This window comes from Rhodamnia argentea, chromosome 8, assembly GCF_020921035.1.
Source record: "Rhodamnia argentea isolate NSW1041297 chromosome 8, ASM2092103v1, whole genome shotgun sequence".
Lineage (NCBI taxonomy): Eukaryota > Viridiplantae > Streptophyta > Magnoliopsida > Myrtales > Myrtaceae > Rhodamnia > Rhodamnia argentea.
Window position 1 is genome coordinate 12,849,502 of NC_063157.1, and position 144,179 is coordinate 12,993,680.

Consider the following 144,179-nt stretch of genomic DNA (forward strand, 5'->3'; position numbering starts at 1 on the left):
TTATATCTCTCTTTTTTTTTTTTTTTTTTGGTCGAAAACATATTGCATAGAAGGTAAATCAAGTGTCCGTACAAGAAAAGCCCAGCTTAGGGGCATCAACACAAATTAAACTCCATAAGTGAGGAGGAGGTGTAGAAGCCCAAGAAGCAAGAACGCAATTTGCACAGAGGCCTTTTGATAACCAGTCTGCTATAGCGTTGGCTCTTCTATCGCAATGGGCTATGGAGATATTTTGCACCTGGGCTAAAAGGGATTGCACTTCGACAATATGGGCTTCGGCTTCCCAACTAATGTCCCATGTTCTGTTGACCGCCTCTACCAAAGTACTACATTCAGATTCTACGCATATCTTTTCTGTCGTCTCTCTCCACGAGTCCAGAAACTTCAAACCATGTGCTAGAGCTTGTGCTTCGGCTTCAATCAACGGACAAGATCTGATTTCTATGGCAAATCCATCTATCAAAGCTCCTTCTAAGTCGCGACGAACACCAGCGATGGCTCCTTCCCCTGCATCAACATCAACAGAGGCATCTATGTTAAGCTCCAGATTTGGGTATTTCGACCGGAGGGGGGGTGGTGGTTGGGTCCAAACCTTCTACGGTGGATATGCTCTTTCTTCTCTAAATGTGGAGTATTTCTTGTTCCATTTGACATAGCTCTCCACTGTGGCTGTTGGTTCACCGATTATGGTTGATGCTTTTGGTCTACAACCTCTAAATACTGATCCATTTCTCATTTTTCAGATGCTCCATAGGATGGCTGCTAGCAGTTCAAAGGTAAGGAAAAGAGTTTGGCTTTCTATAAAACTTTGTAGCCATTGATCCATCCGCGAGTCTTGAGAAGTTTGGCTTTGTCCCAATGCCCGGGGGTCTTGCCAGATTTGGTTTGTCCAAGGACAGTGGCGGAAGATGTGCTATGTAGTTTCTGATTGTTGGTTGCACAGGGAACACAAGGGTTGGGTAATAACGTCCCGTTTGCAAAGATTGACCTTTGTTGGTAGGGCATCTTGGCATACGCTCCAGAGGAAGAAGCGGATCTTCGGGGGGATACAAGCTTTCCACATCCTGTTCCAGAGTTTGCGAGAGGGTTGGAAGGAGAAATAGGCTATATTAGTACTTGGCGGTGGTTTTCCATCTCTGATCAAGTTGTATCCACTCTGAACAGTATAGACACCCGATTGTCTTCTTGTCCAAATTAGCTTATCCTTTCAGAGAAACCTATTTATTAGGGTGGCCAAGATTTCTTCGGCAAACTCCTCATCAAAGATCTGTCTAAGAGCTGATTCATCCCACTTTGCGTCCTGGGAAGAGATTAATTCTACGACTTTAGATGGTTCATCCACGTTCGCAGGACCTCCAATAACTCATCTTCTAAGCCAACGGTCCTCTCTTATGCTAATATCCTCTCCATTTCCAATCGTCCTTCTCACTGACCCTGAGAGAGTTTCTCTACCATAAAGTATCCTCTGCCAACCCCAAGAAGGCCTAAGTCCTCTTTGCGCCTATAAGAATGTTTTGTTCTGGGGGTAAATACCTTTTAATAATCTATTCCACAGAGAGTTCTGATTTTGGGCAAGTCTCCAGGCTTGCTTGCCTAGCATAGTTTTATTGAAGTCGATGAGGTCTTTGAAACCCAGCCCCACATTATCCTTCCTTTCCTTTAAGACTTCCCATCTTCTCCAATGAAGTCCAGAATTAGTTTCACTGTTTTGCCACCAGAACGAAGCTATTTTCCTCTCGATAGACTTACGAATTGACGTTGGAATTTTGGCGATCGACATCGCATACTGAGGAATTGCTTGCACTATGGTTTTAACAAGGATCTCCTTTCCCGCCTTTGAAATGATATTCTCTTTCCGACCTTCAAGCTTCATATTCACTTTTGCCGTAATCTATGAGAACATTTGTTTTTTTTGTAGCACCCCATTCGGAAGGAATTCCCAGATATTTTCCGGTGTTCCCCAAAACTGGAACTCTCAGTGTCGAAGCCAGATTCACTTATAGCTGATTACGGCAATTTGGCCCCATATAGAGCCCTGACTTGTTGAAGTTAATTTCTTGACCAATAGCGTAACAATACTGATAAAGGATAAGAGCCAGATTCTGACCTTCAACCAGCTTACCATCTAGAAAGAATATAGAATCATCAGAATAAAGCAAATGTGATAGAGTTGGGCAAAACCTGCTTAGCTTAATGCCTATGATTGTCCCTTCACTCACAGCCTTCCTCATTAGCATCGACAGTGTATTGGACATAAGGATCAATAGGTGTGGGGAAATGGGGTTTCCCTGGCAAAGGCCTATTGAAGGTGGAAGTAGCATGTATTTTGGCGACCTTCAAATAATTAGATCGTTTAGCAACATCAACAGCCTCGTTAAAGCTCCAAATTTGAATTGCCGTCATTCCGATGACTAGATACATGCATGATTTTTTTTTAATTTCTATATCGATAGTATCGCGATGTTTTGGTTCCGGCACTATGATGGTCTGGAAACATGCGAAATTTCTATTATTCTAAGCCGACCGCATAACGACGAATTATTGAATCTGAGATTTAATTCAGCATTATAGCGACTTAAACATGCTTTCTAATTGACTTTGAAGGAGATGGAGTGAAGACTTATCTGGAGAACGAGTCACATGTGCTGAAATGAGGGGGCGAGGAGCAGTCCTCGACCTGAGGCTGAGGAGAGCGATCCTTGGGTTGAGGACTTAAGCACCGAAGGACTTCCTGGGCAATTCGCGGATCTTTATATTGTTAGAACCTCGTGACGAGAGCTTTTCAACGAGCCCAATGTTGATAGGGAATCTTCCGATTTTCCATTTGCATTTTCGTTTGCAAATGAAAAGAGAATCAAGAATGAGCGATTCTAAGTTTCGTACATATTCCATCTAAAATCTAAAACTTACCCATCGAAACAAATTCCTTATTTTAAGAATATTAGAATCCACCTCGCATATCCTGGAACCTATCCATCACGAGTCCCAAGATTAGTTTCAGATTCCATTCATGTTTCACATGTATTCTTAATTGAACAATTGAAGTGAATTATCACCTCTAATAAAACATCATTTGTTTCTACAATCTACTGACTATAATTCATATAATGAAACACAAATAAAAATATGTACATTAACAAAGTAAAAGTCTCAGTCATAAATATCGTTAGAAATGAAAGCTTAAATTAATGGTTTCGGATTATACACTTATCATCATAAGATATGGAATACGGCAAGATCGCGAAGAGATGTACGAATAAAAACACAAAAACTTGTTACGGATCAAGAGTACAAGTTCCAGGAACCTGGAACTTATTGAACGGATAAGTTCTCCTACTTTTGGAACTTGAAAGCTACTCTGCAGATCTTGAAATCAAGAACCCGACAATTTCCCTACCTATTCGAAATTAACACAAAACCACTTGTGAATGAATTTTGTTTTCCAACTGTAACATGGGAAAGCAATTTTCAAAATTTTAACTCGGAAGGAGAATGCAATTTCCTTATAAAATGAAAACACACTATTTATTTTAGAAGCAATGCAATCAAATATTTTTCCAAAAATTTTGTCCGTATTGGAGATTTGATTTTTTTTAAACCAAACCCATTTATAAAAAAAACTTAGAACTTAAAAGGGAAATCAACGATATTAATTATTTTCATTGAAAAGAAAATCCGAAAACGCTTTGACGAACCAAACGGTTCCTTAGTTTTTCTTTTCTCAACGTTTTCCTAAACCTTTCAATTACTTGATAAACGAAATTACATTTATTTTGTTTCGAATAAGAGCTTGAAATGTTTTTATTTTCTCAAATAATGGCCTTAAGTGGATCTTGTTTTAAATAAGGGTCTAAAGTACCCTCATCGTTTCAAAGAGGGATTTGGTCGAAGGACATTTTCATCATTTACTTTTTTATTATTTTTTTCCTGTTTCTATCTTCCCTTCCTTTCTTTTTTTTTTTTTTTTTTCCTCTCTCCCTCCATCGATCATCGCCCACCTCGGGCGAGGGCCGCCCTAGCCATCACTTGGGTCGCCCTCGCTTAGGCGGATCCGGCAAGGATAACCCTTGCCCTTCGTCTAAGTTGTTATTTGAAATTTTCCCTTTATTTTGTATTCCAACCTAACATTATAACGTGAAATCATTCTACCTTTCTTGTTAACATAAGAATATTTCTTTTTATCTTAGTTTATTTCTATAATGATCTAATGCTATTATCATGTGTCACAGGAAAAAAAAATCACAAAAAGAATTTTAAACCTATTGTAATTGTGCCCATCTAATCTTAAACCTTTTAAGTCGGCCAATTTAGTCCTAAACCTTTGTTGACACCTAAATTTTAATTTCTTTGTTTATATAAATTACAGAAAAATTAGGAACTAACCTTAGTCCCACAAAAATATTTAAATTATTTTAGCATGGTTTTCATATACATTAGTTTAATTTTTTTGAATACATGCATTACATTTTGCATTCGAGTCAAAGCAGCGGCGGACGATTCTAAATAGGTGGTCAACCGAATGAAACCCAAAAGCCTGCATTTTTTTTTTCTATCACACTTGGGTGTTCTAGGAAGGAATTGATTTTCCAAAGAAATTTGTTATTATTCTAAGATTCCTGATTGGCTTAAATCTCCACGATTTTCATATATAATCCTTTTCAAAATGGAAACCAAAGCATGACAGGTACATTGGCGGCTCAAAGGAAGCAAGTAGAGACCGGAGAAGTCAATGTGGGAAAGAAATAAAAAAAAAAAAAAAAGGCAAGGATATCATCAGATTTTGCTTCAACAGAGGGGCAAAATATATTTTGGGAAGGACAGCAGTCGAAAAGATATTTATATGTGTCCATGGGCGTGGATCAAGAAAAGAACAAGAGAACAATCAATCAAGATTTATCTTCGAGAAATGAAATGGCGCGTGAATGAGCAAGAAATGGTCTGATTTAGGTAGGTTCAGTCGATCAAGGAAGGATATTTCCTTGAAGCAAAGGAAAGTCAATATCAATAAAGCGATATGCATGATCAGCGGGGAAAGGAGAGGGAAATCAGTTCTTTCCACGAGCGGGTCCCATCTTTGCGTGTAAAAGGTGGTCTTGTTCTGCACAAAAGGGTAGAAGACTCTGACTCTAAAAATCTGAGAGATCACGTGGAGTCCACACAAAAGGAACTTTCACCATAAATTCCATCCCATCGACGTCCTCGCGCCCGGTCCCGACGACTCCATCTCCCTGTCCCGACGGTTTTGCAGCATCACCGACGTGCCTCCGCTCAGCCCCGACGTTTCTATAGCACCCCCGGAGCCCTCTGACTCAGCCCTCGACGGTTCTGCTCAAATGTTCGCCGCTGCCTCTGCTGTTTCCGATGGATCTGCATCAGCTTCGACGTTGGCCATTCCTTCGCTGTCCTGCGATCCTCACTTGTGTGGCACCTGTGAGGCTGTTGTCCCTCTACCACGGTCCTTATTGCTTGTGACAGCGAGTGTTCAAAGCCCCTGGGTGTCCAGCAATCCCACAAGCATATCCACGTGTTCTCATGGTCGGCACTCGGTAGTCAAACAATCCAACAATCTTCTTTGGTCAAGCGAACAAAACCGGCGCATTTTTTAGGGTTTTTTTTCTAATTTAATTTAAAAAAATATTTACAAAAATATATTTTTTAAAAAATATTTACAATTTTAGGCCTCGCTCGCTCGGCGGTTGGGTTGCCGAGCAGCCCACTCGGTTGGTAGTTGGGCTGTCGAGCGGCTGGACTGTTTTTTATTTATTTTAAATTTTATTTTTTAAATGTTTTAATTATTTATACTTATAATATTTAGTTTATTTCGTATTTTTTAACATGTTTATCTTTATTTTTTTATAAGTTTTTTCTTGTGAAGCTTATCTTTATAACATAATTAGTAATAGTTAATATAAAAATTATTAAGATATATCATTAATAAATAATGTTGTAATTATGTAATTAATTAAAAATATTCATAAAATAAAAATTGGTAAGATATATGAAATTAAGGAGGACGAGTATCCGAATGTCATTTCGTAAATATATTTTTTTGAGAAAATTAAATTGGAAAAAAAAACCCTTCTTTTGCCATTTTCCCTATATTTCATAAATGACAAATTTTATCGGCTTTTGTAGTTTTGCCAGAATCTCCCATCACATTCCCTAAGAGTCGGTTAGGACAAAGGTTGTTCGACCGATAAAGTTGAACAATGCACCGACACTCGACTTGTCACACACATTATGCATGAACCCCCTCCTTAATTCAATATCATGCAAGATCGTATGATCACGCGGATGAGTAGGTATTAGCCGTTGCATACCGAATCGACGAAGTACTCAATCTGGATAATGCCAATCAACTATCCAACAACGATCTGATGTAGAATAAGCGGCATGTGATTTTTTAGAAAAATGTGATCGTTAGAAATCGGGCAAATTTCACTGGTTTCAGTAGGCTAAAACGAAACGGCCTTCTGAATAACCACGGCTTTGCTATGACGTACGATGGATTTTCATGTTTCTGAGTCGTTTAAATAGGTTTTCGGGCAGTTTTTAATTTTAGAAAACTTAGCGATATAGATAATCGCAATATTTGATTTGGATTCCGTTTGATTAGATTAGATTTGATTTGTTTATATGTTTCGGAGTTCTATCTATATAATGGACATCCGCCCTATGTAATTTTTATGTTGTCATTATGTCAAATTCGGTTTACCCTTTGGAAAGCTTTTCTAGTTAACGGTTCCACTGCGTCACGGTCGAACATACGGCCTTGTATGATATTGAATCAAGGAAGAGGTTCATGCATGTGGTGCGTGACAAGTCAAGTGTCGGTACATTGTTCAGCTTTATCGGTCGAACAACCTTTGTACTAATGCGACTCTTGGGGAATGTGACAAGGGACTACGGCAAAAGTACAAAAGCTAATAAAATTTTCCATTTATGAAATGTAGGGAAAAGGGCAAAAGAAGGGTTTTTTTCCAATTTAATTTTCTAAAAAAAATATTTACGAAATGACATCCGGATCCTCGTCCTCCTTAATTTCATATATTTTACCAATTTTATTTTATGAATATTTTTAATTAATTACATAATTGCAGCATTATTTATTAATTATAGATCTTAATAATTTTTTGTATTAATTATTACTAATTATGTTATAAAGATAAGCTTCACAAGGAAAAAATTATAAATATAAACATTTTTAAAAAATACGAAATAAAATAAATATCATAAGTATAAATAATTAAAACATTTCAAAAAAATGAAATTAAAAAAAAGTAGCCCAGCCGCTCGGAAGCCCAACTACTGAGCAGCTAGGGCGGGGCCCAAGACAAGCCGCTTGGCAGCCTAACCGCCGAGCGAGGTCCAAAATTGTAAATATTTTTTTTAAAAATAATTTTGTAAATATTTTTTTTGAAAATTAAATTAGAAAAAAAACCCCACTTTTGACTCCATCATTTCCATTGCGAAGCTGCTTGCATTGGCGAGAATCCCAAGAAAAACGACTTGGAGTCTCTCGCGTTTCTTTTTGCGGGTCCAATTCATAGGACTCATTGTGATCACGTACGATCCGTTCGCCGTTGTATAAAACACCGCCGAGCAAGATCGCATCGACAAGCCAAAGACACGCGCCACAAACTATCGTGACCGAGATTGCCCCCGCCACATCGTCGTAGGTTCGGTGTCGTCATTTCCAATCCATCGAGTTCAAACGCGAGGAAACGATTTCACATTAGGTAAAATTCGATTTGCTTGTACTTCGTTTCTTATTTTCTTTTATATTATGTGAATATTGGATGATTTTCAATTAGGCAAATTTTATCTACTGATATTGCAATATGTGATAATTGCCTAGTCGGGTTTCATTGATATCTTGAGCATATTTTTAGACCGGAAAACCATTCCGAATTAAAAGGGTGATTCCTTAACGACAATGTGCGGATTCGGACTAATCTCGACCTTGAGGTTTGTCTCGATATCGCGGAGATTGAGATATCTAATTTTAACCATTAGATTTGATTCCTCGATCCAATCTATCATCTAGTTCAAACCGGAGAATATTTTCAAAAAGATTCATACATTATCCTTGATTGATTTGATTTGATTTGTTCCTAAATAAAAATCCTTAAAAGATTTAGCAGATATGGTTTCTTTCAAATCTGGTATATATGCATGTCATATTATGCATGTCACATTAGAATAGTCAGTACTTATTATGTCATTAGGGTAATTGCCTCCTTAGCATATAGTTACATTCATGCATTGCATTCATTAAATAATAAAAAAAAATTACACCTTTGAAACTTTAACTTAGAATCCTCAAAAGTTGCCAACTTTGATAATTGTCATGGAACCATTACCAAGTCCCCAAACTTAAAATCTCTTGTTCACACATTAATTGCTTGAACCAAAGTTTCGATTTGGTAGGACTTGAGAGAATCCGAATTAAGTTAGTTAATTTAATTAACCTAATAATCCATTAACTTGAAATTTCTAATTTTATATCGTAACAACCTTATAACAATTTGCCAGTTTTGTACATCCGATCAATTTTGCGAGAAAATGATGTGAGGATGACCATCCTAGATGGTGCTGTTGGCACTAAAGTCGACAACTTTTAAAATATTATGGTTTTCTCATGATTTTTTTTATACTTTTTTTCATTTTGGTCGGCGAAACTCGACTTCCTTGTCCCCGGGCAAGGTCAACCTTGACTTAGTCCACGAGGCTAGGCCTCGAGGGTGAATCTCGTGGCCTTTGGCGAGGGCTCGAGCCTTGCTAGCCTGCCTTGGCAAGGGGGCAAGGCTGAACTTCCCCGGCAACGGCAAGATCGAGTCTCCCTCTCGTCGGCCATAATAAACAAAATAAAAATTAAGAAAAAGATAAAAACTAAAAACAATAAAAATTCATAAATTTTAAAAAATTATCCGCATCAACGATTTTCGATCAAAATTAGCCGGATATATTGAATTGTCAAAAGGTCCAAAACTTTTATGATAATTTCCTTCAAGAAAATTCTAATTTGAACAAAAATATCTAAAAATCTGGTATCTACAACAACTGTTAGTTTTAGAAGAAATATGTTGTTTTTTCATAACTTCAATAACATTCAAAAAAGGACATTCTTTAATTAAAAAATTTAAATTAATTTAATATAATTATGGTACATAAAAAGTTTTTTTGGGGTTCCCGCAGCACAAAGCACGGGGTCCCACTAGTTCCCCGCAGCATCCTCCGAATGATCGGACCTCCAATTTGCGTTTCTGCCCGAACCGATATAACTAGGGGTATAAGGACCGGACCGGACCAACTTCGATGGTCGTCCTCGGTCCCAATAAATGGGACCGTGACTGGGCGGTCCGGTCCTCGGGTTTCTTGGATTGGGACCGGACCGGCCCTGGCCGGACCGGACCGCCAATAATATACAATTATTTATATATAAATATATAAAATTGCAAAAGAAAATTTAAAAAAAAACAGAATAATAAAAGTTCTCCCCCCTTTTTTTTCCCAATCTTGCACGATCGCACTCTCACTCTTTTTTTAGTCTTATTTTTTATCTTGTTTTTGGTCATCTTTTCTCTCTGCAGGCTTTTTTGAGTGCGGTTGGTGATGTTTTTATCATGTAATGGCTAGATTTGGTATTGAATTCAAACATTTTGGTCAAGTTCGTCGATCATAAAAGTCATAGCGAGTCGCTATGTTTTTACCATGGCATAATTTATTAAATTGACTAGATTTTCAATAGTCAGCGGTCCTATTGGGCCGGGACCGGGACCGCCGGTCCTGGTGCGGTCCTTGGTCCCGAAAATATGGGGACCGGGACTACGGTCCGGTCCGGTCCCCCGTTTCATGCCGGGACCGGACCGGCCCGGACCATGCACACCCCTAGATATAACCCCGCATCTCGGCCTCGCTTGATTGGCAAGAGAAGCGAATGGTCGCCGGCTGTTGTGATCGAAGGCCTTGACCGCACCAGATTATGCCCTCCTATGAACAATTTTTCGTAATTATACTTTTGCCCCATATTTTAAAAGAGATTTCCATTTCAATCCGTTTCTAGATCAATTAAAAAACAAAAATTGTGTTGTCCTTTTATTTCTTTTTGACCTTTTTGATTTTTATATATGTTTCGTTTAAGGGTATCTAAACTTATGATCTCTACGATAATAGTAGCCTCATTTAGAGTTCGTGCCGGATTGATATTGTTGCTTTTTTTAATTTCCTAAATTACGGGCTTGACTAAATTTACTCAAGAAAACACGAAACCGTAAAAGCTTGAAAACTTTATCTATCTAAAGAAATATGAACAAGATGTAGATTAATACAAGTGTGATATCTATGAATATATTAATACTGTTTTTTTTTTTTATCATTATGAAAACCCTTATTCTTAAAATAGCAGGAATATCAATTCAATATAATCTAAATAATATTTACTTTTGTATTATTATGGAGACCATAAACTTCAACATATTCGGGATGGGGATCAAAGCAGCATCGATGCGCGTAAGAAGGATTAGAGGAGCTTCCATAGCTGCCAAGAAGGGAAAGAGACACAACAAAAAAAAAAAAAAAGGAGGAAAGAGGAAAGAAATAAAGGATTAAAAAAAAAAAAAAAAATAAAAAATATTAAAAGACGAAAATATCCATGTGGCCAAGCCCTTCTTTTGATACAAAGAGGGCACTCCAGGCGCTTATTTTAAATAAGGTCATTTCAAATTCTTATTTGAGAAAACGAGATCATTTGAGCTCCTTTTTTGAAAATTTCCCTGGTATTTATAAAGACCAAAAAGGTAAAAAAATAATAAAAAGACAGCATATTTTATGGTTGATTTAGAAAAATGGATCGAAAGTCCGATTTGACTTTATTATGAAAAATTGATGGATTAAAATCAAATTGAAAATTTAGCGATTGTTTGTGCGTTTGAAAAAATAACTGAAAAATTCGCTGTATAAATTAAAATTTTAATAATGACCTTGCAGAATGTAGAGCCGGCAATATGGGTCGTGTACCCATTTTTCGACTCAGATTTAAGGGGCCCAACTTTAAATGGGTAACTCGTTTTCCGGCAAAATGGGCTAAAATGGGTTGAGAAAATTGAAGGCCCCAATAACGGGTAAAATATGGGTCACTTGTGACCCATATTTTAACCCATATTTTCCCCAACTCCACGACGCGACCCCAACCCTCTTTTCTTTCCTTTCGTTTTACTTCGTCCCCGTTTGCATCTTCTTCAACTTCTTCCTTCTGAGAGCAACGAGCACAGAGGAAGAACTGGTTCTATGAGCCGTGATTGCAATAAGCCGCTTCACTTCGTCTTCGTTTCTTTTATCTATTACGAATCTTCAACGGTTTGATTCCAAGGTGCGTGTGTTTGATTCTTAGGGTTTCGATGAGGGCGTCGGTTTCAATTGAGCTCGCGCCTCCGAAATTGATTTTGGGTATTTCTTGGTCGCGGACTCGTAGGGGTTTGCTTTCGAGATGTCGGACCCTTTGGATCCATTTGCGACGCCATGTGAGTAGTACAATTCCTACGATTTTTAAGTTTTTCTTCAATGCGTTTTGGTTCTTTTTGTGGGGATTCTTGAGAGGGTTAGGAATGGTGTGTGGCTTGTGTCACAGCAACAATTGATGCATTCAGTAGATGACAACAAGGAGAAATAAGGAGATTGAACCAATTATTTAAAGAGATTTGGCTATACATGTCTACGTTCTCATTTCCAGCTCTAGGAGCCTTGAACTAAGGTTGAACTCCGGTACTTCAATCAAGGCGGTTCAAGAGTTGCCATATGTTTTCCCCACATTAAGAGCGATTGCTTTTGTAATTCCCCCGATTCAAAACCACCTCCCTTGTTTACCACCTTCGGTAAGAATGCAACCTGATTTGTCTACAACATTCTTATGGATACATTTATGTATCTGCTGACCGGATCTTGCCGTGTGTAAAAAAATGTCTTCCCTTTTTGATTGAAAACAACCCCCTTTCCTGTGAGAAGGTGTGTTTATTAAGATATCCAGTTTCTTTTACATGATAAAAATTTGGCTTTGCTTCATCTTTTCTACACTAACTCCATCCAAGTGTATATTAAGATTTCTAACGTATGCGGGAGAACTTGATTACGCAACCTGAATGCAATAGCATTTTTAAGTTCTTTTCCACGTCGAAGGAAATAAGTAAATCTCATATTGATGTAACTCATCACACATCCGTATTTTAATTTTTCTGCTTGATTTAAAGATCAAACATTTTGTTCCTTTGTTCCTTCAACTTAAACTTGTAATGGATCTTCATATTCCTGAATTTTTGGGGGTAACTTTGAATTTTAATCTAGTCTTTAGTCCATCTTATTTGAGTCTTTGTTTCAATTCGTGCCCTTTTTATTGTATAAGTTGTTGTTGACCTCTGACCCACCCCAAAAAAGCAAAAAAAAAAAAAAAAATCTCATAAACATAACGGCAAATGTCCATTCATTTGAATTGTTCTTGTGCAAGAATTGTCGATCTCATAGCACAACACTACATATATTGTCCTTGGTATGTGTTTTTGTGTTCCATAAGTTGTCTATGTAGTAATATTGTTCTAATTCACATCTTCATGCATTACAATAGTACTTTGTTCTAATTCACGTCTTCTCTAACTAATCGGTTGACATGTCAAGATCTAATGAGGATCAAGAAGAATATTCAACTACGGAACAATCAAAGAGACATAGAACTGCACCCTTAGCTCATGGGGACGAGGAAAATAACTCTGCTTGTTCTAGACGATCAAAAAGATGCACTTCTGTTGTATGGTCTGAATTTGAAAGATTCATAGATGAGGATGGCAAGGAAAAGGCCAAGTGTAAGTGGTGCGAACAAACTTACATGGCTAGCCATGGGACAAAAAATTTGTTGCGTCATTTAAGTACTTGTCCCAATCGAGTGGCCAATGTTGATGATTCTAAGAAACCATTTGATCAAGCCGTGTTTAGAGGCAAGCTAGCAAAGGCTATAATCAAACACAATTATACTTACTCTTTTGTAGAGCATGAGGCTACTAGAGAGTTGCTTAGTTATCTCAACTCGAAAGTGAAGCACATATCAAGAAATACAGCAAAAAGTGATGTGGTAAAAGTTTATGAGAAAGAGAAGAGTAATTTGAAATCAACCGTAGTGTCACTCTCAAGCAGAATATGTTTGACTTCCGATTTGTGGACTTCTCTTACAACCGATCATTATATGACTTTCATTGCCCATTATATTGATGAGAATTGGGAATTACATGCAAAGGTTTTGTGCTTCTCCTATGTGCCACCTCCATATAGTGGTGTCATTCTACAGGAAAATTATTTGTTGATTTTTTTGGGAGTGGGGCATTGAGAGGAAGATTTTCAGTATTACACTAGATAATGCCTCATACAATGACGTATGAGGTCGATATTTGGAAAAATACACCTTCCGTGCGATCCTCTTTGTTATGTGATGGACAGTTTTTTCATGTGCGTTGTGGTGCACATATTTTAAATCTCATTGTACAAGAAGGTCTGAAGGTGATTGATGGATCATTACACAATATTAGAGAATCTGTCAAATATGTGAGAGCTACACAAGGGAGGAGAGCAAAATTTGCTGAATGTATATCACAAACATGCTTGAAAACAGGTAAAAAGGTACGTCAAGATGTGGCTACTAGATGGAACTCTACGTATTTAATGCTTGAAAGTGCTTTGGTCTTCGAGCATGCATTTTCCCATTTGAAGTTGATTGATTCTAATTTTGTCACATGTCCATCACTTGAGGATTGGGTCAAAGCTAGGAAAGTTGCATTCTTGTTGCAACCTTTTTATGAAATTTCTACTCTCTTCTCTGGAGTTAGATATCCGACAGCAAATTTATATTTTTATGGAGTATGGCGGATCCGGTTTCGTTTGATAAAGGCGAGGACACCGGGGAGTAGTGAGGATGTAGCTATTAGTTCCATGGCTAAGGTAATGCTGAAGAAGTTTGAAAAATATTGGCAATGTTATAGTGTTGTCTTATCCTTTGCTATTATATTAGATCCTCGCTATAAGCTACACTTTTTAGAGTTTTGCTATTCGAAGTTGGAGATGGATGATCATGTCGCATATGTACGAAGCATTCGGGAGAAGATGTATATGCTTTTTGATGAATATCCGGCCTCAACGTCAAGAGATGATCGCTCTACATGTTCAACAAGTCGAGGTAATATTTCAGTCGAGAACACCATTGAGAACATTGGGGACCAGCTTGATGAGTATGACGCATTCGAGAGTGAATACTTTTTGGCTCTACTAAGTCACAATTGGATTTGTATTTGGAGGAGAATAGGCTTGATAGAAAAAAATACCCGGATCTTAATGTCCTAGATTATTGGAAAGCTCATTCACATCGATATCCGGAGTTGTCTCTCATGGCACGTGATATATTGAGCATTCCTATCACGACCGTTGCCTCGTAGTCAGCATTTAGCATTGGAGGACGCATTTTAAATAAATATCGGAGTTCTCTTTCACCTGAAAATGGGTTGAGAGATTGGTTATTTGGAGTTCCTTTGAAGAAGATTTTGATGACGAGTCTCTCATTGTCGACTTGCAGGACTATTTGCATTAGGTACTCTCTTTATCTCATTCTTTTGATAATAACCTATGCTACAATGTGCTTGTATTAAAGACAATTTTGTTGTTCGGGGGGTGTGGAAGTCTTTAATATTATTCCTCTCCCTCACCATGCCTAGAACCGATGACGGTAATGATGGGGATCATCATTGCAGCTTGTTGATTAAAGCGTTGGTTCATCCTGCTACATGCATTGATGGTAGTTCATGGGAGTTGTTTGAGCTGTGCACAAGTTTATGCAATCTAGGCTTTAAAAGACTCTTTGAATGTCTCAATTTTTTCCGAGTTGTAATTTGCACTTAAAATGCTGATGCATGTTGATGTAAAAATTTCCTTATTTCCTATGCATCACACATTCTGTTTCAGGAGTTTATTTGGTGAATGGTCTGTAGTTTTTTGTTCCAAACTGTCCTCCAAATACTTAAGGTTGGATTGTATTGTGTATATTCAATTTTAGAACTTTTAGTGCACAACTTGTTTGATTGTGAGTTATTACTTTCGATATTACAGTAATTATAATGTCCCAAAATTTCGAGATAATAACATTTAGCACTTTAGATCCCATAACTTGCTTGAGTGAGGCATGTGTTTTGGAAAACAGGTTAAAATATTTATGAACTTTTTTTTGGGCTTTATTTTTTCTCAACTCATTTATAACTCATTGAAAAAAAAAATGAGTTACGCGTAAGAAATTGGGCTTATTACTGAGTTCGTTATCAGTATTTTAATTTATAGAATTTTAAATTTCTTATTTTATTTACTAATTTTTTCTACTGTTTAATTTGTTTTTTTAATTTGATGTGAAGGTATTATCCGAATAATATATAAGCTTAAAGAGGGTTAAATGGATGGGTATTGATTTTCCTGGAATGTTAAAATTATTTTTGTAATATGGGTCGGGTATGGGTCATTATGGGTCGGGTCGGGTATGGGTTATTGATTTTGCATTAGATAAATATGGGTCAAAATGGGTTAAATGAATCAAAATGGGTCGGACCATATTTGACCCAACCCATACCCGACCCGACCCATCTATTTGACACCTCTAGCAGAATGGATCAAAATTTGAAGATTATCAGTATTATTTTTCTTTTAGTTTTATAATTTTGAGACGTGTGATAATCTCGTGGAATTTTCCATGTGTCGACAGCCCCCGAAAAAGGAGTTTTCCGTCCAACGGAGTTCAACATGAAGCCGCGTGGGTAGTTGGAAAACGTTAAAATCCAAAAAAAAAAAGAAAAATGGTCAAACGTTAAAATCAAATTGAAAAAATAAAAATAAAAGAGAGGCAGAGAGAACGGAGGAGTTTTTCGCTCCAAGCAACCAGATTGAAAGCTTCCATCAGTTCATCCCCGACATTCGGTCTTCGCTCGCATCTGGGCATAACGGACTTTTGACCCCATCGCTTCTCAACGATGTCCATGGACGCCTCCAACGCCGCCCGAGTTCAGGCGATTGGTCAAACCGAGATCAATTGGGACAAGTGCGTGCTCATTTTTTCTCTTTAATTTGAATCTTTTTTCTTGTCCGTGATTCGTTCTTGTTTCGTTTGGTTCCTGTTGTCATCCGCTCGCGTTTTCTTTCGGTTTTGTTTTGTGGGCAACTCGATTTTGTTGCTTGGGTTCCCCAGCAAATGGAGTTTGAAATTTATCTTAAGGCAATCAGTGAAATTTATGGGATTTAGGGGGGGGAGGGTCCTAAGTTTGGATTTCTTGCGTATCTCCGTTCTTGCAGTTACAGGGATATGTGTATCTGTTTCTTATTCGTATTGGGTATCAAGTAATCTTGAGTGTTGACGAGGAGGGGGTAAGCTCTTAAGTGATGAGTTCCTCCTTTGTCATGATTATTGGGAATTCACCTATGCGCTAGTGCAACAAAGATGAGGTCTTATGAACACAACAGAGGTGTAGACAGGATGTTTGTAATTAACTTTGCGCATGATTTACAACATCTGTTTGATACTTAGGAAGATGTGACTTCTACCTGTGTTGTGCTAGTTCACTCTTGTATGCTCATCCATTTCACAAATTTCTGCAGGCTAGATAAAACTAAGTTTTATGTTGTAGGAGCTGGCCTCTTCACGGGGGTTACAGTGGCATTATACCCGGTTTCCGTCGTTAAAACGAGGCTGCAGGTTGCTACAAAGGATACTCTTGAGAGGGACGCGCTTGCAGTCCTCAGAGGTATATTGAAGACAGATGGGGTTCCTGGCCTGTACAGAGGATTTGGAACTGTCATTACTGGTGCAATTCCTGCGAGGATTATTTTCCTCACTGCTTTAGAGACTACAAAGGTTGCCACTTTCAAGATGGTTGAAACTATGAAATTAGCTGAGCCTACCCAAGCGGCCATAGCGAACGGTCTTGCTGGCATGACTGCATCAGTCTTTTCTCAGGCCGTGTTTGTTCCAATTGACGTGGTATGTAGTTCATGTTGACATGTAATCTCTTGTTATGACTTTTGACTATCTGAGAGTTTTCCTGAAGCTCACGTATATGGGGTAATAAGTATTATGGTACTGATTACCAAATTATGGTAAACTTAACATCATTTGGCTGTTACAGCAATGAGAATATGATCTGGGGATTTGAGCCTACTTTTTGTTAGCTGGAATGAATAATACAGATAGAAATAAGCTTCCACGGCGTTGTGATGCTAAAGTTCATATCCTCACATATGCTGCTCAGGTCAGTCAAAAGCTGATGGTTCAGGGATACTCAGGCCATGCAAGGTATAGTGGAGGTTTGGACGTTGTTCGCAAGGTGTTGCAATCTGATGGCATCAGGGGGTTGTATAGAGGGTTTGGTCTCTCTGTTATGACTTACGCACCATCAAGTGCTGTTTGGTGGGCAAGTTATGGTTCAAGCCAGCGTGTTATTTGGAGGTAAGAATTGGTTTAGTGCTCTTTTGCTGTGGATGTAGTTCAACTAAACTGGGATTATTGCTGCAACTAACAGAGGATTTCTAGCTTCCAAGCAATTGTTTCTTATGTAATTGCCGATCTCATCAACGTACCTGAAGCTTCCATTCCTCAAATCTGATCAATATAGACTTCTTCCATTTTTTAACTGAATTAACTTAGTTAGGCTTATTTTGTTCATAACTGGTGAACCTTGAGATGAGAACGTGATATTCATTTCCCCCGTCTCTCTCTCACACTCATACTTTTGCCTTACCTTTTTTCGTATTTGTTATTATCTGCCGGGGTCTCATTTGATAAGCTAATGGTGTGCAAAGATTTTCTTTTGATGCAGCTTTTGAATTTATTTGGGCTAGCATGTGGTATGATTTGTAGATCTTGAATGATCTTCCGCTATTTCCTTTTGCACATTTCTACTGTATGTCCATGTGCTTGTTCATGTTTGCATCACTATTTCAATGTCATATGTGATGTTAACATTTAACTGTTTCACCAACGCAACATTGATGTTGTAGAATTTGAATTGTCAAAGTCAAGGTAGAGTGTGGGTGTGTGCTGTTTTTTTTTTCCCCTCACGATGTTAGTAAGCCTTGGGATCAATAAAAGGAGGACTTGCACTGCCAGACATGCATAGTATTGTGCCTCCATTGCCCTCGAAAGAGCAGGAGTAAGATAATGTCATGAAATGGTTTAAATGGACACTGATACCGAAAGGCCAATCTGCACAACATCCTAAAATCTGTTTATTAGTTTTTATTTGTTCATTTTCCTTTTCTTTTTTTCTGGTGGGGGTTTGAGGAGTTGGGAAATTACCATAAAACTGACTTTTTATGTTCCCTTTAGAGGTTATCTTGTTTTAAACTTAAGCACCTATGGCCTCATATGATACATTGACATCTTTAAGTTTGACTCCTTTAATGTGTAAATGCTGTGTAACCTTTTAGTCAGATTCATTATTTTGCATTGTCTCTCTAATCACATGGGTTCCTACTGCAGTGAACTACCCATTAATGGATCATCATGTTAACAGTGACTATCCTTAGCGCTATTCTCCAACATTGTCTTAGGTACTCACCTACTAATATGATAGACAAGATGATTACAATTGAGTAAGCATATGAACTTCATGTTTTTGCGGGTCTAGCATAGTTCACTCTTTGCACAGGATATATGGTTGGCTCATGCCAGTGGAAAGAACCAAACAATTTATCTCCCTGTTTGAAGACACATTTGCTAGGCTTGGCCTTGTGGCCTACCTTCGTAGGAGAATTGTTTCATCGCCTTGATAATTTCTACTAAATTAATCATGTGTAGTTATGACAAAAGTTCTGCCTTATGCGTTTGAACATGCTATAATTTCACTGAAATCTATTTGACTGGCTTCATTTCCCATCATTCCATGTGCCCCCTCAGTTGAAACAGGACTCCAATATTTGACTAACATATGGTGGAGCCACACCCTGTCAACCTAGCCAAGGGACAACTGGGACCTAATTGCACAAAAATAAAAACTCAAATTTCTAATAGAACACAAAAATTGGTGGACTTGCGGGACACTTTGAATTTAAAATCTTAAAAGCACCCGACATTTGAGATTTTTATTTTTGGCTTTTCACATTATATACGCTTTTGTTTTGTTTTCAAAGGTTCTGCAGTCAGCGTATTTCTACTAGAGCTCATTTTGTTCTCATTGAGGAGAATCTTTAATGCCGAAGCTCCTACCCGACCTCTTTTCCTAGTACTTAAATCACAATTTTGTTGTTGTGAAGAGGAATAATAGGGATCTTGACACATTTAGAAGAATATGATGAAATAGTGGAGATGTGTTACTTTAGTTTTGAACAACACACTGTAAGAAGGTGCACTTCATACACCATATCTCGACCCCTCCTTTTTGTCAACTGTAGTTCTCCATTTTTGTTAATCCAGAAGAGTGATTTCAAAGGCTCTAATCTTACCTAAAAATTCTTTTCTTCTACCCATTGCTTCACATTTTTATTTCCATTATCTCCTTTTTATCAAGCAATCCTTACTTGTATAAGTGCAAATCATGCTTTATGCAATTTCTCTTTGTTTACATTCTTTATTATTGTAATGTTTTCTATTCTTGGAAACTGAGGAGCCGTTATATGTTTGTCAAGTTTTCTTCTTCGAATCTATGTGTATCCTTCTATTGATGAAAAGACAAAATTTGAAATTTTGTTTGTAGTCCAATTAATATTGTAGACATATGGAATTCAGATGAGTTATTGGGAGAGTCTACCTTTATCTGAACCTATAAGGATCTTGGTACCTCCATGCGTATATTATTTCACGGTTTCCTGTTTTCCTCTTGTTAAGAATGATAAATCCTATCTCAATCGGCAGATCTCGAAGAAAAACATAATCTAGTAGATTCTCTCTTAACTTTTTGCTACACATATTTTGACTGTTGCATTTTTAAAGTTTCCACATTTTTGCCTTTGTTGTCTTTTCTGTATGCGATTTTAGTCTTTATAAAGTACTCTGTTTTGACATGTGAAATTTTCATGAAGGAAAGCTGCTTTGTGGTTCTCTTTATGCGGTATTACCTGATGTTTTCTTTTATTTAAGAGGAGCAATAGGAAATGTGAAACAGAAAATGTGAAAGTGGGACTGATGTGATACAGGATCAGATGTCACACATTTTTTTTTTTAAACTTGAAATTTATTATATTGGATTCCCATTTTGTACTCTTTGGCATTTTGAGTTTCCTTTTTAATTTGTTTGTCATTGAATAGGCTTCTAGGTCATGGGCCAGGGCTTCAGGAAGCTCCTCCAAGTAATTGGACGATAATGTCAGTTCAAGCTGCTGGAGGAATCATTGCAGGTGCGACAGCTTCCTGCATCACCACCCCATTAGACACCGTCAAAACTCGCTTACAGGTACTTTTAAATAGGTTGATTGTTGATAATTCGCTTTTCTAAGATCTACCTACGACCTGAATAGAGCTGTGTATGCCAATATGCCTAGTAATTTTTTGCTGCCTTTAGTGGTAGATGCTATTACTATGATTACTCTTCCTACATGAGAGAATTCTATTTACCATGAGGACTAGGTTGCTGCTTCTCTGTCTAATAATCAACTCTATTATTAGTCCAGGTCGTTTTATCTTGGTTTTCGCCTTTTGGATGATTCAAAGAGATAGTAAGTAATTGTTTAGGTTGGAGAAAAGGTACAAAGACTAGTTAAAGGAGCATGGGAATGGCTGCATAGATCATTATAGTTTACTTGCTCTCCTAGGAAGGTGCTAATGGGATAAGGTCTATTGGTTTCAAGAGATATTTTTTGTGGAGGGTGGGGATAGTTGAGGAATCCCCTACTCATGACCCATGGGCTGTACGGTCATGTTAAATGTCCCTTAATTGTTTTAGGAAAAAAGGAAGTGATGATATCGGGTGTAACAACATGGGAACTGTCATCCCTAGTGTCAGGATAATGGTATGCTCGCCTTACTATCTAATAAATGCATCATTAATAGATTAAACTATGTGACCCATCGTTCAAGGATAATGAGTGGGTTTACGTGTCTCATTTTTCCAGGGAAGATGCATATCAACCTGTGTAATCAACATTTTTAATCTACATGATGCTTTGGCATTGATAATAAAAAAGACCAGCAAAAAGATACTCTAGATACTAGGTTGAAAGAATAGGAATAAAAGAAATCATATCCATCCTAATTTTTAGATTCAGTAACAGAATCAGGATTCAGCTCTCCTTGCTTTAATATGTATATCTGTCATCTTAACTTGAATAATGCACCAATGCTCTCAAATTAGGTAGGTCTAGATGTGTTTAAATTGGTTAAGCGGGCCATTCTGTGTAGGACATTTTCTAGTACGTTAGCCATGAACTCACTGACTTTTAGTTCTCAAGACCGTCTCTCTATTTATTCTCTCCACTGGCACATTGTAATCCATTAACTTCTTGTCCTCCTCAGTGAAGTATTTGATCGAACATGTACCATTTGGTTTGTTTACTTGCCAGGTGATGGGGCTTGAGAAGAGAACATCTGTTAGGAAGGTTGTGAGAAACTTGATAGCAGAGGATGGTTGGACGGGTCTATATAGAGGATTGGGTCCTAGATTTTTCAGTATGTCGGCATGGGGAACCTCAATGATATTGACATATGAATATCTGAGTATGTATTTCCTCCTTTTCTAATCATGTTCACTTCTAGTAATGAATGATGAGATTACACGTTGTCAAGATACCTGTGAATTGGAAGGTTGTTAACTTTTGGGATTCATGCTGGTACAATCTGTGCACATCTAAGCTCTCTGCCCCGCTTCTTTTGCAATGAAAGGGCATCACGCGCATTTTAAACTCTTGGCCCCTTCTTTGTGATTATATGGTGTCTTCTGTGACCATCAGCTTTATCTCTTAGTACTCCATTTTCATTGTGGTCATCATGATAGAATGTATGAAGTGGTTTAAGTCTCATAGCATCTGCAAGATATTATTTGGTGCATTATGTAATAGGTAGAATTGTTTGGATGTTCGTGTAGCCAATTGTGAGGCGGTTCAGTTCTAACTTTTGATGTCTGCTCATCGAGTTCATACATTTTACAAATTAGATCTAGATGCCTATCTGCAGCTGGTGTTTTCCCCTGGGCACCTCATGGAAAATGGAAGTCATTCCCCAATGTTTTTGCCTGTCTCTTGAAATTGGTTTTATCTTGCAAGTGGTCCTTAGTAATCTCTTGTGTCTCTCCAACAACCTTCTATTACACCATGAATCATCGCAGTCTGACAATTTATCATGTTCTTTGTACAGAGCGCTTGTGTGCAAAAGATGAATAGGCTTGGTGCTGTTCTGACTTAGAAACTGTACTTGTGTATTGAGACCGTCCCCGCAGGTCACACTGGACTCTCTTCGGTATGATCCTCTAAATCTTTCATGACTAGAACATGAGTAGCTTGCGAGAAATAGGAAGACAAACAACACATCCTTTAAGTGAGGGTTCAATTCTTCTCGATCTACATCAATTGGTTGTATTCTTTGTGAATGCCTAGATGTCTGGCTGAGATTCTTTAACATAGCCATTTCTTTTCTTTTCATTTTTCAATTTGTTATCATCAACAATAATACACTGTAGCATTCCCCTATCCTGCTTGCTTCACACTGTAAGTATATTCTTAAAGCAGCAACACAGATGGTTTCTCTAAATTGGGTCTCCTCTGTCCTTTATATGTAGACTAATGACTAAATTTTGTATCACACGTCTTTTCTTCGTAGAGCTTATATACACGGTTACTTGACTTTTCATAGGTCCTTTAGAGCAATGTTTCGCATATTCACATGACTTGCCCTCAAGATTTCCAGGGGGTCTTTCATCTATAGCAAAACAACTCTTCCTTGAGCATTAGATGGAAGAAATAACACCTGCTTAATCACAGTATCCGAAACTCGATTACCCTTCTTATCGAATTAGCCGCTGAAAATATGAAGACTAAGACAGGGCTTTTGTGAAAGTGGGAATGATCCCTCGTCCGATAGACAAACGTTTCTGTTTGTTTCATGATTTTTGGAGCAATAAATCGGGCAATTTTCCTGGAATGCCAAACACATGCAGGTGAACTAATCTTTCTGCAAGCCTGATTACAGGACTTCAACACTGGGAATCACGTTATATTTTGCTCAAATATAAGCCAAAACTTTACGACTATCAATCCTCAGTTAGCTCGTTCCATGCACTTGATCCCGGTCTAGCGTCAATCGAAACTTGCGTGCATTCCTGATGACTATATTTTCTTGGGAAAATTATTAAAAAGTCTTAAATCTATTGTATTTTTGTCAATTCAATCCTAGATCTTTTAATTATGTTAATTGAGTTCTAAATCTTTTCACGTTTTTTCAATGAGTCAATTTGGCCAATTTTGGCTGGAAATCGCTGATGTGGACACATGCTGTCCTACATGGTACAATCAAACGCTAACTTGGACAATCTTTAAAAATATTTTGGTAATTTTTTTCTATTTTTTCTAATATTATCTCATTTTTTTTTTTCAAAAACTATGGTCGGGGCTGACCATTGTTGGCCACTTTTTTTTTTTTTTTTTACTTTAACTTTTAAAATTGTTTATTTTTAATATAATCTACATAATACTTACATTAAAAATTCAGATTCATTTTGTCCTTCATGTTTTAGCCATGTTAGCACCATGTAAGAAAGAGAAACTTATAAAGAAAAGCCATGCCAGCGTTTTCCATTAGCCAAGTTAAAAAGAGTTAACGAAAGGATTTCATTGTATCAATTTAACAAGTTTTAGGACTTGATAGCATTTTTTAAAAGTTTTAGGATTCAATTGACTATTGTAACAAGTTTTAGGACTTCCAATATATTTATACCTATTTCTAAAGTAAAGATGTAATACCGTTCATCCTGAATCTTTATGGGAAACGTGATAAATCATCGTCAAAAAGCCGATATTGTTAAGAGTTAAGCTGAGCTGGTGGTGCAGCTGCCGGTGCTCCTCCATGGACTGCAGAAAAGCATTCGAGTATCTAACCGCAGTTCTCATAAGCGAGTTCCGATAATCGACCACACGATTAACCAGTCTCATGCGTCCTACTGACCTTGGCCAACCCCATTTGGCAGCAGCCGCTGCCGATTTTTCCGTCGGCCCCAAGAAACAAAGGCAAACGAAGAAGACTGATCAGAATCGAACGAATTCCCTCAGTGACAGTGGCACAAAGATAAAAGGATGCCTCGACGGTGAAAATTGAAGTAGCGGTAGACACACAATGAAAGAAAAATTTCCATGCTTCCCACAATTAATCTAAAAGACCGATCTCAACTTATAATAATATCTGTCAAACTCCAATTCCATTAAGAACAGTGGTTGATAAGGCTATCCTTTCACCCAAAGGAAGTAGCCTTAGACGTAGCCTTAACTTGGGCCGGATATAAAAAAATGTAGATCCATTTATTTGTTAAAAATAATCTGATTGCAGGAAAAACCCTAAACCACTTACAACTAAACTCAGGAGTCCAACTTAGACATAAACAACTCATACCAAAAAATCAAACTATCAAAATGTCCTCCTCATAGTGTAAACGCTCTCGTCCAATTACCTGAAGATCCTTAGAAAAAAAAAACGTAAGACGAATGGAATAAGCAACCACAGCCTAGTGAGATATTGCAAATCTCTTAAAAGCATATTGAGCATCTACTATGCAAATTTAAGACTTAAAAACATAACGTATCATACCAACCTTACAAGATCAATTATATATATACATACATATGTATTACTTCAACATAACTATATATTTATAGCTGAAATACTCATTGCACTAATAATAGCGAAACAAGTGTCAATAGTCTAGTTCACTAATTAATCTCATCAAATCACATGCTAATGGTCTATTCTATTGATCAATTTAGTGTTCAAATATCTAACCATGATCAAACTTAACACCCCCGACAAAAGCAATCAAGATTCCCCATGGCTAGGTCTCCACCTATATCGCCAATGGCCAACCCATAATGTATCATAAAACTAGTATGCATACCCACAAGCCCCTTAATGATCGATACATCGAGCATCAACACAAACCCGCATCAACATCCTCCAAAATCTACCAAACCTAAAATCTGTATCACAAATCGGTTACACAAACCAAAACATATAATCTTTTGCAACTCAGTTCATCGGTCAAGGTCTCATTTCAAAAAGTATTTCTCAAATCTTTTCAAAAGTTATCTCATAAAACAAATTCACAAAGTAATACAGATAACCTTCAAGAAAGGTTAATAAAACCATCTCACAATAACCAAAATGTAATGAAATAAGATATGGGTTTACGAAACAAAAAAAAGACATCAGCACCACTTACCTAGGAATGTTCAAAACCAAACAATGTATTTATCTGAGGTGACGATCTCGCAATCTATAATTAAACAAGAAGAAAACAAATTAAAACACTAACTTAATTAACAATTTGACTAAATTACATTTATTTGTGGACCAATTGACTCCTACACAACAACGAAAGGCTTGCCATAGCGGACTTCACTGTTGTCCAGTATGCGGAGCTTACACATCGGATTTATCTCATATCTCTGCTTGTACACACCCATATACTGTTTAGTGAGACATTTGCTCACCCAATCTTTTTTCACATCACCTTTGGTTTTCCACAAAATCTGAAAAAGTTATGAAACAACATATTCACCTCTCTCTAGGTTGCATTGTCAGTCCTAATAGAAGTGTCAACAGGCATAATCGCATGTGTGTGTATATATATCATTCTCTAAAAGATTTAGTCAATGAATCTGAAGAAGAATTGACTAGAGGATTTTTTTTTTATTTGAAAGAATTGGTAAAGGATAGTGTTCCTTATGTTTCGAGATAAACATCTAGAGAGAGAAACTTTGATCTCTTTGCTTACGCTCTCCCTATTTCTATGTTTTCCCTTGGATTTTACTCACTTAACATATCCTTGCGTGATTCATGTTGTTACTCTCTCCCTTTTTGTCATTAGCAAAAAGATTAACCATAAGAATGAGAATAAACTATAAACTATAGAAAACATCAAGCTTCATTCATTGTCAGTAGGAAGTACAAAAGTATATCTAAACAAAAACAAGCATCAATAGCGCAAAAGAGTGGATCAACAGCCCACTTCACATTTTTAGTCACAGAGGAACTTAAGAGATGCCACATTTCCTGTTGCCAACTCATTAACTTTCCAACAATTCAAGAACCTAACATCAGTCAAATGTGGATAATGCTTGCCTAGTGGCCCTTTTTTTTTTTTAAACTGATTTTTGTTGGGTTGGATGTTTTTCGAACTGATGTTGGTCCAGTGGCTATTTTAAGATTGTTGATCTCATCCCGAAGCTTGAAAGTTCTGTGTGCCTTGAATTGTCCCATTCTAGAGGGAGATGCCAATTTTACAGTGCCCAAAATTAAAAGAAAATGATTACTCGCTCATTGTATGTATATCTTTGAAGGAATAGCTTCTTTATTTTCCGATATCACAAGCAAAAGGGAAGACTGCATTTTTGGACTGGAGAAACTCAAAGAAAACTCATAAGAGCATGGATGAGACGATCACTTGGTCCGATGATATAATATCATTTTTGCTTTTACACACTTAGAGGAAAAATCCACAGGGTTTAGATGATTTCTAGCTGAAGCAAGGCACTCCATTTCTTGATGCAAAGCTCTCAAGAAGATGTCCAAGAGAGTGCAGCAGCTGGACTTGCAACTTTTGTTTTTAGAGGAAGGCTTGAAGCAGCGAGATGAATCACACCTCCTCCTAGACCTTGCTAAATCTTGGCAGGAAGGGCTACAATTAAAGGCCGCGAGGGTAAGGTTTTTATGGGACTTGGAGAACGGCATGTTAACTGACTCCGATTAGCCTCATTGACTAATAAGAGTAAACTTCATCAAACTTTTAAAGAGCAATACTCAGTTAATTCACAGTTTAACATGATTATTGCAAATAATTAACTCAGATCACTCCTCAAATTTGAAGGGGCTTTCTTAAGTTGCAAAAGGTTAAAAAATATCATGCAAATGCCGTGAATCATTTGTATCGTTGGAGCGCCTAAGCTAAGCCTTTTTCCGTTGTTTCACCCGAATCACTTAGAGAGAGGAGTGTTCTTAGAGAGAGACTTTGGGAGGAACCCTTTGTTATTTGATTTGTGGATGCCAAAATGAGAATGATGACCTCCCTTTATATAGTAGGGGTCCTCGGACGTAAACTTTTTTTTTAGATTCCAATTATCATCGCACCTTCTATCTTCCTAACCACCAACATTAATTGAGAAGCTTCTAGAACATAGGGAAAATTACTTCTCGCCTCGTCCCTAGGGATATTCTAGAATGTAGTAGAAAACCTTAGGCAAACCCTAGGCAAACCCTAGGGGACCAAGACACAGTAAGTCTTGGGGTTGTTCTCAACCAGATGACCGACCGATTGGGGTGCAAAAACCTCGGCCCATGTCACGAACATATGAATCGGTATGTCCTTAGAATAATCTTATCTCGTGTAGGTGCCCCTCTCAAAACTTGTATATCCGAGGTCACCCATTGTATTTGTACTCCTAAATTGCAAAAATCATAATCTAAATCTTCCTCGTCTATTTGAGAAAGTAAGTGATTCACACTAGACTCCTCACTCTTGCACAGAAAAAAAAGACATCTATTAAAGTAAAAATAAGTCCCCAATCCACTTCCCGAGCAATCGACAGTCGAACAGATAAAAGGCACTAAGCATGGTGCTAATTAACTCACGCAACTAGAGCAAAGGAGACAACCAACAATTAAACAAAAAAAAATCAAAATTACCGAGAAGGGCAAGTAAAAAATGATTTTCTAATCAATTTTCTGACATACTTAAAAAAAAAATCATATAATTTTTAATTTTTTCAAAATTTAATTTTTGAAAATGGTGTTTAGGGCTGGCCGGCTGAGCCCAACCCTTCTAAAATCATAAGCCACAAAAAAAGAAAGCCTAAAAGCCCAAATAAATCAAAATAAGCCCATCTGTAAAAAGAAAACCACAATCAGGCTCAATATCTCAAACCTAAAAAGCCCATTTCCCATACCTCAAACCCAGAACAGGCCCAAGACTCTTAAACCCTAGCCCATTTCCATCACACTAGATAAAACCCTAGGTATAGGTCAAGCCAGCCGCCGACTCGGACCAAACACGGTCCGACCCGACTCGCCATCCACCCTCCTCACGCCATCGCCGTCCTCATCCGGAAGCACGTTTGCTGCTTCCGTCGTTGCACCACCAATGTCGTCGACTCCAGACACCCGACGTTGCCGCCGTCGACTCTAAGTGCTCGACTGCGTGATCCAAACCAAGACACACTCGGGCTAGGCCAGGGGTCTTCCGCGACGAACCGTGTGTCCGCCGCACCCGACTCTAGCATCCGCCGCACCCGACTCTGATGCCCGACACCAGATAACACCCGCGCCAGACTTTGACGCCCGACACCGGATGTCCGACGCCTAGAAACCCATCGATACCCAAAATAGAAGGACAAACAAGAACACTAAATACTCAGGTCAATTACGGGCAAGAGAATTGTTAATTAATCAAACATATATAGAGATAGCACCGAAAATGAAGGAACGATCCACGCTTCAGTCTAGTATTTTGACAAACATCTCATGGGCGTTAGAGGGTCAAACGGGTGGATCGGGTCAAATTTGAATGTGATCGAATATGTTCCGACTTCTATTCACTCATTTAATCCGTTTTAACCTATTTTCATATAGTATAAATTTAACGACCTATACTCGATCTATACCCAATTTGACCCATAAAATAATTATTTTTAAATAAAAACGATATTGCTAAAATACTTTTAGGTGATTGAATTCTTTTAATTTTTTTAATTTTGATAAAAGTAATTTTTTGTTATTATTTGCCGCCACTTCCGCCCTCCGCCGACCACCGCCACCACCATTCGCTGCCAACTACCGCCACTGCCGCCGCCGCCCGCTAGCCAACTCCTCCCACCGTCGCCGCCATTGTCGTCCGTCACCGACCACTGCCACCTCTACCCACTGCCGCCACCGCTCGCCGCCAACATTGAGAAACTCCCGCTTGTGTGTCGTGTCGGAAAACCAGATATCTTCATTAGCGGCGTACCGCCCTCGGTTTTGACTCGCCATTTTCCTCTCCCAGACAACTTTGGCCTTACAACTGAATGGAAATTTGCGCATGTCCAATCTATTCACGTATGACTCAGTGGCAGAGAGAGAGGTCGAGCAATGGAGCGAAGCCATGTGAGATTCTCGGTGCAGTGGGACCTCCACTCATCCCAGCAGCCATTCTCGCACACCGTCGGCATGGAAAATGAAAAATAGCGTGTTGGAATTAATTTGATTTTCCATTGCTGGATGACTGGGTGCTATGCCGAATCTACAAGAAGAACAACGCCCACCGGCCAATGGATCAGGAGAGGGATGACTCGATGGAGGACATGCTCGAATCCATCCCTCCTTCGTTGACGATGATGAACCCTCAGAACATGAAGCTGCACCTCCCGAAGCCGTCGGCCACAAGTTACGGCGCATTCTTCGAGCACGAGCAGAACCTTTTCGAAGGTATGATGGGGGCTAACGGTGGAGGCGCCATCGCCGGGAACGCGATCTCTCACCTCGCATCACCCTTGGGCTTAAAGCCAAAATTGACCATGGTCCAAGTGCCCAACGGTTCGACCCCTCTTCCCTTGAAGCGGTCGCTTCACTCGACACTCGCTCTATTGGAATGACCAGGACATTGCCGCCGAGGCGAGTGACCCTTCATTGGTCAAAAGACAGTTCGCCCGGCGGTGATGGAGGTGGGGGGCGGTGGCGAGCGGTGGTGGGCAGAGGTAGTGACGGGTAGGTGCACACGGCAGCCGCAAAAATGGGTCGAAATTTACAAGGCCATGGATTGAAAATGGGTTTAGTTAAAATCCATATTTGAATAGTCTTTATAAGCCTAAACCCATATTTGATCCATTTTTTGCACCTACTAAACCCATATGTGATCTAATTAAATGAAAGTGAGTTAAAAAGTGGGTCAATGGCTCGTATTGACACTTCCATGTGCGCTGAAAGGAGGGAGATAGGGGAAAAAAACGGAATTCGGTTTCGTGCGCATGCCTCAATCAAGCACCAGACAGTGCTTGAAGTAGAAGAAATCAACCTAGATGAGCACGAAAACTCGAGAACAGGAAGACCTGACTCAACCTTTCTTGACATCCCTACTTGGCCCGAGAATGGCGAACGGAGGGCGGGCTCGAGGCGACACAAGTTGCGGCCACCAATTCCGTCCCTGTGCCGAGACATGAAGGAGATGATGCGGACCAAGGAAACAAAAGACCCACCTTCGAAGCCGCCGGAACCGTGAGGGAAGGGAAAACGCTGTGAAGTCGCCGGGGACCGCCTCTTCTATTTTTCTTCCCTCCTCTCTCCTCTCCCTGTTGTGCGTTGTTTTTCCTCAGCAGGAGACGGTTTTTTTTTTTTTGTTTCTTGACCGACAAAGAGAATGAGTGAAGAGAGAGAAGAATTTTTGGGAGTCGTGCGGCAGGCTTGTCTAAGGTTTTTATCCATGTCATTTTGATACATTAGGTTTCAATCGTGGGTCTACGATTGATCTAATGGCTTAGATTCAAGAAAAGTTTTGATTGGCTCATAATTTATGAAAATGGCCATGCTAAGTTAGGCCCATTTTATGACAATTTCATGAATTAATGTTAATGTAAGGGTATTTTGATAATTTTCCATACAAGGGCACATGGGGAGGAGAAAGAGGGATTGAGCATACATTGAGGTGAGATAAGTGCGTTTTTAGAATGAAATTTTGTTCGATACCCGTGAAACCAACTATGATACTATCTTATTCGCAAATAACAGAAACCATGGACTTGAGGAGTTATAGATGAAAGAAATTATTGCGTGGTATTCACTAAACTGAAGGAAGAATGTAAAGCACAAAACATGCATAACCTAGTTGCCAAACAATAAAAGATCTATGACGAAGGGGAAATTCATCAAAAAAGTCCTAAATTTATTGTACTTGTGATAATTCAGTCCATAAATTTTTTTTTTTTTGGCAATTCAGTCTTAGACATTTTATATTTGTGTCAATTCAGTCCATTAGACCAACTTTGACTAGTCGGCGCCGACCTGAATGCCGACTAGCATTGACGTGGCAATTTTCATTAATATTTTTAAAATTTTAAATTTTTTTTTTTCATCTTCTTCCTCCAACTGATTGCCAATTTGGCAAGGTAGCCTCGCCGGCCACTAGCTTGCCCGTCAACTGCGTGAGCTCGAGCTCGACACCGTGGAGCTCGGCCGTCCACGGTGTCGCGGTAGCTCACCTAGCGATGCCCAGAGAAGGCGATGCCACGATCAAGGGAGCTCGAGCTAGCCAGCCTTGGCGTAGATCAAGAGATAGTCAAGTGGTCGGAGCCGCACCATATCTGCCACAATTTGGAGATCAAGATTTTCTCAATTTGCTTTCCTCACCACACGAAAAAGAGAAGACATTCAGCCATTGTTAGTTCCCTTGGCGTTCGTTTATCAACCACCGACCGACAGCTGCACCACCGCGGGAATTCCTTGATGCTTCTGCCCGCTTGACCGAGGCGAAGAGTCACGGTCCTGTCCTGACTCGAGACGTAGCCTTGCACCGTGACAGCTCCCGTTCGTCGATTTTTCATTATTTTGCAGGCGTTGGAAGTCCACTGAAATCACCACCGAAGCTCGCCTAGCGACCAGCATGGCGGCGACAGTAGCCAGCGAGGAAGAGCCTCGCCCATCCTCGCATCCAGCTGGTTTCATTTTTATTTATTTATTTATTTATTATTTTACCCACAATTTTTTAGTAACAATAGGTAACAGTATTCAAAATAAATATAAAGATATAAAAATCTGAAAAAAATATATATTAAAATACAATTAAAAATTACCGGCGTCCACATCAGCACGGAAGGTCAAAGTTTGCTAGATAAACTGAATATATATGAATGCAAAAGGTTTAGGATTGAATTGACAAAATTGAAAGATTTAGAATTGAATTGGCAAAAGTACAAGAGGTTTGGGACTTTTTCGATAATTTTCCCTATGGTAAAGCTTTGATATCACTAACGACCTTCCGTGTGATAAGAAATTACAATGGAAGCGAGCTTACTCTCCTTTTTTTTTTTTCCTGGCTTAGCTTGTCATGATAAGCAAGCTTAAAGGTTCGACTTTGAAGCCTTACCACCATGTCCCAGCAATAAGTATAATGACAAGATAACTAGACACATTCAAGATTTTGTTGCCCAGCACATGTATCGCACAACAAGATAAGCTTTAATGAGTGACACAAAGACGGAAGCAAGTTGAACTTTGGGGAACTACAGCTTTCATCGAAGGAGATAAACAACCCGTGAGAACAGGTCAAAAATAGAGAGAAAAGACTCGGAGAAAGTGATTTTCAATTTTAAGCCAGAGAACATTGCTCCATTCAATAAAGTCTCCTTGCAAAAGAAACAAGATCTTTCTTGGGATAATTTCAATTGACAGGAAAATGTTTGCAAGTTGTCCTGTAATTAGTTCAAAATCTCAAACTGCAATTCTATACCGGGTGGCTAGTAAGTTAACATAAAGCATCTGCTAGTTGTAGTCGAAATCTAAGGACTCAAAAAACGTTCACTTGAGTGCCATTAATTTTCAATCGATCATTTAAGTGCCAATTTGTGTTTTAAAACGTTTACTCAAATGCCGTAAATCCGATGTGGCATAACACTTGTAGTGAACATTTTTTAAAAAATTATGGCACTCAAGTGATCGATTGAAAAGTTATATGACACTCGAGTGATATAAAAAAAAAGTAAATAATTTCATCCGTTTCATGACTTCCATGCCATGTAAGATGTTACGCTAAATTTATGTAGGACATTATTTCGTCGAAGGAAGGTATGTTATGACCAATTAGCTATGTGTGCTCATTTTGTGCGTTTTGGGACGACGAAGGACAAACGAATTACCAATTTTGTCAAATGTCAACAAAAACCTTAGGCGCAAAAACATCTTTATTTATGCATACGACCTCGTTTTAGAGGCCACGAAATAATATTGAAAAATACGATTTATTTATGCATGTTTCCGTCATGTGCATGGCACGTTTCCAACACGAACAAAATCTCAACAGCGAAAATGGAATTGAGAGATAGAGAGACAGAGGGGAGAGAGAGAGAGGAGAACGGTGCACCTAGCAAAAACCCGTCCGCCACCGTTACCTTGACGGCAAAGTTACAACTCGACACCAGAACAAGGGCAAAACAAAATGCCGCCGGCTCAAAACTGTCAGCACCAGGATGAGAAAAAGGAAAATTCACATTGCTAATAGAGGGTCCAACCCGAACAAGTCCGCAAAGTCTTGGAAGTGGTCATCTACATTCCAATCGGAGGGACCCGTACCCAGCCTAAATCCAAGCTCAAAATCCTTGCTCGGGGTTCATGAACACATCCCAGAAGTCGTCCTTGAAGATTGTCTTTCCGAAGCTCTTAATTGCCGAACAAAATCGGAGCCAAGCTCCGGAAGTCGAAGAAATCGTCTGGGAACAAGCTCCCCTCCCTCTTTCGCCATGTCACTGGCATGGAGGCGTCATCCGAGGAGAAAGTATTGGGTGCGCCCGGAGTGCCAGCGCATCTCTGAGTCGCACCATTCAGCTGCTGCCATGTGGCAGCCTAGCCCCACGTGCAGAAAATTTTCGAACGCTCAAAATCTTGCGTTTCTGTTACTCCTGTTAGCGCCCAACCGCTTCCCTCCCCCTTTTTTTCTCTCTCTCTCTGCTCTTCCCGACGATTGCTCTGCGTGCCCTTCCCATCCACGACGTAAAATCTGCTCTTCACTCTCTCTCTCTCTCTCTCTCTCTCTCAAAGTCCAACCAAAGCAAAGGGTACCAAGACCAAGGGTAGATGAACGCCATTTTTGCCCCAATATTTTCTCCCTCTCAAGGTCCAACCACAACCCACGCGCAGAGCAGACGAACACCATTGTTGTCGACGTTTGCGACGAAGCTCTTGCGGTGTTGCTGACGACGGACGACACGAGTTTTGCCAACGTTCGCAAGGAAGTTCTTGCGGTGCTGCCGGCGACGGACGAAGAGCTGACGGTGAAGTGGAGCGCCAACGACACATGGTGTGGAGCAGCAAGGAGTGACATTAAGACAGACAAACTCTTCCCGACTCCGATAAGGTCTACTCTTCTCTCTTTCCCTCTCTCTCTCTCTGTATTCTATGTGTGGATGCTTAGACCTTCAGCAATTCAGCTCCGAAGCTGCGCTTTGGTGCCAATTTCGAGCAATCTTTGCATCCACGCGATTTGTTGTTCTTCCTATTGCGCGGAACAAGCGATCGAACAATAAGATAGACAGAACAAGAAAATAAATCGGACACCGGATGTATGTGGTTCGGTCGTACAGACCTACGTCCACGGGAAAAGCAGCAACGAATTTCACTATAGATCAAGCGATACACGGAGATTACAAACCACACTCGAGTTACTCAAACACTCTCGGTATTTCTCAAGCCCCAATTACATCCAATAACTCACACAACGTTTAGCCCCCAATTCTTAACAAAATAATCTCTCAATCTCGCAATGGAATTACACAAATCTAACCTCAAGATTTAATCGGCTTCGACACTTGAATTCTTGATGTAATATCACGAACATAACTCACTAAGAAAAAAAAAACCCCTTTCCAAGCACTCGCGCAGCACTTCAATAACTCTCTCCGAATCAATGCACAAAACCAGTATATATATGCAAAACCATGTCAACCTTTTGCCGACCCAAACAAGGAGTCAATTCCCTTGTTTTATTTCCTTGCTTCTCTGACACGCAAATCCAAGTCAACTCTACGGCTGGATATTCAAATCAGCCCCTCTCTATCATGCAGTAGATTTCCTTTTATATTGTTTATTTTCTTTCTTTGGCTGATAATTCTTGCGTGTGTAACTGACTTCCGTATCCCTTTATCTTTTCTCTTCGGTTGACCGAGTCCAACTGGCGTTTTCTATTTCCAGAGCAAAGACAATGCACGAGCAATTTTAACATAATTCGATTTCGTATATATTTTCCTTTGCTCAATTTCTGACTTTTCTTTAATTATCTCATATCGTTCACGGGCTAAAATTCAAGACATATTTCAACAATCTCCATCTTGGCTCAACATTTGAGCCTAGTCTCATTAGCTTCGCCGATAATCCGAACATCATCTGCTACTCTCCCAATAGCCTCAATGGGCTCAACCGCCAAAGGCATCATCTAAATCTAAGCTGCGCTTGAACTTCACCATAACCGTGGACCTCATTAGAATAGCAATTGAACATGTACCTTTCAATGCTCCACAAGGACTTTTTGATACAAGCTCCTTTATCATAGATAAAACAAAACCACCATTGCATCCATATCTATTAGGAGACCGAATACGTACCTTATCAATATCAACAGATTCAGCAACTATTGGCTCTACAGGCTCCACCTCGCTATAAACACTATATGTGTCGATTATCACCCTAGTATTAGCTACCTCAAGAGTTTACGGTTACAACTCCACCTCAAGCTAAACACTCCTCGGATTCATATGAACACTATTATAATCACTCATGGCCTGAAGTATTGGAGACTTGTCAAAGGTAACTTTTTTTACCGCAAACGGTGAATTTATATTTGGGCACCACAACCGATAACCCCACTCACCTCATGCATAGCCATGGAATATGCACATTGCTCTCATATCGATCTTACCATTACTTACTTGATAATAACACGGGCAACCACACTATCTAAAAGTAGAATAATCAGCAATGTTACCTGACTACACTTCTTTGGGAGTCCGATATCCGATTGCAATCGATGGAGATCTATTCATTAGGTAGTTCGCTATACTAAGCGCATCCGCTAAAATTCTTCTAGCTATACTAGCACTAAAGATTATTTTACGGGCTGTCTCTAGTAATGTTCTGCTCGTCAATTACGCAAACTGTTGTGGTCTACCGGCACTAGTGCGGTGTTTCACTATGCCGTTTATCATGCAGAATTTATTTACCAACTTCCAGCAGGACTCCATGCTATTGTCAGGTTGCACATGCTTGATCGACTTAGCGGTCTCCACCTTGATCAAAGTTCTCGACCGCGTGTTCCCGACAACATGTCAAACTTGTGCATCGGTACAAACACCGAAGTCTTCCTTCAGCAGTCGTTATACTCTCAAATAGATACCGACGTTTCCAGAGCGAAACCTGTCAATGTCTCACCTTGAAGTTCATACAGGCCATCATGCTTGATTCCTTTCATTATCACCAGGGCACCTTGAACAACCTTCAAAATTCCACCTTATGAAGAATACCTACATCTAGTTGGATCTAGGGTTCCCAAGGAAATTAAGTTCTTTTTCAACTCTGGAACATGTCTTACTCCAGTCAATGTCCTCACAATACCATCATGCGTTCTGATTTTAACATCACCAACACCCACAACATCGCATTCAACGTTGTTCCCCAACTACACTTTACTACTATCCGTGCACCGATAAGTAGCAAACCAGTTTCTATTTGGTGTAATATGAAAAGAACAACCGGAATCCATAATCCATCCATCAAATGACGAATTTTCAAGTGACGACAAGACCTTATTGACACCATCAGAATTATCGGCTACATTTGTAACATCATTTGTAGATTCAACTCTAATTCCCTTACTCGTTTCGTTTTCCAACTTTAAGCAATTCCTTCTAAGATGCCTCCCCTTACTACAATTCCAACAGACAGCACCACCGGTCCTAGACGGATTGCGCTATTCAAGTTTATACTACTTCTACTACCACGAGTATCGATTCTTCCTCTATTTTCGACTACTAAAGCAGTAGATACGGATTCGCCAGATTCTCTTCGGTGGATGTCCTTACTTAGAATTAAATCTCGAATCTCATCAAATGTCAAACTTGTTGACCTAAAAGAATTACAAACAGCAATAAAAGTAGTATTCGAACTATCGGGCAATGAGAATAATAGAATCAAAGCACATACCTCATCTCAACTGAACTCAATTGACTAACAATCACATTGAATTCATTGATATGATTAGCAAGCGATGCATCTTCACTCATCTTCAAATTAAACAGACGTTGCATCAAATAGACCCGTTGATTGTAGAGGACTTCTCGTACATATTCGACGGGACTTTCATCAAACCCGTAGTGGTCTTCTCACCGACGATATTAAACGCGACGTTACGAGCAAACGTCAATCGAATAACACCCAGCGCTCGTTTATCTAGACATTCCCAATCAGCTTGCTTTATCGTCTCTAATTTCTCCCCAGACGGGGGCAATTGCAACTTCATCTAATATAGATAGTCTTTAATTTGCATCTTCCAAAAACTAAAATCCTCCCCCTCAAATTTGTCGATTTTCACTTTTACTTCTTCTGTCGCCATCGATTCGTTTCAACTCGATAAACCTAGCACCGATACCAATTGTTGGGTGGAACAAACGATTGAACAATAAGATAGACAGAATAAGAAAATAAATCGGACACTAGATGTACGTGGTTCGGTCGTAGAGACCTACGTCCACGAGGAGAACAGCAATGAATTTCACTATAGATCAAGCAATACACGAAGATTACCAACCACACTCGAGTTACTCAAATACTCTCAGTATTTCCTAAGCCCCAATTACATCCAATAACTCACACAGTGTTTAGCCCTCAATTCCTAATGAAATAATCTCTCAATCTCGCAAATGAATTACACAAATCTAACCTCAAGATTTAATTAGCTTCGACACTTGAATTCTTGATGTAATATCACGAGCATAACTCACCAAGAAAAAAAAACCTTTCCAAGCACTTGCACGGCGCTTCAATAACTCTCTCCGAATCAACACACAAAACCACGTATATATATGCAAAACCGTGTCAACCTTTTGCCGACCCAAACAAGGAGTCGGTTCCCTTGTTTTATTTCCTTGCTTCTCCGGCATGCAAGTCCAAGTCAACTCTACGGCTAGATATTCAAATCAGCCCCTCTCTATCATGCAGTAGATTTCCTTTTATATTGTTTATTTTCTTTCTTTGGCTGATAATTCTTGCGTGTGTAATTGACTTCCATAGCCCTTTATCTTTTCTCTTCAGTTGACCGAGTCCAACTAGGCTTTTCTATTTCTTGAGTAAAGACACAATGCACGATCAACTTCAACATAATTCAATTTCGTATATATTTCCCTTTGCTCAATTTATGACTTTTCTTTAATAATATCATATCGTTCACGGGCTAAAATTCGAGTCATATTTCAACACTTCCCTTGTCGAGATCAGAGCCGGCTCGCGGGAGCTGGTTTGCTACCACGGCTGTCCTCGTGGTTTTGTAGCTTCAATGGTCATTTTCCTGTCTGTTTGTTTGTTCCTCTTTGTGGTCGTTAGCGATAATTCCCTTTTACGAGCGGTACAATGCCGACATCTTCGAGTTCCGCTTCTTTTTTATCCCAAAGTTAATTCTTTCGTGTAGTTCCTTGTAGGAGCGGTGGCATAGAAAGGAGTGCTTTTGGAGTTCCGTGAAATTTTCTTTGTTAAAATTAGATAGACGGGGAGAAAGATCAAGGAAAAAACCCAAATCAGGAATGCTCCCACAAACCATAGACTCTACCCAAAATCCACCTTGCCGAGTCCGTGTTGATCTCTCTCTCTGTCTAGGTTTCTCTATTTGGATGAGATTTTGCATTCGAGCTCGTGGATTTTTAATGATAGTGTCAATTTCGTGTATATGTGCTTCTTTTAATTGTGTCCCTTTTGTCGGTGATAATGCTTGGTTGTGTTGATTTTATGGTTCCAAATAGTTTTTGGAGTTTGTCTTTGGGTACTTTGAAAACATGCATCTAGATATATTGAAGATACATAATGAAAGTAGAAACTTGAGATATATTGCGATCGGATGGAAAACTACCAATACCAAATGATTTCTTAAAGTTTTAGTACTGGCAGAGAGCAAATTTTAATGTATCAAATCAAAATGCTCCACAATTGATTCTACGAAATTCTGGAATATGATTATCTTTGTTTACTCCACGGCATCTTATTTGCTTTAGTTGTACTTGTATTATCATATTTTCAAAATGATTCTCCAAAATGAAAAAAAGGTGTTGTCTTGTAGGTATGATGTCTTCATCCATCCAATGTGAACGAGACTACTTCGAGTGAATTAACTTTCCAAAATAAAAAGTGTAAGTGTGGTAAGCGTGCTGCTGTGAAAATATCGAAATCAACAAAGAACAAAGACAAGCTCTACTAAAATTGTGTGCCTACAAGCGATGTGCGTCATCTTATCATGAAGGTTCCACCTACTAAAGATGACATGAGAAAGATTGATTATTAGTTTCAACATATAAAAGACAAACTCGAGAAGATTAATGGCAAGGTGGAGAGATTTAGGCATGATATGCACAATTTAATGGGTCTATTGTTAGTTTGTGTTTTATTGGTTTTAGTAGGACTAGTCTTGAAAAAGTAGACTGTTCGAACTTGTAATTTTGGTAGTTTGAGTGATGAAGATTCAAAATTTGGTGTGCGAGAGACAAGTTCTATATGGTTGATCTTGGGATGCAATTGTTCCTGCTATTATGACTGCTCGGATAGCTGCTTAGACTATATATTCTTCAACCTTTGCTAGTCTAGATGACAAATATGGAAGGCTTACCATTTTATTATAATATGCGATTTCTTTTCATTAGCAAATATTGTAGAACTCGCTAGAGAAAAAGTGGGAGCTATTTGTTGGGTTCTATCCGAACTATTCTATGATGTTTATGAAGCAATGCATTTTAGATAGATAGTAATTTTTTCCTAGCTTGCTTTCTAATGCGAGGAAATTTTTTTTTTTTTTGTTAGTTTTTTTATGACCCTTTCGTTTATTTATATAAAAAAAGCATTTCTAATTCTACATTATTTTTCCTAAATAATTTGAGGTATCTTTATTCATAAAATGAAAAAATTAAATAGAAATATCAATCAAATATTTAAAATGGCTACTTACTTACAAAAAATTTAACACGCGGACCAATCGGAATGGATTTCAAGCTTGAATAATCGAACATGCGACATGGTTGGATACATAATGAATTAGATCGGAATGGACATCGGTCACCCTCCATTTGGGAAATAACTACTAAAAATATTAGGTTGAAACACAAATGAAATGATTGTCCACCTTTCCCAAAATTCATTTTTGCCGTTTCTTTTGTTTATTCCCCTTTCTTTTTTTATATAAAAAGAATGAGTTTCTAATTCTACATTACTTTCCTAAAGAATGTGAGGCTCTTTATTCATAAAATGAAAAAGTTAAATAGAAACATCAAATGAACCATCAAATGTTGGGTTTTTTTTCAAAAAAAAAGTTGTTGTTCCTTTTGTTATGCCCATTTCGTTTTTTTATATACAAAAAAAAATGCATTTCTAATCCTATATTACTTTTTATAAAGAATGTGAGGCTCTTTATTCATAAAATAAAAAAGTTAAACACAAACATCAAATGTGTTGGTTTCTCCAAAAAAAAAATTTGCCATTCCTTTTATTATGTCCGTTTTGTTTTTTTTTATATACAAAAAAAAAAGCGTTTCTAATTCCACGTTGTTTTTCATAAAGAATATGAGGCTCTTTATTCATAAAATAAAAAAAGTTAAATGGAAGTATCAAATGAAACATCAAATATTGGGTTTTTTTGATTTTTTTTTTTTGCCGTTCCCTTTGTTATGCCCATTTCGTTTTTTCATATACAAAAAAAAAAAATGTGGTTCTAATTCTATGTTACTTTTTGTAAAGAATGTGAGGCTCTTTATTCATAAAATGAAAAAGTTAAACAAAAACATCAAATATTGGGTTTTAAGAGTAAATTTGTTTTGTTGTTTTTCGATTTTTTTGCCATTCCTTTTGTTAGGCCTGTTTCATTTTTTTATATAAAAAAAAGAGCATTTCTAATTCTACGTTACTTTTCGTAAAGAATGTGATGCTCTTTATTCATAAAATAAAAAACTTAAATAGAAACATCAAATGTTGGGTTTCTCGAAATTATTTTTTGTGGTTCCTTTTATTATGTCCATTTCGTTTTTTTATATGCAAAAAAAAAGCATTTCTAATTCTACGTTGCTTTTCGTAAAGAATGTAAGGTCTTTATTCATAAAATAAAAAGGTTAAATAGAAACCTCAAATGTTGGGTTTCTGCGAAATTTTTTTGTGGTTCCTTTTGTTATGTATGTTTTGTTTTTTCATATACAAAAAAAAAAGTGCATTTCTAATTCCACTTTGCTTTTCATAAAAAATGTGAGGCTCTTTATCCATAAAATGAAAAAGGTAAACAGAAACATCAAATGAAACATCAAATGTTGGGTTTTTGTCAACATTTTTTTTCTATTCTTTTTTACATTCCTTTTGTTTTTTTATACAAAAAAAAAACGCGTTTGTCATTCTACGTTGCTTTTCCTAAAGAATGTGAGGCTCTTTATTCATAAAATGAAAAAGTTAAACAAAAACATCAAATGTTGGGTTTCTCCAAGAATTTTTTTTGCGGTTCCTTTCGTTTTGTCCTTCCTTTTTTTATAAAAAAAAAAAATGCTTTTCTAATTCTAGTTGCTTTTCATAAAGAATATGAGGCTCTTTATTCATAAAATGAAAAAGCTAAACATAAACATCAAATGTTTTCCGGGCCTTCTCTTTTTGGCTCTTCATTTTCCCTTGCTGGGTTGCCTTTTATACATTCCTTCGGTTCCTTTTTTATACAAAAAAACTGCGTTTTTAAGCTTGTACCTTTTTTCCTATTGTTCTCTTCTTCATGTCCCTTTCGTTTTTTATATAAAAAAATGCATTCTAGTTCTATGCTATGTTTTGGTAAAGAATTTGAGGCTCATGAAATCCCAACCAAGTTAAATAGAAACATCAAAACTCCTTACAGTCTAATGCATATCCCTCCTCAAAACTTCATTGAATTACTGTATCATCCGTGGGGTTCTTCCACCACATATTCGACTGGCATTTCCTCCCAACCAACACTCATGCTATAGTTGAAAAGCTGGGTTTCAAGGAAAATTGGATTTCAACTCAACTTGTATCTGAATCATACTGATACACTTGGATCTTGAGTTCAACCATTATACCTATGAGTTGCCAAAAAAGTGCAGGGGACTCTCCATCAAAAATATAGCCACTTCACGTATCTATTTAGATCTAAACAGGTTGTTAAATCTTCCAATGTTCTTTCTTTTGTTGGTTACTATTCTAGTTTGGCCGCTTGTTTGGCTTACTATTCCCCATAGCTTGCCATAAGTTGGTTTTCGTGGTGTATTTTGCGCTCACTTTAGTGCCAAAACTCTCCATGTGCCATGTCGAGTTCATGGCTTTAGTGCTAAGTATTTTTGTATCTAGCTTTTGAAAGATCAATACATACTTACCTTACCAAAAAAAAAAAAAACATCAAATGTTGGGTGTTTTGACATTTTTTTTTTGCTGTTCTTTTTTACATTCCTTATTTTTTTATACAAAAAAAAATGTGTTTGTAAGTGTACATTTTTTTTCCTGTTCTCGTTTCATGTCCCTCTCGATTTTATATATAAAAAAAAAGCATCCCAGTTCTGTGCTATGTTTTGTAAAGAATTTAAGGCTCATGAAATAAAAAAGTTAAAAAGAAACATCAAAACTTCATAGTCTAATGCATATCCCCTCAAAACATCATTGGATTATGTATGAAAGGGGGTTCTTTATTCGAGGCATTTCCTAAAGCACTCATGCTTCATTGAAAAGCTGGGTTTCAATCGACATGAATCAGAATTGTTGATACTATTGTAGCCATGCTCAACCGTTATACCATGAGGCAGAAAAAAGTGCAAGGGATTCAACAAAAATATAGCCACTTCACGTATCTATTTAGATTAAACAATTTTCAACTCATGCACCATAAACAAACCCGATGCAACGAAAAGAGCAATTACAAGTCGGAATCACGGATTCAACAAAAAACACATGAATCACATCTAGCTAATAGATTTACAATTGGGTAATGAGAATTATCATCTCCAAAACCATAAGCCCAAATCTTTGAGCCATAAGACATAAAAGAAACAAACAATAACACCATAAGCCACCTCCTAAGCCTCTCGCCCCAATAAGGATTCCTCCCGACTATTTATGCTACGACCATGCATTGTTGATGCCTTTTGAATTGTTGAATTCATTTATCCTAGGTTGTTGCAAAGAGTGTGATGACCCTTGCACAAAGGAATAACTAATATATTTACATTTTACTACATAACATGGCTAGATAAACATTGTCTCCAATAATTGCACATTCACAAAAGGCAAATAGTACCTGACTTCAAATGGTTCCATGAGATCTGTTATGGTACTCCAACATCTATCAAGGACAAACCATTTCCAATAAATAACACAATATAAAAAAATTACTAGCATCCTTTGGGATGTAAATTGTTTTTTATAGTAACACCTGACTTGTGAATGGGGAAAGTCCATTCATAATTCGTAGTGGCATGATGTATGGTGATTGCATATGCATAAAATAAATGACTCCATTAGTAGAATGTAACTAAATGCTTCTATGGATTCATTATGTTGCTTTCAACTATTCCATACCCGACTAGTGAATGGGGAAAATCCATTCACAATCCCCAAAGGCATAATGTATGGTAGCCACACACTACACACATATATATATATATATATATATATATAAAAAAAATCAAATTAGCTAAATGTAAATATAAATGGAAGACTAAGATCAACGCACCTAATTATGAAAATTTGGATCTATTGTAGGACGACCAATGTTGCTAGGATTAAAGGCACTAGGGATCTAATTTGAATGTGTTGAATGATGAGGGAAATAAGTTTGATCATGTGTTGTTTGACCAACCAGTTCTACATTATAAAGTATTAAATATGTTAATTGATATCAAGAAACATAAGAGAAAAATTTAACTACTCATATTAACTTCAACAATAAGTCACTCACCTCGACTTTCTATTGGCATTGAGGGCGTTCCTTTCTTAGATTTTTTTTTTTTCTCACTTGAGCTTTTAAGCCTTTCGTAACTAATTCCCTTTCCTTTCCTTCGAAGGGGGTCCAATACCACAATGTCACAAAAAGAAGCCTCATTATCATCATCACTAGCATCCTTAGTCACAACCAAACTTGACTTGTCTAATGAAATGTCAGCCTTTCCTTTTTGTAAGGCTTTCCTCACTATGCTCATAGTATTTCCATCCTTGGCTCCCAAACTCATCGGTTGAAAAGATTCTTGCATTAACGTGGAAAATCAATTCAACTTAGATGGACCCATTGACATTTTAGATGACTCCATCAATCACATTCCCTTGTTTGGCATCCTTAGTCCATCTTTTCAAAACATAGGAGGATGGAATGCCCGTAACCGATACGTTCCCAATCAACACACACAAGGCATGGTGGCACAACCACCCCTTTGATTCAAATCATTTGCACTCACAAGAAACTCAAAAGTCCGTAGCATCAAATCGGACAACATGTTCATGTTGAATCCCCTTCCACCGTAGAGTATATATCTCAATCGATCCATCGAGTGTAGTACTTGAAATATGCTCGGAGACACTTTGCAACATTTCTTCATTAAACCTTTTGCATATGGTACGAGTGTACAAAGAGGCAGCATGTGTCAAAATCGCATTGTTCAAAATCTGCATTTTGGGCTTCACATGAGAACTATAATCATCTTGACTTTCAATTTTTTGCATGTGCTTCAATTGTTCTTCATAGTGATGAACAAATTCTACAAGGGTTAATGTCTTAGTCAACATTCATTGGAAGACATTATTAGTGCTCTTGCTCCTTTGATTTGATCTTATACTACATGTAAAAATATTACGACCAAAAGCTGAACTCCATTTATGTCTAATATTGTATAATCTCCGAAGCCAAGTGTTGTTCTCGGTTTTCCACTTCTCTTCCATTTCACTTCAAGTAGATTCAAATTCATCCTTTGACTCTACATCTATACATAAGCGGAAGGAAATATTTATCCTTAAACTCCGGCTTATGGTAAAGATGTGGAATGTTTTGATTGGCATTTTTCCCCAATGTGCCAAGTGCATAAACGGTGTTGCGTATTCGGAAACACCGTTCTAATGACTTTTGCCATTGTTTGATCTTGGTTAGTGAAGATGGTTTTCGGAGCCTTATTACCCATAGACTCCAAAAATACCTCAAATAACCAAATAAATGAATTATCAGTCTCATCCAACAAAAATGCACAGCCGAATAGAGTATTCTTCCAATGGTGATTAACCCCAACAAAAGGTCTATATATCATATTATATTTGTTGGTGCGATACATAGTATCAAACACCAACACATCACCAAAATAGTTGTAATCAAATTTTGACAAGCTATCTCTCCAAAATAGATTTGTCAACCTACCCTCATAATCTACTTGAACAACGTAGAAAAACATCGGGTTTTGTATTTGCTTGCAATGAAAATGATTTAGTAGACTTTGACAATCCCCCCCCACTTATAACATTGGATCTTTTCGCTTGCAAGAGATTTTGAGCATCACGCAAGATGTAACGCAAGTTTTGGCTTCCTCCCGCTTTGTTTGCTAAGAACTTAAATGAGGAAGTCCCCCCAATGCCATATTTCTCCATATCAACTAGGACAACCTTGTCGCTATCGAGTATCATTCTTCCACATCTTATCGGATGCTTTTGCCCTTCGGGTATAAGTGCATGATTATACTCAAAAACACACTCTATAACTTCATACACACCATTGTCCACCTTAAATTTGATATGACCAAGACAGCTACATCTAACTTCAAACCTGTCATATTTCTTTTCTTTATCGATACGCTAGGTAGAACGCCCCTCACAATTACACATAAACGTCCGTCGGGTTATTTTTCCTTTAGCATTTCTAACCACCTTATCCTTCCTCACTCCAAACCCTTTGCCAATTGCATAAGCCACATAATCATTATATGCTTCAACTTCATTTGAAAAAATCATACCTATTGCAAGTTCAAAACCTTTCTCCAAATCACGCATTACATGTGAAAGATGTGACGTTTCATTCTGCAATGAAAAGAATCAAAAGTATTTAACGTAGTGCTTTTACAAGCAAAATAACATCTCATCCATTCCTTTTTAGAGAAAAATTTTTAAAATAGTATAAATAATAAAATAAATATAATTCAAATTGGATAAATTTGCATGTGCAAAATATACAATTTAAAATTGATACATTCGTAATAAAATAGGTTTAATGCAAAAAAAATCGCAATGAATGGTGCTCTGGACTTAATGAATTATCATTTAAGCACCTACATATCTTCTTGGGGATATTGAAGAATCAGGAGGAGCCCATTATAGACAAAATAAGATTATGAAATTGAAGTTCTTCACCTTCACAACAAGTCCCAATGGCTAAAGTACTCTTCTTCTATGTTAAATCGACACTATGAATAGTAAAATCAGCTCAACATCATTGACTTCAACAATTTCGTGTTTCCCCATTACTAAATTCAAACTAACATATGATGAGTTTGATCTAATAAAAACATGGAAATGCATCGCCGACACAAGTTTGGCCTTGTTAGTGTGTCGGATTTCATATGTGACTTTTCATCTCCATTTGGTGGGCTTTTTCCCAAATTACGATAATTTTTTGTTTACCAAAATCCGTTGAAAAAATATATTCTACTAATTTAGGATCGATGGTGGTTATAGTGCCGTCGGGCTACTCGATTTGGTGACTCTTCCACCACTTCGGGATTTCTGAAATCTGTACTATTTACTCGCATCCGAAACTCAAATTGAGTGGTTAAATATTTTTCTAATTCAGAAATACTACCTATTGCCCCTTTTTTTTTTTTTTGCCTACTCTTAAGCATATTATACCCTCTACTAAGTGAACTATCACATTCGCTACGTGAGGCAGTAGATTGTAAAGATCCGGAATCACTTAAACCATATCTACTACAAAATTCTCCATATAATGCTACTATAGATTCTTTAACATGTCCTAATATATTTGAAATATCTATTGAATCATCTAAATGTAAACAATCATGATAATACACATTCAAATAATCTTGTAAACCGTCTAATTTAATACGTTCATCAAAAACAATACCAACTAAATAGACAAGAGGAATTTGCAAATAATAATGCAACCATTTTTCTCGCATTACTAAAATAGTTCGCCCTAATTCGGTATCATTTTCATATTCACTAAAAACACTACTAATATTAACACACTCTATTAAAAATAAATGCGTTGTTAGGATAATAAATACCAGATAAAGTCTTAGTAGCATCATTAAAAATTTTCAAAATATCTAAAATTTTCTTGCAAACGTCCCAATGCAAAGGAAGTAAAGTAATTTCGGGAATATTTTGTGAAATAAACATACATAATAAATCTTTATATTCAAAAGTTTGCCAGAAAACTTCGTACGTAGAATTCCAACGAGTCGGAATATCTTTTGGAAATCTTCTTGCCCTTCTCCCATTTTGTTTACAAAATTTTCCCCATGATTCATAACATTGGGGACGACTCCATAAAAATTTAATTGCACTTTTTATTGGGGAAGAAGTGTCAAGAGTTCGTAAACCATCTTGTACACATAAATTTAAAACATGACAAGCACATCTAATGTGAAAAAATTGTCCGCCAAAAGTGGGTTTGCAAATATTTTCTAATTCGGGAATAGAAGGTGCTTATTAGCGGCATTATCAAAACCAATTGAAAATACTTTATTTATTAAATTATATTCTTCTAAAACTTGCCTAATTATTCTATAAATATTATGAGCTGAATGGCTTTCATAAAAAACTCGGAATGCAATAAGTCTTTTTTGAATCATCCAATTGTCATCTATCCAATGACACGTGACACCCATATAATAATGAATTTGCCAAGGATCACTCCAAATATCGCTACCTATATGCACACGTCCATTGAATTCCGCAAAAAATTTTGCTAAAGATTTTTTCCTTTTTTATAAAGATGAAAAACTTGCGTTTAAGAGTATTTTTTGGAATAGTTGGCGTCGTGAACCAACGCAGTATTTATCAAATATTTCATATTAAAATTTTCACAAGTATTAAACGGAGCATGATCAAGGGCAACATATTCACCTAATGTTTGTTTATAAAGTGCTTCGGTGAAACGAAATAAAGGATGAGGATTAGAAGTGGCGTACCCAGAGAATTTGTTGTTGCGTATTGTCGATCCCCGCTTATGTTGGATGTTTTTTCGTCAAATGCCGACGGAATGTTCCATAGCCGTCTCCTTTCGTGAATTTATATGTTTGCGAACAATATTTACATTTTACATTATACTTACCTTCGACTTCATCACGTACCTTGTTGAAGTGTAGCCACAAGTCCAATGTATTATCTCGGCCCTTCCGTTCCGGCTCATTTGCCGTTGATGTTTCTTCGACACCGGTAGGAGGATGAAGACTTTCTTGTGTTGGGATGTGCTCGACGTTCGGAATCGGGACATAATTGATATTATCGTCGTCGTCTTCCCAACTTGCATATTCACGAGGATCATATTCAGGAATGGGATACTCGGAATCTCCCATAGTCATCTTGCCCTTGTCAGCATTTCTGCTTCCATTTGCCATTTTTGAGAGAATTGATCGGAAATCCGATTGAGAGAATTGAGTCGGGATTGAGAGAATTGGGAGAATTTGAGCGATTTGAGAGGATTTCAGGAAGAGATTTGGAGATTGTTTGAGAATTTGTGACAAAAATGAAAGGGGAAGCATATGTATTTTTATATGCAAGAATCATTTTTAATTTTTTTTTTTATTTTATATAAAGCAACGTGCAATTAGGCGGTTACATTGGCAACGGCCCAAAGGAGAAGGAGGGGGTGAGTGGCCCGGCACGAAGAGAGCCCAACGGCTCTACGCCGCCCCGGCTCTTTTTTTTTTTTGTGGACGGTTCCGAACCGAGCCGGAACCGCCGGTTCCGGGTGAGGGCCGGTTCCGGTTCCGGGTTGGAACCGTGGGCCCGGTCAACGGGCCGGTTCCGAGCCCACGGGCCCAAATGGCCCCCTCTAATTACATGTGCAAGATGTGAAGTTTCATGCTGCAATGAAAAGAATAAAAAGTATTTAATGTAGTGCTTTTACAAGCAACATAACATCTCATCCTTTACTTAAGAGAGAAAAATATGTCTCTCATAGTATGAGTGATGAATTACCTCCGATTCAGCCATTGGATAACTTTGCATGTGCAAAGTAATTGTTGCGATGACTTGAAAAAAAGCAACAATCTCGGCAAAACTAGGTTCAATGCAGCAAAAATCGCAATGAATGGTTGCTCTTGCGGCTTCCTCAGTCAAATTTCAGAACCTTCATGTCCATAGGGAAACATATTTAAGTGAGGAGGGAACCAATTATAGATAGAAATAAGATTATGAAATTGAAGTTCTTCACCTTGACAACAAGTCCTGCAATGGCTAAAGTACTCTTCTTCTATGTTAAATCGACACTACGAATACTAAAAGCAGCTCAACAATTGACTTCAACAATTTCTGTTTCCCCATTACTAAATTCAAACTAACATATGATGAGTTTGACCTAATAAAAACATAGAAATGCATGAACTAACTCACGGTTTTGGCATTGGCAGTGTGTCGGATTTCATATGTGACTTTTCATCTCCATTTGGTGCTTGTGAACGTTGTACAAACAATTCAGTTCTTAATCACAAAACAGAAGTAACAAATCATTCTTTTGGATAATTAAGATGGTATTACACCATAAAGTCTTACTAGGGAACTAAAAAATTCACAATGATCCTTTTGAGTTCCAACACATAATCTATCAAAACCAGTATCCACCAAAGGGTCACTACAAAGAGAGTACCATACACGGGTGGGTAAGAGCGGGGTATAGGTCAATCCTCCGACTCGACGTTAATTTACCGAGAATCAACCGATCGCCAAGAAGTTGAGAACTCACTATGTATTTGAAGTAGCGAAAGTTCCTAATTACTTTACTCTCATGTCCTAATTTATGTAAACATATTCAAGTATAGCAAAATTGAAAAGTGATGCAATGATTTGGCTTGGTAGCTTTGTCATTCATTACTTGCTTCTAATCACCACTTTGGTGAACAATGACCTCAAAAATCAAAGATTGTGTTGACATCAACTCTGTCATCTATTTAGGGAAGTATGGCACTTTACCCTTATCGATAAGCTTCCTAAGGGCAACCTTAGCTTCCTCCAAGATTTCGACCAATATCCTCCGTATATTAAATTGCACAAAAAGAGCTACATAAATTTATTGTCAAAGGACCACAATCCGGCGATATACATAGAGCAAAACATGTTGTTACATGACACAAGTACCTATGCACCTTGTCGGAGCGGATATCAGTTCCCTTGTTGTCTATTGATATAATAACAGCATCATCCCGATGCGAGAAGCGAGCGCCGAAGCATGGAATTCGGTGGCTCAACCTAGTCCAAAGCCACAACCCACGCCTATAACGAGCTTCGCAGAACGGACGAGGGACTTGTGAGCTAGTCCGAAGCCACAACCCACGCTTGTAACGAGCTTCGCAGAATGGATGAGGAACTTGGGAGCTAGTTCGAAGCCACAACCCACGCCGGTGACGAGCTTCGCGGAACGAATGAGGGATTTGAGAGCTTATTTCTCCTTGCTCTTTCTACCCATGAAGCTTTAACTCCGCCATCGTGTCATCGCCACAAACTCGAACTTGGAGCGGATCCGAAGCCACAACCCACACCGTGTGTCGTTGTCGTTCCACTTCACCGTCAGCTCTTCGTCCGTCGCCGGCGGCACCGCAAGAACTTCCTCACAAACATTGGCAAAAATCGTGTCGTCCATCGCCGACAGCACCGCAAGAGCTTCGTTGCGAACGTTAGCAACAATGGTGTTTGTCTGCTCTGTGCATGGGTTATGGTTGGACCTTGAGAGGGAGAAAATAGTGGGGCAAAAATGGTGTTCGCCTACCCTTGCTCTTGGTACCCTTTGCTTTGGTTGGACTTTGAGAGAGAGAGAGAGAGAGAGAGAGAGAGAGAGAGAGAGAGAGAGAATAAAGAGCAAATTTTACGTTGCGGATGGGATGGGCGCGCAGAGCAGGCGTCGGGAAGAGAAGAGAAGAGGCAAAGAGAGAGAGAGAGAGAGAGAGAGAGAGAGAGAGAGAGAGAGAAAATGGGGGAAGCGGTTGGGTGTTAATGGGAGTAATAGAGACGGAAAGATTTTGAGCGTTTGAAAATTTTCTGTGTGTGGAATAGTGCGACTCATAGATGCGCGGCTACTTCGGTCGCACCCAATATTTTCTCGTCATTTGAGAGGCACCAAGGGACCGGCGTCGGCTAGAGGGGCTCCCCACCCCCCCCACACCCCTCGTGGGGGGCGGCGGAGGGATCTTTGCAGCCAGAAAAAGGAGGAGGAAAAAAAAAGATAATGGCTTTTGCTGGAAATAGGGGAAGCGGGAATAAGTATTAGGGAATCGAGTCACACCAAATTAGGCCCAACAAAGGCTTGATGAAGGCTTTGCCACTTCGTAGAAACGCGGGTTCTTTTTTGGGATTTTTGTTGATCTTTGATTGAAGATTACCTTAGAAGTGAGCTTCAACCACTCAAATTTTCGCTATTCTAGAGAGTGAGACCCCCCGGATTTACGTGGCATTTCCTCATTTGGTTTTTCAAAATTTTAATTTACTTCTTTGAGATTGCCATTTGACTCCTAAAAATTTATGGAGTGAGTAAAGTGAGTTGAGATTTTACATTGTGAAAAGAATTAGAGCGCTATCCTCTTTAAAGAAAAGCGGCAAAGCCCAAACATTACGGGTTATTCTACTTCATCCCCTGACAACGGAGGAATTTAATCTCTTGGTGGCTTTCTATCATCTAGTACAAGATTATCATAGCTTTATCAGATAGAATGATCTAATAAGCTAGCCAACCTCCACATGCATTTCCCTCTCTTTAATTATGGAGAATATTGACCCGTTGAAAATGTATCATTATATTTCCAATTTGAGAAAGAAGTGTCGTTGAAATAAAGAGATCAAGTTGAATATTGAAGTCGCTTACCTCCACAATAAGTGCCATCTGGTAATACACACTCCATTATTTATACGAATCCAACAAGCCAATTGCCTTAGTCATCGCGAATAAATCCACTTAGGTTGGACTCGAGTTGCCTTTAGAGGTCCTGTTGAAATTGAGTTCGACACAACCAAAATGAGGGGGTCCAACCCACAAACTTATCTAATTTCTCTGGGTGGCACACAATCTCGCTTCCACCATCCTAGCAGCAAGAATATCCTTAACATATCCTAAGCTCGATTCCCAAGTGTACCGGAAAAAGAGAAGCCTGTCTAGGATACCTTTTGGTTTCTCCAGGTCCACAATAAGTCCGGTAATACACACTCCCGCTATTTGCGTGAATCCAACAAGCCAATTGCCTTAGTCATCACGAAGAAATCCACTTAGGCTAGACTCAAGTTGCCTTTAGAGGTCCTGTCGAAATTGAGTTCGACCCAACCAAAACGGGGGGGTCCAACCCACAAACTTATCTAATTTCTCTGGGTGGCACACAATCTCGCTTCCACCATCCTAGCAGCAAGAATATCCTTAACATATCCTAAGATCAGATTCCCAAGTGTACCGGAAAAAGAGAAGCCTGTCTAGGATACCTTTTGGTTCCTCCGGGTTCACCAATGCCAGCAAGTTACACCACATACTAGCACCAGGTTGCCTTCTTTTTATTTGCTTTCAAGTTTGAGTATATATGGCCAATTAAATTTAAAAAAAAACTGATCAATTATTATTATGCATTCGTTGGACCATGTCTAAGAGTGTGCAACACCTAATTCAAATCAATCGAGTATTCAAAAGATTTTCATCCATTTCACTTGAGAAAAAAGCTTTATGTAGCCAAATTTAAGAAATTTGAGCGGTTGATGATCTCTAGGATATATCTTCCCGATAAACACTATTGAAAATGTTTAGTCTCAACATGACTCTCTACCTTGAAGTGGAATATGAACACAGTTCAGTACGTGCCTAAATGAAAATCAAAAAGAGTGAGGGGAGATTGTTTTATCTTGTTTTACGAAAAAATGCACCGAAATTTCCTTCGGGTATGGACCGTGGAGTTCTCATTTTATGTTGGTGCCATAGAGCCAACAAGTGTCCTCCTCACGACTTATTTTATCTTTGTTTCACGTACTGGGCCCATGGTAAAAGGATCGAGCAAAGCTTTTTGTAACCTAGCAATTTTTTCGTTTGAAAGGCCTTTAAACCCGGCATGTATAAAGCTCTTACTACATCATATCCGGCTAGCTAAAAATGTTAAAAGCTTTGCTTGATACATCATATGGCAAACCAAAAGCCAGACATTTCCTCTCGTGAGAAAAGAAGAACGTGACAGTCACCCCCGAGCTGACTTCAGAGGTGCTGGACGCGTGCTATTCTGACACAGATCTATTTCTTTGAATTCTTCTGATGGAAAATCCAGCAGTTGCTGACTGCCAATTCTCAGTTATATTCCGTTGGAGGTATTTCCTGAAAAGAGAACTTCAGTCAAACATAGATAGAAATGCAGAAGCTTAGGCAAACTCATACTAGCACTCCATGAAAGTAATATAGCCTAAGAACCGACAGAGAAGGACAAAAGACACAAATAAAGGCCTTAGGTGCCTAAAAGAGAGGCGCAAACTGCCAATGAAGTTAATGCACAGCTATATCACCGATCGATGTCAATTTAGAGCTAAGCACGTATTGACTTTATGTAAAAAAAAATTAGTTAAAAGTCAAGTACAAGGACGAGAAGTAACTCAAGGATATGGGAAATCAATAAGGTGACAAACACAAACATGAAACGTCGATGATGGAGTGCTAGGACAAAAGAATCAATGACGACAAGTCGAATGCTTTCATCGGTGTAATGTAAACTTTTTCTTAATTGCCACTGTCGACACAAGGCTTCTAACATATCCAGAGAGTTCTAAAAGAAAAGTTAATCACTAAGAAAAGTATTACAAAGCTGTCTTTGCACATACATTTATCTATTAGGAGGCTGTTTCATGAGAATGATTGCATTCTTTCTCAAATAACCTTTTTTTCTTATTTTCTCTGTGTCTTTACCTAAACTTACAAAGCAAAAGCAATGCATCTAAGAGATTAACGAGCTTTAAAAGTCCTATTACTGAAAGGGACTCCAATTAAGCCACAGGCTAGTCATCATTAATTTCCTCGACTCGGAGAGAGAGACAGAGTGTTTGGTCGGTTTGCGTGAGAAAGAGACAAGGAAAACAACAGAGCGGCTTCAATAAATAGAGCCGGAGGTCGGCTAGGGTTACCTCCTCAAACAAATAGTTCAAATTTGTCCATATTTAATTAGTATAGATAATATTTTACTTTAATAAAATCTAAAAATAAATCATGAGACGGGTATGGTCCTAGTGAAGAAATTTGCTTGGCAAATAAATGGGTCAAAACGGATTAAATAGGTTAATTTGAATTGAACAAATTGTTCCACCCAACCCCACTTTTGATGGGCCTAATCATGTTTAAGCATATTTCAAAAATGCCATTTTTCTTTCCAAAAATACATGTCTCTCAACACCGAAAATACTTAAAATAAATTAAAAGCCAAACAACCTGTACCACAAATCGATTTCATAAATCAAAATATATCATCTTTCTCGACTTAGTTCATCGTTCAAAATCCCATTTCCTAAAAGTATTTATCAAGTCCTTTTCAGAAGTTACATAAAGTAATACACATAACATTTCAAGAAAGGTTAATAAAACCATTTCAGTAATAAACACTCGATCTTAGCTAAAATATGCTCGTCTTAGTTTATATATATAGTCACTAATACTTTAAGACATGGGTTTTACAAAACAAAAGAAGAGATCAGCACCACTTGATCTAGGAATGCCCAAGAGCAAACAATTTAGCTATTTGAGCCAACAATCTTGTAATCATATCAATTAAACGAGAAAAAATCAAGTAAAACACTAATTCGACTAACGACTCAACAAACCACACTTATTCATCAACCACTTGACTCCTACACAACAACAAAAGGCTCGCCATAGCGAACATTCACTGCTCTCCACTGAGCAAAGCTCGCGTGTCGGCCTAGTTCGCACCACAACTCTCTCTATTGAACCTCAATTTCAGTAAATCTTTTGTCAAACAAAAGCCCTTTTGAGATAATTAAATATCCTAAGCTTCCCTGACTCTAAAGATAGCCGAAAACGGGCCAAAGCCATCGCTAAAATAGGAAATTCACTATTATTTCAACACGCGGGCGTAAGCACGAAAATTCATTTTGAGCAAATCATAAGCTGAAATCGAGTTTTGTAAAATCCTACAGCTCCACGATACTCTAAACTGCCAATCTCCCATATTTTCTCGGCCTTACAACTCTTGTATTTAATCCATCGGCCCAGAATTCATAAGTTAACTTGGCTTGATGAGGCCTCCATTACTTGTATCCCTTTCCCTTTTCCTTTCCGTTTCTTATTTTTTTTCTCCTTTCTTTCTTTCTCTCCTTGTCTCTTTTCTTCTCTATCTGCCTTTCCTTGGACATGAGCCCCTTTAATTTATAAAGAGAGCCAGCTTCTCTTTCTTTTTTGTACTAGTTAATATTGATTAATCAAAAGCCAACCATTACAACATCAATGACTGTCTATTCCTAGTAGGGTTATTGGAAAATCCAATCCTCCATTTTTACCGAAAACGAAGATGAAGAACGGAAAATTTTCTAGCGACAGTGGCACAGTGAATTGCCTCTTGCAGACGCTGTGGCCATGGGAGCGGCATTGGATTAGTACCTACAGAGGAACATGAACAATAGCACAAAAAAAAGGTAGGAACTAAAAAAATAAAGTGAAGTCGAAAAAAATATGACTGCATAAATACTGAAAATACACAAAATTTGTCCACACCAGATCTCCGGCCATGCTACGTAAGGCGGTCGACAATGACTGAATCGTCATGTCGGCATTTTCAGAAGAAAGTTGGCCGAAAGGATTACACCGAAATTCACGAAAAGGTTTGCGATTATATTAGCAAAATTGAAATTTTAGAACCACCATAAAATCTCTATAATAAGTATACGACTGAATGAATAATTTTTCTCGAATTTAGTGAAAGACTAAAGCCGTAGCTAGAATATAGGCAATTAGTAGAGCCTTTACCTACCATAAAAAAGCACCCAATGGGACTCGTACTCTTTTGGTCCTCTTTTTTTGGTGGAAAATTTCATGGCGTACAAAGTAGGGATGTCAATGGTTTACTTCGATTCTATTTAGTTTGATTTTCGGGTGAATTCAATTCAGTTTATATTCAGTTTAGGACGAGATTCGATTCGGTTCAAGCTTACACCATAATATTTCAGTTTGATTTTCGATTTTTCTTTTTCTTTTTATTATTCTTTTTTCTCTCTTTTCTTTTCTTTTCTTTTTTCCTTTTTTATTCAAAGTTGGCAGAACCGCTGGGCACTGGCTAAGGGCTAGCGGGGCCGGGCAACCCTCGGCGAGTCGTGGCCCTCGCCCGCCCTTGCCAACACCAAATCTAGCATCATCAAGACCCGTTGCCCGGGGCCAACAAAGGCTTTACAGCCCTCGCCCAATGGTTACCGCCCCTCGGCTAGTGGCCGACAGCTCCCCCGGCCCTTTGCCCCTTGACAAAAAAAAAAAAAAAGAGAAGAAAGAAAAAAGGAAAATAAAAAAGAATGGTTATTTTGGAGATTTTCAATGCGATTTGATTAATTGAACCGAATCGAACAAAAATAACCGAACTGAAGAAAAAAGGATACTTATTTTTCAATTACCTGAATTGAAAATTGAACCGAACCGAAATGCATGAAATTTTCAGTTCAGTTTATTCGATTAGCAGTTTAGTTCAGTTTTCCCCAATTCGGTTTTGAACTGATAAGCCAGCACACCTCTCCCTTACCACTTTCCTTGTGTTTTCTTGGTTATGTCCTTCCGTTTTCTATTCGTCATCTTTCAAAGGAGCGAGTATTGCGACTGGATCCAAGTCCGAAGTCACGAAAATTCCACGTAGAAATTGACTGGTGGTAGCCAGCCTTTCCAGTTTCATTGATTCTATGGGTGGGAACGGGAATCCAAAAGACCAGCTGGCGTTTGGACGGTACTTGCTATGACCCCATTGTACTAGTCCATCAAAACAAGTATTATTCTGACCATTCAAGTGGTTATTGGAAAGCTCTCACAATACATGACCCCATTGTGCTATTAGATCGAATCTTTGACGAGGTTAAATTTTGACAAATGTAGTCAAACCATGGTAAAAAATTGTGCAAATGATAATAAAAGTGTCAAAACATTTTGAGCAATCACTTGAGTACTGTATTGGTCAAAAACTGATTACTCAAGTGTTTATTTTAGCGATTTTCCCTGCGTGGACTTTGGAATTAATTTCCGAGTTTAATGTGAATTTTTTTCCAAGAACTCTAGTGCAACGTGGACAGTCTTTGAACAATGTGGCGAAAAAGGGCTAAAGCAGCATCGTTTGGCCCTTTTGTTACCCCAAATTGACTTGAAATTGAAACCCTAATCCTTGAGTCTTCTCCTGGAAGCATGATCGGAGAAAAAGAAGATTGAGGAACCAGGTCAATACAGTTGGAAGACGTTTCGTCAAAGTTTTGAGTCGGTACAATTAGAAAACTCAAGGATTAGGGTTTCATTTTCAACTCAAATTGGGGTAACAAAAGGGCCAAAAGATGATGTTTCAGCCCTTTTTCCCCACATCAGTCAAAGATTGTCCTCAAACATGTAATTGGAAATTGCACAATTGGAATTATAAGCCAAAACATCTCCCGATTGGATCTCCACTATTAGTAAGGCCGTCATACTTTCTTCACTTAAAAGAGAACTTAATTAAATGACTCTTTTCCAAAAGGCGTGCATGGAAATAAAATAAAATAAAAAATCTCCTAGATAAACTTCTCGATTATTGACATCTGAATTTTAACGATCCTATTTGGTTTTTTAGCAATAGAAATTAGGGATCAAATCCGAACCCTAAGCAAAAATATCAACATTAAATAATTTGGCATCCTATTTAAATTAATTCCCGTTTGTGAATTGAACTCAAGTCAGACCACAAGTAAGATGAGCCATGAATTCATTTGAACTTCTGAGTGCAAGCCCGCACGGGCACGGCCCCTTTATCTGCTGCACTTGCCAAAAAAAATAGGGAGAAGGAAAAAAAAATTCAAGATACGTGGAGAACTTGTTGCAAAAGGGAGAGAAGAAAAGCGATGTCGTTTTTCAATTTGTTATCCCTGACAATGATTAATGATTGATATTACTGTGTAGCATTGTCCCTATCCTATTTGCTTCACATTGTAAACACATTCTGTCGGACACGCGTAACATACATAGGCAAAAATAAAACATAAACGCAATGAAACTAAAAACCCACCCATACATATATCTCTAGAGACGTAATTCGTGCGTTTCAATAAAAAAAATCATATTTAATGAATGAAGTTAAATGAATTACCTCTCGAAGCGTGCTTGAAATGACATGGCTCAAATGTTCTTCGATTCGAGCCTCACAAGTGTCGGACTTCTAGTTCGGACACACCACCAATCACAACATCGAATGAAAAAACGAACTTGCTAGAATCACCACTTTAATTGTGCTAGCAATATTGTGGAATTAATTCTCCGAACTCTCTTTTATTTTGGTTATGATACTCATAAAAATAAGAGAGTAAATTTTTTTCCATTCTTACTTGCACACCCTTGAGAGAGAGAAGAAAAAAAACACCTTTTTTACAAACACAAAATTGCTCCCACTCAGCAACCGTTGCTGATCACACTATTACGTGCGATCAGAAATAGTTATCGATCGTGCACACGGTCAGCATCGTATGCACTAAGTTTTTATTTGTTTTTCCCTTTTTTTTTTAAGAAAATAAACTATTGCACGCACATCAATATGTGCGTGCAACACAAATACACACATATATATTATCAATATGTGCATGCAACACAAATACATGTGTGCATTTTGGATACATCAATATGTGTACATTTTAAGAGTGTGTGTGCATCATATGCACGTACGTCCATGACAAAAAATAAGGATTAAATTAAATCCTATTCAATTTAATTTCAGCCCCACTATTCGATAGCCGTGATTGCAAACAAATTTGCAATGTCGTCTTTCACATTCAACGCCATCCTGAATTGGTTATGATGTGTGACATCCCTAGGTTCATCACCGAACCGATAGTAAGACGTGCACTAAAACATTAGAACATCCAAGAGAATTGATTATCCCGATCAATCTCCAGGTCCTACAAGCCATGAGTGACATCTAGCAACATGTCATGGCTACCTAGACAATGTGAATGCTTTAAGAACATAATGAACCCATTAGCTTTGGATACAATGCAATTCAATCCTTCTGTCTTACTATTATTTGTCAAGTCACCAATTCAATCATATGTGTAAATCTAATTTGGCATGCATTTATACGAGACATAAACATTTCATTCTCGATTACAACCTCAGCAGAGGATTTCAATGCATTGTCATAATTAGATCACATAGGATATCATACCTTATATGTAACAAGGAGACAGATTTCATTTTTGCGCACACGTGTGACTTCGTATGTGCATGAACTATGACCATCAAGTACAGAGACGGATCGACGAATAGCCAATATGCACCATTGTGAACCATAACTATCCAACACACAAGTCAACACTGTGTCTAAGGTCTAAGAATTTTTACACAAGATCAGAGCATGAACGTTTAGACATTGACCATGCTAAAAAACTTCCATGTTGCTAACGGTTCAAATCGTGTCACATTCAATAAACTTTTTTGGTACAAGCACCTATGTTCTAACTCGGGCATCGCAATACCCGATGACTTGTGACTCGTCATTCCCTTAAGTATCCAATATTAATGGTGAAGTTAAGAACACACAGATCTCAACAGGATCATTAATATCCATTCAATGATCCATCGACCGAGGAATAGCTTAAAGATTCAGCCTAACCGTAAACCCGTCATACATATTATCAACATCTTAAGAATAGGTCCAGTCACAACTGATATTATGAAATTTATTCATATATTTAGATAATTGGACATATTTTCCATTAATTAAATACGAAATTGAAAGAACAACTGAAATCCCTAGCATGTAACTATTACATGGTTGCTTTAAGGGCATATCACTCGACAAATTCTTACAAAGCAATGTAGATGGTTTCTCAAAATTGGGTCGTCTATCCTTTCTTTGTAGACTAACAACTAGATTATGTTTCATCTTTGTTTTCTTCGTAGTGCTCCATACATTGTAAACTTTTCATAAATTCTTTCACTACAAAAAAAAGTAAAGATTTGGCTACGGAAAATTAACGACAAAAATAATTCGTTGCTAATTTGCGAGGAAACTAGCATCGAAAAAAACATTCGTCGCTATTTGCGATGAAAATAGCGACGAAAAAAATATTTGTTGCTAATTTGCAATGAAAGTAGCGTTAAAAACGTGATTCATCGCTAATTTTAGCGACGAAAAACTAATTCGTCGCAATATTTGCGACAAAAGAGAGATTCATCGCAAAATTAGCTACGAAAAAGTGATTCATCGAAAAATTACGGACATTGGTTTAGCGACGAATCATAGTTTCATCACTAAATTAGCGACGGAATTCCGTTTTCGTCGCAAATTTTGCGACGAACATGGTTTTTGTCGCTAATGTAGCGACAAAATGTGATTTTTGTCAGTAAATTAGCGACAAAAAAAATTCGTCGCAAAATTTGCGACAAAAAAGTGATTCGTCGCTAAATTACAGATGTTGGTTTAGCGATGAAAACAGATTTTCGTCACTAATTTAGTGACTAATATTTTGTTTTCTAGCAATAAATGTGATTTTCGTCGCTGTCCACCAACTTCTTTTCTTCATTAATTTATACAATTAACGACAAAATTTGCAATTCTCATCGGATTAACCATATTCTACTATAAATAATTCAAGCAAATACTTGGGTAAGTGTTTTTGACATGGTTATTTTTTTCAATTTCAAAGTAATTGTCTGGTCACAAATAGAATTTAATTTTTAGAATTTTATGATTTTAATTAAGAGTATTAAACGTTAGATATGATATTTTTAATATTTTATAAATCTTTAATTCGTATGCAGGCACAATACAAAAAGATAGGACTTGGATATATAATAAGAACTTACCCGAACATCGAGGATTGGTCCATGAGTTTCGTATTGGGTTGAAACAGATTATGGACTTTGCTCCCAATTACAAATCATTTTCAATTACATTGCTGCTATTGATTCTAATTACAAAGGGAAAAGTACACTAGAAGTGTCATAACTTTTGTACGGTATTCACTTGAGTGCCATAACTTTCAAAACGTTCACTTAAGTATCATAACTTTTAAAAATCGTTCACTTAAGTGCCATGTTGACGTGGCAGCCGAAAAAGCTGATGTGGCGGCGGGAAAGTTACTTGTAGACACCGGAAAAGTTACTGTAGCACGCTGGAAAAATTACTGTAGACGCCGGAAAGCCGACGTGGCACGCCGGAAAAGTTCTTGTAGCACTCAAGTGAACGATTTTTAAAAGTTATGGCACTTAAGTGAACGTTTTGAAAGTTATGGCACTTAAGTGAACGCCGTACACAAGTTATGACATTTCTAGTGTACTTTTCCCAATTACAAATCATTCTTTATTTCCAATTATCTTGGTCGATTTCTATGCTGATGTGTAATAAGACAACGCTTGTGCTCATTTTTATTTCTATGCTGATGGTCATTTTTTTGATAGTCTACAATCAATATTTGCTTGTGATATATAGGTGTTGATAACTTTAAGAGGTGATTACACAGTAGTTCTAAGAGGTGACTCAACTTTAAGAGGTCATTTTCCAGAGGCAATGATGAGATCTTTATAGAAATTATTTTCAGTGGCGATACATTTTAAGAAGCTTCGGATCGTGACATCTACTTTTGATGCATTAAGGAAACCGATGCTTCTATTTCTGTTCTTTTGAGATGGAGCATGGATAATCTGTCGCTTTTTCTTACTAATTATGTGTAATTATTATTATTATTGCGACGCATGTTATTCTTGTTGTCATTATTACTATTATTATTAATATTGTTATTATCAATATTATTTTTATTATTAATGTTGTTGTTGATTATTATTATTGTTATTATTAGTGTTATTCTTGTTATCATTATTACTATTATTGTTATTGTTTTTGTAGTGAAAACAAGAACGAAGTAGTACATGTATGCAAAAATCAAATCATGCAAGGGAAACACTACAAAAAAATAAGGTTTTAGCCATAGAAAATTAGCAACAAAAACAAATTCGTCGGTAATTGGCGACGAAAGCTATTCGCTGCAAAATTAGAGACAACATCATCGCACAACAAGCAATTCAAGTATATTATGCATCATATGCTAGCTTGAAACATGATAAAGCTGATTGGTGGGCTGTATGTAAAACCAAAGCACGAAAAAAATCGAGGAACACTAGAAGGATATAGCATATGAAGAAGATGAAGATCAAGATCAAGATCTAGACGAAGATGAAGGTGAAGGTGAAGATGATGATGAAGATGAATATTAGGATTTTTTAGACTTTTTACTAATTATGTGTAATTATTATTTTTATTGCGACGTATGTTATTCTTGTTGTCATTATTACTATTATTATTAATATTGTTATTATCATTATTATTTTTATTATTGTTGTTGTTGTTGATTATTATTATTATTGTAATAGGTCGTCGGAAATTTCGTCGCTAAATGGCGACAAATCACACGATTTAATTGTTATTATCATTATTATTGTTATTATTATTGTTGTTGTTGTTGTTGATTATTATTATTATTGTAATAGGTCGTCGGAAATTTCGTCGCTAAATGGCGACAAATCACACGATTTAATTGTTATTATCATTATTATTGTTATTATTATTGTTGTTGTTGTTGTTGATTATTATTATTATTATTATTAATGTAATAGGTCATCGGAAATTTCATCACTAAATGGCGACAAACCACACAATTTAATTGTTATTGTTATTATTATTTTTGTTGTTGATTATTATTATTATTTGTCTATATGTTTTTATTTTTTTTCCTTTTACGTGGTAAGTGTCGTGGCTAATTTCGTCCCTAATTGGCAACAAAAATTGTTCGTCGCAAAATTATTCGTCTCTAATTAGCAACAAAAAATAATTTGTCGCAAAATTAGCTACGAAAATGGCCGTCATCGCTAATTGGCGACGAAAAATGTTCGTCGTAAAAATAATTCATCACAAAATTCGTCGCTAATTAGCCAAAAAAAAAGTTCGTCGCGAAATTAGCGATGAAAGCAACGATCGTCGCTAATTAGCGACGGATAAAATGTTAATCGCTAAATTCGTCACAAAATTAGCGACGACAACTACTGTTGTTGCTAATTGGCGACGGAGTCCATTCGTGGCAAAATTTTTCGTCGCTAATTGTATCGCTAAATGGCCACAAATAAAGGTTTGTTGCTAATTTTGACCTAATCTCTGCCACTTTCTTTCTTTTCCTTTTCCCTTTCCATCCCCAACCAATTTTTTTTGGTCCGAAAGAAACTTCCATACGAAAAATTAAGGGTCCTTACAAGCATAGCCCACAGGAGGAGCGTCTAAACATAGAAGATCCAAAAGGTGTGGAGGTGGTCTAGAGACCCAAAATACAGGAACACTATTTAGACGATGAGCCTTAGCGAGCCAATCTAGAGGGGGCCATTTGGGCCCGTGGGCCCGGAACCGGCCCGTTGACCGGGCCCACGGTTCCGGAAACGTGGGAACCAGCCGGAACCCGGCGGTTCCGGGCCGGTTCCGAACCGTCCAAAAAAAAAAGGGTGGGCCCGGGGGCAGAGAGCCGTTGGGCTCTCCGCCCGGCCCCCCTCTACCCCCGGGGCCCGGGCCCCCCCTCCTTTGGGCCGTTGCTTTACATTTTAAAAAAAAAAAAATTAAAAATGATTCTTGCCTATAAATGCATATGCTTCCCCTTTCATTTTTGTCACAAATTCTTCGAACAATCTCTCGAATTCTCTCCTGAAATCCTCTCAAATCGCTCAAATTCTCCCAATTCTCTCAATCCCGACTCAATTCTCTCAATCGGATTTCCGATCAATTCTCTCAAAAATGGCAAGTGGAAGCGAAATGCCGACAAGGACAAGATGGCTATGGGAGATTCCGAGTATCCCATTCATGAATACGATCCTCGTGAGTATGCAAGTTGGGAAGACGACGACGATAATATCAACTATGTCCCGATTCCGAACGTCGAGCACATCCCAACACAAGAAAGTATTCATCCTCCCACCGGTGTCGAAGAAACGTCAACGGCAAATGAGCCGGAACGGAAGGGCCGAGATAATACATCCGACTTGTGGCTACACTTCGACAAGTTACGTGATGAAGTCGAAGGTAAGTATAATGTAAAATGTAAATATTGTTCGCAAACATATAAATTCACGAAAGGAGACGGCTACGGAACATTCCGTCGGCATTTGACGAAAAAACATCCAACGCAAGCGGGGATCGACAATACGCAACAACAAATTTCCGGGTACGCCACTTCTAAGCCTCATCCTTTATTTCGTTTCACTTGAAGCACTTTATAAACAAACATTAGGTGAATATGTTGCCCTTGATCATGCTCCGTTTAATACTGGTGAAAATTTTAATATGAAATATTTGATAAATACTGCGTTGGTTCCGCAAGCGCCAACTATTCCAAAAAATACTCTTAAAGGCGAAGTTTTTCATCTTTATAAAAAAGGAAAAAAATCTTTAGGAAAATTTTTTGCGGAATTCAATGGACGTGTGCATATAGGTAGCGATATTTGGAGTGATCCTTGGCAAATTCATTCTTATATGGGTGTCACGTGTCATGGATAGATGACAATTGGATGATTTAAAAAAGACTTATTGCATTCCGAGTTTTTGATGAAAGCCATTCGGCTCATAATATTTATAGAATAATTAGGCAAGTTTTAGAAGAATATAATTTAATAAATAAAGTATTTTCAATTGGTTTTGATAATGCCACCGCAAATACCACTTTTATTCCCGAATTAGAAAATATTTGCAAACCCACTTTTGGCGGACAATTTTTTCACATTAGATGTGCTTGTCATGTTTTAAATTTATGTGTACAAAATGGTTTACGAACTCTTGACACTTCTCTCGCCCCAATAAAAAGTGCAATTAAATTTTTATGGAGTCGTCCCCAATGTATGAAATCATGGGGAAAATTTTGTAAACAAAATGGGAGAAGGCCAAGAAGATTTCCAAAAGATATTCCGACTCGTTGGAATTCTACGTACGAGTTGCTTCGGCAAACTTTTGAATATAAAGATTTATTATGTATGTTTATTTCACAAAATATTCCCTAAATTACTTTACTTCCTCAACATTGGGACGTTTGCAAGAAAATTTTAGATATTTTGAAAATTTTTAATGATGCTACTAAGACTTTATCTGGTATTTATTATCCTACAGCGCATTTATTTTTAATAGAGTGTGTTAATATTAGTAGTGTTTTTAGTGAATATGAAAAAGATACCGAATTAGGTCAAACTATTTTAGTAATGCGAGAAAAATGGTTGTATTATTATTTGCAAATTCCTCTTGTCTATTTAGTTGGTATTGTTTTTGATCCACGTATTAAATTAGACGGTTTACAAGATTATTTGAATGTGTATTATCATGATTGTTTACATTTGGAAGATTCAATAGATATTTCAAATATATTAGGACATGTTAAAGAATCTATGGTAGCATTATATGGAGAATTTTGTAGTAGATATGGTTTAAGTGATTCTGGATCTTTACAATCTACCGCCTCACGTAGCGAAGGTGGTAGTTCACTTAGTAGAGGGTATAATATGCTTAAGAGTAGGCAAAAAAAACAAAAAGGGGCAACAGGTAATATTTCTGAATTAGAAAAATATTTAACCACTCAATTTGAGTTTCGTGATACGTAACATAGTACGATTTGAAATCTTGAAGTGGTGGAAGAGTCACCAAATCGAGTATCCAGGTTCTCGCCCTCATCGCTCGTCAAATATTAGCAACCCATTCTTCAACGGTTGCGGTTGAACAAGCATTTAGTTACGGAGGATTAATTTTGGACTCTCGCCGTTCAAGATTAAGCCCGGACTGTGGAAGCTCAAGCTTGTGTCGGCGATTGGACGAGGGCGAAATATCGACACCAAGAGTTAGATCGTGAACACGAATTTTTTAGGGATGATGTTGGAGATACCACCGCCACGGGTACCACAACGGGTAGCGACGATTGACGATGAGGTAAGTTGGGGTTCTCAAAGGTAAAAAGAACTACATGGGCTTTGATTCTTCGATCCCCAAGAAGATATGTAGGCCGTTTAATGATAATTCATTAAGTTCAAGCCCATTCCTTTTTTTTTTTCCCATATTTTATTACAATGTACAATTTAATTGTATTTTATAATTTATAATTTATTATATTTATTTTATAATTTATAATTTATTATATTTATTTTATAATTTATTATTTTAAAAATTATTATTAAAAATGAATCGGAATGAACTGCCGGTTCCGAAGCGGAATCGGAACCGGCCCGGAACCGCCATTTTACACGGCCGGTTCCGGTTCCACCTTTTCGTGGAACCGGAACCGCCGGTTCCTAAATCGGAACCGGCGGTTCCACCGAACCGGCCTCCCCTAAGCCAATCAACTACGAAATTCGTTGTGCGACAGCAATGGGCTACCGAGATGTTCTCGTCCTGGGCCAGCATAAGTTGGGCTTCCATGACTAGGGTTTCAGTTTCCCAACCCATCTCTACTTCCCCATTGACTTCCAAAGCCAAAGTACGATTGTCAGTGTGAACTATTATCTTGTTCCTCTCTGAGTTCTCTGACTCCCGACGTCTCCGCTTGATGAACTTCAAGGCTTCTAGCAGAGCTCTTGCTTCCGCCTGACCTGGGGAGCAAGATCGAATTTTTTGCACGAATCCGTCCACCAGGGTCCCATTGGAGTCACGGAGAACACCTGCGATGGCTCCATCACCGTCGGCACCACCTACAGAGGCATCAATATTCAGTTTCAGGTCAGACTTCATAGGGGGAGTCCATGTTTGAGGGGGATCTTGTCTAGTTTCTATAAAGCTTTGAACTTTCCCGGTCGATTTCCTATAACTTCACATAAGCGCCTCTGCTTCGCATATAACGGTTTCCGGATCTGGCTTTTTCCCTCTGAAAACTAAATTATTCCTTGTCTTCCATATGCACCAGAGCAGGACAGTTGTTCCATCGAAGCAGGAAGAAGTAACAGGGTTCTCGATCAGGTCTTGAAGCCACGCATCCATTCTTGCGCTGTTTGGAGGAGGGTGAAGGAGTAAGAGCCTTTGATCTTGCCAGATACATTCAGTCCAAGGACAAGCTAAAAACAAATGCTCCATGGTTTCCACTTGAGAGTCACACAAACAGCAGTAAGGGTGAGGTATGATTTTTCGTTTAAACAGGTTTTCTTTAGTTGGAAGTGCATTTTGACATATCTGCCAAATAAACACACGCACCTTTGGGGGGATCTTAGCTTTCCAGATTCTGTTCCAAAGCTTTCTTGAAGGCTGGAAGGAGGAGGAAGCCTGCTCTGTATCTGTTTTCTGAGCCTCCTCTCTCATTTTGTTGTAGGCACTCTTAACAGTAAAGGATCCATTTTGTTTAACTGTCCACACTAGTTTATCTTTCCTGAGGTGAGGGTTGATTGGGATGGCTAGAATTTCCTCTGCTATTCCTTCATCGAACAAATCTTTGATTTTATATTCATTCCATTTTGCTTCCTCTCTAGAGATCAACTCTGACACCTTCAGAGGTTCATTTCTGTTTGCCGGCCCCCCTATCACTCTCCTTTGTAGCCAGAGGTCTTCTCGAATATTAACCATCTCCCCATTACCAATTGACCATCGCGATGACCCTACTATGCTCTCCCTCCCATACAAAATACTTTGCCATCCCCATGAAGGCCTAGAACCCTTCGCAGCCTGTAAAAAATTCCCATTTGGAAAGTACATACCTTTCAGCATCCTGCTCCACAGAGCATTCTGGTTCTGAGTAAGCCTCCATGCTTGCTTTCCTAACATTGCTTTGTTAAACGTAATGAGATCTTTAAAACCAAGACCCCCCTTATCCTTCCTTGTTTTCAAAACATCCCACTTTCTCCAATGCAAGCCAGTTCCAGTTTCATTGTTTTTCCTCCAAAATGCCGCTATTCTCTTTTCAATCGAGTTGCAAATGGAAACTGGAACTTTGAAGATAGACATAGCGTATTGTGGAATAGCCTGTACAACCGATTTTAGCAATATTTCCTTTCCTGCTTTTGAGATCAGACTTTCCTTCCACCCTTGCAACTTCGTATTAACTCTTGCGTTGATCCAAGAGAACATTTGTTTCTTCGAGTCCCCCCAATCAGATGGTATTCCCAAGTATTTCCCTGTTTTTTCTATGACTGGAACTCGTAAAAAACCTGCCAGATTGCTTTGAAGCTGTTGTGGACAGTTTTTCCCCATGAAAAGCCCTGACTTGTTTAAATTTATTTCCTGGCCCGAAGCCATGCAGTACTGATTCAGAATCTGAGCCAAATTCTGACATTCTGTCAAATTTCCCTCTAGAAAGAAAATGGAATCATCCGCAAAGAGTAGGTGGGATAAAGTTGGACAAGACCTATTTAGCTTTATACCTTTGATTGTTCCATCATCCACCGCCTTCCTCATTAGCATTGAGAGTGTGTTTGCCATGAGAATGAATAAATATGGAGACAAAGGGTCTCCTAGACGAAGTCCTCTAGACGGCTTAAAATAAGGCAAAGGCTCACCATTAAATTTCACACTGAGAGAAGCAGAAGTAACACAAGTCATAACCCTTTCCACCCACATAGTGCAAAAACCCATCTTTAGGAGACAAGCTTCCAGAAAATCCCACTCTACTCTATCATATGCTTTCTTCATATCCAATTTCAAAATAGCCTGGAACCTTTTTTTCTTCTTTCTCACTCTCATTTGATGTAAGACTTCCTGGACAATAATGATATTGTCTCGTATTTGTCTCCCCCCGACAAAAGCACTTTGCTCCTCTGCAATGAGAACAGGCCGCCAATGTTTAACTCTATTCTCCAAAATTTTTGAGATAATCCTATAGGCCACGTTACAGAGGCTGATCGGCCTATATTGATCCAGTCTTTCGGGGTTCTTTACCTTTGGAATCAAAGTGATATGTGTTCGATTTAGCTCAGGATTCATCATACCATTCTCGAAGAACATTTTGATTTCTTCAAACAATCCCATCTTGATATTTTCCCAATTCTTTTGAAAGAACAGACCATTCAGACCATCGGGTCCAGGAGCCTTTAAAGGATCCATCGCAAATACCGCCTGGTGGATTTCTTCAAGGGTAACTTCTGCGGATAGTTCCATATTCATCTCACTAGTTACCAAAGTTGGGCACTGCTGTAAGACAGGTAGGAAATTGCGTGACCCTTCTGATAAATATAAACCCTCAAAAAATTCTGAGGTCATCTGTTTCAACTTTTTCTGGTCTTTAACCCATATGTCCTGCTCAGTATGCTTAAGCATAGAAATCCTGTTACGCTGCCTTCTTTGGATTGTGGTAGCGTGAAAAAATCTAGTGTTCTTATCCCCCCATTTCAGCCAGTTGATGCGAGATCTTAAACTCCAGTACATTTCCTCTCTTCTCCATAATGATTCAATCTGGTCTAATATCTCATCTCGAATACATTTATTCTGATTAGCATCTCTGTCATTTGTTATCCTCTCTAACTCGTCTTTCAATTTCTGGATTTGCTTCCTGCTGTTTGGAAAAATTCTTTTGCTCCACTCGTTCAAAACCCCTGTGACATCTTTGATTTTCCGTGCCAGATCAACCCCTTTTCTTTCAGATTCCTCCCAACTTTCTTTAATTATGCGCCCACAGTCTTCATTTTCTGTCCAAAATGCTTCAAATCTGAAACTTCTTTTTCTTTTTACCCTCTTAGCAGACAAAGATAAGAGGATCGGACTGTGATCTGAACCTATCGCGGGTAAAGCGAAAGTCTCAGCTAGAGGAAAAGCGACTCTCCAGTTCAAATCACAAACAGCCCTGTCAAGCCTTTTTCTTACCAGATGACCCCCTTCTCTGTTGTTCGACCAGGTAAATGTACACCCCTTACTCTCAAGATCCATCATCCCACAACTATTTAATAGCTCGCTAAAGCTCTGCATTCGGTAATTATCTGTCTCTCTTTTCCCCACTTTCTCCCAAGGGTATAAAATTTCATTGAAATCCCCAATCCAGACCCACGGAAGATCAATCCACCCCTTCAATATTTTCAAACTTTCCCAAGTTCTCAGCCTTTGCTGGTAAACTGTTGGTGCATAAATCAACGTTATGCGAAATATCATTCCTTGATCTGGGTCATCATATTGAATATCAATAAACTCCTCTGTAGCTGCCATAATGGTGATCCTTACTTCTTCTTTCCATAACAGAGCCAAACCTCCACTCAACCCAGAAGGATTAACCACAAAGTGATGCTGGAAATTAATATTCCTCCTCAACCTCTGAATAACATTTTCTTTATTTTTTGTTTCGCTAAGGAAGATCAAAGTGGGCCTTTCTTGAGCCACCATGGCTCGTAGAGCTTGAACTGTCAAAGGTGTGCCCAACCCTTGACAGTTCCAAACCAGAACACTCATTGGTAACCCGGTGGCTTATTAGGGCCAGCCACCAGAGCCCGTATGTTGACTTCCTCAGCAGAAATGATGGGAGTTTCAAGTAGATTCGTCTCATCTAGCATCATTTTACTACTATCAGCCTTTCCCTCCATTGAAACCATTCTCCCTTTTTTCGCTTCTCTCACCTTTTCTTTTACTTGCTGCAAATCCTGCAGCTCTCGGCCACTCTGGAATGAAGGGAGTTCTAACATGAGGGTACTTACTTCAGTATTACCCCCTTTCTGTTTGTTCTGTTGACAAGGCGAGGTACCAAGTTCTATTTCCCATACTTTCCTTTTCGCTCTCTCTTCACCTGAGGCGTTGCTATTTTTCTCACATCCTCCCTTTTCGTGGAAATGCTTTGGGAAACCAGACAAATCTGGGGTTTCTGGGATAGTTTCTTCCTCCAGATTTTCTTCTATTTTAGCTTCATAGAAAGATTTCCAAAATGGGCTTTGCAAGTTCATCTCACTCCTCAGCCATGACCCATAGAACTGGTTGTCTATATCAGAAGAATCTTTCTCATTATATGGGATTGTTGTACAGTTTTGCGCATAGTGGCCTATTTTTCCACAAGAGTAACAAAATGTAGGTAGCCTCTCATATCGGAAATCCAGCCAAAGCATTTTCCCTTTGAAGCTATAAATCATGCATCCCCAACCAATTGACCCCGCGCCTTGACTCCCTCCTCTTGCGGCGCTTCACATCCCTCAAGTCCATCAACCTCAGCCCGTTTCGCGGCAATCCGTCCTCCGCCAGATCACGCAGTTCCCATTGCCCCTCGAGCGCCTCGACCTCTTGAACCAGGAGTTCCTCCACTTCAATGGGTTGCGCGAGATGGGGTCCAAGTTCGGGGCTTCGAGGGTCTTGATGATATTCATGATTCGGCTTATGGGGGTCACGACTTGGTTTCGATTGCGGAGCACTTTCCCTTGCTCGAAGAGCTCGACATCGTCATAAGGCTTGGATCACGGATGATGATATCTCTGTCTTGTCTCAGACACTGCAAAGGCTATCGTGAATCGACGTTTCGGGTAATCAATCTCTTGTCGTTCTGCCAGTGAATTGCCCGTGTCTGAGGGAAATTTGGTTTAGGGATTGTGGCTTAATTACTGGGAGAGCTATTGCTTCGTTGATAAAGAAGAGGCCTCACTTGGTCTCCTTGGCCCTGATTGATATGGAGGAGGAGACGATTTTCTATGAGGAGTTGGTGGATTTCTTTCGTCATGCGGCGGGTTTGAGTAGTCTGGATTTCTCGGGCTCGTTTATCTGGGATGAGTTGCTGATGTCTATTGTGGAGGCAAATATTCTGCTAGAGTGCCTTGTTTTTTTGGATGCTTCGGTTTTTCGTTCAATGGGATTCGGAAGATTGTGCTAAAGCATCGGGGCATCAAGGTCTTAGATTTGGAGGGAGCACGTTTCCTCACGGATGGCGACATGAGCATGATTTGTAAAGATCTTGGCAATATGACCTCCATTAACGTGTGGCTAATTTCTGTTGCTTGTTAGCCCAGTTCCTATTTCTGCTGTGAATTATTTGTTTTGTTCTTCTATCGTAACTCAATATTTTCCAACTTTTACTAATTATCTAGTTGAATCGGCTAATGAGGATTATGATGGCAATGCTAACCAGGGAAGATTGGAAAGGATCTCTCGTATCACAGAGATTGAGGACCTTCAAGCACCTCACGGTCCACCACTTGCTCCGCTCTACATAAAAGTACATCAATATTTACCTCTGAAAACTTTTAAGTTGCAAAACAGATGCTGTGAAATTGGATGCTTCATGTCAATTTATATCCAGAATCCTCGAGATTACTTTGATTCCCAGCAAGTCAATGCCATTAAAGCCTCAACAGTGGCAGAGGGAAAAAAGAGAAATTTGAGCTTTAGAGAAGCATACGGATCTCAGTGAGAGTGCGGTAGCTCTGCTTGAGGTCATGCAGCCGGCAAAAGGTGGAAGGGACTTATTGAGACTGTTTAAGGAGTTGAAGAAGTCGGTTGCCAATGACTGGGGAGGTTCCAAACCTGCTGTGGTTGAAGAGAATAAAGAGTTTTTGGAGAAGAAGGAGAGGATGCATGATATGGAGCTACAACTAAGCAATGCTTCGCAACAGGTAATTTGTTGCTGTCATTTTATGTACAGAATGAACTTTTGCCCCTGGCCAAGTATTTGCTGTATCTCAAACTGATCTCTGGTCATTTGATGTTATGTTCACATGCTTAGGCGGAATCATTAGTTAAAGCAGCAAGACATGGGGGAAACAATGGGAGAACTGGGACTAGCCTTCATTAAACTGACAAAGTTCGAGAATGAGGAGGCCGTGTTTAATTGTCAGAGATCACGGGCAGCTGATATGAAAAATTTGGCAACTGCAGCTGTCAAAGCTAGCAGATTTTACGGGGAATTAAATTTGTAGACGGTGAAGCACTTGGTAAGTTCTCTTCCCCGTTTTAAGTATTTCAGTCTGGCTATAAGAGAATTCATCTATGATGTTATGAAGGTTCAAAGGTAAAGCTTTAACTCAAGCGTGAAAATTTCATTTCTTCTAGTTAATCCCTTTTGTCGAACTCACCACTAAAAGGACATTGCAATATCTCAATATGAATTGCAGGATACCCTTCATGAGTACTTGGGTCTCATGTTAGTAGTACACAGTGTCTTCTCAGATCGGACTAGCGCTTTATTGACGGTGCAGACTCTTTTATCAGATTTATCTTCTTTTAAATAGAGAGCTGAAAAATTGGAAGCCGCGTCATCAAAGATATTTGGTGGTGACAAGTCGAGAATACGCAAGATAGAAGAATTGAGGGAAACTATAAGTGTCACTGAGGATGCCAAGAATGTTGCAATAAGAGAATATGAGCGGATTAAGGTATCATGCATCGTTATTCACTCGTCTTCGTGTGATTGTATTGAGTCTCCACTGATTGATTCCAAGAGATGGGTGCTTTAACAAGCGCAAGGGCTGCTAAACTTTTTGGTTTTGTTTATGAGTTTCAAGCTTCTATAGACTGTTAGGGTATCTTTAGTACCTCCTAAGAAACTTATTTGTGTAGAGGGAGTCTGAAGTTAAAATATGCGGATTTGTTTTTGATATTTTCTTGAAGGCAGGGCCACTAGTATATTTTTATTTTTTAGCACTTTCATCTTCAACTGAGGCAGCATTATTGCGGGAAAATAACTGGACTGAACTTGAACGGCTGGATAAGGAAAGCATGCAGACTTCCTGAATATGCTGAAGGGCTTTGTTGTGAATCAGGTACATTGTCTCTTCTTCTCCTGTTAAAGGCTATTTGCTTTCGATGTCTCCTAATGCAAATTTGGTCATATTATCTTAGTTGTCATTGTAACTATTCTTGATGACAACATTGGACATCCATACACGAATTGCTAAGGCACTTCTGGTCATCATATCCAATTACGAGTTCTTACCTTTATGCGAAGGTAAATGTTTGGTATTACTCCTCGGTCAGTATCAGGGGTTCATTAAAAGGTCAAAAGGACAGTCAACATACTACAAATGTGATAGGTGATTTTTGTATGTGTGGAAGTCAGATGCTGAGGTATAATTCTATTGAGGTTATGAGTATCATCAATTTAGTGGCGGGGTTTGACAGGAAGCCTTAGTAGATTTCTCTCTTTAAACTTCATGACTACCCAGTTATGGCCCTCCTTGTCTGTTGCAAGCAAAAGGATAGGACATAGGTAATAGGTTTTCGCGTGCCATTTCCCTTGAAAATTGCTCAGTTGGTCAAGTAGGTAGAGGAGCTGCATTAGGATTAAGATCCCGTCATTGCCAAGGAATGAAATACTCATAATAATGCCCATCTTATAGAGGTTCATTGTTTTTATTTTACGTAGACATGTAAATTAATACTCGTAGTTCCTAAGAGGCAAGAAGGACGATTGATTAACATACAAGTCAATTATAATCATTACATGGCAAAAGACATCATATTATTCTTCGTTAGTGTTTTTTTTTCACCAAAACCAATTTGACTCATCTCAGTGGATTTTAAAACGTTGTGTTCTGGGTACTCATTAGTCATTATTATAAGTACATGCTCTATTTATCTTATTTGCACCCATGATTCTTATATTAGTCCTTATTATAAGTACATGCTCTTTTTATCTTATTTGCACCCATGATTCTTTTATGTGTTTGACTTATAGTTTGTTTTTCTTTTTTTAGTTTTCCATGCCACACCATTTTATTATAATGCTTTGACTCATTGCATTGGATGTGGGAGATATTTTGACAAGCGAGCAGTTCCATATATGTTCTCATCAATAGTTTGATATCATTTTGGTAAGCTTGTATCATCTACATCTACTCATATATGTCTCTTTATCGCCCATGTATAAAATGGCTATAAATGGAGAAACATGAATTTTATTTTATAGTTTTTTTCTTCCTTTGGTAGGCTATAATCCTTCAACGATGCCTTCAATGGTTCCACCGCCTGGTGCTCCCTCTATCCATCAACTGAATGGCATGCTAAGGCCTCCTGTATTCAACGTCCTTCCTATAGTTCCTGGGAGTGGACCAATCCCAACCTCTTCTAGTAGCGCCCCCTCAATGGCTCCAAGTCCTGCCTATCAAACAAATCCTACATTATCAAATAGTGGAGGCTTTGATAGTTTTAACGCCAATTGTAAAGCTCCTGATGCTAGTCATTAGCTTTGCTCAGTAGGTACTTTTGCTTCTCATATTGAACTTCTTATGCTAGTCATTGGTTTGTGTTTTTTTTTAGGGGGTTCGTCTCTTTTGATTTCATTTTTCGTTTGACATGGTATTTACTAGTATGTGTTCTTGAAACAGGGTGCATATATGACCTCTCGTATTTACTAGTATTTCATTTTTCATTTGATACCTTTTGGACTGTTAGAGAGTGCATATTCGACCTTTCGTTCACTTGATCGTATGTAAAAGATTCTCCTAGCTATGGCGTAGCCGCTCACGTTTTGAATATGCTTTAATATCTTTGTTGTGTGCAATCTCATCGCAAAACTTGTCACCAGAAGTCGTTGCTGAACAATATTCGTTGCAAAATTCGTCGGTAAAAACGTATGGGAAAAACAAAATCTCATCGTTTAATATAATATTCGTCGCAAAATTCATCGCTAAATAATTAATGAAACTCTATTGCTGAATAACATTTGTAGCAACATCTGTCGCTAAAGGTGTCGTCGCAGAATTCGTCGCTAAATTATTTATAAATTCATCGCAAGGTTTTCGTCGCAATTAGTGACGCTATTTCCAATGAATGGAATTCGTCCTAATTGGCACGAAAATATTCGTTGCAAATGAGTGATGAACTTTACGATGAATATGTTCATCGCAAATTAGCGACGAGAAGTATTCATTGCAAATTAGCGAAGAACTTTGCGACGAATATGTTCATCGCAAATTAGCGACGAATATATTCGTCGTAAAGTTCGTCACTAATTTGCGACGAATAATGTTCATCCCAAATTAGCGACAAATATGTTTGTTGTAAAGTCTGTCGATAATTTGCGATGAATATTGTTCGTCGCAAATTAGTGACGAACTTTAATTTTTTGTGGCAAAATTTTGCGACGCCGGATTGGCGACGAAATTTTTTTCCGTCGCTAATTTTCATCGCAAATCAATTTAGCGATGAATTTTGGTCAAATTTTCGTGGCAAAATCCGTCGCTAAAACCTTGTTTTTTTTTTTTTTTGTAGTGTTTAGAATTATGTTTCGCATAAGTCTAATTTTTCTTGGCTGCTAGAAAGATCTTTTTGAAGTTTGAATTCGTCTATCTAGTTTTGGTAAAAAGTTTCCCTAAGATTTCCAGGGGGTTCTCTCATCTGCAACTCTTCCTCGAGCGTTGGTTAAATGAGAAAAACAACTGAATTACAATATCTGAAACTCGATTATCCTTTTTGTCATGTCATATCTATGTTCTTCACCGAAAAAGAAAAATCAAGACTAAGAGCGGGCTTTCGTCGAAGTGGGAAGATCCCTCGGCCGATAGACCGCCGTTTCTGTCGGTTGAACGGTAATTCTTGGAGTGACGATTCTCCTAGAATGGAGAACACTCGTAGGTGGACTTGTCTCGCTGCAAGCGTGATTACAGGACTACAACACTGGAAATCACTTGATATTCCTCATTCATCACCCGAAACTATGGGACTTTATCTAACGTTCATCAAAATTTGAGTTACATTCTTGATGACCAGATTTTTGTAGCGAAACCATGCCACATAACCAACTTCAAGGGAAAAAAATATGTAACAGTAGAACTTGAATGCCCTTCTCTCAACGAGCTTTGGGATTCATAATCTCCGAGAAGATAGCTCCAGACAGCAACTTGTCCGAATCATAACTAGTCGTGCTCTTGTCATAAACATCATCACTGCTCGTCGGTGTCACGGCGGCCCCTCCTCTGCTCTTCCCACTTCCACTATGGCCAGCGCTGAACAGCTCATCGGTGCGGTCCATCCAGTGGCCTCAAATCGGAGCCTCGTCATCGTCGCTGTCGTCGCCGTCATGCATGGAGTCACCCACATCATCTGTTATCACCTCCTTCTCCGAGCTCACTTGTAGCTGCAGGCGAACTCGAGGGCCCACACAACGTCGTTCATGGAGGGCCGCTTGGTTCCCTCGTCCTGCAAGCAGCTCATGGCGATCTCGCAGAACTTACTGAGGCACTCGCGGGCGATCGCCCCCTTCAGGTGCGGGTCCACCATCTTGTCGACAGCCCCGCTCCTGTAGCAGCTGTGGGCCCAGTCGGCCAGGCTGATCTGCTTCTTCTGGGCCGTCCAGTTCACCATCGGCCTCGCGCACAGCACCTCGAACAGCACCACCCCTAAGGAGTACACGTCGGACTTGTCAGTCAGCTGCTGGCGCCTGTGGTACTTCGGGGCCATGTACCCGACGGTGCCCTTCGCCACCGTGCTGACGTGGGCTTTGGACACAGACGTGGGCCCGACCTACGAGAGCCCGAAGTCGGAAACCTTTGCCACCCACTTTTCGTCGAGCAGGATGTTGGTGGTCTTCATGTCGCGGTGTATGATGGTGTTCTTGGCACCGGTTTGGAGGCAGTGCAACCCACAGGCGGCGCTGGTGCAGATCTCGAGCCGCTGCTTCCAGGGCAGTGGAGTATCGTCTGTGTTGTATAGATGGTCGCGGAGGGTCCCGCGTGCCATGTAGTCGTAGACCAGGATCATCTCTCCCGCGTCGTTGCAGAACCCGATCAGGGAGACCAGGTGGAGATGCCGAAGCTGCGAGAGCATCTCAATCTCGGTCATGAACTCGTGGAGGCCCTGCTGCGACCGCGGGTTCAGCCGCTTGATCCCCACTTGGGTGGCCCCGCCGTCGACATAGCCCTTGTACACGTTGCCGAACCCGCCCACGCCAATGATAAACACCTCATCAAAGTTGTTCGTGGCCGCTCTGATCTCGGCCAGCGAGAAGTGGCGCCAAAGGTCCGACGGCAGAGACGACCCTTGTGTCGTCGCGTAGGAGACCAGGCCCAACCATGAGGTGCCGTCACTCGAGGCCGAATCCTTGGCTCCGTTTCATCGCCGGTAAAGGAAGAAAGCCAGGAGAGAGAGCACGGCGAAGCCCGAAGCTACGCCAGCAATGATGGCGATCTTCGCCGTCTTGCTGTGGTTGGACAACGACGCTTTGCTCGCCGGCGGAAGCACCGGCTGATTATCTGGGACTAGATCTGGGTTCAGTCCAGCGAGATTCCTACCTGGATCGTTGATCTTGAATATCTCGAGGCCATTCAAGATGGCATCAGAATAAACAGTATAACCTTCCGGAAGCGCCCCCAGCGCGACCGAGAGGTTGGTTCTTTTCTTGTGGCCGCCGTGCATGGATACTGCATAATCTCTATAGACGGGCATGCCCTTCCCGCTCCAGTGAATGACATCTGCGCGATTCTCGACCAGTTGCGAATTTATGAAGATCTTGAAAAGCCTATCTAAGGGCTTATTTACCTCTATCTGGAACTCGCAGAAGTGCAACCGGACCAAATAATAGAACTTTGCGTCCACCTCGACGGACCACGTGAGGTTGTAGCTCAGATTGATGCTCGTGTTCGTTCCCATAGTCCTGGCCGTCGTGTACACGCTGTCCGGAGCCGTGTAATCCGGCACTTGGTCACTGTAAATGAGTTGGATAGTCGTGTTAACTGGTAAAACTCCGATGTACGAAGAAGTCACGTAGACGTCATCTGCGTCCCAGGTCCTGTACATTCCCGTGTCACCGGCTGGACCGATAAACGCTCCTCCGACGTTCAAGCGCTTCACCACTTCGAGCGCATCAGTGGCACCGAAGTTGTATGGAGCGTCCTGACCTGCCAACTCGATTCCCTCTTTTAAGTCGATGACCGTGTTGTAGTAGAGGCTTTCGGGCATGGAGACGACCTCGATTCCATTCACGAAAGCATGGTTGTCTGAATCACCAGGAGTGGGCGTGAACGTTATGTTCAATATCTGGTCGTCTCCGACAGTTAAGCAGAACTCCTTAAAGAAGCTCGCGGAGCTGGTGTAATCAGCAAAGAGGTGAGCCCTGAAGTTGCGGAGCAGGGTGTGGCCGGCAGCCTCGACCGAGAAGAAAGAATTGGTGCGGCGGAAGTCGAGGTAATCAAAAGGGAAGAAGTGGAGGCGGACGAATTTGGGCCCTGCAGTGACGTGGAAGGTGTAGGCGAACTCGGAGCGGGAGAGGCGAGCGGTGTAATATGGGACGGGGCTGCGGAAGGCAGGAGGCGAGCTGTTTGCGCTTGCAATGACAGAGGAGCGAGTCTTCTCAATTGGAGAGTAGGTGGAACTGGCATCGGCGTCTCCGATCCAAGTCCGGTTGTCGTCCGCGGTGGAGATGCTGGAGAAGCCGCAGTTGACGGCGATGTAGTCGGTCGGCTGGTAGGCGCCGACGTTGTCACCGGTGACCGAGACCGCAAGTGCTGCGAGGGAGACAGAGATGAAGATGAATAATAGAAGTGGGGGTTTCATGTTCTTCATGTCGCAGTGGAATCGATCAGAAGAAGTTCACATCACAAGGAGATGAACCAGTTTTAATCAATTAGGAAATTGGGAAGGAGCGGGGAAGAGAAGGCCAGGACTACTGACGGGACTAGCGGAAGACCAAAGTCGTCGCTTAATGTCTGCAATGAGATGAGAAAACACGCAAATTATGGGGATTTGGACTCTTTCGGGTGCGCTTTTCGTGGAAGGTTTCATCGCCTAGAAAGGTCGGGTCAGTGGTACGACCGCCGGGTCCATTTTCTACTTTTGTCATCTTTCAAGGAGGGAATGTCGCGACTCCTTCCAAATCCGAATACGAAGTCACGAAAATTCCACGTAGAAATTGATTTGTAGTAGTAGTAGCAGCAGCAAGTCTTTCCAGTTCGATTCATTCAAAGGTTTGGAACGGGACGGCCCGTCCAAAAATCAGCTTGCGTTTGGACGGGACTGCTATAAGCTTCGAAATGTTAGCAGCCTCGTAGCTTGAACCAGGGGTCATCTATCCCAAGCTCGTTGAGCCGCCAACCCGGAATCGGAAATCGGTCGAAGGGATCGATTCCAGTTTTTAGAACTGGGAGATGGGATCGGAGATGCCTCGAACCGGCTACATATGCTTGAAACACATATTCACATTTTAAATATGTGGAAGTATCTCTAATAATTTTAGAGTTTAAATGAATTCTTTAAAAAATATCAAGGAAAAAAATTTTTAAAAAAAAAAAAAAGTCGGTCCCGACCACTCAGCCTGTTCCACTCCTGAAATGGGGAACTGAACCAATAATTAGCCGTTCCAATTTTATGGAACCAAAAATCAAACCGGTGCCCCTTGAGAACCGGATGGAATCGGCCAATTGGGTCCGATCCGAATGATTAACAATCCGATCGAATCTTTTTGGTCACTCCTTGCTTGTACGGTACTCCTGTAAGCTTCCAGTACTTGGCAGCCTCTTATTCCATCAAAACAAGCTGCGCAGGTTACGATGCATTTGGTTTATCATGCATCCGATAAAATTCACCATTGCCTAGCTAGAGACTTCTAAGGTTGTTTGATGTTATTTTGTACCCTCACGAATGTCACCCGTTAGATTGAGATGAAAGGACTCTAACCGTCGAATGAGCCAATTGCCGCGGGTCGCCAAATTTCACACGAGGTCGGGCATCCGATCCACTAGAAAATTGACGGCCGTGAATTTTTTTTTTTGGTCCAATACGTCCATGAAGTTTACAATGCTTTAAAAACTAGCAAAGGGGCGCCAACCCCCTAGAATATTGACGTCATGGCACAGTACAAATCGAATTTAATAAAGCTTTATGGGGTTATCTTCTTAATTACAAGGATTGTTGCAAACCTTGATAAGCCGTCGTAGTTTGAAAGGATTTAAATTTACAATGTTAAGTTCTTCTTCGTCATGGAACGTCCAAATCTTTGAAAACTGTCGTGACTAAAAAAGTTTAAGAATTGCAACACTCTGTTCATGGTTACCTTCACAAAGCGTTGTCTGATGGAAAAAAGAAGAAGAAAAAACCTTCACAAAGCGTTGTAAATAAAAAGAATATTTACAAAATTATGACGTTTTGTCCTAAGTGAAATAGTGGTAATTGAAAAAAAAAATCCTATTTTAGGATGTTTTTCTCTTGTTACGACGTCGTAACTCTTTCCAAATCGTTGTAATTAAAGAAATTCTAAATTTATGACAATTTCTTCTCTTTTACAACAACCTTCCAAACCGATGATGTATTGCACTTAGTCACGACGCGATGTCGTAACACTTTGTCAATTATCCTAATTAAATAAGGGTACATCGTAAACTTTTGTGATAAATTCACCCCAATCTTTTTTTTTTACAACAAAAATTCCTAAACTAATACACCTATGACAAATTTAACTCAAATTATTTACGCGAATTCAGCAAGCCAATTGCCTTAGTCATCACGAATAAATCCACTTGGGCTGAACCAAGTTGCCTTTAGAGTTCTTGTCCGAATTGAGTTTGACCCAACCAAAACGAGGAGGGTCCAACCCACAAACTTATCTAATTTCTCTGTGCGGACATAATCTCGTTTCCACTATCCTAGCAGCAAGAATATCCTTAACATATCCTAAGATCGGATTCCCAAGTGCACCGGAAAAAGAGAAGCTGGTCTAGGATACCTTTTGGTTCCTCCAGGTTCACCAATGCCAGCAAGTTACACCACATACTAGCACCAGGTTGCCTTCTTTTTATTTGCTTTCAAGTTTGAGTATATATGGCCATTTAAATTTAAAAAAAAACTGATCATATTGTAAGAATATTTGGTTTCTTGGGTCAAAAAGATGAGCCTATATTATTATTATGCATTCGTTGGACCATGTCTAAGAGTGTGCAACACCTAATTCAAATCAATCGAGTATTCAAAAGATTTTCATCCATTTCACTTGAGAAAAAAGCTTTATGTAGCCAAATTTAAGAAATTTGAGCGGTTGATGATCTCTAGGATATATCTTCCCGATAAACACTATTGAAAATGTTTAGTCTCAACATGACTCTATCTACCTTGAAGTGGAATATGAACACAGTTCAGTACGTGCCTAAATGAAAAAAAAAAAGAAAAAAAAAAGAGAGTGAGACGAGCTTGTTTAAGGGTATAACTAGAGACATAGTTTAAAAAATACACCAAAATTTTCTTTTTTGAATGGGCAACACGAGGAAACAACGCATAGGAAGAGAATGTTTTTTCCAATCTTTTAAAACCACAAATCTAAAAATAATATTACATCAATTTCCTCGGACATTCTTGAAAATGTAATCCGTGAAGATACTACATACAGGATGCAGCTTGCGGTTGTTGTGGCTTATTTCTAGGTCTTGGTTCTTGTATCTGTCGGATTTAGGCATCATGGAACGAGCAGACGACTCTAAAAACAACCTCTTTGAGCTGGAGCATATGCATACAATGACCAAAAGGTGAGACCCTTTGAGACGACATTCTTCTAGTGAAATGTTTGAGATGTGTATCACACAATGGGTGATCGATCGTACGCTCAGGAAATGGCTAAGTTTCTTGACCAGAACAGAGAATACTTCGGTTCCAAAGAAATTGAAGAACATATTTATGACAAGTCACCATCGCATGTTTCATGCATTATTGATTTTTTTTTTCTTTTGATTGATACTTTAGGATCCTAATTAAAACGTGAGGGTTCAACTTGGGGTCCTCAATTAGTTTTTGGCTTTGATAAATGACATTTGCGTTGGCATTTTTTTGAAGCGAAAGTCATGTTTCAGAAGCAGAAAATTCAGGCATGGTTAGAAGATTGTTTGTTTATTACTTCCAAGAGGAACGGGAGAACAAGTAGACTCGGCAAGGTATGCCCTTTCCTTTGGGTTTAAAACGGTGTGGACCGTGGAGTTCTCATTTTATGTTGGTGCCATAGACTCATCACTCATTTTATCTTGTTTTACGTACTGGCCCATGGTAAAAGGATCGAGCAAAGATTTTTGTAACTAACCGAATTTTTCGTTGAAAGACTTTAAACCCGGCATGTACAAAGCTCTTCATACATCATATCCAGCTAGCTAAACAAGTTAAAAGCTACGCATATATGACGAACCAAAAGCCAGACATTTCCTCCCGCGAGAAAAGAAGAAGGTAACAGTCACCCCGAGCTAACTTCAGAGGTTCTGGACTCATGCTATTCTGACACAGATATGTTTCTTTGAATCCTTTTGATGGAAAAGAATCACCACTAAAGATGGAAAATCGAGCAATTGCTGACTGCCAATCCTCAGTTATATTCGGTTGGAGGTATTTCCTGAAAAGAGAACTTCAGTCAGACACAGAAAGAAATGCAGAAGCTTCGGCAAACTCAATACTTTTTGTTTGAGAAGCACTCAAGGAAAGTAATATAGCCTAAGAACCGACAGAGAAGGGCAAGAGACACAAATAAAGGCCTTAGATGCCTAAAAGAGAGGCGCAAACTGCCAATGAAGTTAATGCACAGCTATATCAGCGATTGATGTCATTTTAAAGCTAAGCACGTATTAACTTTATACAAAAAAATAGTTGGAAGGCAAGCATAAGGATGAGAACTAACTCAAGGATATGAAAAATCAATAAGATGACAAACACAAACATGAAACATCAATGATGGAGTGCTAGGGCAACAGAATCAATGACGACACGTCGAATGCTTTCATCGGTGTAATGTAAACTTTTTCTTAATTGCCACTGTCGACACAAGGCTTCTAACATATCCAGAGAGTTCTAAAAGAAAAGTTAATCACTAAGAAAAGTATTACACAGCTGTCTTTGCACAGACATTTATCTATTAGGAGGCTGTTTCACGAGAATGACTGCATTCTTTCTCAAATAACCTTTTTTTCTTATTTTCTCTGTGTCTTTAGCTAAACTTACAAAGCAAAAGCAATGCATCTAAGAGATTAACGAGCTTTAAAAGTCCTATTACCGGAAGGGAGTGCAATTAAGCCATGGGCTGGTCATCATTAATTTCCTCGAAGAGAAGGAACAACTACTACAAGCAAAACATGCTCAAAATCTCTAATTAGCATAAGGTTCAAAAGATGTCATACCCACGACAGAAAATCAGGTGTTGCTCCATATTCCACAGGAAGGGGAGCCCAACAACGCAGGCACATCCCGTGGTAAGGTTCGCAACGTGAACAGCAATCCAGCTTTACGGTTGTTTCTGCACATTAGCAAATGCCAGATATTATCTTGTAATCCCAGAGGAAAATAAAAGTACAGCAGTGCAAGAGCATCAGTGACTGAAAACCAACCAGTAGCTCATAGTTAAAGATCATTCTGTCATTCTACAACTGGAAAGAAGACATCTATGCATTTGCAGAGCACCCATCAGTTATCTCTCCTTTTTTCAGACCCAGAAACATCCGAGCATCACAAAACTTGTGGCAATCAACTCGAATTTACACATAGCACCTTGAAAACCCAGAAAGAATCACGCGTTACTATAACCCTAAAAGGCAGAGACGATTTAGCCTTCGAGACCATGCAAAAACAGTCCCGAATTGATCCTATTCATCATATCAGACAACGGAATCTCAACCAATATATACACGGAACAGGAAATCATGCGAACAAGAAAGCAATTCCGCACAAATTTTCCTCGACCGAAGATTGACAACAAGCATAGATCTCCCTACCGTCTACGAGGTACCCACAAAAAGCCCTAGGATCCTCCTCCTTACGAACCTTTAAGATCTCCTCCCGCTTGGAAGACCCAGGAGGATCCTCCTCCTCGTGCGCCTTCAAGATCCCCTCCCGCTTGGAAGCCACAGGAGGATCCTCCTTATCCTCGTTGCCATCCTTCATCAGGATCCCCTTCGAATTCGAATCCATCTTCTCAGTATCGACTCAGAGAGAGAGAGAGAGAGAGAGAGAGAGAGGGGCCTGTTTGGTTTAGCATTTGGCCAAAGAATTTTGAGAAAAAGCAAATACCTTTGGGCTAATGGTCTTTTTCAAAATTAAAGTACTGTTTGGTAAAGTGTATTTTAAAAACACATTGAAAATAATTTTGACGTAAATACTGTTTGGTGAAAAATGAACTTTGTAAAATATTTTTACTTTTTGAAAAAAAAAAAAAAGCGGCGATCGGCGTTGGTGGGAGGTTGCGGTCGGCGGCTGCGGCGATTGGTGGTGGCTGCGGGCGACGGCTTGCGGCAATCGATGATGGGTTGCAAGCGACGGTCAGCGAGCGGCGGCATTCGGTGGAGGGCGGGCGGCGGCGGCGGCGACAATTGGCGGGTGGTGGTGGTTGGGCGGTGGAGATGGTCGGCAATGCTCGACGGCGATGGACGACGATCTGCGGTGGTCGGCTGCGGCGACGGATGGCGAGTGGCGACAAGCTAAGGTGACAAATTTAAAAGAAAAAAATTTGGTTGCATTTCACAGAAATCCTTTAGCCCAAAGTAGATACTTTGGACTAAAGGATTTTGGAGAGTATTTGAGATGCAATTGCATCTCCACAAAGTGAGCCAAAAAATGAACCAAACACCATTTACATTTGGTCAAGGGACTTTAAAGCTTCAATGCTCATTCCCAATGCTGAATCAAATAGGGCCAGAGTGTTTGGTCGGTTTGCGTGCGAAAGAGACAAGGAAAGCAACAGAGGGGCTTCAATGAATAGAGCCGGAGGCCGGCCAGGGCTACCTCCTCAAGCAAATGGTTCAAATTTGTCCATATTTAATTAGTATAGATAACATTTAATTTTGCAGTTATATGAAATACTTTTAAAAAATCTAAAAATAAATCATAAGACGGGTATGGTCCTTGTCAAGAAATTTGCTTGGCAAATAAACGGGTCAAAACGGGTTAAATAGATCAATTTGGGTTGAACAAATTGTTTCACCCAACCCCCCTTTTGACGAGCCTAATCTTGTTCAAGCATATTTCAAAAATGTCATTTTTCTTTCCAAAAATACCTATCTCTCAACACCGAAAATACTCAAAATAAATTAAAAGCCAAACAACCTATACCACAAATCGATTTCACAAACCAAAATATATCATCTTTCTTGACTTAGCTCATCGTTCAAAATCCCATTTCCTAAAGTATTTATCAAGTCCTTTTCAGAAGTTACGTAAAGTAATACACATAACATTTCAAGAAAGGTTAATAAAACCATCTCAGTAATAAACACTCGATCTTAGCTAAAAATTGTTCTTCTTAGTTTTTTTATATATATAATCACTAATACTTTAAGACATGGGTTTTACAAAACAAAAGAAGGGATCATCACCACTTGATATAGGAATGCCCAAGAGCAAACAATTTAGCTATTTGAGCCAACAATCTTGTAATCATATCAATTAAACGAGAAAAACCCAAGTAAAACACTAATTCAATTAACGACTCAACAAGCCACACTTATTCAACCACTTGACTACTACGCAACAATGAAAGGGTCGCCATAGCGAACATTCACTGCTCTCCACTACGTGAAGCTTGAGCGTCGGCCTAGTTCGCGCCACAACTCTCTCTATCGAACCCCAATTTCAGCAAATCTTTTGAGATAATCAAATATCCTAAGCTTCCCTGACTCTAAAGATAGCCGAAACGGGCCAAAATCGTCGCTAAAATAGGACATTCACTATTATTTTAGCACGCGCACGTAAGCATGAATATTCATTTTGCACAAATCATAAGCTGAAATCGAGTTTTGTAAAATCCTACAGCTCCACGATACTCTAAACTGCCAATCTCCCATATTTTCTCAGCTTAACAACTCCTATATTTAACCCATCAGCCCATAATTCATAAGTTAACTTGGCTTGATGCGGCCTCCATGACGTGTACCCCTTTTTCTTTTCCTTTCCGTTTCTCATTTTTCTCCTTTCTTTCTCTCTCTCTTTTTCTCTTTTCTTCTCTATCTGCCTTTCCTTGGACATGAGCCCCTTTAATTTATAAAGGGAGCCCCGCTTCTCTTTCTTTTTTGTACTAGTTAATATTGATTAATCCAAAGCCAACCATTAAAACATCAATGATTGTCTATTCCTAGTGTCGGCAAGTCCAATCCTCCATTCTTACCGAAAAAGAAGATGAAGAACGGAAAATTTCCGAGCGACAGTGGCACAGTGAATTGCCTCTTGCAGATGTTGCGGCCATGGGAGGGGCATTGGATTAACACCCATGGAGGAACATGAACAGTAGCACTAAAAAAGGTAGGAATTAAAAAAATAAAGTGAAGCCGAAAAAAATATGACTGCATAAATACTGAAAATACACAAAACTTGTCCATGCCGGATCTCCGGCCGTGCTATGTAGGACAGCTGGCAATGAGAGAACCGTTATGTCGGCATTTCCAGACGAAAGTTGGCGGAAAGGGTTATACTGAAATTTCACGAAAAGGTTTGACATTATATAAGCAAAATTGAAATTTTATGACCATCATGAAATCCGTATAATAAGTATACGATTGAATGAATAATTTTCTTCGAATTTAACGAAAGACTAAAGCCGTAGCTAAAATATAGGCAATTAGTAGAGCCTTTACCTACCATAAGAAAGCAACCAATGGGACTCGTACTCTTTTGGTCCTCTTTTTTTGTGGAAAATTTCATTGCGTACAAAGTAGGGATGTCAATGGTTTACTTCGATTTGATTTAGTTTGATTTTCGGGCAAATTCAATTCAGTTCATATTCTATTTAGGACGAGATTCGATTCAATTCAAACTAACACCATAATAATTCAATTTGGTTTTCAATTTTTCTTTTTCTTTTTTCTTTCTTTTCTTTTCTTTTCTTTTCTTTTCTTTTTCTTTTTTCCTTTTTTATTCAAATCCAGCAGAGCCGCCACCCACTGGCTAAGGGCTAGCTGGGGCCGGCAACCCTTGGAGGGTCATGGCCCTCGCCCGCCCTCACCAATGCCAAATCTAGCATCATCAAGACCCGTTGCCCACGGCCAATGAAGGCTTTACAACCCTCGCCCAAGGGTTGCCGCCCCTCGGCCAGTGGCCGACAGCTCCGCCGGCCCTTTGCCCCAAAAAATAAAAATAAAAAAAGAGAAGAAAGAAAAAAGGAAAATAAAAAAAGAATGGTTGTTTTGGAGATTTTCAATGCGATTTGATTAACTGAACCGAACCGAACAAAAATAACCGAACCAAAGAAAAAAGGATACTTATTTTTCAATTACCTGAACTGAAAATTGAACCGAACCGAAGTGCATGAAATTTTCAGTTCAGTTTGATTTGTTTAGCAGTTTAGTTCCGTTTTCCCCAATTCGGTTTTGAACTAATAAGCCAGCACACCTCTCCCTTACCACTTTCCTTGTGTTTTCTTGGTTATGTCCTTCCGTTTTCTATTCGTCATCTTTCAAGGGGCGAGTATTGCGACTGGATCCAAGTCCGAAGTCACGTAAATTCCACATAGAAATTGACTGGTGGTAGCTAGCCTTTCCAGTTTCATCGATTCTATGGGTGGGAACGAGAGTCCAAAAAACCAGCTGGCGTTTGGACGGTACTTGCTATGACCCCATTGTACTAGTCCATCAAAACAACTATTATTCTGACCATTCAAGTGGTTATTGGAAAGCTCTCACAATACATGACCCCATTGCGCTATTAGATCGAATCTTTGACGAGGTTAAATTTTGGCAAATGTAGTCAAACCATGGTAAAAAATTGTGCAAATGATAATAAAAGTGTCAAAACTTTTTGATCAATCACTTGAGTACTATATTGGTGAAAAACTGATCACTCAAGTGTTTATTTTAGCGATTTGCCCTATGTGGACTTTGGAATTAATTTCCGAGTTTAATGTGAATTTTTTTCGAAGAACTCTAGTGCAGCGTGGATAGTCTTTGAACGATGTGGCGAAAAAGGGCTAAGCAGAATCGTTTGGCCCTTTTGTTACCCCAAATTGACTTGAAAATGAAACCCTAATCCTGGAGTCTTCTCCTAGAAGCATGATCGGAGAAAATGAAGATTGAGGAACCAGGTCAATACAATTGGAAGACGTTTCGTCAAAGTTTTGAGTCTGTACAATTAGAAAACTCAAGGATTAGGGTTTCATTTTCAACTCAAATTGGGGTAACAAAAGAGCAAAAAGATGATGTTTCAGCCCTTTTTCCCCACATCAGTCAAAGATTGTCCTCAAACATGTAATTGGAAATTGTACAATTGGAATTATAGGCCAAAACATCTCCCGATTGGATCTCCACTATTAGTAAGGCCGTCATACTTTCTTCACTTAAAAGAAATGACTCTTTTCCAAAAGGCATGCATGGAAATAAAATAAAATAAAAAATCTCCTAAATAAACTTCTCAATTATTGACATCTGAATTTTAACGATCCTATTTGGTTTTTTAGCAATAGAAATTAGGGATCAAATCCGAACCCTAAGCAAAAATATCAACATTAAATAATTTGGAATCCTATTAAAATTAATTCCCGTTTGTGAATTGAACTCAAGTCAGACCACAAGTGAGATGAGCCATGAATTCATTTGAACTTCCGAGTGCAAGCCCGCACGGGCACGGCCCCTTTATCTGCTGCACTTGCCAAAAAAAAAAAATAGGGAGAAGGAAAAAAAAAATTCAAGATACGTGGAGAACCTGTTGCAAAAGGGAGAGAAGAAAAGCGATGTCGTTTTCCAATTTGTTATCCCTGACAATGATTAATGATTGATATTACTGTGTAGCATTCTCCCTATCCTATTTGCTTCACATTGTAAACACATTCGGTTGGAAACGCGTAACATGCATAGGCAAAAATAAAACATAAACGCAACGAAACTAAAAACCCACCCATACATGTATCTCCAAAGACGTAATTCATGTGTTTCAATCAAAAATCATATTTAACGAATGGAGTTTAACGAATTACCTCTCGAAGCGTGCTAGAAACGAAATGGTTCAAATGTTCTTCGATTCGAACCCCACAAGTGTCAGACCTCTAGTTCGGATACACCACCAATCACAATATCGAATGGAAGAACGAACTTGCTAGAATCACCACTTTAATTATGCTAGCAATATTGTGGAATTAATTCTCCGAACTCTCTTTTATTTCGGTCATGATACTTAGAAAAATAATAGACTAAAATTTTTTCCGTTCTTACTTGCACACCCTTGAGAGAGAGAAGAAAAAAAACACCTTTTTACATACACAAAATTGCTCACACTCCGCGACCGTTGCTGACCGTGCGGCGTGCGCACTAAGCCTTTATTTATTTTTTCCTTTTTTGTTTTTTTAAGAAAAGAAACTGTTGCACGCACATCAATATGTGTGTGCAACACACACGCATATATATATATATATATATATATATATCAATATGTGCATGCAACACAAATACATGTGTGCATTTTGGATACATTAATATGTGTACATTTTAAGAGTGCATGTGCATCATATGCACGTACGTCCATGACAAAAAATAAGAATTAAATTAAATCGTACTCAATATAATTTCAGCCCGACTATTCGATAGCCGTGATTGCAAACAAATTTGCAATGTCGTCTTTCACATTCAACGTCATCCTAAATTGGTTATGATGTGTGACAACCCTAAGTTCATCACTAGTTGATAGTAAAACGTGCACTAAAACATTAGAACATCCAAGAGAATTGATTATCCCGATCAATCTCCAGGTCCTACAAGCCATGAATGACATCTAGCAACATGTCATGGCTACCCAGGCAGTGTGAATGTTTTAAGAACATAATGAATCCGTTAGCTTTGGCTATAGTGCAATTCAATCTTTCTGTCTTACTATTATTTGTCAAGTCACCAATTCGATCATATGTACAAATCTAATTTGACATGCATTTATACGAGACATGAACATTTTATTCTCGATTACAACCCCGACAGAGGATTTCAATGCATTGTCATAATTAGATTACATAGGATATCATATCTTACATGTAACAATGAGACATATTTCATTTTGCGCACACGTGTGATTTCGTATGTGCATGAACTATGACCATCAAGTATAGAGACAGATCGACGAACCGCCAATATGCAACCTTGTGAACCATAGCTATCCAATACACAAGTCAACACTGTATCTAAAGTCTAAGAATTTTTACACAAGATCGTAGCATGAACGATTAGACATTGACCATGCTAAAAAACTTCCATGTTGCTAACCGTTCAAAGCGTGTCACGTTCAATAAACTTTTTTGGTACAAGCACCTATGTTCTAACTCGGGCATTGCAATACCCAATGACTTGTGACTCGTCATTCCTTTAAGTATCCAATATTAACGGTGAAGTTAAGAACGCACAAATCTCAACGGGATCATTGATATCCATTCAATGATCCATCGACCGAGAAATAGCTTAAAGATTTAGTCTAACTGTGAACCCGTCATACATATTATCAACGTCTCAAGAATAGGTCCAGTCACAACTGATATTATGGAATTTATTCATATATTTAGATAATTGGACATATTTTCCATTAATTAAATAAGAAATTGAAAGTACAACTGAAATCCCTAACATGTAACTATTACATGGTTGCTTTAAGGGCATATCACCGACAAATTCTTACAGCAGCAATGTAGATGGTTTCTCAAAATTGGGTCGTTTGTCCTTTCTTTGTAGACTAACAACTAGATTATGTTTCATCTTTGTTTTCTTCCTAGTGCTCCACACATTGTGAACTTTTCATAAATTCTTTCACTACAAAAAAATAAGGATTTAACTGCGGAAAATTAACTACGAAAATAATTCGTTGCTAATTTACGATGAAACTAGCGACGAAAAAAAACATTCATCGCTATTTGCGATGGAAATAGTGACGAAAAAAATATTCAGCACTAATTTGCAATGAAAGTAGCGACGAAAATGTGATTCATCGCTAATTTTAGTGACGGAAAACTAATTCGTCGCAATATTTGCAACGAAAGAGAGATTCATCGCAAAATTAGCAACGAAAAAGTGATTCATCGAAAAATTACAGGCACTGGTTTAGCAACGAATCATAGTTTCATCACTAAATTAGCGACGGAATTCCGTTTTTGTCGCAAATTTTGTGACGAACATGGTTTTTGTCGCTGATGTAGCGATGAAATGTGATTTTCGTCAGTAAATTAGCAACAACAAAAATTCGTCGCAAAATTTGCGACAAAAAAGTGATTCCTCGCTAAATTACGGATGTTGGTTTAGCAAGGAAAACAGATTTTCGTCACTAATTTAGTGACTAATATTTTTTTTCTAGCGATAAATGTGGTTTTCGTCGCTGTCCACCAACTTCTTTTCTTCATTAATTTATACAATTAGCGACAAAATTTGCAATTCTCATCGGATTATCTATGTTCTACTATAAATAATTCAAGCAAATACTTGGGTAAGTGTTTTTGACATGGTTATTTTTTTCAATTTCAAAGTAATTGTCTGGTCACAAATAGAATTTAATTTTTAGAATTTTATGATTTTAATTAAGACTATTAAACATTAGATATAATATTTTCAATATTTTATAAATCTTTAATTCGTATGCGGGCACAATGCAAAAAGATAGGACTTGGATATATAATAATAGCTTACCCGAACGTTGAGGATTGGCTGATGAGTTTCGTATTGGGTTGAAACAGATTCTGGACTTTGCTCTCAATTACAAATCATTCTCAATTACATTGCTGTTATTGATTCTAATTACAATTTATTCTCTATTTCCAATTATCTTGGTCGATTTATATGCTAATGTATATTAAGACAACGCTTGTGCTCATTTTTATTTCTATGCTGATGGTTATTTTTTTGATAGTCTGCGATCAATATTTGCTTGTGATACATAGGTGTTGATAACTTTAAGAGGTGACTACACAGTAGTTCTAAAAGGTGACTCAACTTTAAGAGGTCGTCTTCCGGAGGCAATGATGAGATCTTTATAGAAATTGTTTTCGGTGGTGATACATTTTAAGAAGTTTCGGATCGTGACATCTACTTTTGATGCATTCAGGAGAGCGATGCTTCTGTTTCTGTTCTTGTGAGATGGAGTATGGATAATCTGTCGCTTTTTCTTACTAATTGTGTGTAATTGTTATTATTATTGCGACGTATGTTATTCTTGTTGTCATTATTACTATTATTATTAATATTGTTATTATCAATATTATTTTTATTATTATTGTTGTTGTTGATTATTATTATTGTTATTATTAATGTTATTCTTGTTATCATTATTACTATTATTGTTATTGTTTTTGTAGTGTAAACAAAAACGAAGTAGTACATGTATGCAAAAATCAAATCATGCAAGGGAAACACTACAAAAAAAATAAGGTTTTAGCCATGGAAAATTAGCGACAAAAACAAATTCGATGGTAATTGGCGACGAAAGCGATTCGTCGCAAAATTAGAAACAACATCATTGCACAATAAGCAATTCAAGTATATTATGCATCATATCCTAGCTTGAAACATGATAAAGCTGATTGCTGGGTTATATGTAAAACCAAAGTACGAAGAAAAATCGAGGAACACTGGAAGGATACAGCATATGAAGAAGATGAAGATCAAGATCAAGATCAAGATCAAAATGAAGATGAAGGTGAAGATGAAGATGATGATGAAGATGAAGATTAGGATTTTTTAGACTTTTTAATAATTATGTGTAATTATTATTATTATTGCGACGTATGTTATTCTTGTTGTCATTAATACTATTATTATTAATATTGTTATTATTATTGTTGTGTTGATTATTATTATTATTGTAATAGGTCGTTGCTAAGTGGCGACAAATCACACGATTTAATTGTTATTATCATTATTATTGTTATTATTGTTGTTGTTGTTATTATTATTATTATTATTATTATTATTATTATTAATGTAATAGGTCGTTGGAAATTTCGTCGCTAAATGGTGACAAACCGCACAATTTAATTGTTATTATTATTATTTTTGTTGTTGATTATTATTATTATTTGTCTATATGTTTTTATTTTTTTCCTTTTATGCGGTAAGTGTCGTGGCTAATTTCGTTGCTAATTGGCAACAAAAATTGTACGTCGCAAAATTATTTGTCTCTAATTAGCAACAAAAAATAATTCATCGCAAAATTAGCGACGAAAATGGCCGTCATCGCTAATTAGCGACGAAAAATGTTCGTTGCAAAAATGATTCATCACAAAATTCGTCGCTAATTAGCAGCAAAAAAAGTTCGTCGCGAAATTAGCAATGAAAGCAACAGTCGTCGCTAATTAGCGACGGATAAAATGTTTGTCACTAAATTCGTCGCAAATTTTTTGTTGCTAAATTTGTCGCTAATTAGCAACAAATATAATTCGTCGTAAAATTAACGACGGCAACTACTATCGTTGCTAATTGGCGACGGAGTCCATTCGTAGCAAAATTTTTTGTCGCTAATTGTATCACTAAATGGCCACAAGTAAAGTTTGTTGCTAATTTTGACCTAATCTCTGCCACTTTCTTTCTTTTCCTTTTCCCTCTTCATCCCTAACCAATTGACCTCGCGCCTTGATTCCCTCGTCTTGCGGCGCTTCACATCCCTCAAGTCTATCAACCTCAGCCCATTTCGCGGCAATCTGTCCTCCGCCAGATCACGCAGTTCCCATTGCCCCTCGAGCACCTCAACCTCTTGAACCAGGAGTTCCTCCGCTTCAATGGGTTGCGCGAGATGGGGTCCATGGTCGGGGCTTCGAGGGTCTTGGTGCTATTCAAGATTCGGCTTCTGGGGGATCACGACTTGGTTTTGATTGCGGAGCACTTTCCCTTGCTCGAAGAGCTCGACATCGTCGTAAGGCTTGGGTCACGGATGACGGTATCTCGGTCTTGTCTCAGACGCTACAAAGGTTGTCGCAAATCGACGTTTCGGGTAATCAGTCTCTTGTCGTTCTGTCAGTGAATTGCCCGTGTCTGAGGGAAATTTGGTTTAGGGATTGTGGCTTAATTACTGGGAGAGCTATTGCTTCGTTGATAAAGAAGAGGCCTCACTTGGTCTCCTTGGCCCTGATTGATATGGAGGAGGAGACGATTTTCTGTGAGGAGTTAGTGGATTCTTTTCGTCATGCGGCAGGTTTGAGTAGTCTGGATTTCTTGGGCTCATTTATCTAGGATGTGTTGCTGATGTCTATTGCGGAGGCAAATATTCCGCTAGAGTGCCTTGTTTTTTCGGATGCTTCGGGTTTTCGTTCAGTGGGATTCAGAAAATCGTGCTAAAGCATTGGGGCATCAAGGTCTTAGATTTGGAGGGAGCACGTTTCCTCACGGGATGGCGACATGAGCATGATTTGTAAAGATCTTGGCAATATGACCTCCATTAACGTGTCGCCAATTTCTGTTGCTTGTTAGCCCAGTTCCTATTTCTGCTGTCAATTATTTGTTTTGTTCTTCTATCGTAACTCAATATTTTCCAACTTTTACTAATTATCTAGTTGATTCGGCTAATGAGGATTCTGATGGCAATGCTAACCAGGGGAGATTGGAAAGGATCTCTCGTATCACAGAGATTGAGGACCTTCAGGCACCTCACGGTCCACCACTTGCTCCGTTCTTCATAAAAGTATATCAATATTTACCTTTGAAAACTTTTATGCAAAACAGATGCTGTGAAATTGGATGCTTCATGTCAATTTATATCAAGAATCCTCGAGACTACTTTGATTCCCAGCAAGTCAATGCCGTTAAAGCCTCAACAGTGGCAGAGGGAAAAAAGAGCAATTTGAGCTTCAGAGAAGCATACGGATCTCAGAGAGAGTGTGGTAGCTTCGCATGAGGTTGTGCAGCCGGCAAAAGGTGGAAGGGACTTATTGAGACTGTTTAAGGAGTTGAAGAAGTCGGTGGCCAATGACTGGGGAGGTTCCAAACCTGCTGTGGTGAAGAGGATAGAGAGTTTTTGGAGAAGAAGGAGAGGATGCATGATATGGAGCTACAACTAAGCAATGCTTCGCAGCAGGTAATTTGTTGCTATCATTTTATGTCCGGAATGAACTTTTGCCCCTGGCCAAGTATTTGCTGTATCTCAAACTAATCTCTAGTCGTTTGATGTTATGTTCACATGCTTAGGCGGAATCATTAGTTAAAGCTCAGCAAGACATGGGGGAAACAATGGGAGAACTGGGACTAGCCTTCATTAAACTGACAAAGTTTGAGAATGAGGAGGCCATGTTTAATTGTCAGAGATCACGGGCAGCTAATATGAAAAATTTGGCAACTGCTGCTGTCAAAACTAGTAGATTTTACGGGGAATTAAATTTGTAGATGGTGAAGCACTTGGTAAGTTCTCCTCCCCGTTTTAAGTATTTCAGTCTGGCTATAAAAGAGTCCATCTATGATGTTATGAAGGTTCAAAGGTAAAGCTTTAACTCAAGCATGAAAATTTCATTTCTTCTGGTTAATCCCTTTTGTCGAACTCACCACTAAAAGGACATTGCAATATCTCAATATGAATTGCAGGATACCCTTCATGAGTACTTGGGTCTCATGTTAACAGTACACAGTGTCTTCTCAGATCGCACTAGCGCTTTATTGACGGTGCAGACTCTTTTATCAGATTTATCTTCTTTTAAATCGAGAGCTGAAAAATTGGAAGTCGCGTCATCAAAGATATTTGGTGGTGACAAGTCGAGAATATGCAAGATAGAAGAATTGACGGAAACTATAAGTGTCACTGAGAATGCCAAGAATGTTGCAATAAGAGAATATGAGCGGATTAAGGTAACATGCGTCGTTATTCACTCGTCTTCGTGTGATTGTATTGAGTCTCCACAGATTGATTCCAAGAGATGGGCGCTTTAACAAGCGCAAGGACTGCTGAATTTTTTGGTTTTGTTTATGAGTTTCAAGCTTCTGTAGACTGTTAGGGTATCTTTAGTACCTCCTAAGAAACTTATTTGTGTTAAGGGAGGCTGAATTTAAAATATGCAAATTTGTTTTTGATATTTTCTTGAAGGCAGGGCCACTAGTATGTTTTTAGTTTTTAGCTCTTTCATCTTCAACTAAGGCAGCATTATTGCAGGAAAATAACTTTACTGAACTTGAACGGCTGGATAAGGAAAGCATGCAAACTTCTTGAATATGCTGAAGGGCTTTGTTGTGAATCAGGTACATTGTCTCTTCTTCTCCTGTTAAAGGCTATTTGCTTTCGATGTCTCCTGATGCAAATTTGGTCATATTGTCTTAGTTGTCATTGCAACTATTCTTGATGACAACATTGGACGTCCATACAAGAATTGCTAAGGCACTTCTGGTCATCATATCCAATAACAAGTTCTTACCTTTATGCGAAGGTAAATGTTTGGTATTACTCCCCGGTCAATATCAGGGGTTCATTAAAAGGTCAAATGGATAGTCAACATACTACAAATGTGATAGGTGATTTTTGTATGTGTGGAAGTCAGATGATGAGGTATAATTCTGTTGAGGTTATGAATATCATCAATTTAGTGGCGGGGTTTGACAGGAAGCCTTAGTAGATTTCTCTCTTTAAACTTCATGACTACCCAGTTATGGCCCTCCTTGTCTGTTGCAAGCAAAAGGATAGGACATAGGTAACAGGTTTTCGCGTGCCATTTCCCTTGAAAATTGCTCAGTTGGTCAAGTAGGTAGAGGAGCTGCATTAGGATTAAGATCCAGCCGTTGTCAAGGAATGAAATACTCATAATAATGCCCATCTTATAGAGGTTCATTGTTTTTATTTTACGTAAACATGTAAATTAATACTCGTAGTTCCTAAGAGGCAAGAAGGACGATTGATTAACATACAAGTCAATTATAATCATCACATGGCAAAAGACATCATATTATTCTTCATTAGTGTTTTTTTTTCCCAAACCAATTTGACTCATCTCAATGGATTTAAAATTATTGTGTTATGGGTACTCATTAGTCATTATTATAAGTACATGCTCTATTTATCTTATTTGCACCCATGATTCTTATATTAGTCCTTATTATCAGTACATGCTCTATTTATCTTATTTGCACCTATGATCTTATATGTGTTTGACTTATAGTTTGTTTTTCTTTTTTTAGTTTTCCATGCCACACCATTTTATTATAATGCTTTGACTCATTGCATTGGATGTGGGAGATCTTTTGACAAGCGAGCAGTTCCATATATGTTCTCATCAATAGTTTGATATCATTTTGGTAAGCTTGTATCATCTACATCTACTCATATATGTCTCTTTCTCGTCCATGTATAAAATGGCTATAAATGGAGAAACATGAATTTTATTTTATAGTCTTTTTCTTCTTTTGGTAGGCTATAATCCTTCAACGATGCCTTCAATGGTTCCACCGCCTGGTGCTCCCTCTATCCATCAACTGAATGGCATGTTAAGGCCTCCTGTATTCAACGTCCTTCCTATAGTTCCTGGGAGTGGACCAATCCCAACCTCTTCTAGTAGCGCCCCCTCAATGGCTCCAATTCCTGCCTATCAAACAAATCCTACATGATCAAATAGTGGAGGCTTCGATAGTTTTAATGCCAATTCTAAAGCTCCTGATGCTAGTCATTAGTTTTGCTCAGTAGGTACTTTTGCTTCTCATATTGAACTTCTTATGCTAGTCATTGGTTTGTGTTTTTTTTTAGGGGGTTCGTCTCTTTTGATTTCATTTTTCATTTGACATGGTATTTACTAGTATGTATTCTTGAAACAGGGTGCATATTTGACCTCTCGTATTTACTAGTATTTCATTTTTCATTTGATGCCTTTTGGACTGTTAAAGGGTGCATATTTGACCTCTCGTTCACTTGATCGTATGTAAAAGATTCTCCTAGCTATGGCGCAGCCGCTCACGTTTTGAATATGCTTTAATATCTTTGTTGTGTGCAATCTCATCGCAAGACTTGTTGCCAAAGTCGTTGCTGAACAATATTTGTTGCAAAATTCGTCGCTAAAAACGTATGGTAAAAACAAAATCTCATTGTTTAATATAATATTCGTCGCAAAATTCATCGCTAAATAATTAATGAAACTTTGTCGCTGAATAACATTTGTAGCAACATCCGTCGCTAAAGGTGTCGTCGCAGAATTCATCGCTAAATTATTTACAAATTCGTTGCAATTAGAGATGATATTTCCGATGAATGGAATCCTCCTAATTGGCATGAAAATATTCGTTGCAAATTAGTGACGAACTTTGTGACGAATATGTTCATCGCAAATTAGCGACGAATATATTCATCGTAAATTTCGTCGCTAATTTGCGACAAATAATGTTCGTCGTAAAGTTTGTCGCTAATTTGCAACGAATATTGTTCGTCGCAAATTAGCGACGAACTTTAATATTTTGGTTGCTAAATTTTGCGATACCGAATTGGCGATGAATTTTTTTCTGTCGCTAATTTTCATCGCAAATCAATTTAGCAACGAATTTTGGTCAAATTTTCGTGACAAAACCCGTTGCTAAAACCTTTTTTTTTTTTTTTTTTGTAGTGTTTACAATTATGTTTCGCATAAGCCCAATTTTCCTTGTCTGTTAGAAAGATCTTTTTGAAGTTTCAATTCGTCTATCTAGTTTTGGTAAAAAGTTGCCCTAAGATTTCCAGGGGATTCTCTCATCTGCAACTCTTCCTCGAGCATTGGTTAAATGAGAAAAACCACTGAATTAAAATATCTGAAACTCGATTATCCTTTTTGTCATGTCATATCTATGTTCTCCACCGAAAAAGAAAAATCAAGACTGAGACCGGGCTTTCATCGAAGTGGGAAGATCCCTCGGCCGATAGACTGCCGTTTCTGTCTGTTGAACGGTAATTCTTGGAGCGATAATTCTCCTAGAATGGAGAACACTCGAAGGTGGACTGGTCTCGTTCAAGCGTGATTAGAGGACTACAACACTGGAAATCACTTGATATTCTTCATTTATCACCCGAAACTATGGGACTTTATCTAACGTTCATCAAAATTTGAGTTACATTCTTGATGACTAGATTCTTTTAGCGAAACCATGCCATATAACCAACTTCAAAGGAAAAAGTATGTAACAGTTGAACTTGAATGCCATTCTCTCAACGAGCTTTGGGATTCATAATCTCCGAGAAGACAGCCCCAGACGGCAGCTTGTCCGAATCATAACTAGTCATGCTCTCGTCATAAACATCATAACTGCTAGTCGGTGTCACGGCGGGCCTTCCTCTGCTCTTCCCACTTCCACTATGGCTAGCACTGAACAGCTCATCGCTGCGGTCCATCCGGTGGCCTCCAATCGGAGCCTCGTCATCGTCGCTGTCATCGCCGTCATGCACAGAGTCACCTACATCATCTGTTATCACCTCCTTCTCCGAGCTCACCTGTAGCTGCAGGGCGAACTCGAGGCCCAACACAACGTCGTTCATGGAGGGCCGCTTGATTCCCTCGTCCTGCAAGCAGCTCATGGCGATCTCGCAGAATTTATTGAGGCACTCATGGGCGATCGCCCCCTTCAGGTGCGGGTCCACCATCTTGTCGACGGCCCCGCTCTTGCAACAGCTCTGGGCCCAGTTGGCCAGGCTGATCTGCTCCATCTGGGCCATCCGGTTCACCGCCGGCCTCGCGCACAACACCTCAAACAGCACCACCCCGAAGGAGTAAACGTCGGACTTGTTAGTCAGCTGCTGGCGCCTGTAGTACTCCGGGTCCATGTACCCGAAGGTGCCCTTCACGACCGTGCTGACGTGGGCTTTGGACACAGACGTGGGCCCGACCCTCGAGAGCCCGAAGTCCGACACCTTGGCGACCCACTTCTCGTTGAGCAGGATGTTGGTGGTCTTCATGTCGCGGTGTATGATGGTGTGCTTAGCACCGGTGTGGAGGTAGTGCAGCCCACGGGCGGCGCCCGTGCAGATCTCGAGCCGCTGCTTCCAGGGCAGTGGAGGATTGTCTGTGTTGTAGAGATGGTCGCGGAGGGTCCCGCGTGCCATGTAGTCGTAGACCAGGATCATCTCTCCCGCATCGTTGCAGAACCCGATCAGGGAGACCAGGTGGAGGTGCCGGAGCTGCGAGAGCATCTCGATCTCGGTCATGAACTCGTGGAGGCCCTGCTGCGACCGCGGGTTCAAGCGCTTGATCGCCACTTGGGTGGCCCCGCCATCGACGTAGCCCTTGTACACGTTGCCGAACCCGCCCACGCCAATGATAAACACCTCGTCGAAGTTGTTCGTGGCGGCTCTTATCTCGGCCAGCGAGAAGTGGCGGCACAGGTCCGACGGCAGGGACGACCCCTGGGTCTTCATCGACTTAGTCATCTCGTAGGAGACAGGGCCCCACCATGAGGTGGGGTCGCTCAAGGCCGAATCCTTGGCTCCGTTTCGTCGCCGGTAAAGGAAGAAAGCCAGGAGAGAGAGCACGGCGAAGCTCGAAGCTACGCTGGCAATGATGGCGATCTTCGCTGTCTTGCCGTGGTTCGACGACGACGCTTTGCTCTCCGGCGGAAGCACCGGCTGATTATATGGGACTAGATCTGGGTTCAATCCAGCGAGATTCCCACCTAGATTGTTGATCTTGAATATCTCGAGGCCATTCAAGATGGCATCAGAATAAACAGTATCATCTATCGGAAGCGCCTCCAGCGTGACGGAGAGGTTGGTTCTTTTCTTGTGGCCACCGCCGCCGTCCATGTATACTGCATAATCTCTATAGACGGGCATGCCCTTCCCGCTCCAGCTAATGACATCCGCGCGATTCTCGACCAGTTGCGAATTTATGAAGATCTCGAAAAGCCTATCTAAGGGGTTATTTCCCTCTATCTGGAACTCGCAGAAGTGCAACCGGACCAAGTAGTAGAACTTTGCGTCCACCTCGACGGACCACGTGAGCTTGGAGCTCAGATTGATGCTCCTGTTCATTCCCATAGTCCTCGCCGTCATGTACACGCTGTCCGGAGCCGTGTAATTCGGCACTTGGTCACTGTAAATGAGTTGGATAGTCGTGTTAACTGGTAAAACTTCGATGTACGAAGAAGTTACGTAGTCGTGATCTGCGTCCCAGGTCCTGTACATTCCCGTATCACTGGCTGGACCGATAAACTGTCCTCCGACGTTCAAGCGCTTCACCGCTTCGAGCGCATCGGTGGCAGCGAAAGGGTATAGCCCCCCCTGACCTGCCCTGAAGGTGTATGGCGCCTCCTGACCTGCCAACTTGATTCCCTCTTCTAAGTCGATGACCGTGTTGTAGTAGAGCTTTTCAGGCATGGAGACGACCTCGATTCCATTCACGAAAGCATAGTTGTCTGAACCACCAGGAGTGGGCGTGAACGTTATGTTCAATATCTGGTCGTCTCCGACAGTTAAGCAGAACTCTTTAGAGAAGCTCGCGGAGCTGGTGTAATCAGCAAAGAGGTTAGCCCTGAAGTTGCGGAGCAGGGTGTAGCCGGGGGCCTCGACCGAGAAGAAAGAATCGGCGCGGCGGAAGTCCAGGTAATCGGAAGGGAAGAAGTGGAGGCGGACGAATTTGGGCCCCGCGGTGACGTGGAAGGTGTAGGCGAACTCGGAGCGAGAGAGGCGAGCGGTGTAGTATGGGACGGAGCTGCGGACAGCGGGAGACGGGCTGTTTGCGCTTGCGTTGACAGAGGAGCGAGTCTTCTCAATTGGAGAGTAGTTCGAACTCCCGTCGGCGTCTCCGATCCAAGTCCGGTTGTCGTCCGCGGTGGAGTTGCTGGAGAAGCCGCAGTTGACAGCGATGTCATTGGTCGGCTGGTAGGCGCCGACGTTGTCGACGGTGACCGAGACCCCAAGTGCTGCGAGGGAGACGGTGACGGAGATGAATAATAGAAGTGGGGGCTTCATGTTCTTCATGTCGCAGGGGAATCGATCAGAAGAAGTTCACATCACAAGGAGATGAACCAGTTTTAATCAATTATGGAATTGGGAAGGAGCGGGGAAGAGAAGGCCAGGACTAGTGACGAGATTAGTGGAAGACCAAAGTCGTCGCTTAATTGCTTAGAAAGGTCGGGCAGTGGTACGACCGCCATGACTTCCGCATTTTCTACTTTTGTCATCTTTCAAGGAGGGAATATCGCGACTCCTCCCAAATCCGAATACGAAGCCACGAAAATTCCACATAGAAATTGATTTGCAGTAGTAGTAGCAGCAAGTCTTTGCAGTTTGATTCATTCAAAGGGTTGGGCGGGACTGCTATAGGCTTCCAATATTTGGCAGTCTCGTAGCTTGAACTAGGGGTCATCTATCCCAAGCTGGTTGAGCCCAACCCTGGAATCGGAAATCAATCGAAGGGATCGATTTTCAGGTTTTAGAACTGAGGGATGGGATCGGAGGTGCCTCGAATCGGCTACATATGCTCGAAACATATATTCATATTTTAAATATATGAAAGTATCTCTAATAATTTTAGAGTTTAAATGAGTTTTTTAAAAAATTTCAAGGAAAAACAATTAAAATTACAAAAAAAAAAGTCGGTTCGGTCCGTGCAGCCTGTTCCATCCCCGAACTAGAAACTGAATCTATAATTAGCCGTTTCAATTTTATGGAACCAAGAATTAGACCGATGCCCCGAGAACCGGAGTGAATCCGCTAGTTGGGTCCGATTTGAATGATTCCCGATCCGATCGAATCTTTTTTGTCACTCCTTGCATGTGCGGTACTGCTATAAGCTTCTCGTACTTGGCAGCCTCTTACTCCATCAAAACAAGTTGCGCAGGTTACGGTGCATTTGGTTTATCATGCACTCGATAAATCCACCACCGCCTAGCCGGAGACTTCTAAGGTTGTTTGACATTATCTCGTAGTTTGTACCCTCGCGAATGTCTGCCGTTAGATTGAGATGAAAGGACTCCGACTGTCGAATGAGCCGGTTGCCGCAGGTCGCCAAATTTCACACGAGGTCAAACGTCCGATCCACGAGAAGATTGACGTCCGTGAAGTTTACAATGCTTTAAAAACTAGCAAAGGAGCGCCAACCCCCTAGAATATTGACGTCATGGCACAGTATAAATCGAATTTAATAACGCTTTATGGGGTTATATTCTTAATTACAAGGATTGTTGCAAACCTTGATAAGCCGTCGTAGTTTGAAAGGATTTAAATTTGCAACGTTAAGTTCTTCTTCGTCATGGAACGTCCAAATCTTTGAAAACTGTCGTAACTTTAAAAGTTTAAGAATTGCAACATTCCGTTCATGGCTACCTTCACAAAGCGTTGTCTGATGAAAAAAAATAAAAACCTTCACAAAGCGTTGTAAATAAAAAGAATATCTACAAAATTATGACGTTTTGTCGTAAGTGAAATAGTGGTAATTGAAAAAAAAATCCTATTCTAGGATGTTTTTCTCTTGTTGAGACGTCGTAACTCTTTCTCAATCATTGTAATTAAAGAAATTCTAAATTTACGACAATTTCTTCTCTTTTACAACAACCTTCCAAACCGATGATGTTTTGCACTTAGTCACGACGCGATGTCGTAACACTTAGTCAATTATCGTAATTAAATAAGGGCACATCGTAAACTTTTTGTAAGCCATTGGAATTAAAAAAAAAGAGTTACTACCGAGAAAAACTCCAAACTGGTATGTTGTGACAAATTCATCCCAATCATTTTTTTTTTACAACAAAAATCCCTAAACTAATACACCTATGACAAATTTACCTCAAGTTATTTGCACGAATTTAGCAAGCCAATTGCCTTAATCATCACGAATAAATCCACTTGGGCTGGACCAAGTTGCCTTTAGAGTTCCTGTCGGAATTGAGTTTGACCCAACCAAAACGAGAAGGTCCAACCCACAAACTTATCTAATTTCTCTGTGCGGACAAAATCTCGTTTCCACTATCCTAGCAGCAAGAATATCCTTAACATATCCTAAGATCAGATTCACGGGTCCATCGGAGAAAGAGAAGCTGGTCTAGGATTACCTTTTGGTTCCTCCACATCCACAAATGCCAGCAAGTTACACCAAATACTAGCACCAGGTTTTTTTTTTTTTTTTACTCTCAAGTTCCAGTATATATGGCCAATTAAATCTGAAAAAAAAAGACTGATCATATCGTAAGAATATTTGGTTTCTTGGGTCAAAAAGATGAGCCTATATTATGCATTCGTTGGACCATGTCTAAGAGTGTGCAACACCTAATTCAAATCAATCGAGTATTCAAAAGATTTTCATCCATTTCACTTGAGAAAAAAGCTTTATTGTAGCCAAATTTAAGAAATTTGAGCGGTTGATGATCTCGAGGATATATCTTCCCGATAAACACTATTGAAAATCTTTAGTCTCAACATGACTCTCTACCTTGAAGTGGAATATGAACTTAGTTCAATACATGCCTAAATGAGGGAAAAAAAGAGAGAGAGAGAGAGTGAGACGAGCTTGTTTAAGGGTATAACTAGAGACATAGTTGAAAAAATACAACAAAATATTCTTTTTTGATTGGGCAACACAAGAGGAAACAACGCATAGGAAGAGAATGTTTTTCCCAATCTTTTAAAACCGCAAATCTAAAAATAATATTACATCAATTTCCTCGGACATTCTTCAAAATGTAATCCGTGAAGACACATACAGGATGCAGCTTGCGGTTGTTGTGGCTTATTTCTAAGTCTTGGTTCTTGTATCTGTCGGATTTAGGCATCATGGAACGAGCAGACGACTCTAAAAACAACCTCTTTGAGCTGGAGCATATGCATACAATGACCAAAAGGTGAGACCCTTTGAGACGACATTCTTCTAGTGAAATGTTTGAGATGTGTATCACACAATGGGTGATCGATCGTACGCTCAGGAAATGGCTAAGTTTCTTGACCAGAACAGAGAATACTTCGGTTCCAAAGAAATTGAAGAACATATTTATGACAAGTCACCATCCCATGTTTCATGCTTTATTGATTTTTTTTTTCTTTTGATTGATACTTTAGGATCCTAATTAAAACGTGAGTGTTCAACTTGGGGTCCTCAATTAGTTTTTGGCTTTGATAAATGACATTTGCGTTGGCATTTTTTTAAGCGAAAGTCATGTTTCAGAAGCAGAAAATTCAAGGCATGGTTAGAAGATTGTTTGTTTATTACTTCCAAGAGGAACGGGAGAACAAGTAGACTCGGCAAGGTATGCCCTTTCCTTTGGGTTTAAAACGGTGTGGACCGTGGAGTTCTCATTTTATGTTGGTGCCATAGACTCATGACTCATTTTATCTTGTTTTACGTACTGGGCCCATGGTAAAAGGATCGAGCAAAGATTTTTGTAACTAAGCAGATTTTTCGTTGAAAGACCTTAAACCCGGCATGTACAAAGCTCTTAATACATCATATCCAGCTAGCTAAAAATGTTAAAAGCTACGCATATATGACGAACCAAAAGCCAGACATTTCCTCTCGCGAGAAAAGAAGAAGGTAACAGTCACCCCGAGCTAACTTCAGAGGTTCTGGACTCTTGCTATTCTCACACAGATATGTTTCTTTGAATCCTTTTGATGGAAAAGAATCACCACTAAAGATGGAAAATCGAGCAATTGCTGACTGCCAATCCTCAGTTATATTCGGTTGGAGGTATTTCCTGAAAAGAGAACTTCAGTCAGACACAGAAAGAAATGCAGAAGCTTCGGCAAACTCAATACTTTTTGTTTGAGAAGCACTCAAGGAAAGTAATATAGCCTAAGAACCGACAGAGAAGGGCAAGAGACACAAATAAAGGCCTTAGATGCCTAAAAGAGAGGCGCAAACTGCCAATGAAGTTAATGCACAGCTATATCACTGATCGATGTCAATTTAGAGCTAAGCACATATTGACTTTATGCAAAAAAAATAGTTAAAAGTCAAGTATAAGGACGAGAAGTAACTCAAGGATATGGGAAATCAATAAGGTGACAAACACAAACATGAAACGTCGATGATGGTGTGCTAGGGCAACAGAATCAACGACGACAAGTCGAATGCTTTCATCGGTGTAATGTAAACTTTTTCTTAATTGCCACTGTCGACACAAGGCTTCTAACATATCTAGAGAGTTTTCAAAGAAAAGTTAATCACTAAGAAAAGTATTACACAGCTGTCTTTGCACATACATTTATCTATTAGGAGGCTGTTTCACGAAAATGATTGCATTCTTTCTCAAATAACCTTTGTTCTTATTTTCTCTGTGTCTTTAGCTAAACTTACAAAGCAAAAGCAATGCATCTAAGAGATTAACGAGCTTTAAAAGTCCTATTACCGGAAGGGAGTGCAATTAAGCCATGGGCTGGTCATCATTAATTTCCTCGAAGAGAAGGAACAACTACTACAAGCAAAACATCGCTCAAAATCTCTAATTAGCATAAGGTTCAAAAGATGTCATACCCACGACAGAAAATCAGGTGTTGCTCCATATTCCACAGGAAGGGGAGCCCAACAACGCAGGCACATCCCGTGGTAAGGTTCGCAACGTGAACAGCATTCCAGCTTTACCGTTGTTTCTGCACATTAGCAAATGCCAGATATTATCTTGCAATCCCAGAGGAAAATAAAAGTACAGCAGTGCAAGAGCATCAGGGACTGAAAACCAACCGCTAGCTCATAGTTAAAGATCATTCTGTCATTCTACAACTGGCAAGACGACATCTATGCGTTTGCAGAGCACCCATCAGTTATCTCTCCTTTTTTCAGACCCAGAAACATCCGAGCATCACAAAACTTGTAGCAATCAACTCGAGTTTACACACAGCACCGTGAAAACCCAGAAAGAATCACGCGTTACTATAACCCTAAAAGGCAGAGACGATTTAGCCTTCGAGACCATGCAAAAACAGTCCCGAATTGATCCTATTCATCATACCAGACAACGGAATCTCAACCAATATATACACGGAACAGGAAATCATGCGAACAAGAAAGCAATTCCGCACAAATTTTCCTCGACCGAAGATTGACAACAAGCATAGATCTCCCTACCGTCTACGAGGTACCCACGAAAAGCCCTAGGATCCTCCTCCTTACGAACCTTTAAGATCTCCTCCCGCTTGGAAGCCCCAGGAGGATCCTCCTCCTTGTGCGCCTTCAAGATCCCCTCCCGCTTGGAAGCCACAGGAGGATCCTCCTTATCCTCGTTGCCATCCTTCATCAGGATCCCCTTCGAATTCGAATCCATCTTCTCAGTATCGACTGAGAGAGAGAGAGAGAGAGAGAGAGAGAGAGAGAGAGGGGGAGAGGGAGAGGGGGCTTGCTTGGTTCAGCATTTGACGAGGGACTTTAAGAAAATACAAATATCTTTGGGTTAATGGCCTTTTTCAAAATTCAAATAGTGTTTGGTAAAGTGTATTTTAAAAACACATTAAAAAATAATTTTGACATAAATACTGTTTGGTGAAAAATGAACTTTGTAAAATATTTTTACTTTTTGAAAAAAAAGCGGCAGTTGGCGTTGGTGGGAGGTTGCGGTCGGCGGCGGCGACGATTGGTGGTGGCAGCGGGCGACGACTTGCGGCAATCGATGGTGGGCTGCGGGCGACGGTTAGCGAGCGGCGGCATTCGGTGGAGGGCGGGCGGTGGCGGCGGCGGCAATTGGCGGGCGATGGTGATAGGCGACGGGTGGCGGTGGTTGGCGGGTGGAGATTGTCGGCGGCGGTCGGCGGTCATCGGCGATCGGCGGCAATGGACGACGATCTGCGGTGGTCGGCGGCGGCGACGAGATGGCGGCGGCGACAAGCTAAGGTGACAAATTTAAAAGAAAAAAAATTAGTTGCATTTCACAGAAATCCTTTAGCCGAAAGTAGGTATTTTTGGCTAAAGGACTTTAGAAAGCATTTGAGATGCAATTGCATCTCCACAAAGTGAGCCAAAAAATGAACCAAACACCATTTGCATTTGGTCAAGGGACTTTAAAGCCTCAATGCTCATTCCCAATCTTGAACCAAACAGGACCAGAGTGTTTGGTCGGTTTGCGTGCGAAAGAGACAAGGAAAGCAACAGAGGGGCTTCAATGAATAGAGCCGGAGGCCGGCTAGGGTTACCTCCTCAAGCAAATGGTTCAAATTTGTCCATATTTAATTAGTATATTATAATATTTAATTTTGCAGTTATATGAAATACTTTTAAAAAATCTAAAAATAAATCATAAGACGGGTATGCTCCTTGTCAAGAAATTTGCTTGGCAAATAAACGGGTCAAAACGGGTTAAATAGATCAATTTGAGTTGAACAAATTGTTTCACCCAACCCCCCTTTTGACGAGCCTAATCTTGTTCAAGCATATTTCAAAAATGTCATTTTTCTTTCCAAAAATACTTATCTCTCAACACCGAAAATACTTAAAATAAATTAAAAGCCAAACAACTTATACCACAAATCGATTTCACAAACCAAAATATATCATTTTTCTCGACTTAGTTCATCGTTCAAAATCCCATTTCCTAAAGTATTATCAAGTCCTTTTCAGAAGTTACATAAAGTAATACACATAACATTTCAAGAAAGGTTAATAAAACCATCTCAGTAATAAACACTCAATCTTAGCTAAAAATTGTTCTTCTTAGTTTTTTATATATATAATCACTAATACTTTAAGACATGGGTTTTACAAAACAAAAGAAGAGATCGGCACCACTTGATCTAGGAATGCCCAAGAGCAAACAATTTAGCTATTTGAGCCAACAATCTTGTAATCATATCAATTAGACGAGAGAAAACCAAGTAAAACACTAATTCAACTAACAACTCAACAAGCCACACTTATTCAACCACTTGACTCCTACGCAACAACGAAAGGCTCGCCATAGCGAACATTCACTGCTCTCCACTACGCGAAGCTCACGCGTCGGCCTAGTTCGCGCCACAACTCTCTCTATCGAATCCCAATTTCAGCAAATCTTTTGTCAAACAAAAGCCCTTTTGAGATAATTAAATATCCTACGCTTCCCCGACTCTAAAGATAGCCGAAACGGGCCAAAATCGTCGCTAAAATAGGAAATTCACTATTATTTCAGCACGCGCACGTAAGCATGAATATTCATTTTGCGCAAATCATAAGCTGAAATCGAGTTTTGTAAAATCCTACAGCTCCACGATACTCTAAACTGCCAATCTCCCATATTTTCTCGGCTTAACAACTCCTGTATTTAACCCATCAGCACAGAATTCATAAGTTAACTTGGCTTGATGCGGCCTCCATAACGTGTAGTGTATCCCTTTTTCTTTTCCTTTCCGTTTCTCATTTTTCTCCTTTCTTTCTTTCTCTCTTTTTCTCTTTTCTTCTCTATCTGCCTTTCCTTGGACATGAGCCCCTTTAATTTATAAAGGGAGCCCCGCTTCTCTTTCTTTTTTGTACTAGTTAATATTGATTAATCAAAAGCCAACCATTACAACATCAATGATTGTCTATTCCTAGTGTCGTCAAATCCAATCCTCCATTCTTACCGAAAACGAAGATGAAGAACGGAAAATTTCCGAGCGACAGTGGCACAGCGAATTGCCTCTTGCAGACGCTGCGGCCATGGGAGGGGCATTGGATTAACACCCATGGAGGAACATGAACAGTAGCACTAAAAAAGGTAGGAATTAAAAAAATAAAGTGAAGCCGAAAAAAAAATATGACTGCATAAATATTGAAAATACACAAAACTTGTCCATGCCGGATCTCTGGCCGTGCTACATAGGGTAGCTGGCAATGATCGAACCGTCATGTCGGCATTTCCGGACGAAAGTTGGCCGAAAGGGTTATACCGAAATTTCACGAAAAGGTTTGAGATTATATAAGCAAAATTGAAATTTTATGACCATCATGAAATCCGTATAATAAGTATACAATTGAATGAATAATTTTCTTCGAATTTAACGAAAGACTAAAGCCGTAGCTAAAATATAGGCAATTAGTAGAGCCTTTCCCTACCATAAAAAAGCAGCCAATGGGACTCGTACTCTTTCGGTCCTCTTTTTTTGTGGAAAATTTCATGGCGTACAAAGTAGGGATGTCAATGGTTTACTTCGAATTGATTTAGTTTGATTTTCGGGCGAATTCAATTCGGTTCATATTCTGTTTAGGACAAGATTCGATTCAATTCAAACTAACACCATAATAATTCAGTTTGGTTTTTTATTTTTCTCTTTCTTTTTCTTTTTTCTTTTCTTTTCTTTTCTTTTCTTTTGTCTTTTTTTTTATTCAAAGCCGGCAGAGTCGCCGGCCCTTGGTTAAGGGCTAGCGAGGGCTGGCAACCCTCGGCAAGTCACGGCCCTCACCCACCCTCGCCAACGCCAAATCTAGCATCATCAAGACCCGTTGCCCACGGCCAACGAAGGCTTTACAACCCTCGCCCAAGGGTTGCCGCCCCTCGGCCGGTGGTTGACAGCTCCGACGGCCCTTTGCCCCCAAAAAAAAGAGGAAAGAAAAAAGGAAAATAAAAAAAGAATGGTTGTTTTGGAGATTTTCAATGCGATTTGATTAATCGAACCAAACCGAACAAAAATAACCAAATCGAAGAAAAAAGGATAGTTATTTAAATTACCTGAACTGAAAATTGAACCGAACCGAAGTGCATGAAATTTTCAGTTCAGTTTGATTCGATTAGCAGTTTAGTTCAGTTTTCCCCAATTCGGTTTTGAACTAATAAGCCAGCACACCTCTCCCTTACCACTTTCCTTGTGTTTTCTTGGTTATGTCCTTCCGTTTTCTATTCGTCATCTTTCAAGGAGCGAGTATTGCGACTGGATCCAAGTCCGAAGTCACGTAAATTCCACATAGAAATTGACTGGTGGTAGCCAGCCTTTCCAGTTTCATCGATTCTATGGGTGGGAACGGGAGTCCAAAAAACCAGCTGGCGTTTGGACGGTACTTGCTATGACCCCATTGTACTAGTCCATCAAAACAACTATTATTCTGACCATTCAAGTGGTTATTGGAAAGCTCTCACAATACATGACCCCATTGCGCTATTTGATCGAATCTTTGACGAGGTTAAATTTTGGCAAATGTAGTCAGACCATGGTAAAAAAATTGTGAAAATGATAATAAAAGTGTCAAAACTTTTTGAGCAATCACTTGAGTACTATATTAGTGAAAAATCGATCATTTAAGTGCCTATTTTAATGATTTGCCCTGCGTGGCCTTTGGAATTAATTTTCGAGTTTAATGTGGATTTTTTTTTCCGAAGAACTCTGGTGCAATGTGGACAGACTTTGAACGATGTGGCGAAAAAGGGCTAAAGCAGCATCATTTGGCCCTTTTGTTACCCCCAATTTGACTTGAAAATGAAACCCTAATCCTTGAGTCTTTTCTCGGAAGCATGATCGGAGAAAAAGAAGATTGGGGAACCAGGTCAATACAATTGGAAGACGTTTCGTCAAAGTTTTGAGTCGGTACAATTAGAAAACTCAAGGATTAGGGTTTCATTTTCAAGTCAAATTGGGGTAACAAAAGGGCCAAAAGATGCTGTTTTAGCCCTTTTCCCCCACATCAGTTATTGATTGTCCTCAAACATGTAATTGGAAGTTGCATAATTGGAATTATAAGCCTAAACATCTCCCAATTGGATCTCCACTATTGGTAAGGCCGTCATACTTCCTTCACTTAAAAGAGAACTTAATTTAATGACTCTTTTCAAAAGGCGTGAATGGAAATAAAACAAAATAAAATAAAAAATCTCCTAGATAAACTTCTCAATTATTGATATCTAAATTTTAACTATCCTATTTGGTTTTTTAGCAATAGAAATTAGGGATCAAACCTGAACCCTAAGCAAAAATATCAACATTAAATAACTTGGCATCCTATTTAAATTAATTCCCGTTTGTGAATTGAACTCATGTCAGACCACAAGTGAGATGAGCCATAAATTCATTTGCACTTCCGAGTGCAAGCCCGCACGGGCACGGCCCCTTTATCTGCTGCACTTGCCAAAAAAATAAGGAGAAGGAAAAAAATATTCAAGATACGTGGAGGACTTGTTGCAAAAGGGAGAGAATAAAAGCGATGTCGTTTTTCAATTTGTTATCCCTGACAATGATTAATGATTGATATTACTGTGTAGCATTCTCCCTATCCTATTTGGTTCACATTATAAGCACATTCGGTTGGGAGACACATAACATGCATAGACAAAAATAAAAAATAAAAAATAAATGCAACGAAACTAAAAACCCATACATGTATCTTCAGAGACATAGTTCGTACGTTTCAGAGACGTAGTTCGTGCGTTTCAATCAAAAATCATATTTAATGAAGGAAATTAAATGAATTACCTCTCGAAGCATGATTGAAACGAAATGATTCGGATGTTCTTCGATTCGAGCCTCACAAGAGTCGGACATCTAGTTTAGACACACCACTAATCACAACGTCGATCGGAAGAACGAACTCGCTAGAATCACCACTTTAATTGTGCTAACAATATTGTGAAATTAATTTTCTGAACTCTCTTTTATTTTGGTCATGATACTCAGAAGAATAAGAGAGTAAAAAAATTTCCGTTCTTACTTGCACACCCTTGAGAGAGAGAGAAAAAAAAAACACCTTTTTTATCTAACGTGATTACAGGACAACAACACTGGAAATCACTTGATATTCCTCATTCATCACCCGAAACTACGGGACTTTATCTAACTTTCATCAAAATTTAAGTTACATTCCTTGATGACTAGATTTTTTTAGCGAAACCATGCCATATGACCAACTTCAAGGGAAAAAGTAGGCAACAGTTGAACTTGAATGCCCTTCTCTCAACGAGCTTTGGGATTCATAATCTCCGAGAAGACGGCCCTAGACAGCAACTTGTCCGAATCATAACTAGTCGTGCTCTCGTCATAAACATCATCACTGCTGGTCGTTGTCACGGCGGCCCCTCCTCTGCTCTTCCCACTTCCACTATGGCTAGCGCTGAACAGCTCATCGCTGCGGTCCATCCGGTGACCTCCAATCGGAGCCTCGTCATCGTCGCTGTCGTCGCCGTCGTGCACGGAGGCACCCAGATCATCTGTTATCACCTCCTTCTCCGAGCTCACCTGTAGTTGCAGGGCGAACTCGATGCCCCACACAACGTCGTTCATGGAGGGCCGCTTGGTTCCCTCGTCTTGCAAACAGCTCATGGCGATCTCGCAGAACTTATTGAGGCACTCGGGGGCGATCGCCCCCTTCAGGTGCGGGTCCACCATCTTGTCGACCGCCCCGCTCTTGCAGCAGCTCTGGGCCCAGGCGGCCAGGCTGATCTGCTTCTTCTGGGCCGTCCGGTTCACCGCCGGCCTCGCGCACAGCACCTCGAACAGCACCACCCCGAAGGAGTACACGTCGGACTTGTCAGTCAGCTGCTGGCGCCTGTAGTACTCCGGGTCCATGTACCCGAAGGTGCCCTTCACGACCGTGCTGACGTGGGCTTTGGACACAGACGTGGGCCCGACCTTCGAGAGCCCGAAGTCGGAAACCTTTGCCACCCACTTCTCGTCGAGCAGGATGTTGGTGGTCTTCATGTCGCGGTGTATGATGGTGTGCTTGGCACCGGTGTGGAGGTAGTGCAGCCCACGGGCAGCGCCCGTGCAGATCTCGAGCCGCTGCTTCCAGGGCAGTGGAGGATTGTCTGTGTTGTAGAGATGGTCGCGGAGGGTCCCGCGCGGCATGTAGTCGTAGACCAGAATCATCTCTCCCGCGTCGTTGCAGAACCCGATCAGGGAGACCAGGTGGAGGTGCCGGAGCTGCGAGAGCATCTCGATCTCGGTCATGAACTCGTGGAGGCCCTGCTGCGACCGCGGGTTCAGGCGTTTGATCGCCACTTGGGTGGCCCCGCCGTCGACGTAGCCCTTGTACACGTTGCCGAACCCGCCCACGCCAATGATAAACACCTCATCGAAGTCGTTCGTGGCCGCTTTGATCTCGGCCAGCGAGAAGTGGCGGCACAGGTCCGACGGCAGGGACGACCCCTGGGTCTTCGTCGACTTGGTCGTCGCGTAGGAGACCGGGCCCCACCATGAGGTGCCGTCGCTCGAGGCCGAATCCTTGGCTCCGTTACGTCGCCGGTAAAGGAAGAAAGCCAGGAGAGAGAGCACGGCGAAGCCCGAAGCTACACCGGCGATGATGACGATCTTCGCCGTCTTGCCGTGGTTGGACGACGACGCTTTGCTCGCCGGCGGAAGCGCCGGCTGATTATCTGGGACTAGATCTGGGTTCAATCCAGCGAGATTCCCACCTGGATTGTTGATCTTGAATATCTCGAGGCCATTCAAGATGGCATCAGAATAAACGGTATCACCTACCGGAAGCGCCCCCAGCGCGACCGAGAGGTTGGTTGTTTTTTTGTGGCCGCCGTCCATGTATACTGCATAATCTCTATAGACGGGCATGCCCTTCCCGCTCCAGCTAATGACATCTGCGTGATTCTCGACCAGTTGCGAATTTATGAAGATCTTGAAAGCCCTATCTAAGCGCTTATTTACCTCTATCTGGAACTCGCAGAAGTGCAACCGGACCAAGTAGTAGAACTTTGCGTCCACCTCGACGGACCACGTGAGGTTGTATCTCAGATTGATGCTCCTGTTCATTCCCATAGTCCTCGCCGTCATGTACACGCTGTCCGGAGCCGTGTAATTCGGCACTTGGTCACTGTAACTGAGTTGGATAGTCGTGTTAACTGGTAAAACTCCGATGTACGAAGAAGTCACATAGACGTCATCTGCGTCCCAGGTCCTGTACATTCCCGTGTCATCGGCTGGACCGTGAGACTGTCCTCCGACGTTCAAGCGCTTCACCGCTTCGAGCGCATCGGTGGCACCGAAGGTGTATGGCGTCTCCTGACCTGCCAACTCGATTCCGTCTTTTAAGTCGATGACCGTGTTGTAGTAGAGGCTTTCGGGCATGGAGACGACCTCGATTCCATTCACGAAAGCATAGTTGTCTGAATCACCAGGAGTGGGCGTGAACGTTATGTTCAATATCTGGTCGTCTCCGACAGTTAAGCAGAACTCTTTAGAGAAGCTCGCGGAGCTGGTGTAATCAGCAAAGAGGTCAGCCCTGAAGTTCCGGAGCAGGGTGTAGCCGGCGGCCTCGACCGAGAAGAAAGAATCGGCGCGGCGGAAGTCGAGGTAATCGGAAGGGAAGAAGTGGAGGCGGACGAATTTGGGCCCCGCGGTGACGTGGAAGGTGTAGGCGAACTCGGAGCGGGAGAGGCGAGCGGTGTAGTATGGGACGGAGCTGCGGACGTCGGGAGACGGGCTGTTTGCGCTTGCGTTGACAGAGGAGCGAGTCTTCTCAATTGGAGAGTACTTCGAACTGCCGTCGGCGTCTCCGACCCAAGCCCGGTTGTCGTCCGCGGTGGAGTCGCCGGAGAAGCCGCAGTCGACGGCGATGTCGTCGGTCGGCCGGTAGGCGCCGACGTTGTCGCCGGTGACCGAGACCGCAAGTGCTGCGAGGGAGACGGAGATGGAGATGAATAATAGAAGTGGGGGTTTCATGTTCTTCATGTCGCAGTGGAATCGATCGGAAGAAGTTCCCATCACAAGGAGATGAACCAGTTTTAATCAATTAGGGAATTAGGAAGGAGCGGGGAAGAGAAGGACAGGACTAGTGACGAGATTAGTGGAAGACCAAAGTCGTCGCTTAATATCTGCAATGAGATGAGAAAACGCGCAAATTATGGGGATTTGGACTCTTTCGAGTGCGCTTAGAAAGGTCGGGTCAGTGGTACGGCCGCCGGGACCACCACCACCATCACTTCCGCACTTTCTACTTTTGTCGTCTTTCAAGGAGGGAATATCGCGACTCCTTGAAATCCGAATACGAAGTCATGAAAATTCCACATAGAAATTGTGATTCATTCAAAGGGTTGGAACAGGACGGGCAGTCCAAAAACCAGCTGGCAGTTTGGACGGGACTGCTATAAGTTTCGAAATATTAGCAGCCTCGTGGCTTGAACCAGGGGTCATCTATTGCCAACCGTTCTGGTTTCTCTCTCTTCCTCCCCCTCCCCCGACCAACCGAAAATCGATTGGAGCGACCGTTTCTCAGTTTTCAGAATTGGGGATGGGATCGGAGGTGCCTCGTGACCGGCTGCATATGCTTGAAATACATATTTACATTTTAAATATATGGATGTATCTCTAATAATTTTAGAGTTTAAATGAATTCTTTAAAAAATTTCAATGAAAAAAAATTAAAATTAAAAAAAAAAAAGTCGTTCTGGTCCGCGCAGCCTATTCCACCCCTAAACTGGAAAATGAACCAATAATTAGCCGTTTCAATTTTATGGAACAGAAAATCGGATCGGTACCCCCGAGAATCGAGCTGAATCGGCCAGCTGCGTCCGATCCGAATGATTCCCAATTCAATCGAATCTTTTTTATCACTCCTTGCTTGTACGGTGTAGCTATAAGCTTCCCGTACTTGGCAGCCTCTTACTCCATCAAAACAAGCTGCGCAAGTTGCGGTGCATTTGGTTTATCATGCACCCGATAAATCCACCACTACCTAGCCAGAGACTTCTAACGTTGTTTGATGTTATACTGTAGTATGTACCCTCGTGAATGTCTGCCGTTAGATTGAGATGAAAGGACTCCAACCGTCCGATCCACGAGAAGATTGACGTCCGTGAAGTTTACAATGCTTTAAAAACTAGCAAAGGGGGCGCCAACCCCCCTAGAATATTGACGACTGATTGCAGGAATAGGACGACTGATTGAGCCAGGGCCTCGCAGGAATAGGACGACTGATTGCTAAATTACTGGAAATTTGTGCCTTAGCCGAAAGATCTAACCCCGTTGTGATTTTGTGGCCGATTTGGAAGGCGAGAAAATAATTGCATTCAGAGAAAGTTTCCTGCACCTTATTCGCTGGTGGACGAAGCTGTACAGCTTCATCATGTGGCTCTCAAAACACAACAGGCTCAATGTCGACAACAGTTCTTTTATGGGAGGTAGGATGGAAGGAACGGTTGCTTGTGCGTGCCGAGACGCCGATGGAGTTCTAGTGGATGGGTTCGCACGCCCAGTTCTAGTTTCATCCGCAATACAGGCGGAGGCCATCGTTGTTCTTCAAAACCCTATAACATGTCTACGCTCGAGCAGGACAGCCGCTTTATCCTTGAGTCCCACTCTAGTTCAACCACAGATCAGTTTGCTATCTAGACAAGATTCGTGTAACTGCTGGTGGGCTTCACCAACCGGGACGTCGTTCATTGTGCAAGAGAAGTGAACCGAGCTGCAGATTGGGCCGCTACAAGACTCAGCGCCACTCCGGCCTTCCATCATCTCAGATAACTTTAACGTGAATCTTTCTTACATCATTGCATGTGCCGCCATGGGGCTTTTTTCCAAACCAAGATAAAAAAAAAAAAACAATAATTACCAAATCAAGTGTAAAAAAATTTTATTTACCAAATTAGGTGCTGTTCAGCAGTCTTGGTGCCGAGTGGTCCCTCGCTCGACAGTCACACCGCCGAGCGGGCCAAAAAAGCAAAAAAATTTCCTGCTCGGCAATCTGATTCTTGAGCGGACGGTGCACATAAATTCTTTTTTAATTTTTTATGTTTGCTCGGTAGTATGTGCCGAGCAAGCACTCAACCTTTTTTTTTTTTTCAAATTTTTTATTATTTTCTTTTTAATCATTTTTTAATTTATTTTTCTTATTTTCTTTTAATCATTTTTTTATTATTCAATTTGTTCTCTGGAATGGACAAAATATTAATGAAATTCCTATATAATACAATGGTCTGCGTTAACGAGTGAGCGAATGAACGATCGAGGCCGCGGAGCGAACACTCGCTCGGGCTGCGGGGTCGAGGCTCGCTCGTTCGTTCGTTCGTTCGCTCCACGGCCTCGATCGTTTGTTAGCTCGCTCCACTGGGTCGAGGCCCGCTCGCTCTTTTGCTCGCTCGTTCGTTCCCTCCGCGGCCTCGATCGTTCACTTGCTCATCCTCAATTTTCAATTCGTGGCGAACTCTCTCCATCAAAGACCTTTCGGATTCGGTTGGAAGGAGAGATCCCACGAGAGATCCCACGAGAAATCCATTTGCAACTCATCCTCATCGTCCGACATGGTCGCGTCGGTTCCTTCGCCCAAACTCATTCTTGCAAATAATTCCAATTTACGGAAAGATGCGTTCCCGAGTGAGTCCACTCCATTGAGCACTAGGTATGGTAAGGAAACCACGACACGCAATGTAAACATGAGCGTTAAATTCATAAACATGGTGCGTACGCTCTATTCTAATAGTCGCTTCCTCACCCTATAACGAGACCGGGATGGCTTGGTTTACTCTGACGCGAAATGTAAACATGAGCAAGCGAACGAATGATCGAGGCCGCGGAGCAAACGATCCAGCGAACAAATGAACGAGCGAGCGAGCCTTGACCCCGCGAAGCAAGCGAATGAATGATCGAGGCCGTGGAGCGAACGATCGAGCAAGCGAATGAACAATCGAGACCGTGGAGCGAACGAACGATTGAGGCTGCGGAGCGAACGAGCGAGCGAACAACGAACGAACAAGCGAGCCTCGACCCCGCGGACCAAGCGAGCGATCGCTCCCGGGCCTCAATCGTTTGTTCGCTCGCTTGTTAACACATAACATTGTATTATATAGGAATTTCATTAATATTTTGTCCATTCCAGAGAATAAATTGAATAATAAAAAAATGATTAAAAGAAAATAAGAAAAATAAATAAATAATGATTAAAAAAGAAAACAATAAAAAAAATTTTAAAAAAAGGTTGAGTCTTGCTCGGCAGTATGCGTAAAAAAATTTTAAAAAAATATGTGCACCGCCCGCTTGGCAATTAGACTATTGAGTGGGAATTTTTTTTGCTTTTTTGGCCTGTAGGGTAGTGTGATCGCCGAGCGAGGGACCACCCGACACCAAGATCGCCGAGCGGTACCTGATTTGGTAAATAACATTTTTTTACACTTGATTTGGTAATGATTTTTTTTTTTTTTTATCTTGGTTTGGGAAAAAGCCCGCGGCGGCACATGGTAAAGGCAAAAATAAAATTTAAATGGTCTGACTAGCGAAGGAAAAAACGAAATTCGAGATGTGAAAAGGGAATCTTCTAAAAGTTAAAATTAATATTTAATTACCTCTCTTTGAGAGTTCACGTGAGAAACCATTCCATTAGAACAACTTCCGGACAATAAGAGATCTAAGAGAAATGTTCTCTCTTGCTAATCACATTTCACACAGCACGATATAGTTAAAACGCCAGCGGATGTAGACTGAAGTGCCCTGAAAGACTAGTAGCATCCACATCATGCCGAAACATGCACGTTACGAGATCAACTAAAACTGTCGCAGCATTAAGCAATAACACGAATATACCATGACCGCTATCTCTAGCGATGCGTAGTGGCTTTGTCTTCATTCCTTCGATCCAGCAGGGATCGGCCGCAGTGTTGGTCGATCATCAACACGCCCGGTTGCGTACATCACAAGGAGGTTTGCAGTACGGCGGAGGAACGCATGGGGTGTAGGGCTTTCCCCTCACATAAGATCTCCCACAGTTAGCTGGTTCATCTTTCGCTTGAGCGGTCGCAGTCCTGTAGGGTGGGCACGTGTCGCCAGCAAGCATGCGGCTCGGAAAGTGCGGCGAGTCGACCAGGTACTCCAACTCCATATCGTCCCCAAGAAGACAGCCGCTGCCACGGCCATGGCTGCGTTTGCGATAGTACATGGCGGCGGCAGTGGCAGGGGTACTGGTGTTGCTTCCGCGGGATGGTGATGCCCCGGAGGTCAAGAGCAGGGTCGCGATTATTAAGAGAAAAGAAGGAGAGGGCAACTTACTGGTGCGCATGGTGAAACCTTCCATACTTGGGTGATCTCCAGCTTTTGCCAACTTATTTGATGATCTTCAGAGCATAGAGACTTAAATAAAAGCTTTTCAGTGGAGGTGGCCCGGCCACTTTGTTCATCATAACTTGACAAGAGAAAGAAAAAAAAGCTATTCATTACTTTAGTGTGAGCGTGACGTCATTTATAATGGCATAATTCATTAAAAATGATTTGAAAACCAAACGATGCCGACAATATTTTATATCTAAACATTTTCGTGTATAATGAAAAATAATTGCGTTCATTCATTTTTTTAAGCGATTTAAACGATCACTTTTAGAAATTTATTTTTTTCAAATCAATCATTATTTGTAGAATAAACGGAGTCTAAGCTACCCGATATAATTTAGGAAAATGAGTCAAGCGAAAAAGTATTTGTCTAGTTATAATTGCAATTTGTCGAATATGATGCTATGGTATATGCTGTAATTTACTGAGAAATGAGAAGTCTCTAGCTTTAGCCAAGCGATATAATTCGGGAAGTCAGAAGCGACGATTTTTGAAAATTTTGTATGCTTTTCGGGTTGAGGAAAAAATCACATCACAAATTTCAAATCGTACTTATTAAAACCGTCAAGTCGTTCAATTATTGAATCAAGTTCTAACTCTTTGTCAAAAAGCGCAATCAGCTCTCGGACCTTCTAATTAAATCTTGGACATCTATTGAAAAATGCAATTAGGTCCCAAAGTTTATAGAGCAATTACGGACACCATATAGGGAGCTTTTATGTGACTCCCACGGCAAAATATATTGGAACAACATGGATGCATATTTTAATGTAATTGAATCAAGCGAAAGGTTTAAAACGTCATTGCATTACGAAAATAATGTTTATGACTTGTAGTGTACTTTTCCTCGTATCGGGAGGGATAATTTATCGTCTGTGGCATTCTCATCTTGGTCGGGGCTTTTTCCATTTCAGGTTTAGCTTTAAACTACACTTTTTATCCTCAAGGGACAAAAACAACTTTCTAATATCAATAGCCAGTCAACTCACTTTATTAAGATACGAGGGTTTTATTCTCTCGATTTATATCAAGGTATAAATTTAGAAGTTCCTTACGGATATTTGATCCGTATTCTTTCAATAATATGATGTTGATGATGAGCACGTTGAACTTAGATGCACCACAAGTCATTGCAGATGGAGTGAGAGATTTCGTCGTATGCTCATTACTGAAACGATGATCGGCCGCCGATTGGTTATGGCAACAAAATTGTTCTTGAGGGGTGATGATGTGCTTTCAAGCGCAAATTGTGTTTTGTTATTTGCTTTCTGACATTTATTTTATTCAGCAGTTATTTCGGATATGCTAGATTTGAAAGCTTTCATTGGACTTCTCAAATATTTTTCTGATTAATGAATGAAATTTTTTCTTTGATAAAATACAAAAAAAAACTATTTCCTTTCGTGGAAGAGCGAGAAAACCAAAGACCCATTTGGTTACTTTTACATAAATTATTACGCTTTTGGTCGTACACTCATGGCACTTCTCTATTGATGCTCTCGTTTCAGTGCCAACTGAAGGACAATATAAAAAGGAGAAAACTCAATCGTGTGAAATATGACGTAACACATTCAAACTTAGATGACTTGTATATTTTAATTGAGAATTGTCACAGCAGAAAACTGTACCATTTTGCATATACAGAAGTGAAGATTACATTATTCTATTTGTGGGCTTTACATGAAGCTATCTGAAATAATAAAGTAAGTACAACCAATCAACGTCAATTAAACGAAATATACAGAGTCACAGAAAATTCTAAACATAGATGAACTTCGATAATTTTATAGATTAATCACTTTCAAGAAGAGTTTTGAATTGAAAAAAGTTGGCGTCTAAAATAGCTTTTTCTTAATAGCATCACTTTTGATGCAACTTTTTCATCTCCGTAATCTCGAGGATAATTGCAAGGAATTACCATCGATTTCGTCACTAAGTAGAAGGAAATACCGGTTTATCTTAAATAAAAGAGATTTGTAACATCTTGGCACCAAAATTTCTCTCAATTAGTCTAAAATTAGAGATAAACAGAATCACTGATTTTGATTATGTAAGATTATGCTGATTATGTTTCTAAATAAATGATCTTATCCATAATCATTCAAACAAGATTTTCACTTGAAAACTGTCTTTAAGCTTCATAAACATAAACAATATATGTCTTTAAGCCCATGGCCTTGCTAGTGCTAAAGGATTTGAGGGATGAGGACGCTACTATCATTTGTGTGGGGTTTGACTCTCATGCTTTGCAAAGAGGCGGACCAAAAGTCAGAAGGAATAGAGTAAAAAATTGCTGTGGAGAGGGGGGGACACAAAGAAAAATGTTGGGTATTGATGGGTATTTCAGTCACTTAAAGACAAAAAAAGGTGTGATTTAGTTGAAATAGGTATGGAAAACATCATGTGTTTCATCCAAAATTGACATTGTAGATTGATCAAGTGCTACCAAGAAGGAAGTGAAGACAAGCCTGAACCAAGAAGCAGATATGCTAACCCCATAGTAAGCCTTTGGCGTACAAGCCCTTGGCGATTTCGAGGGGTCCGCTTGTTAGCTTTTGGGTTCATTCTTAAAGCTCAACCCTTAAAACGCCGGATATTTCTAATCTACGGGTTCCACCGGATATTTCTTTTATTTTCGTCATGATACTCAGAAAAATAAGAGAGTAAAAACTTTTCTATCCTTACTTGCACACCCTTGAGAGAGAAGAAAAAAAACACCTTTCTTACAAACACAAAATTGCTCACACTCAGCAAGCGTTGTCGATCACACCATTACGTGCGATCAGCAACGGTTACTAATCATGCACAACAAGGCACACCGTCGGCGATTGCTGACCGTATGCACTAAGTCTTTATTTGTTTTTCCCTTTTTTTTAAAGAAAAGAAACCGTTGCACGCACATCAATATATGCGTGCAACACAAATACACACACATATATATATATATATATATATATATATCAATATGGGCATGTGACACAAATACATGTGTGCATTTTGGATACATCAATATGTGTACATTTTAAGAATGCCTGTGCATCATATGCACGTACGTGCATGACCAAAAATAAGAATTAAATTAAATCCTATTCAATTTAATTTCAGCCCGACTATTCGATAGCCATGATTGCAAACAAATTTGCATTGTCGTCTTTCACGTTCAACGTCATCCCGAATTGGTCATGATGTGTGACATCCCTAAGTTCATCACCGAACCGATAGTAAGACGTGCACTAAAACATTAGAACATCTAAGAGAATTGATTATCCCGATTAATCTCCAAGTCCTACAAGCTATGAGTGACATCTAGCAACATGTTATGTCTACCCAGACAGTATGAATGCCTTAAAAACATAATGAACCCTTTAGCTTTGGGTACAGTGCAATTCGATCCTTTTATCTTAATATTATTTGTCAAGTCACCAATTTGATCATACGTACAAATCTAATTCCGTAGTATCCCGAAAAATCAGCTCACCGAGATAGAGCTATCTTGCCGGTAGATACTCGATTCTTGTCATATTTCAATATCATGTGGCATAAAACGCCTGTGTAATCTTTGGTGGGATATAGTATTGTACGATGATTTTGGAATTTTATATGGTACGATTAAGAATTCCCTCACCTTATGTGAAAGAATTCCCTCACCTTATGTGAAAGTCATTTTGGATATATTGCGAAAGGTATTTGCAATAAGTTACACAAGACGCAATCCACCTGAAAATTTTGCGATGTTAAAAGTGATTGGATGACTAAAATGATGAGAATTGTATTATTGATGCTGTATTTATCCTAGGGTAGCGAACTCTAACTTAGTTGTGCCACATAGGCACGACATGGCGCGGTGGTATCAGAACTTGAGAATGGATTGGTGGATTAAAGTTCAGCTGTGGGAGTTGGCCTAAATCAAGTCAGCGACTCCAAGATAAATGGCTAATTGTGAACCACGCAATTCAAATCCGAGCAAATGAAATGTGACATAAAAATCAGGCCAGCTAAATCGATCGGGTGCGGTGGTCGTACGCAAAAACAATTTAAAAGAAAGGGACAGTTGTGTACATGTGTGAAGGATGGGCGTGGAGGCCATGACATTTGGTAAGATATTCCAAAATTCCCCTAGGAAGATGATGATGAAAAGCTTGGGGAATAAAAATTCTCATGAGAGGCCATCATTCCTCTGGTTGTCGTGGAAATCACCGGCAATGAAAGGAGAGAGAGGTGAAAATGAGATTGACACGTGAATTCCCTCTACACATCCACTAAGGGGTGAATATAAGAAACTTTGGGGAAAAGAAATGAGTGTTTATCTCTCAAGCTTTGTTAATTTTCGCCGATCATCTCTGCGAGAACTCGCAACACTCATTTCGGAAAATGAATTGCAGAGATGCTTCCGCCCACGCCTTCCATAAAATCTAATTTAATGGTTGCGCTCTTGTCTAAGTAATAATTTATAAAATGTGCGGCTGGATACATATATACATATATACGTGTATATGTATCATGTGCTCGGAAATTATTAAGTGGGATTGGTGTACACAAATTATAAGGCATGATGCGGCAGATTATGAGAAATAGAAACTGCACAAATTGTGAGATGCGGGAGGCAGTGTCATGCACGTGTAAGTGAAGGAAGGTATTAGGGGATGGACGCTTGGTAAATAGCCACTTACATCAGCCAGAGTCGGCCATCATCAGCCTTGGGAAACCTGAAGCAATGATGAACCTTGGGGATACTCAACGACCGGGGAGGGGCGGTTCGCAAGGCGTAGGCGAGAGAGAAGGGGGCAACGTCCGAGGGTGTATGTGAAGGGCAAGCCATTTGGCAACAAGTTCTCATGAATCAGCAAAAATTGCAATGATGAAAAACATGGGAAATGAAAACACGTCATGACCCCAAAGCCTTGTGAGCTCCGCCGAACAAACACTAAAATTAAGGGGGAGTCTCACAAATTCATTTTCGACAAAGACAAAAGGCATTCCGGAATCACAGCCTCTCAAGTTTTCGGCTGCTACCTTCCCTTGCCTCAACCGAAGTTCGCAACGGACGCAATTAATTAAGGTGAGTCAATTTAATTCCTCTCGGCCTCACCCGCTTCATAGTATCTTCTGAATTGTGCTAGCTGGTGTAGCTTGATGAAAGTTCAGATTGTGTGATACTCGACACTTAGATCCATGAGTTATGAATAGGTGGTCAAGGGCAAACCATATAATAGTTGGATCACATAGAACACATGGGACCAAAGGCGTAGTTGAGAAGTAGTTGTTATTATCTCGCGGATTATATAGTGAACTGAATTAGATGAGCGTCCTTGAACCAAGAGGGAGTTGAAAAATAAGAATATACGGACACGTCGACAATGGAATAGAGCCGGATTAGTAAGATAGGATCGGCAGAAGCCTTGTCATTTACATTGCCATAGCTCCAACATTTGGTAGGCCATAAGTTGAGGTATTTTGCATATACAACTAGGTGGTTAAAATATATTCAATCGGGAGTCAAGTGTGGGCGGCTAATTGGTAGTTGGTGTCGCAATCGTCGGGATTTCTAATCGGGATAGGATTGGATAGGATATGATTATAAATCTAGAGATTTGGCCATATCCTATTTACTGTTTGGTGAACTACGGATTTAAAGTCGGATATTCTCATATCCTATCTTATCTTGCATTTGGTAGAAAATGTATATCAATTTAAAGGACATATCCGCCCCTACGTGATGCTCATAAAATATTCCGATCTTCTTACTATAAAAATAACGTTCTCATACACAAAAAAAAACTTGAAAATATGCACATTTTATTAGATTTTCAAACCTTTTTGCAAAAAAAATAAAATAAAATGAAAATAGAAACAAATGAGACAAGAAAGTTGTCATCATTATAAAAGTTAGCTTTTATATGACGGATAAGAGAAATCATATCCGACCTTATCTTATCCCCTCCCCTCGGATTTTTTTATCCGGGTTATATCCCCTCTATATCCGACATTATACTATCTGGGACACCTACCAAACACGGGATAGGATAAAACATATCCTATCCCGAGTTTTATACGGACGACTAAACGTAGCCTGAAGGTTTCCCAACCGGTCGGATATTTGAGAGACATGAGTGAACTTTAGTTCTTTTACCATTGCCAAGATGTGGAGGAATGTGATGTATGTGTATCTCGGTCGCAACCCTATTCCTCACAGTACAAACCGTGTTTTTTGCTATTGTGGAGTAGCTCAATATCCTTATGCATAGCTAAATCGAGATAACCGGCCATGATAAATTGAAAGTATAATTAAGATGGTTGCATGTTTTGGTGGCGCCGTGAACATGTTGTATTTTTCGCATTATGGCATTTCTGGCATTTGCACCATTTGTGATGAATTGGCATGTGGTGGTGTGGTGGCCACGAGAATGAGCTCAACTTTTCCCCGAGGGAGACGGGATGCCCTAGTAAGTGGCGCCGGGCGGACCGCGCAATAACGCGAAGCCTCGGAGTGAGGAATCCATGGCGGGGAGGTGTTATGGAGGTTGGCGGTTAAGCGGGGTAGAGGAAACGATACTATGAATCGGAATCGGTTTGGGATTGGTGGTAAAGAGTACTAAAACTGGGAGTACATTGATTGAGCATATTGCACATACATATTACATACGAGTTTATATGCGGTTTCTAATATGAGTTTCTTGACCTACAACTTGAATACCTCTCTAGTGTAAATTCGAGTGGTACTTTGAAACAAGTGAGCGTTAGAGGGATTAAATTTTCTCGATAAGATTTCTTACACTTGTGGTATTATTGTTTTAGATTGACAAGTCGGAATGGTCGAGCATGTTTCTTTTGAAAGTTTGCATGACTGGAGTCGGGTTGCGGCACTTTGTCATATGATCGGGTAGGAGAGACAAGGATTTGTATATAGTTGGGCTAGGTGGACCCAGGTTATCATCTCTGTGTACATAGTAATCTAAACGGCTAATGTGGTCAACTGAACCTATGATGTAAATATCAAATATGGCTTGATGTTTTTTGGGTATTCCTTGAGTATTTGCCTACTATTACCACTTAATATGTAATTGAAGCTTCTATTGCATGAAAATAATCTCATCATTTATAAGAACAATTAGATGTGACGGCCTGGGCGTCATGGCTCTGCTAATAGTACCCGAAGTGGGGGTGTTACAGCCTTGAGTTGGTATCAGAGCCATAGGTTTATCTAGAGTGATAAGGTGCGTTAGTTAAAGGAGTTAGGGCACGCAATCTATTTAAAACTTTTAAATGCATATGTTTGCTTGATTTGGATAAATGGGATGAGTAGCTCGTTTATCACATGCCATTAGTAAGACATTAGCTACTCATAGAATATAAGTGACATACTAGTGGTGTGTTACCATTCTATAAGTTGTTTAGTGCAATAGTCGAATCAAGAGCGGTGGAGCATAAGTAATAATAAGGAATGATTTACCGCAGAGAGACTACAAAATGCCACGGGTAGGTGCATCGCCCTCGGGAACACCTCCTCCGGATCTAAGAATCGATGGGATTATGGAGGCATTGGTTAACGTCGGGGCCCCGCTCGAGAGGCAAGCTCGGCAGCGAGCGACAATAAACAATGCGGCGGAAGGACATTGAGTGCAGGGATTAGTGGAACAATTCCTGAAATTAAAACCACCAAAGTTCCTTGGTATGGGAACACCGGAGAACGCCGAAATTTGGATAGATGAGATGGAAGACTTGTTCGGTCTTTTGAATTGCAATGATGCAGATCGACCGATCTTGATGGAATATCAATTTGCTGGAAATGCAAAGTACTAGTGGAGAACTACCGAGAGGATAGTCTTTCCCGAAAGTACAACAGTTGCATGGAATCGCTTTGTGGAAGCTTTTAATAACCAGTACTTGTCGGATAGCTTTGGAGATAAGAAAATGGCGAAATTCGTACAAGCGACGCAAGGTAACACCTCGTTATGCCAATACGAGGCAAAATTTTCGGAATTATCTAGGTACGCCCTTTGACTAGTCGAAAACCCCATAGATAGGGCTAAGAAATTTCAGAACGGCCTCAAAGACGAAATCGGGACGTGACTGGTGCCTTTCAATCTTAGGGATTACAATGAACTCTATAGTCGGGCTCTTATGATAGAAGAAGAGCTTCGGAAGGAAGAAATGGAGGCGGTAAGCCAAGTGAGGTCAAGAGTACCAATTCCGCAATGGCAATTTAGGCGTGATAAGCGACCAAATCGGTCCGCGAGAGCGAGGTCTAACGCAAACAAGAGACCTTATTTCGAACGATTCGGTAAGGCGGGAAGTAGCGGTAGGTCGGGACCAAGGCCAATGCAAGTCCATGTAGGCAGTACTTGCAATCGATGTGGTGGAACCCACGGGGATGGGCCATGCCCGAATAACATGCAATGTTTCAAATGCCGCCAATATGGACATATAAGGAGAGATTGTCCCTAGGGCGGACAATCATTTCAAGCTGGACCGCTACAACAATTGCGACAGGTTTTGGCTGGAAGAAGTAATAGAACAAGTGGATTGGGAGGAGCAAGTCGAACCCGCCCAGCTGGAAATACTCAAAGGCCTCCGGCTCAAGTACGAGTATACGAGGTAACACGAGAGGAAGCTTCGGCTTCCAAAGCTGTCATATCAGGTACGCTCTCTATCTGTGGTCATAAGGCATATGTATTAATTGATACGGGAGCTACCCATTTGTTTGTTTCGGCTCAATATGTAAAGTTGCATGGCTTGGATACAAAATTGCTGGATGAGCCTTTAGTAGTAACTACTCCTCTTAGAGATTAGAATGCAGAAATTGTGACATGACTATTAGAGACAGGAGCATGGTAATAAATTTAATAGTTTTAGGGATGCATGACTTTGATGTGACAATCGGGATGGATTGGCTGCAACGACATCAAGCTAAGGTAGATTGCTATAGGAAGACAGTTCAGCTTAACCCATTAGATGGTCCTAGTTTTGAATTCATCGGAAATGGGGCAAGTACGTCGAGAATTCTTATTTCGGTTATGGTGGCGCGGTGATTACTTGACAAAGGATGCCAATGATATATGACAGTAATTTAAGATAAGCCAAATAAGGAAACGAAGCTTGAGGAAATTCCAGTAGTTCAGGAATTTCCGGATGTTTTTCTTGAGAAACTTCCGAGATTACCCCGAGAGAGAGGCTGAATTCGTAATTGAGTCGTTCCCCGAAATTGAACCAATATCAAAAGCCCCATATCGAGTGGCACCGGCAAAACTAAAGGAATTAAAAATACAACTTCAGGAATTGTTGGATTGAAGATTCATTAGGACAAGTACATCGCCATGGGGAGCGCCAGTTCTATTTGTGAGAAAGAAGGATGGCTCCTTAAGGCTTTGTAGTGATTACAAACAGTTGAATAAGGTAACTATCAAGAATAGGTACCCATTGCCAAGAATCGACAATCTATTTGACCAATTGCGGGGTGCTTCTGTTTTTTCAAAGATAGATTTGTGGTCGGGATATCATCAGCTAAGGATTAAAGAAGAAGATATTCCTAACACTGCTTTTAGAACAAGGTACGGACACTATGAATTTCTGGTAATGTCATTTGGATTAACAAATGCTCCTACAGCATTCATGGATTTGATTAATCGAGTGTTCAAACCCTATTTAGATCACTTCGTCATTGTTTTCATTGATGATATTTTAGTCTATTCTAAGGGTGAGGAGAAACACAAAGAGCATTTAAGAATGGCGTTACGGATACTTCGTGAACACCAATTGTATGTGAAGCTTAGTCATTGTGAGTTTTGGTTGGATCAAGTGATCTTCCTAGGACATGTGGTTAGTGGTGAAGGGATAACCGTTGATCTCGCTAAGATTGAAGCAGTAGTAAAGTGGCCTAGACCTACCTCAAGAATCGAAATTAGAAGTTTCCTAAGACTTGCTGGATACTATAGAAGATTTGTGGAAAGATTTTCGAAAATTGCTGACACAGTTAACTAGAAAGGATATTAAGTTTGAATGACCAAGGTGTGCGAGAAGAGTTTTCAAAAATTAAAGAATAGATTAACGACAACACTGGTATTGACGATACCATCCGGGTCAGGGGGTACATAGTGTATAGTGATGCCACCCACCAAGGGTCGGGATGTGTTCTTAAGCAATATGGGAAAGTGGTCGCCTATGCCTCACGTCAATTAAGACCTTATAAGAAAAATTATCCGACACATGATTTTGAATTAGCGGCTGTAATTTTTTATCTTAAAATTTGGCGACATTACTTATGCGGAGAGAAATTCGAGATTTACACGGACCATAAGAGTTTGAAGTATTTATTCTCTCGGAAAGAATTGAATTTGAGACAGAGGCACTGGATGGAACTCTTAAAGGATTATGACTGCGAAATCTGAAGCTTGGGACATGAGGATTTACTTCCCCAAGGTTCATCATTGCTTCAAAAAGAATTGAATCTAAGACGGAGGCGGTGGATGGAACTCTTAAAGGATTATGATTGCGAAATCTGAAGCCTTGGGCAACGACGATTTACTTCCCCAAGGTTCATCATTGCTTCAGAAAGAATTGAATCTAAGACAGAGGCAGTGGATGGAGCCGGGTTACGGCACTTTGTCATATGATCGGGTAGGAGAGACGAGGATTTGTATATAGTTGGGCTAGGTTGACCCAGGTTATCATCTCTATGTACATAGTAATCTAAATGGCTAATGTGGTCAACTGAACCTGTGATGTAAATATTGAATAAGGCTTGGTGTTTTATGGGTATTCCTTGAGTATTTGCCTACTATTACCACTTAATATGTAATTGAAGCTTCTGTTGCATGAAAATAATCTCGTCATATATAAGAACGGTCAAATGTGACAGCCTGGGTGTCATGGCTTTGCTGGTAGTACCTAAAGTGGGGGGGGGTGGGGTACAAATTCGACATGCATTTATACGAGACATGAACATTTCATTCTCGATTATAACCCCGACAGAGGATTTCAATGCGTTGTCATAATTAGATCACATAGGACATCATACCTTACATGTAACAAAAAGACAGATTTCATTTTGCGTACACATGTGACTTCGTATATGCATGAACTATGCCCATGAAGTATAGATACGGATCGACGAATTGCCAATATGTGCCCTTGTGTACCATAGCCATCCAACACATAAGTCAACAACGTGTCTCGGGTCTAAGGATTATTTACAAAAGATCAGAGCATGAACAATTAGACATTGACCATGCTAAAAAGCTTCCATGTTGCTAACCATTCAAAGCGTGTCACGTTTAGTGAACTTGTCTGGTACAAGTATTTGTGTTCTAACTCGGGCATCGCAATACCCAATGATTTGTGACTCGTCATTCCTTTAAGTATCTAATACTTAATGGTGAAGTTAAGAACACACCGGTCTCAACGGGATCATTGATATCCATTCAATGATCTATCGACCGGGAATAGCTTAAAGATTCGACCTAGCTGTGAATCCATCACACATATTCTCAACGTCTCAAGAATAAGTCCAGTCACAACTATCTTATAGAATTTATTCATATATTTAAATAATTGGACAAATGAATAAATACATCTTTGCCATTTATTAAACAAGAAATTGAAAGTACAACTGAAATCCCTAACATGTAACTATTACATGGTTGTTTTCGGACATATCATTGACAAATTCTTACAGCAGCAATGTAGATGGTTTCTCAAAATTGGGTCATCTGTCCTTTGTAGACTAACAACTAGATTATGTTTCATCTTTATTTTCTTCCTAGTGCTCCATACATTGTGAACTTTTCATAAATTCTTTAGAATTATGTTTCGCATAAGTCCAATTTTTCTTGTCTGTTAGAAAGATCTTTTTGAAGTTAGAATTCGTTTATCTGGTTTTGGTAAAAAGTTGCCCTAAGATTTCCAGGGGATTCTCTCATTTGCAACTCTTCCTCGAGCATTGGTTAAATGAGAAAAACCACTAAATTACAATATCTGAAACTCGATTATCCTTTTTGTCATGTCATATCTATGTTCTCCACCGAAAAAGAAAAATCAAAACTAAGACCGGGCTTTCGTCGAAGTGGTAAGATCCCTCGGCCAATATACCGCCGTTTTCGTCTGTTGAATGGTAATTCCTGGATCGACAATTCTCCTAGAATGGAGAACACTCGTAGGTGGACTTGTCTCGCTGCAAGCGTGATTACAGGACTACAACACTAGAAATCACTTGATATTCCTCATTCATCACCCGAAACTATGGGACTTTATCTGACGTTCATCAAAATTTGAGTTACATTCCTGATGACTAGCTTTGGGATTCATAATCTCCGAGAAGACAGTCCCAGACAGCAACTTGTCTAAATCATGACTAGTAGTGCTCTCGTCATAAACATCATCACTGCTGGTCGTTGTCACAGCGGCCCCTCCTCTGCTCTTCCCACTTCCACTATGACTAGCGCTGAACAGCTCATCGTTGCGGTCCATCCGGTGGCGTCCAATCAGAGCCTCCTCATCGTCGCTATCGTCGCCGTTGTGCACGGAGGCACCCACATCATCTGTTATCAACTCCTTCTCCGAGCTCACTTGTAGCTGCAGGGCGAACTCGAGGCCCCACATAACGTCGTTCATGGAGGGCCTCTTGGTTCCCTCGTCCTGCAAGCAGCTCACGGCGATCTCGCAGAACTTATTGAGGCACTCGGGGGCGATCGCCCCCTTCAGGTGCGGGTCCACCATCTTATCGACGGCCCCGCTCTTGCAACAGCTCTGGGCCCAATCAGCCAGGCTAATTTGGTTCTTCTGGGCCGTCCGGTTCACCGCCGGCCTCGCGCACAGCACCTCGAACAGCACCACCCCGAAGGAGTACACATCGGACTTGTCAGTCAGCTGCTGGCGCCTGTAGTACTCCGGGTCCATGTACCCGAAGGTGCCCTTCACGACCGTGCTGACGTGGGCTTTGGAGACAGACATCGGCCCGACCCTCGAGAGCCCGAAGTCCGACACCTTGGCGACCCACTTCTCATCGAGCAGGATGTTGGTGGTCTTCATGTCGCGGTGTATGTTGGTGTGCTTGGCACCGGTGTGGAGGTAGTGCAGCCCACGGGCGGCGCCCGTGCAGATCTCGAGCCGCTGCTTCCAGGGCAGTGGAGGATTGTCTGTGTTGTAGAGATGGTCGCGGAGGGTTCCGCGCGGCATGTAGTCGTAGACCAGGATCATCTCTCCCGCGTCATTGCAGAACCCGATCAGGGAGACCAGGTGGAGGTGCCCGAGAACTCGTGGAGGCCCTGCTGCGACCGCGGGTTCAGGCGCTTGATCGCCACTTGGGTGGCCCCGCCGTCGACGTAGCCCTTGTACACGTTGCCAAACCCGCCCATGCCAATGATATCGAAGTTGTTCGTGGCTGCTCTGATCTCGGCCAGCGAGAAGTGGTGGCACAGGTCCGACGGCAGGGACGACCCTTGGGTCTTCGTCGACTTGGTCGTCGCGTAGGAGACCGGGGCCCACCATGAGGTGCCGTCGCTCGAGGCCGAATCCCTGGCTCCGTTTCGTCCCTGGTAAAGGAAGAAAGCCAGGAGAGAGAGCACGGCGAAGCCCGAAGCTACGCCAGCAATGATGGCAATCTTCGCCGTCTTGCCGTGGTTTGACGACGACACTTTGCTTGCCGGTGGAAGCACCGGCTGATTATCTGGGACTAGATCTGGGTTCAATCCAGCGAGATTCCCACCTGGATTGTTGATCTTGAATATCTCGAGGCCATTCAAGATGGCATCAAAATAAAGAGTATAACGTTCAGGAAGCGCCCCCAGCGCGACCGAGAGGTTGGTTGTTTTGTTGTGGCCGCCGTCCATGTATACTGCATAATCTCTATAGACGGGCATGCCCTTCCCGCTCCAGCCAATGACATCCGCGCCATTCTCAACCCGTTGCGAATTTATGAAGATCTCGAAAGGCCAATCAGGGGTCATATTTACTACCTCTGTCTGGAACTTGCAGAGGTGCAACCGGACCAAGTAGTAGAACTTTGCGTCCACCTCGACGGACCACGTGAGGTCGTAGCTCAGAGACATTCCCATAGTCCTCGCCGTCGTGTACACGCTGTCCGGAGCCGTGTAATTCGGCACTTGGTCACTGTAACTGAGTTGGATAGTCGTGTTAACCGGAAAAATTCCGATGGACGAAGAAGTCACGTAGACGTCATCTGCGTCCCAGGTCCTGTACAATCCCGTGTCACCGGCTGGACCGATAAACTGTCCTCCGACGTTCAAGCGTTTCACCGCTTCGAGTGCATCGGTGGCACCGAAAGTGTATAGCGCCTCCTGACCTGCCAACTTGATTCCCTCTTCTAAGTCGATGACCGTGTTGTAGTAGAGGCTTTCGGGCATGGAGACGACCTCGATTCCATTCACGAAAGCATAGTTGTCTGAATCACCAGGAGTGGGCGTGAACGTTATGTTCAACATCTGGTCGTCTCCGACAGTTAAGCAGAACTCTTTAGAGAAGCTCGCGGAGCTGGTGTTATCAGCAAAGAGGTGAGCCCTGAAGTTGTGGAGCAGGGTGTAGCCGGCGGCCTTGACCGAGAAGAAAGAATCGGCGCGGCGGAAGTCGAGGTAATCGGAAGGGAAGAAGTGGAGGCGGACGAATTTGGGCCCCGCAGTGACGTGGAAGGTGTAGGCGAACTCGGAGCGGGAGAGGCGAGCGGTGTAGTATGGGACGGAGCTGCGGACGGCGGGAGACGGGCTGTTTGCGCTTGCGTTGACAGAGGAGCGAGTCTTCTCAATTGGAGAGTAGTTCGAACTCCCGTCGGCGTCTCCGATCCAAGTCCGGTTGTCGTCCGCGGTGGAGATGCCGGAGAAACCGCAGTCGACGGCGATGTCGTCGGTCGGCCGGTAGGCGCCGACGTTGTCGCCGGTGACCGAGACCGCAAGTGCTGCGAGGGAGACGGAGATGGAGATGAATAATAGAAGTGGGGGTTTCATGTTCTTCATGTCGCAGTGGAATCGATCAGAAGAAGTTCACATCACAAGGAGATGAACCTGTTTTAATCAATTAGGAAATTGGGAAGGAGCGGGGAAGAGGAGGGCAGGACTAGTGACGAGGTCAGTGGAAGACCAAAGTCGTCGCTTAATTGCTTAGAACGGTCGGGTCAACGGTACGACCGCCGGGTCCCACCATGCAATAATGCTCTCCCTTAAGGGACCCACCACCACCATCACTTCAGCATTTCCTACTTTTGTCATCTTTCAAGGAGGGAATATCGCGACTCCTTCCAAATCCGAATACGAAGTCACGAAAATTGTGATCCATTCAAAGGGTTGGAACAGAACGGGCAGTCCAAAAACCAGCTGGCGTTTGGACGGGACTGCTATAAGTTTCGAACCAGGGGTCATCTATTCCCAACCGTTCTGGTCTCTCTCTCTCTCTCTCTCTTCCTCCCCCGACGAACCGAAAATCGATGGAAGCGACCGTTTCTCAGTTTTCAGAACTGGGGATGGGATTGGAGATGCCTCGAACTGGCTGCACATGCTTGAAATACATATTCACATTTTAAATATGTTCATGTATCTCTAATAATTTTAGAGTTTAAATGAATTCTTTAAAAAATTTCAAGGAAAAAAAAAAAAAAAAAAAAAGTCGGTCTGGTCCGGTCCATGCAACCTATTCCACCTCTAAACCAGAAAATGAACCAATAATTAGCGTTTCAATTTTATGGAACCGAAAATCGGACCGGTACCTCGAGAATTGGATTGAATCGGCCAGCCGCATCCGATCCGAATGATTCTCGATCCGATCGAATCTTCTTGGTCACTCCTTGCTTGTACGGTACTGTTATAAGCTTCCCGTACTTGGCAGCCTCTTACTCCATCAAAACAAGCTGTGCGGGTTACGGTGCATTTGGTTTATCATGCACCCGATAAATTCACCATTGCCTAGCCGGAGACTTCTAAGGTTGTTTGATGTTATACTGTAGTCTGTACCCTCGCGAATGTCCGTCGTTAGATTGAGATGGAAGGACTCCGACCGTTTGATCCGCGAGAAAGATTGACGTCCGTGAAGTTTACAATGCCTTAAAAACTAGCAAAGGGGCGCCAACCCTCTAGAATATCGACGTCATGGCACAGTAAAAATCGAATTTAATAAAGTTTTATGGGGTTATATTCTTAATTACAAGGATTGTTGCAAACCTTGATAAGCCGTCGTAGTTTGAAAGGATTTAAATTTACAACGTTAAGTCCTTCTTCGTCATGGAACGTCCAAATATTTGAAAACTGTCGTAACTTAAAAAGTTTAAGAATTGCAATATTCTGTTCATGGTTACCTTCACAAAGCATTGTAAATAAAAAGAATATTTATAGAATTATGACGTTTTGTCATAAGTGAAATAGTGGTAATTGAAAAAAAATCCTACTCTAGGATGTTTTTCTCTTGTTACGACATCGTAACTCTTTCTAAATCATTGTAATTAAAGAAATTCTAAATTTACGACAATTTCTTCTCTTTTACAACAACCTTCTAAACCGATGATGTTTTGCACTTAGTCACGGCGTGATGTCGTAACACTACGTCAATTATCGTAATTAAATAAGGGTACATCGCAAACTTTTGTAAGCCGTTGGAATTAAAAAAAAGGGTTAATACCAAGAAAAATCCAGACTGGTACGTTTATGACAAATTCAACCAAATCTATTTTTTTTTACACCAATAAACCTCAAACTAGTACACATATGACAAATTTACCTCAAACTATTTTTTCAATCATCAAAAAATCCAAAGTGATACATTTGTGACAAACTTACCCCAAATTAATTATTTTGACCACCAAAAACTCTAAATCGGTACACATGTGACAAGTTTACCTTTGTTATTTTTTTTTGTTAAATTGGATTAATGCCACGAAAAAATCCAAATTGATACACCTATGACAAAGAGTGTGTAAAAACCCCAGTAAGTCATTTTTCAGAAAAATGGCGACATTTTCCAGTGTTTAGCTAAAATATGAAGTTGAACTAGAAAAGATTTCCCCGAGTTTGGTATGAAAAAATCGATTTAATTTTTCTCCTTACACTCATTTAATAAATTTTTTTATTATATTTTATATTTTATTTTCCTTTTAAATTATTTAAACTGTTTTTATTTTATTTGTTATATTCTTTTTTTCGTTTTCCTTCTTCTATGACCGATCGCCAGCCATAGTGACAGGTGATGATTGGCCCCAAGTGAGGTGGAATCTCCGGCCTCGTTGATATGGAGAGGCCCGAGCTCATTAGATTTAAGCTTGAACCTCGCCGACTTGGCGAGGCCTTGGCATTGCCGTTCTCTAGGGAGGCTCATCCTCGCCTATGGCTAGTCACCGGCCATCGCCGTGGCCGATGACCGGCAAAAAAAGGAAGAAAGAAAAAATAAGGAAAAGAAAAGAAAGAAAAGAAAAATAAATTATTAAAATAAAAAATAATTAAATAATTTAAATTTTGGAATTTTTATAAAAATTATTAAAATTTTAGAATTTTTTAAAATAATTAAAAATAAAATTAATGTGAAAGAGCGAAGAGAGAAAAGATGAGGAAAAATGTTTTCCTTTTCGAAGAGGAAAGCATTTTCCTCATTTTTGAATATTTTCTATGGGTGAAAAATATTTTCCTTTAACTTATTTATTTTTTGCACATTAAACGCTGAAAAATTCGAAAATTATTTGTGTGGAAGTTGTTACATTTGCTTCTCGGTTACAATGTGACAACGTAAACATTTATAAACTGTCGTACTTTCAACAGAAAAAAAAAATCCAGATTTACGATGCTTTGCTCTTCGTTACGACATTTCTAACTCTTTGTACGTAGTCATAATTGAAAGAATCCCATATTTACAATGGTTTGTTCATTTTTATGACAAATCACCTTAAGACTTTGGACCGAGGCGGCTTGGTCTTACCCTGTTTTGAACATGAACATATTGAGCCAGGGCCTCGAAGGAATAGGACGACTGATTGCTAAATTACCGGAAATTTGTGCCTTAGCCGAAAGATCTAACCCCGTTGTGATTTTGTGGCTGATTTGGAAGGCGAGAAAATAATTGCATTCAGAGAAAGTTTCCTGCACCTTATTCTCTGGTGGACGAAGCTGTACAGGTTCATCATGTGGTTCTCAAAACACAACAGGCTCAATGTCGACAACAGTTCTTTCATGGGAGGTAGGATGGAAGGAACAGTTGCTTGTGCGTGCCGAGACGCCGATGGAGTTCTAGTGGATGGGTTCGCACGCCCAGTTCTAGTTTCATCCGTGAAACAGGCGGAGGCCATCGTTGTTCTTCAAAACCCTATAACATGTCTATGCTCAAGCAGGACAACCGCTTTATCCTTGAGTCCCATTCTAGTTCAACCACAAATCAGTTTGCTATCTAGACAAGATTCGTGTAGCTGTTGGTGGGCTTCACCAACTGGGACGTCGTTCATTGTGCAAGAGAAGTGAACCGAGCTGCAGATTGAGCCGCTACAAGACTTAGCGCCACTCCGGCCTTCCATCATCTCGGATAACTTTAACGTGGATCTTTCTTACATCATTGCATGTGCGGCGGCACATGGTAAAGGCAAAAATAAAATGTAAAGGATCCGACTAGCTAAGGAAAAAACAAAATTCGAGATGTGAAAATGGAATCTTCTAAAATTTAAAATTAATACTTAATTACCTCTCTTTAAGAGTTCACGTGAGAAACCATTCCATTAGAACAACTTCCGGACAATAAGAGATCCAAGAGAAATGTTCTCTCTTGCTAATCACATTTCACACAGCACAATATAGTGAAAACGCCAGCGGATGTAGACTGAAGTGCCGTGAAAGACTAGTAGTATCCACATCATGCCGAAACATGCACGTTACGAGATCAACTAAAACAGTCGCAGCATTAAGCAATAACACGAATATACCATGACCGCCACCTCTAGCGATGCGTAGTGGCTTTGTCTTCATTCCTTCGATCCAGCAGGGATCGGCCGCAGTGTTAGTCGATCATCAACACGCCCGGTTGCGTACATCACAAGGAGGTTTACAGTATGGCGGAGGAACGCATGGGGTGTAAGGCTTTCCCCTCACATAAGATCTCCCACAATTACCTGGTTGATCTTTCGCTTTAGCGGTCGCAGTCGTGTAGGGTGGGCACGTGTTGCCAACAAGCATGCGGCTCGGAAAGTACGATGAGTCGACCAGGTACTCCAACTCCATATCGTCCCCAAGAAGACAGCCGCCGCCACAGCCATGGCTGCGGTCACAATAGTACATGGCGGCGGCAGCGGCTGGGGTACTGGTGTTGCTTCCGCGGGATGGTGATGCCCCGGAGGTCAAGAGCAGGGTCGCAATTATTAAGAGACAAGAAGGAGAGGGCAACTTATTGGTGCGCACGGTGAAACCTTCCATACTTCGGTGATCTCCACCTTTTGCCAACTTATTTGATGATCTTCAGAGCATAGAGACTTAAATAAAAGCTTTTCAGTGGAGGTGGCCCGGCCACTTCGTTCATCATAACTTGACAAGAGAAAGAAAAAAAAGCTATTCATTACTTTAGTCTCTGAGCGTGACGTCATTTATAATGGCATAATTCATTAAAAATGATTTGAAAACCAAACGATGTCGACAATATTTTATATCTAAATATTTTCGTGCATAATGAAAAATAATTTCATTCATTCATTTTTTTAAACGATTTAAATGATCACTTTTAGAAATTTATTTTTTTCAAATCAATCGTTATTTGCGGAATAAACGGAATCTAAGCTACCCGATATAATTTAGGAAAATAAGTCAAGTGAAAATGTATTTGTCTAGTTATAATTGTAATTTGTCGAATATGATATTATGGTAGATGTTGTAATTTACTGAAAAATGAGAAGTCTCTAGCCTCAGCCAACCGATATAATTCAAGAAGTCAGAGGCGACGATTTTTGAAAATTTTGTATGCTTTTCGGGTCGAGGAAAAAATCACATCACAAATCTCAAATCGTACTTATAAATACCGTCAAGTTGTTCAATTACTAAATCAAGTCCTAAAACTTTGTCAAAAAGCGCAATCAACCCTAAGACCTTTTAATTAAATCTTGGACATCTATTGAAAAATGCAATTAGGTCCCAAAGTTTATAGTGCAATTACGGACACCATATAGGGAGCTTTTATGTGACTCCCACGGCAATATGTATTGGAACAGCATGGATGCATATTTTAATGTAATTGAATCAAGCGAAAGGTTTAAAACGTCATTGTATTACGAAAATAATGTTTATGACTTGTAGGTTGCGTTTGGTCGTCCATATAAAACTCGGGATATGATATGTTTTATCCTATCCCGTGTTTGGTAGGTGTCCCGGATAGTATAATGTCGGATATAGAGAGGATATAACTCAGATAAAAAAATCCGAGGGGAGGGGGTAGGATAAGGTCGGATAGGATTTCTCTTATCTGTCATATAAAAGCTGATTTTTAGAATGATGACAACTTTCTTGTCTCATTTGTTTCTATTTTCATTTTATTTTATTTTTTTTTTGCAAAGAGGTTTGAAAATCTAATAAAATGTGTATATTTTCAAGTTTTTTTTTGTGTATAAGAACGTTATTTTTATAGTAATAAGATCGGAATATTTTATGAGCATCACGTAGGGGCATGTATGTCATTTATATTGATATACGGTTTCTACCAAATGCAGGATATGATAGGATATGAGAATATCCGATTTTAAATCCATGATTCACCAAACAGTGAATAGGATATGGCCAAATCCCTAGATTTCTTATCATATCCCATCCAATCCTATCCCGACCAAAATCCCAACGACCAAACGCAATCGTAGTGTACTTTTCCTCGTATCACGAGGGATAATTTATCTTTTGTGGCATTTTCATCTTGGTTGGGGCTTTTTCCATTTCGGGTTTAGCTTTAAACTACACTTTTTATCCTCAAGGGACAAAAACAACTTTCTAATATCAATAGCCAGTCAACCCACTTTATTAAGATACATGGATTTTATTCTCTCGATTTATATCTAGATATAAATTTAGGAGTTCCTTACGTATATTTGATCTGTGTTCTTTCAATAATATGATGTTAATGATGAGCACATTGAACTTAGATGCGCACCGCAAGTCATTGCAGATTGAGTGAGAGATTTCTTTGTATGCTCATTATTGAAACGATGATCGGTCGCCGATTGGTTATGGCAACAAAATTGTTCTTGAGGGGTGATGATGTGCTTCCAGCTACAAACTATGTTTTGTTATTTGATTTCGACATTTATTTTATTCAAGCAGTTATTTCGGATATGCTAGATTTGAAAGCCTTCATTGGACTTCTCAAATATTTTTCTGATTAATGAATGAAATCTTTTCTTTGATAAAAAAAAAAACTATTTCATTTCGTGGAAGAGCGAGAAAACAAAAGACCCATTTGGTTACTTTTACATAAATTATTACGCCTTTGGTCGTACGCTCATGGCACCTCTCTATTGATGCTCTCGTTTCAGTGCCAACTGAAGGCCAATATAAAAAGGAGAAAACTCGATGAAGTAGTACAATCGCGTGAAGTATGACGTAACACATTCAAACTTAGATGACTTGTATATTTTAATTGAGAATTGTCACAGCAGAAAACTGTACCATTTTGCATATACAGAAGTGAAGATTACATTATGCTATTTGTGAGCTTTACATGAAACTATCTGAAATAATAAAGTAAGTACAACCAATCAACCTCAATTAAACGAAATATACAGAGTCACAGAAAATTCTAAATATAGATCAACTTCAATAATTTTATGGATTAATCACTTCCAAGAAGAGTTTTGAATTGAAAAAAGTTGGCGTCTAAAACAGCTTTTTCTTAATAGCATCACTTTTAAGGCAACTTTTTCATCTCCGTAATCTCGAGGATAATTGCAAGGAATTACCATCGATTTCGTCACTAAGTAGAAGGAAATACCGGTTTATCTTAAATAGAAGAGATTTGCAACATCTTGGCACCAAAATTTCTCTCAATTAGTCTAAAATTAGAGATAAACAGAATCACCGATTCTGATTATGTAAGATTAAGCTGATTTTGTTTCTAAATAAATGATCTTATCTATAATCATTAAAACGAGATTTTCACTTGAAAACTGCATTTAAGCTTCATAAACATAAACAATATATGTCTTTAAGCCCATGGCCTTGCTAGTGCTAAAGGAATTGGGGGATGAGGACGCTACTATCATAGGTATGGGGTTTGACTCTCATACTTTGCAAAGAGGCAAATCAAAAGTCAGAAGGAAGAGAGTTAAAAACTGCTGTGGAGAGAGGAGGGACGTAAAGAAAAATGTTGGATATTGATGGGTATTTCAGTCACTTAAAGACCAAAAAAGGTGTGATTTAGTTGAAATAGGTATGGAAAACATCATGTGTTTCGTCCAAAATCGACATTGTAGATTGGTCAAGTACTACCAAGAAGGAAGAGGAGACAAGCCTGAACCAAGAAGCGGGTATGCTAACCCCATATTAAGCCTTTGGCATACAAGCTCTTAGCGATTTCGAGGGGTCCGCCTGTTAGCTTTTGGGTTCATTTTTGAAGCTTAACCCTCAAGACGTCGGATATTTCTAATCCACAAGTTCCACCATATATCTCTTTTATTTTGGTCATGATACTCTGAAAAATAAGAGAGTAAAAACTTTTCCGTTCTTACTTGCACACCCTTGAGAGAGAGAAGAAAAAAAACACCTTTTTTACAAACACAAAATTGCTCACACTCAGCGATCGTTGCCGATCACACTATTACGTGCGTTCAGCAACGGTTGCTAATTGTGCACGACAAGGCACACCGTCGGCAATTGCTGACCCTATGCACTAAGTCTTTATTTGTTTTTCCCTTTTTTTTTTTTTGAAGAAAAGAAATCGTTGCATGCACATCAATATGTGCGTGCAACACAAACACACACACATATATATATTATATCAATATGCGCATGTGACACAAATACATGTGTGCATTAATACATCAGTATGTGTACATTTTAAGAGTGCGTGTGCATCATATGCACGTATGTCCATGACAAAAAATAAGAATTAAATTAAATCCTATTCAATTTAATTTCAGCCCGACTATT

At 40.0% G+C, this 144,179-nt stretch overlaps 5 protein-coding genes, 4 long non-coding RNA genes and 5 pseudogenes across 13 annotated transcripts; 10 read left to right on the forward strand and 4 right to left on the reverse strand.

The window, feature by feature from the left end:
• Positions 1-207: 207 nt before the first annotated feature.
• On the forward strand, positions 208-2,132 carry LOC115755534. The gene is made up of 2 exons (XR_004017130.2): positions 208-626; positions 744-2,132. It is a non-coding gene; the product is annotated as an uncharacterized LOC115755534 (long non-coding RNA).
• Positions 2,133-15,887: 13,755 nt separating this feature from the next.
• LOC115755533 (solute carrier family 25 member 44) lies at positions 15,888-22,838 on the forward strand. Its single transcript, XM_030694976.2, has 6 exons — positions 15,888-16,108; positions 16,663-17,044; positions 17,313-17,509; positions 20,306-20,450; positions 21,556-21,709; positions 22,346-22,838. Exons 1-6 carry the CDS (start codon positions 16,041-16,043, stop codon positions 22,369-22,371), a joined length of 972 nt encoding a protein of 323 aa, XP_030550836.1. The 5' UTR covers positions 15,888-16,040; the 3' UTR covers positions 22,372-22,838.
• Positions 22,839-29,493: 6,655 nt separating this feature from the next.
• Positions 29,494-29,817, forward strand: LOC115755546. The gene has a single exon (XM_030694989.1). It carries the CDS (start codon positions 29,494-29,496, stop codon positions 29,815-29,817), a length of 324 nt encoding a protein of 107 aa, XP_030550849.1.
• A 25,490-nt stretch (positions 29,818-55,307) lies between these two features.
• Positions 55,308-80,189, reverse strand: LOC125316202 (annotated as a pseudogene).
• Positions 71,794-72,465, forward strand: LOC125316285 (annotated as a pseudogene).
• LOC125316207 lies at positions 72,472-72,824 on the forward strand. The gene is made up of 2 exons (XR_007199512.1): positions 72,472-72,676; positions 72,761-72,824. It is a non-coding gene; the product is annotated as an uncharacterized LOC125316207 (long non-coding RNA).
• Positions 72,846-75,641, forward strand: LOC115732562 (annotated as a pseudogene).
• Positions 76,935-103,314, reverse strand: LOC115732719 (receptor-like protein kinase FERONIA). Of its 2 annotated transcripts, XR_007199507.1 has the most exons (3): positions 100,401-103,314; positions 77,033-77,083; positions 76,935-76,962 (listed from the first exon to the last, which is right to left on the reverse strand). XR_007199507.1 is itself a non-coding variant. In XM_048283867.1 (2 exons), exon 1 carries the CDS (start codon positions 103,177-103,179, stop codon positions 100,417-100,419), a length of 2,763 nt encoding a protein of 920 aa, XP_048139824.1. In that variant the 5' UTR covers positions 103,180-103,314; the 3' UTR covers positions 76,935-77,083; positions 100,401-100,416. The 2 variants fall into 2 exon arrangements, 1 of the variants encoding a protein (XP_048139824.1); XM_048283867.1 differs by having other exon boundaries at positions 76,935-77,083.
• On the forward strand, positions 95,077-95,750 carry LOC125312536 (annotated as a pseudogene).
• On the forward strand, positions 95,770-96,106 carry LOC125316205. Its single transcript, XR_007199510.1, has 2 exons — positions 95,770-95,961; positions 96,043-96,106. It is a non-coding gene; the product is annotated as an uncharacterized LOC125316205 (long non-coding RNA).
• On the forward strand, positions 96,128-97,870 carry LOC115732561 (annotated as a pseudogene).
• On the forward strand, positions 98,749-99,106 carry LOC125316211. The gene is made up of 2 exons (XR_007199516.1): positions 98,749-98,930; positions 99,063-99,106. It is a non-coding gene; the product is annotated as an uncharacterized LOC125316211 (long non-coding RNA).
• On the reverse strand, positions 100,234-116,782 carry LOC125316201 (receptor-like protein kinase FERONIA). Of its 4 annotated transcripts, none has more exons than XM_048283870.1 (2): positions 113,994-116,782; positions 100,234-100,255 (listed from the first exon to the last, which is right to left on the reverse strand). In XM_048283870.1, exon 1 carries the CDS (start codon positions 116,767-116,769, stop codon positions 114,010-114,012), a length of 2,760 nt encoding a protein of 919 aa, XP_048139827.1. In that variant the 5' UTR covers positions 116,770-116,782; the 3' UTR covers positions 100,234-100,255; positions 113,994-114,009. The 4 variants fall into 4 exon arrangements, 3 of the variants coding, with proteins under 3 accessions (XP_048139827.1, XP_048139825.1, XP_048139826.1); XM_048283868.1 differs by lacking the exon at positions 100,234-100,255 and adding an exon at positions 100,310-100,334 and having other exon boundaries at positions 113,961-116,782; XM_048283869.1 differs by lacking the exon at positions 100,234-100,255 and adding an exon at positions 113,811-113,847.
• Positions 116,783-133,383: 16,601 nt separating this feature from the next.
• LOC115727753 (receptor-like protein kinase FERONIA) lies at positions 133,384-136,172 on the reverse strand (the record flags this gene model as incomplete). Its single annotated transcript, XM_048284292.1, has 2 exons — positions 134,547-136,172; positions 133,384-133,809 (listed from the first exon to the last, which is right to left on the reverse strand). Coding segments are annotated over exons 1-2 (1,938 nt in total), but the record flags the coding sequence as incomplete, so codon positions are not given.
• Positions 136,173-144,179: the final 8,007 nt, after the last annotated feature.

Coding starts and splice junctions, on each gene's coding strand:
- LOC115755533 (XM_030694976.2), top strand. CDS start 16,041: ATGTCCATGGACGCCTCCAACGCCGCCCGAGTTCAGGCGATTGGTCAA. Junction 17,045..17,312: donor TGTTTGTTCCAATTGACGTG/GTATGTAGTTCA, acceptor TATGCTGCTCAG/GTCAGTCAAAAGCTGATGGT. Junction 21,710..22,345: donor ATTGACATATGAATATCTGA/GTATGTATTTCC, acceptor TTCTTTGTACAG/AGCGCTTGTGTGCAAAAGAT.
- LOC125316201 (XM_048283870.1), bottom strand. CDS start 116,769: ATGGGAACTTCTTCCGATCGATTCCACTGCGACATGAAGAACATGAAA.
- LOC115755546 (XM_030694989.1), top strand. CDS start 29,494: ATGGATCAGGAGAGGGATGACTCGATGGAGGACATGCTCGAATCCATC.
- LOC115732719 (XM_048283867.1), bottom strand. CDS start 103,179: ATGAAGAACATGAAGCCCCCACTTCTATTATTCATCTCCGTCACCGTC.